This window comes from Arvicola amphibius, chromosome 5, assembly GCF_903992535.2.
Source record: "Arvicola amphibius chromosome 5, mArvAmp1.2, whole genome shotgun sequence".
Lineage (NCBI taxonomy): Eukaryota > Metazoa > Chordata > Mammalia > Rodentia > Cricetidae > Arvicola > Arvicola amphibius.
Genome location: NC_052051.1, coordinates 25,356,169 through 25,494,835, shown reverse-complemented (window position 1 = coordinate 25,494,835; position 138,667 = coordinate 25,356,169). Strand labels below are relative to the sequence as shown.

The window sequence follows — 138,667 nt, the reverse complement described above, 5'->3', positions numbered from 1 at the left end:
AAGAGGTGTTTTGTTTTGTTTTGAGCCTGTCCTGGAACTAGCTCTTATAGACCAGGCTGGCCTTGAACTCAGATCCGCCTGCCTCTGTCTCCCGAGTGCTGGGATTAAAGGTGTGCACCACCATCGCCCAGTTTGAAGAGGTGGTTTTGAGGCTGAGTGCTTGCTGCACAATCCTGAAGACCAGGATTTAGATCCTAGCACCACATAGAGCATTCCCCAAATACCTGGAATACCTGACACCCTCTCCAGCCTCTGCCTTTGTACAAGCATGTGCACCCTCACACTTGTGGACATATATTAGACACACAATTTTTTTTTGTTGTTGTGGTTTTCCAAGACAGGGTTTCTCTATGTAATCCTGGCAACTGTCCTGGAACTTACTCTGTAGACCAGGCTGACCTTGAACTCACAGAGATCCACCTGTTTCTGCCTTCCTAGTGCTGGAATTAAAGGTGTGTGCCACCACTGTGTGACCCCCACCCTGCAGAATTTTTTTTGTTTGTTTGTTTTTTTTTTTTTGTTTTTCGAGACAGGGTTTCTCTGTAGCTTTGGAGCCTGTCCTGGAACTAGCTCTTGTAGACCAGGCTGGTCTCGAACTCACAGAGATCCGCCTGCCTCTGCCTCCCGAGTGCTGGGATTAAAGGCGTACGCCACCACCGCCCGGCTCCTGCAGAATTTTTTTAAAGGTGACACAGAAACCAGACATAGTGACATACTTCTTTAATCCCAGCACTCAGGAGGCAGAAGCAGGTTGTTGGTCTCTGTAAATTTGAGGCCGGCCTGGTTTACATATCAAGTTCCAGGACAGCCAGAGCTACATAGAAAGGCTTTGTCTCAAAGACAGAAGTGACAAGTTTGAGGATTAGTAAAACATGAATAGCAAACACTGGGCTCTGTGTGGTGGCATGTAGCTCTCTAGCTTTGATTCCAACACTTAGGGGGCAGAGGCAGGTAAATTTGAGTTTAAGGCCAGTCTGGTCAGCATAGAGTTCCAGGCTGTTGTGGACTACATAGTGAGACCTGTCTCAAAAGACAAGCCCTGATCAGAGTCCCTATAACTCAAGAGGCTAATGGGACACATGGGTTCCCAGGGGGAGCCAAGGCTTGAAGGATGAGACACAATTAACTAAGGTGGGAACTCGAGCCCCTCTTTGGACTGAAGGAAAGCTAGTGTGTGTCTGGCACTGAATAGCCTCGTGCTTAGAAGCCAGATTGACAGGAGGTAAGGGACATGGATTTGGCCCTGGTCAGGAAGCCTATGATCCTTAGATCTCTGGAAATATCTCTAGCTGATATGAGAACATTCTAAAAGGGAGTTGGGAGAAGGCCCAGAGACCAGAAAGAAGCCATTGATTGATTATGACTCTGAGTTTAGGGATTATGTGACCTGGGTCACTGTAGACTTTGTGACATTGCACACTGCTCCTGAAATCCATATGACAACCTTCTTAGAGAAATGGTATATGGTACAACCCCTCCCACCATTGGTCAAGATTGAATGGGGTGACCCCTCCATAGGCAGCCACCCTGCTTTCAGGTTCATGTCACTGTGGCTGGAGTTGGGAAGGAACCCCATACTGGGTGGTTTTCTGAGAAGGCCACATGATGGGACCTGAAAGCCATCCCCGAACCATGGGGCTCTTACTCAGTGCCAGTGACATCTGACTCCTGCAGGACAGCTTTGTCCACTATTCTCCCACTTTGCTCTGCTCACTAGAGGACTTCTGCACTCCCATCACTTGGGTATGGAGCCCCCACTCACCTCTTCCTCTGGCAGCTGCAGGCCTGTTGGCTGCCTACCCCTCCCTGCAGGAGTGGAGCTGCTCCCTACCCTAGCCACTCAAGGACCCCTCTCCAGAGTTTCCATATGCTTCCAGAAACGTCTTTCACGTCAACAAATACACATATAAAATATGCTTTGATTCTACATCCTAATTTTTGGGTATATTCTTGGTTTACATTATTTTTTAAACAGGGTCTCACTGCGTAGCTCAAGCTGTTTTGGAATAGATTCTCCTCCCCAAATGCTGGGGTTGTAGGCAAATGCTACAAATGTTTGGTATGAATAGCCTTTCTGTTTTCTTCTGTATAACCTGTGGAAGTTCAGTACCCACACATAAATGCCCATGCACTCATTGGCAGCTCCAAGAAAATAAAAAAGCTATATAGTATTCCTCAAAATTTGAGGAGTTCAAAATTTAGGAGGTTGAAAATATGGTCTGGCTCTGTCTCCTAGGCTGACCTGGAACTGGAAATCATTCTCCTGCCTCTCTCCTGCAAGTATGAAGATTAAATATGTGAGCCCCCACATCCGGCTTTCACTAAACTCTTATCCTGATCCCTAACTTGGGAGTCCCAATGCCAGGCTGTCATCACACTGTTGGAATCACACTGGTGTGAGTCCCAGTGCCAGACAGACATGGAATCACACTGTTGGAGTCACACTGGCTGAAGGGCCCTGAGCTCCTCTTTTAAAGGAGGCAGGGACAACTTGGTTTTGGCTCCATAGCCACAACTTTTTAAAAGAGATGTATTTTTAGGGACTGGAGAGATTGCATGCATGTGGTATGCACAAAACCCTTCCTCACTCAATCTTCACATCATATAATCAGAGTGTGGTAGCGCATCTCTAATCTCAGTACTCAGAAGTAGAGGCTGGAGGGTCAGAAATTCAAGGTGCCCCTCAACTACATAGCAAGTTCGAGGCCAACACATGAGACTCTGTCTTAAAAGAAAAAAAAAAAGACAAACAGGAACAAGCAAAAAAATAATCGTTTTGGTTTTAGATTTTGAGACAGTCTCACTATGTAGCCCTGGCTGCCTGGAACTCTCTATGTAGCCCAGGCTGACCAGGAAATCACAATGATTGGCTTTGGCTCTGCCTCTGCCTCCTGAGTACTAGAATTAAAGGTGAATAAAGACAACTAGAGCTACATAAGCCAACATTCTATTGCTGAGGGATACATCCCAGCCCTTAATTGTAATATCTATTTCTCAATGTCCTCAATTACAACTATATAATATAAACCCAGAGTTGCCCTCCATTAAATTGCCCTGTTTGCATGTGAACAACTGACTGTTACTATAGTTCCATGGGAACTGACACCCTCTTCTAGCCTTTGAGAGCACCAAGCACACATACAGTACACATAAATACATGCAAACAAAATACACACACTCCAGGACAGGTCTCTTGTAGCCCAGAATATGCTCTAGAAGCAAGAATGACCTCCTACCGCCACTCCCGAGTGCTGGCATAGTTGTGAAGTTCTACACGCAGCTCCAGACCTGCTTTTCAGATGCATTTGAGAAATGGTGAAGCACACAAACAGAGCAAGCCTGTAGCAGCTTGCTTCCAGCTCCCCAGGCCCCAGTTCTGGCAGCATTTTCTGATTAAAATGGTCTAGCTCTGCCTGAACTCTGTGTTACAGCCTTCTTTCCCTCCTCTCTGCTTTGACTGGATAGGAATACATGAGGGACAGTCCTCCTCATGCATCTGTTCCCACAGCTCCCTTGAGTAATCAGCCGTATGCCTACAGCATGCCTGCACCACCACATGGAGGCATGAGTCAGGATCAAGAGCCAAGAGCGTACCTGTGTGCTTGCATGCTTCTCTGGTTAACTAATTTTTCTTTCCTAGTGTGCTGATACTCCAGCCCAGAGCCTGGAACATGCTAAGTGATGCTGTGTCACTGGCCACACCCTCAGCTCTTCCTTGGTTGTTTATTTGTGACTGAATCACACTCTGAAGTTTAGGTTGTTCTAGAATTCACTGTGTCATCCAGATCTAGAATTCACTGTGTTATCCAGGCTAGCCTCTAACTTGTGGCAGTCCTCCTGTCTCAGTCTCCTGAGTGCTAGGATTATAGATGTGAGCCACTGCGGCTAACTACTTAAAATTAGCAAATCATGCAGGAATTACAATAACTGATGATCAGATTAATTAGAGGGGCAGGAGAGATGTGTCTGTGAGTAAAGGTGCTTGCTGCTAAGGCAGGTCCAATCCCCAGGACCACATCTGGTGGAAGGAGGGGTCCCAAGGACTAGCCAGCAGGCCTCTGACTTTTACATACATGCTGTGGCTCACACACCCTTGAAAAAATATTTTTTTAAAAAAATTATAAAGCATTTTGCTCTGGACTTTTCTATCTCCACCATGGCCAGGCGGTGGTAGCACACACCTTTAATCTCAGCAATCAGGAGGCAGAGACAGCAGATCTCTGTGAGTTCGAGGACAGCCTGGTCTACAAGAGCTAGTTTCAGGACAGGCTCCAAAGCTACAGAAAAACCCTGCCTTGAAAAACCTAAAAATAAATAAGAACTTCCCTTCATATAAAGAAAATAGAAATAAGGACTGGGCTGGGGATGTAGCCTGGTGGGTAAAATGCTTGCCTGGCAAGCACAAAGCTCTAATTTTGAGTCCTAGTACCACACTGTCAATGGTGGGTATATGCCTGCAATTCCAGCAACTCAGAAGCTAAAAGCGAGGGGTTTGGAGGATAGGAAGTTCAAGGTCATCCTCAGCTACGTAGTGAGTTCCAGGTTAGCTTGAACTACATGATAGCAAGGAAAGGTATCTTTGTTCTATTGCTGTGAAGAGACACCCATGACTAAGGCAACTCTTATTTTTTAAAGAAGTTTTTTCAGATTTGTTTGTCTGACTATTTGCCTGAATGTTTGCATGTACACCACATACATGCCTGAGGAAGTGGTGAACCTCTATGTAGGTGCTGGGAATTGGATCCAGATCCTTTGAAAGAACAAGCACTCTGACAAAGAAGCAAAAAAATATCAAATGGAAAAAGAAAGCATATTTAACAAGTGGTGCTGCCATAACTAACTGGATATCAACATGTAGAAGAATGAAAATAGACACATATCTATCACCATGCACAAAACTCAAGTCCATGTGGATCAAAGACCTCAACATAAAGCCAGCCACACTGAACCTTAAAGAAGAGAAAGTGGGAAGTACACTTGAATGCATTGGCACAGGAGAACCACTTCCTAAATATAACCCCAGCAGCACAGATACTGAGAGAAACAATTAATAAATGGAACCTCCTGAAACTGAAAATCTTCTGTAAAGCGAAGGACATAATCCAATAAAAAAAAAAAAATGGAGTGCAGACCTAAACAGAGAACTCTCAACAGAGGAATCTAAAATGGCTGAAAGACACTTAAGGAAATGTTCAACATCCTTTGTCATCAGAGAAATGCAAATCAAAACAACTCTGAGATTCCATCTTATACCTGTAAGAATGGCCAAGATCAAAAACACTGATGACAACTTATGCTGGAGAGGTTGTGGGGAAAAGGGAACACTTCTGCATTGCTGGTGGGAATGCAAGCTGGTACAGCCCCTTTGGATGTCAGTGTGGCAATTTCTCAGAAAATTAGGAAACAACCTTCCTCAAGACCCAGTAATACCACTTTTGGGTATATGTCCAAAGGATGCTCAACTGTGCCACAAGGGCATGTGCTCAACTATGTTCATAGCAGCTTTGTTTGTCATAGCCAGAACCTGGAAACAAACCTAAATGTCCTTTGTCCAAAGAATGGATAAGAAAAATTTGGTACATTTACACAGTGGAGTACTACACAGCAGAAAAAAATAATGACATCTTGAATTTTGCAGGAAGATGGATGGATCTAGAAAACATTATTTTGAGTGAGGTAACCCAGACACAGAAAGACAATTATCACATGTACTCACTCATAGGTGGTCTTTAAACATATAGCAAAGAAAGTCAGCCTATAAACCACAATCCCAGAGAACTGAGACAATAATAAGGACTCTAAGAGAGACTTACATAGATCTAATCTACATGGGAAGTAGAAAGTATAAAAAGACAAGATCTCCTGAGTAAATTGGGAGCATGGGGACCTTAGGGAAGGATTGAATGGGGGAGGGAAGAGGCAGGAAGGGGAGCAGAGAAAAATGTAGAGCTCAATAAAAATCAACAACAACAAAAAGAAAAGTACTCTTAACCACTGTCAACTTTCCAGTCGTCTCCCCCTGACACCTCCAAAAAGAGAAAAAAACATTTTACTGGGGGCTTGCTTACAGTTTTAGAGAACTAATTCATTGTCATCATGGCCAGGAACAGACAGGCAGGACATTGGAGCAGTAGCTGAGGGCTTTATATTCTGATCTCCTGGTATTGGGCAGAGGGAGAGACACTGGGCCTTCTGTGTGCTTTTGAAACCTCAGAGCCCACCACCAGTGATATGCTTCCTTCAAGAAGGCCACCCCTCTTAATCCTTCTCAAATGGTTCAACTGGGACCAAGCATTCAAACGTGAGCTTATGGGAGCCATTCTCATTCAAACCACCACAAAACAAAAGGAGAAGAAAGGAGAGAAAAAACGGGTAAGACGTAGGCTGTAGCTTCATTGCAGGGCGCTTGCTTAGGTGCTTCTAATGCCCTTGGTTCTCCCCTCCCCCACCCCCACCTCCCGTTTCCCCTCACTTTCATTTTCCAAACAGGATCTCACTATGGTAAATGTGGCTGTCCTGGAACTTGCTCTGTAGACCACAAGGGCCTCTAAATCACAGAGATCCCTCCCTGGTGCGGGAGAATTGTCTGTATTCTGTCAATCATGTTTTAAATAAATGTTGATTGGCCAGACAGTGAGCATAGGTGTGTCAACCAGACAGGAAGTAGAGGTGGGGCGATGAGAACAGGAGAATTCTGGGAAGGAGGAAGCCCATTGCTCCCAGTCCTACCCAGATCACCGAAGAAGCAGGATGTGACCTGCCTTGCTGAAAAAGGTACTGAGCCATGTGGCTAACATAGATAATGGGTTAATATAAGCTACAAGAGCCAATACAAAGCGTGAGCTAATGGGCCAATCAGTTTATAATCTTATGGAGACCTCTGTGTGATTTTCTTTTGGACTTGCCGGCTGTGGAGTACCGGGCAGGAGAGAAACCCCAACAAGTAGGCCCCTCATGTTACATTTCCCTCTGCCTCCCAAGTGCTGGAATTAAAGGTGTGGCTGGCTCTCAGCCCTGTAGGTTCAATACCTACAACAAAAAAGAAAGAAATGAATATATGTGAACTGAGTGTTACATATTCTTTGATTTTTACTAAATTGATGTTTGAGAGCTGAGCACATAAAGTATTCATTCTCACCTGAATGATATAAGAAGCCTTCTCATTTCAGTAGGCTCACACATGAATAATTAGCTTGAATAATTTCACTATAAAGGCCCTTGTGAGTTCATAAGGAATTTAAAGGGCCATATTACCAAATTTTAGCAAGATGATCTTATAATTTGAAAACACCATTCTTAAAATCCTCAGGTACTAAGAATGTGGTTTTCTGAAAATAAATAGAAAGTAATATAAACTTAATGTGGTGGCCTGTCCTTTGCAGGACTTTCACACTGACTGTTCAAGTGACCCTCCTCAGGAACTCCCCAGGTCAGGCTCAAGTTGAACTAATGTAAAAAGCAAATACCCATCCCCCAAAGCTGCTACTGCTGCATTGCAACAATAACGACGGGGAATAGTAACAAGATGGCCCATTAAGTAAGGGAGCTTACTGTCAAGCCTGACAATCTGAATTCAGTGGTGAGAGAGAACGCACTCCTGCAAAGTTGGCCTCTGACCCCAGCACGTGCACCATGGCACTTGTACATCCTCACACATAAATAGATGTCGGCAGAGTGTGGTGGCACACACCTTTATCCCGGCACTCAGGAGGCAGAGGCAGGCGGATCTCTGTGAGTTCGAGGCCAGCCTGGTCTGCAAAGTAAGTTCCAGGAAAGCCAAGGCTGTTTGTTAGACATAGAAATCCTGTCTCAAAAAACCAACCAACCAACCAACCAAAAATAAATAAGTAGATGTAATAAAAATATTTTAAAGAATTAAATATGTAGGGGAAGTCTGAGGAAATGACTGTCATTGGAGAGTTTGCTATATAAGCATGAGGACCTGAGTTTAAATCTCTAGTTACAACATAAAAACCTGGTGTGTGTAGCTGGGTGATGGAGCACGCCTTTAATCCCAGCACTCAGAAGGCAGAGGCAGGCAGATCTCTAAATTCAAGGCCAGCCTGGTCTACAAAGTGACTTCCAGGACAGCCAGGACTGTTAACACAGAGAAACCCTGTCTCAAAAAAAAAAAAAAAAAAATTAGGAGTGCCTATACCCTTTCTTGTTAATATACTCCTCTGGCCTTAGCACAAACACACACAGATCTAAATACACATTCCACAAACATAAAATTTTTTATTTTTTACTCTATTTTATATTTATGGGTTGTTTTGCCTGCATGCATGTCTATGTGCAGTGGCTGAAGGGACCAGAAGAGGGCATGAGATCCTCTGGGACTGGAGTTACAGGTGTGTAAGGTATGTGGGCCCTGGCAATTGAACCTGAGTCTTCTGTGAGGGCAGCCAGTGCTCCTAACCACTGAGCCATCTCTACAGTCCAGGCAGGTCAGTTTTATACTGGACTTTGTGCCAAGCCAACTGTAGACAAACTACAAGGAAGAAGTGGACCTTATGGATGGCCACAAGCACAGCTGCCTGCCGAGTGACATGGCCAGAAGAGAGGAACCCATCTTTGGTTGTCCCCAAAGAGAGAAGAACAGTGTGGTATTTGGGAGCAAGACTGACAACAGATGGGCTGGGGTAAGTCATTCTAGGTGCCAGGGTTCCTTTACTTGATAAATGGGGGAGCCTGGCATGGCAGCTTATAGCTGTAATCCTGGTACTTGGGAGTTGAGGCAAGAAGATTATAAATTTAAGGCCAGCCTAACAAATTCAAGACCTTGCCTCCCCCTAAAACGTGGAAGTGGAGGTGGAACTAAGCTCAGTATCAAGAGTGCTTGCTGGCACGCGCAAGACCCTGGTTCCTCCCCAGGACAGAGACCACCAAAGACGGTAGGCCATGATAGTCACACCAACCATGCGTGGTGGCTTTACAGATGGAATGATTATAAAATGCTCAAGAACTCGCCTGGTAAATAACCACCCCATCAGAGTTGTCAGGTAGCCTATCAAATCGCCAGGTTCTCCCCAAGTAGGCTAAGTGGTATAGTGAGGTGGGGAAGACTGACCAAGAGCTGTTGTTCTGATCTGGAACCTCTCAAAAGGTCCTGGTAGCAAAGGACCCATCCCCAGGGCAGCACTACTAGGAAGTAATGAAACTTTTAGCAGGTGGATCTTATCAGGATGTCCCTAGGTCTTTGGGGGTGTGACCTCAAGGTGCTTATGGAATTCCCGACTCCTCCCTCTCTCTCTCTCTCTCTCTCTCTCTCTCTCTCTCTCTCTCTCTCTCTCTCTCTCTCTCTCTCTCTCTCTCTCTCTCTCTCTCTCTCTCCCCCTCCCTCCCTCCCTCCCTCCCCCTCTTCCTTTCTTCCTTCTTGTAGGTTTTGTTTGTTTTGTTTTGAGGTAGCCCAGCTGGTCTCTAACTTCCTCAGTTACCTGAGAATAACCTTGAACTTCTGAATCTCCTGCCTCAGCTCCCTGGGTGGGGTGTCATGATTGCAGGAGTATGCCACCACTCTTCCCAGGTTTAAGAAGTGCTGTGGTGGGGGCTGGAGATATGGCTCAGTGGTTAAGTGCACTGACTGCTCTTCCAGAGGACCCGGGTTCAATTCCCAGCACCCGTATGGCAGCTCACAACTGTCTGATCCAGTTGCAGGGGATCTGACACATTCACACCAATGCACATAAAATAAAGTTAATAAACCATAAAAATATTTTTAAAAAAAGTGCTGTGGTTTGAGCCAGGACTTCGCGTTTGCTAGACAAGAACTCTATCACTGGAGCTGCATCCTAGCCCCCGTTCTTCCTTTTGTGCTTCTTGGCTTGGAGATGAGCAGGTTAGTTTGTTTTGTTTTGACATAGGGTCTCACTATGTGGCTCTGTCTGGCATGGAGCTTGCTACGTAGACCAGGGAATCCACAGCTAGAGCCTCTTACCTCTGCTTCCTGGATTAAAAGCTTGTTGCCATCACACATGGCTAACAATGTACCTCTAGCCCAGCGGTGGTGGCGCACGCCTTTAATCCCAGCACTCGGGAGGCAGAGGCAGGTGGATCTCTGTGAGTTCGAGGCCAGCCTGGTCTACAAGAGCTAGTTCTAGGACAGGCGCCAAAGCTACAGAGAAACCCTGTCTCGAAAAAACAAAAAAACAAAACAAAAAAACAATGTACCTCTAGGAGAGCCTGTAGAGAGCTGAGGTTCTCAGTAGTGAAATGGGGGCAAAGACTGGACCACTGTCTTCATAGTCTGTCTCCTTTGATGTCTGCCCAGTGAGTCAGACTGACTGGCTCTTCTATGGATACAGTTGATCGTTTAAGAAATGTTTTTCCCAGACAGTAATACAAGGTTAACTTGACCTACTGCTGTGCTCATTGGAGCGAAGTGTTTCTTCTATCCTACTCTTAGTAACCTTGCGTTTTCTTGGCATCTTAAGCTACAGTTAGCTCCTCAGTCCTGTCACAAGGCTTGGACCAAGCCCCAAGACTAAAGACTGCAGCCACAGGAGGCTCCTGAATGAAGTCACCGCTTGTTAGTTCAACAAGTAGAAGGCCACAATTCTTTTATTTTTATTATTATTTTGTATCCGTGGGTGTATTTCCTGAATGTATGTCTCTGTACACTGTGTGTGTGCCTAGTGCCTGCAGAGGTCTAAATAGGGCATCAAATCCCCGGGAACTGGAATTACAGATGGTTGTAAATTGCAACACAGGTGTTGGGAATTGAACCCTTGTCTTCTAGAAGAGCAGCCATTGCTCTTAACTACTGATCTGATCCATGTTGGAGGAAGGTTGCTTGTTCGTCCCGGCCACCCAGAACCAAAATAATCACACAGAAACTATATTATTTAAATCATTGCATGGCCCATTAACTCCAGCTTCTTCTTCTTCTTCTTCTTCTTCTTCTTCTTCTTCTTCTTCTTCTTCTTCTTCTTCTTCTTCTTTGATTTTTATTGCACTCTACATTTTTCTCTGCTCCCTTCCCTGCCTCTCCCCTCCCCTTCAACCCTCTCCCAAGGTCCCCATGCTCCCAATTTACTCAGGAGATCTTGTCTTTTTCTACTTCCCATATAGATTAGATCTATGTATATCTCCCTTAGGGTCCTCATTGTTGTCTAGGTCTTCTGGGATTGTGATTTGTGGGCTGGTTTTCTTTGCTTTATGTTTAAAAACCATTTATGGGGCTGGAGAGATGGCTCAGAGGTTAAGAGCATTGCCTGCTCTTCCAAAGGTCCTGAGTTCAATTCCCAGCAACCACATGGTGGCTCACAACCATCTGTAATGGGGTGTGGTGCCCTCTTCTGGCCTGCAGGCATACACACAGACAGAATATTGTATACATAACAAATAAATAAAATATTTAAAAAAAAAATAAAATAAAAACCATTTATGAGTGAGTACATGTGATAATTGTCTTTCTGGGTCTGGGTTACCTCACTCAAAAGAACGTTTTCTAGATCCATCCATTTTCCTGCAAAATTCAAGATGCCGTTATTTTTTTCTGCTATGTAGTACTCCATTGTGTAAATGTGCCACATTTTCCTCAGCCATTTTTTGGTCAAGGGGCATTTAGGTTGTTTCTAGGTTCTGGCTATAACAAACAATGCTGCTATGAACATAGTTGAGCCATCTGAGAGTTGGCATTGCCTGATGTGTACTTCCACCCGCAGTTTTGCATAAAAATAAGGAAATAAATAATAAAAAGAAGCGTTGCAGCTGCCTTAGCTGTCTTGCTCGTAAGTGTCCTGCTTTTATTTCTCCCATGTCCATGCCACAGAGCCATGAGGTGCTGGGCTGGTTTGTTGCCTGCAGGAATCTACACATTGAGACCTGGAACTCTCAGGGTGGGAGGAGGGAACTATTTCCCACAAGTTGTCCTCTGACCTGCACACAGGAGCCATGACACATGCAACAACCCTCTTCCCCCATAGATGATAGATAGATAGATAGATAGATAGATAGATAGATAGATAGATAGATACAAAGATAGAGTAGATAGATGATAGATAGATAGATAGATGATAGATTGATTGATATATGGATTGATAGATGATAGGTAGATGATTGATAGATGACAGATAGATGATAGGTAGGTAGATAGATGATTGATAGATGATAGATAGATAGATAGATAGATAGATAGATAGATAATAGGTAGGTAGGTAGATAGATAGATGATAGGTAGGTAGGTAGGTAGGTAGGTGAAAGGAGTACTATGTGCAGTACCCTGGGCTTCAGTTCCAGTACCACAGGTGCTGAAGTGATAGTGTGGACCTGTAATTCCAGCACTTGTGAGGTGGGGGGGGGGGATCAAAAGTTCAAGGCCATCTTCAACTGAGTTCCAGGTTCCAGGTCAGCCTATGTGAGACCTGTCTCAACAATGACAACACAAACCAACACCAACAACAAATCCTACAACCAGGTTCCTTAGGTGAGAGAGATGGCGGTGCTGCTCTTTCAGGGACCAGAGTTTGGTTCCCAGCACCCACATCAAGAAGTGCTGGGCAGTGGTGGTACACACCTTTAATCCTCACTCGTATGTAACAGTGCACATATATAAAACTTCATAAAATAAAATAAGATTCCCAAGTACCTAAGTAACCGAGCATGGTGACACATACCATCAGCACGCAGGTGGCTGAGGCAGGAGGATGGTAACTCCACAGCTAGTCTGGACAATGCCAAACCCTAAATTCAAATGAAGTAGCTGAAGAGAGCCCCAAGGGCTACACTCCAATCCGTTCCATCTGCCTCGTGTTCGTGTGAGAAGTGGAGACCAGGACTCACAGGGGCAGCAAGGACGACTGTGTGCAAGACACAGAGCTGGACTTGGGGAGAAGCCGGCCTTGCCGACTCCATGTTCCCTGGCTTCTGACCTTAAGAACAGTGAGAATATAAATTTCTGTTGTTTAAACCCAGCCTGTGGATTACTGTCATGGCTGCCCCCATAAAGCAGTACAGTGACCCATACCTGTGGCCTCAGAGAGCCTCAGCAGCCACAGGGAAGAAGAGGGCAGGAGGGGCAGGGGGAGACAAAAGCTATAAGATGTTGGTTGCATAGGCTTGCTCCTCTTTTTTTGTGTGTGTGTGGGGGGTATTCTAATCCAGCCTCCACTGAGCCACACCCAGCATTACTGTAGGAACAAGACTGATTGATAGAGAGCATCAGTTTTCCCAGAACTGATTTTGGCAATTTTCTCTACTGCCCAGCAACACCGCTCCTTCATAATTTACTAAACAAACCAATTTTACTGTTAGCACGTTAAACGTGTTCAGCTGCGTCCACACGGCTGCCCAAGATGCAAGGTTAAAACTGTCTGCAAACATACGGTACCCCCAAATTAGCTTTCTTTTATTCATTGTTTATTAACTGGAGGCAGGGGTTCTCACCATGAAGCCCAGGCTGACTTTGAACTTTTGGTCCTCCTGCCTCAGCCTCCCAAACGCTCCCAGCTCCCCGTCACCACCAGATACCACCTTGCCTGCAGCTCCAGAACATTTCTGGAATTCCTACCACATTCCTCCCATCTGTGGGTTCCACCCACCAGGCAGGTCCCACCCACCCGTCCTCTCCACTCAGGAGCTGATGGCCTGGAGGCGGTGGGTGGTAAAGGGATTTACACCACCACCTCCTCTGCTGGCTCCTCCCCCGCTTTCCTCCAGATTCCCCTCTTCAGCTGAAGTAGCAGAACCGTGCTCTGGAGACAGTCTGCTCCCCCTCCCCCCCTTTCCTGTCCCATCTCGTTGCCACTGGCTGTCTCTAGGTCCCTAATGTGTTAGAGCCCTCACCACCACCAGGCCTTTGCGCACAACTCTCTCTATCTAGCCTCTTTCGCTGCTTGCATCTGATCATCTTTCATGGTGGAGGGAAGCCCTCCAGGCTAGGCCCCTGATTAGCCATCCAGAAACACCACTTTTTTTTTGCGGGGGGGGGGGCACTCCTTCGTACTGTACTCTGATTTACTAGGCAGACAGCCGATTAATGTTCCTTTTCCCATTCCCAACTTTCAGATTCACAATACCAGAATTAATAACCCTAGTACGAGACCTCATTCATTGCACCCCCAGCCTGGGATCTGGTCAGTAGGCAAATTTGTTGGTTGAATGAATATTGTTGTTGTTACTGTTCCCCTAACTTCTTCCATCGCCATGGGAGGGTGTGTGTGGAGGTACATTGCTCAAATCTGTCTTCAGAAGGGTAGTCATAAAGCCAGGGGTGGTGGAACTCAACTGTAATCCCAGCAGAAGGGTCAGAAATTCAAGGCCATCCTCAGCTCCACAGTAAGTTAGGACTAGCTGGGCTAGAGTTTCCCGTAACCCTGTCTGGGACAGGCACGACGGTGCATTACCTTTGCTCATAGCAGGGCTTGAGGATTCTGAGTTCAAGGCCAGCCTGGTCTCCAGGATAAGTACAGGCCAGTCAAGGCTACATGGTAAGACAAAACAAAGCCAAACAAGAAAGAAAACAAAACTGTCTGGAGAAGGTGGGGCGGGAAAGAAGGGGTCAGTGTTCAGACCTGCACCTTCAGATCTCTGCAGTGCTCCTGGTACGTCTTCTTGGGCTGCCCCGGCTAAGGACTGACCCATGGCGTTTCTAGTCAGACAGTGTTGTCCAAGACAAATGACATCAGAGGCAGGACTCTTCTACTGCGCACTGTGTTCTCCGGGGTCCCATTGGTCTCCCCAAGATTGTCTATTGATGCCATATATCAGCTTGCCCTCTGCTACCTCTCGGCTTCAAGTTCACCCCCTCACTCGCCCAGAAGACTGAGTCAGGAGCCTCGTGAGTCTGAGGCCAGCCTGGGCCCTATAGCAAGACCCTACCAAAGTAGACAGACAGAGGTGGGAAGGGAGAGAAAGAGAGAGAGAGAAGGAGGGAAAGAGAGAGAGAGAGAGAATGGGACACACATCATTCATAACATGCCTGTAACCCCAGAATTAGACAGGTAGAACAGAAAGATTACCATGAGTTCGAGGCCAGCCAGAGTCACTTAAAGAACCCGTATTTCAAACGAACTAACAAAGAGATGAACGAACAGAAGAACAAACATTAATGGGGGGGGGGTGTTGGAGAGAGACTAGGATTGGAGTACTTTCCTCAGTACTGGCTGGACCTTCAAGGAATCTCAGGACATGATGGTGCGGGGCTTTGCCGGTAGAGGGCGCCGGAGGGAGCACCGTGGGTAGAAAGGATTCTCGCCTGTGTGTGTCCTCTAGAGATCATCACCCCAGCCACAGGGTGGAGCAGCTGTCAGCGCTCTCGAGGCCCCCTGCAGCCGCCCTCCCGAGGTAGAGGCTACATATCCACTCTTGTTCCACCAGCCACAGGCCTCAGCCCCTGCAGCCGCGGTTGCTCTACTGCCCATGAATACCGAACAGCTGTAGCCGGGCACCGTCGCAACTTCTCCACATCCATACTCCTAAGAGAACTGAACCTCCTTGGGGAGCATCTGCTTCCTTGGAGTTCCCCTAGGGATCTTTTGGGTTTTTTTTGAGATAGGGTCTCTCTATGTAGCCCTGGCAGTCCTGTAACTCACTCTGTAGACCAGGCTGGCCTTGAACTCACAGAGGTCCACTTACCTCTGCCTCCCTAGTGCTGGGATTAAAGGGGTGCACCACCACCACCACCGGGACCCTAGAGAACTTTTAAATTCCTTTGTGTCTTTGTTATCTTTCGGTGTAAGCTTCATCTCTTTCTGTACTAATCAGACCTTGATTTTTTTCCTTTTTATTGGTACTACTAGAAGTTGAAGCCAGGGCCTTTCAATGCTCAGCAAGCTCTCCATCACTGAGTCACAGCCCCAGTCCAATTGGTCCATTTTAACCCCTGTGTAGTTTCTCGGGAGGGGACGACTGCCCCACCTTCTGCGCGCCTGCTCCCCTTCCCAGGCATCAGACTAAGGGACTATCATTCTCCCACTCTCCATTCCTGCACAGTCATCACTCCCCAGATGGCCTCATGTGACTAATTCCTTCTTGACAAGACCCTCAGAGATCCCAAACACGGAAGCCCCCACTCCCATGCTTGGACCATAATCCGGATGGGCCCTGTGTACCCTGTTCCCCAGCCCAAGATCGGCTCTCTTCCAACACACACATCTCCACCCCCCAATTCAATTTCTTCAGTCACGGTGGTCTTCTCGAAGTTCAGATGGACAGAGCAGATCCCACCTCACGGTTTCTGTACTTGTTAGTCTATTTTTTTCTGTTTGCAATGCCAGAGATGAAACTCGGGGCCTCACACACAGGTAAGGGAGGCAGCACAAGGCTACATGCTGCCCAGCCTCCACCTTCCATGCAAGGTTTGTTCCCGACTCCACTTTGCCCTCTTCAGAGGTGCCACTTGCTTTAAGAGGCTCTTCACCTGCTTCCCCAGCCTCACCTGCTTCCCCAGCCTCTCCTGCTTTCTCTGTGGCACTTACCTCCTGTCATGCAGTATTTCTTGCTATTATTCATCGTTCACTTTTGCATTGGCCTCCACAGGAGAAAAATCTCCTGTGTGAAGCCAGTCTTGGACACTGCAGCATCCCCAGAGCCCAGAATCATGCTACTGGGTGCACCATGGGAGCTCAGGAAAGAATGGTTAACTGACTGAATAAAAGACTTGTTTCTGCCAGGCGGTGGAGGTGCACTCCTTTAATTCCAGCACTCGGGAGGCAGAGGCAAGCAGATCTCTGTGAGTTCAAGGCCAGCCTGGTCTACAGAGCAAGTTCTAGGACAGCAAGGACTGTTACACAGAGAAACCTTGTCTTGGGGGGAAAAAAGTGTTTTTGCCTTTGCTACTGCCTCCCCTCCCTTGAATGCTTTCTCTCCTTCCTCCAACCTGCCCTAAGATCCTCAGCACACTTTTCCAGGAAACCCTCCATGAATTGTTCCGGTCCCCATCTCACTGGATAAATTTGGGTGCCATATATAGTCCAAGGGGAGTTTGCAGGCAGAAAAAAAAAAAAAAAAACAGGCTGCTTTATTGGAGCAAAGGGAAGAGGGGAAGAGGAGAGGAGGGGGCTCTGGGCTTCAGGCTCTGCACCAGGGTGGTCTCACAAGGGCAAGCGGCTGACGAGTGGTGCAAGTCACTTTTTCCACTCTTTCTTTTCGTAATCCCAGTGGGCAGCCAGGCCCTGTATGGGGTTGCTCTTCATGTCCAGGAGGCGTTGGAGCTGCTGGGCTTTCCGCTCCTCCGTCAGGGTGATAACTTTTTCAGGGAACACTGCAGGAACAGCAAAGGTGAGACAGCAGCAGCCCAGGTCCCCACAGTCACACCCCCTCTGAGCCCTGGGCTACAGCCACACAGGGTCCCCTGCACTGAGGGGTTCACTCCCTGCTATTGCCAGGCTCTCCTTCACCCCTCTGTTTCTGTCTCAGTCTTTTGGTTTTTCGAGACAGGGTTTCCCTGTAGTTTCTAGAGCCTGTCCTGGAACTAGCTCTTGTAGACCAGGCTGGCCTCGAACTCACAGAGATCTGCCTGCCTCTGCCTCCCAAGTGCTGGGATTAAAGGCGTGCGCCACCACCGCCCGGCTGTCTCAGTCTTTTTGAAAAAGGATTTTACTCTGTAGCTCTGGTTGTCCTAGAACTCACTATGTAGACCAGCCTGGCTTTGAACTCACAGAGCTCCTACTGTCACTGCCTTCCCAGGGCTGGGATTAGTGGTGTGCATCGCCAGGCTCTCCAGACGGTCCAGGACCAGGGCTTTGCTGCCAGTTTCCCTTAGACTCACTCCTTCCCCTCAGGGAATCTACTTCCTCACTTCTCTCTGTGACCAGTGGCAGACTGACTTGAGACCAATGTGTGCTGCCCACAGCCCCGCCATTTCTCTACTGTGTGGCCTCAAACAAGTTACTTCACTTCTCTGAGCCTCGCCTTCCTCTCCTGCCAGGAGTAGACTCTGTCTGGGTGGGGATGGAAATGGAGTATGAGTACTTGTGAGGCTCTGGGCATTTCTTTGGCTGGACAGATAGGAAGCACTGGCTATGGCCTCCCACTAGGCAGGACGGAAGAGGGAGCTCCTTCTGTGTCCTGCAGTTGGGTGGGCGGTAGAATAATTAGGAGCAAAGGTAAGGAGACACCATTGACTTTACAAACCAGGGAAGGAGCTGGACAGTGGTGGCCTGTAATCCAGTACTGGGAAAGCTGAGGCAGGAGGATGGAGAGCTTAAGGCCAGCCTGGTCTACATAGTGATAATAAATACCAGGGGAGAACAGCATTTCACCCAAAGACTGGGCCCTGAGGGAGGGAGTTGAGACACCCTTACCTGTGGACCCTCTTAGCCTAGCCTCTGTCCCTGGAACTTCATTCATTTCGTGGTAGGGGTATGCACAGTGGAGTGAGCTATGGCGCATATATGGAGGTGTGAGGAGGCAGTTCTCTCCTTCCACCATGGGGCTCCTGGGAACTGAACTCAACTGAAGGCATGGTGGCACGCATCTTTAGCCCCTGAGCCAGGCTCGTCTTAGTTTCTCACTGATGCTGGCGCTCACTGCTCAGCTAGACTGACTACAGGGATCCTACTGTCTCTACCTCCCCAGTGCCCCATCACATCCTAACTCCAAAATAATTATTAGTATTACTATTATTTCATGTGTTCTGCTTGCATGTATGTATGTGCACCGTGTGTGTGTGTCTGGTGCCTGAGCAGGCCAGCAAAGGGTGTCATATCCCCTGTTCCTGACAGTTGTGAGCTGTCATGTTGGTACCGGGAATAAATCCAGGTCCTCTGGAAAAGCAGCCAGCGTAACTGCTGAGCCATCTCTCTGGCCTAACATATCCGCCTTTTATTGCTGGGATTGGTGCTGGTGCTGATGCTGGGGATCCAAACTCACGTTCTCATGTTTGCATGGCAAGTGCTTTTCTTTCTTTTTTTTTTCTTTTTTTTTTTAAAGATTTATTTATTTATTATGTATACAACATCCCTTCCATGTCTGCCTGCATGCCAGAAGAGGGCACCAGATCTCATTATAGATGGTTGTGAGCCACCATGTGGTTGCTGGGAATTGAACTCAGGACCTCTGGAAGAGCAGTCAGTGCTCTTAACCTCTGAGCCATCTCTCCAGCCCCGCAAGTGCTTTTCTGAGGGAGCCGTCTCCCAACCCCATCACTGTCTCTAGTCAGAGGTAGACAAGGATGGCCCCTATGACACAGCAAATCCTGAGCTAGACCTTTCCCTAAAGACCTTCCCTTCTCATGTTTGTACTGGACAGGAATTCCCATCCAGCTTTTACAAGAAAAATCACAGCAGATTACTGCGAGCATTTGGGAGGCAGCAGCAGAGGCAGGCAGATCTCTGTCAACTCAAGGTCAGTCTGGTCTACACAGAGTTCCAAATCAGCCAGGAGTACATATGAGACCTAGTCTAAAATAAATAAATACTCAAACAAAGGGCTGGCAAATGGCTTAATGGATAAATGTGCTTGCCACAAGACCCTGACAACTGACTCCCAAACGCTGTCCTCTGACTTCCACAGTAAATAAACTTTAAAAGAAAGAAAGGAATGCCCCACCTTCAAAATAAACAAATGAACAAACAAAAAACAACCCACAACCCGGGCATGGTAACTCACGTCTGTGAAGCCAGCACTCAAAATTTCAAAGCAAAACGATTACTGCAAGTTTAAAGCCAAACTAGGCTCCTTAGTGAGTTTCCCATCATCCTGGATGTGGTGGTTTGAACATGAATGGCCTCCCATAGGCTCATATATTGGAATGCTTAGTCATTTGGGAACGCCACTATGTGGAAAGGATTAAGAGGTGTGGCCTTGTTGGAGGAAGTGTGTCACTGGGGGTGGACTTTGAGGTTTTAGAAGCCCGAGCTAAGCCCAGTGTCACTCTCTCTTCCTGCTACCTACTGATCTAGATGTAGAACTCTCAGCTTCTCCTCTAGCACCGTGTGTGCCACCATGGCGATAGACTAAACCTCTAAAACTGTAAGCCAGCCTCAATGAAATGCTTGCTTTTGTTAGAGTCGCTGCAGCCATGGCTTCTCTTCACAGCAATACAACAGTGGCTAAGACAGTGGCCTAAACCTAAAGAGTAAGACCTTGTAATCATTCACTTATTTGGTTGGTTGGTTTTTGAGACAGGGTTTCTCTGTGTAGCCCTGGCTGTCCTGGAACTCACTCTACAGACTGCTATCTATAGACTCTATAGGCTGTTGTCAGCGTCAGAGACCCATCCACTTGCCTCTGCTTCCTGAGTGCTGGGACTAACAGTGTGTGCCACTACTGCCAGGAAAGATCGTGCTTCTAAAAGAAAAAAAAAATGTCTGGTGTGGTAGTGCATGCCTTTAATCTCAGCATGTGAGTTTGAGGCCAGCCTGATCAATACAGTGAGCTCCAGGCCAGACAAGGGTACCTCTCTCAAGAGAGGGGGGGGGAGGGAGGGAGAGAGGATTCCCAGAAAACAACATTTCCTAGTTTCTCCTGTAGCTAAGCTGAGCAAGGACATATTATCGTCTATAGCCAATAGAACAGGAATAAAAGAGGCTGGACATGGAGAGACATCTTGCACATCAAATGCAAGCTTCTCTTCCTGTTAAGTATAACAGAGCAAAGGGTCTGTGAGTGCCCATCTTGGCCTGGACTGTTTCACTGACCTTTTATTGTGAAAGAGAAATAACCCTAGCTAGGTGTGGTCCTGCATATATAAGCCCAATTCTCAGGAAGGAGAATCCCAAGTCTGAGGTCAGCCTGGTCTGCATAGTAAAGCCTGCTTTGAAGAAGGAGAAGGAGGAGAAGGAGGAGGAGGAGGAGAAGAAAGAGGAGGAGGAGTGAGGAAGGAAGGAGAGGATTACGGCGATATTGGACTTCTGTAGTCTCCTCACCTCCTCCTCCTCCTCATCCTCCTCCTCCCTCCTAAACAAGCTCCAAGAAGCAGCTGATCATAGTGGCGCACACCTTTAATCCCAGCACTTAGGAGGCATATGGAACTCTGTGAGTTTGAGACCAGCCTGGTCTACATAGTAAGTTCCAGAAGAGTCAAGGCTACATAGTGAGACTGTCAAAAAAAAAAAAAAAAAGGAAAAAGACAATATATTTGTGTCTTCCAGCTGTTGAAAAGTACGCTAAGAAATACATGGTTAATACACAGCGATCAGAAACACCACCATGCATGAATCCACCTGAACCTATAGCCCCCTCACTAAATCCTCCAAGAGCCCAGACAGAACTGGATGTTATTATTCCCATTTTGCAGATAAGAAAACTAATGCCCAGAGGGCTAACCTCCCTACCTCCCCCCCCAGGTGGCCATGTTCTGTTCTTCACCCTCCCTCTGTGGAGACTTTTCAGAACCTTTTGGGTGAGTCCTATAGAGCTCAGCCAGTAGCTGTGGGCACAAGGGCATCCACTGCCTCCAGCCAACGACTCGTACACTCACCATACACCCGCTGCCACCAAATCACCAGGGCTGTGAAGCCAATGAAAAAGAAGACGCAGCCCATCACTGTTTTCCATTCGTTGGAGCGATGGTTCATCTCTGCGAAGGTTTGGTGGAACTGGAGCCGGTACACTGGAGACAGGCAGTGTGTGGAAGGCTACTTATTATACTTATTATACAGATCCATGCCTAGGACCCTAGAACAGCTCTTGGCCCCTGAAACCCTTGCCTGTCCCTTCTTGCACCATAGGCTATTCGCTCAGCCTCTTTTGTGGAATGTTATTTTAACTCGACAAAGATAAGCTGTACTTGTTTATGCTGCAGCATCTTACTTTAACTGTGTAAAGGTGTGTTGCTTTTGTTTACACTGCCTGTGTTTAATTCTGTACAGATGTGTTGCAGCTGTCTCACCTTGCGTGTCTAAGGCACCCGATTGATCTAATAAAAAGCTGAATGGCCAGCTGCTAGGCAGAAGAAAAGATAGGTGGGACTGAGGGCAGAGAGAACAAATAGGAGAAATCCAGGCTTGAGAAAGAAGAGGAATAAGAAAGGAGGAGGAGGGAGATGCCTGGGGCCAGAAGTCAGGCAGACACCAGCCAGACACAGAGAAGCAGTGAAAGGAAGATATACAGAAGGAAGAAAGGTAAAAAGCCCCGAGGCAAACGGTAGATAAAGAGCAGCAGGATAATTTAAGTTAAAAGAGCTAGCCAGAAACCTACCTAAACTAGGCCGAGCATTCAAAACGAATGATAAGTCTCTGTGTCATGATTTGGGAGCTGGTTTGTGGCCTAAAAGAAAAGGCCTGGTACACCTGAGTGTGCAAGTGTGTACATGACATATATGTGCGTGAACGACATTTATGTGCGTGAATGTGGCAGCTAGGAATCACCATCTGGTGTCTTCCGTTATCATGCTCTACCTTCGCTACCTTGTGTTTTGAGACAGGATCTCTCGCTGACCCTGAAGCTCACTGATTGGTCTATACTAGCTGGCCAAGGAGCGCCTCCTGTCTTGGCCTCCCCACGGCTCGGATTACAGGCAGGTGCTGCTCTACCCAGCCTTTTTCTGAAGTCAGGTTCTCATGCTTGCATGGCAGGTACTACACTGAGCCATCTCCCCGTAGACCAGTCCATTGTTTGGTTTTGGAGATAAGGTTTCTCTGTGTAACAGTACTGACTATCCTGGAACTTGCTTTGTAGACCAGGCTGAGATCTACCTGCCTTGCCTCCCAAGTGCTGGGATTAAAGGCGTGTGCCACCACTGCCCGGCTACACCAGCCCATTCTTGTTTGCTTGTGTGTTTTGAGCTAGAGTCTCACTCTGCTGTACTGCCTCTGCTTCCTGAATGCTGCACCGCTAGGCAGCACAGCCACCAGATTTTTTTTTTAACTTTATATGCATTGGTGTAAAGGTGTTAGATCCCCTGGAACTGGATTTACAGACAGTTGTGAGCTGCCATGTGTGTGCTAGGAATTGAACCCCTGGGCCTCTGGAAGAGCAGTCATCTCTCCAACCCCCGCCACCAGATTCTTATTAAGCACTTACTGTCTACAAAATATGGTAACCCTGTGCACAGTGGTTCCTACCCTCATGACATTTAGGAGGAGAGGAATCAATTATTTCATCAACTGTGTGATGGGTGAGGATGGGGGAGCTGCCTTCATTAGGACATCAAGAAGGCCTCTCAGAGGAGACCTCGGGACCCAGGTTTAGGAAATCAAACAGAGAAAGCCAAGTTGAAATAAAAGCAAACAAACATGATGTGGTGGCTCACACTTTCAGTCCAACCCTGCCAACGTAGAGGCAGACAAACCTCAGTGAATTCAAGGGCAGCCTGGGCTACACATTGGATCTCAGTCCAGCCGGCTTTACAATGAAACCCATTGTTGCAAAAATTAAGGCCTGGCAGCGGTGGTGGTGCACACCTTTAATCCCAGCATTCAGGAGGCAGAAGTGGTGGAGGAGGGTCATCTGTCCATGTGTTACTTTCATTGGTTAATAAAGAAACTGCCTTGGTCCTTTGATAGGACAGAAAATTAGTTAGGCGAAGTAAACAGAACAGAATGCTGGGAGGAAGAAAGCTGAGTCAGGCAGTCGCCATGCTTCTCCTACCCAACACGGACAGTGGCTAGAATCTTCCCGGTAAACCACCACTTTATGGTGGTACACAGATTATTAGAAATGGGTTACTCAAGATGTGAGAGTTGGCCAATAAGAGGCTGAAACTAATGGGCCAGGCAGTGTTTAAGAGAATACAATTTGTGTGTTGTTATTTCGGGTATAAAGCTAGTGGTGCGGAAGGCAGGTGGGAAGGCAGCCCGCCAGCCGCTCATTCTACACAGAAGCAGGTGGATCTTTCTGAGTTTGGGGCCAGCCTGGTCTAGGACAGCCAGAGCAACACAGAGAAAGCCTGTCTCAAAAAACTAAAACATAAAAAAATTAAATTAAATGGCCCAGGACAGGAACAGATGGGGAAGGGACGAGGGAGGGCAGCGTGGCTGAGGAAGAGGAGTGAGTGTCAGCAGGATACAGATCGCACAGGACCTGGCCAGCCCCAGGGAAGATGGGATTTGGGTCTATTCTGATGGAACAGGGAGGGTGCATTTCTGACGTGGAAGTACAAAAATAAGCTTTTATGTGGCAATTTTTTATCAGGACTTTCCTGACCTCCTGCCTCCCACTGAGAATTTTTATCACCTGCTTTGTTGAACTCAAGCTCCCCAGACCCTCAAAAAAACAAGGGCTTTAGTCCCCGACACCTCCCCAGCACCGAGATCACTGGTAGCACACAGGAGGCTCTGTTTTGTGTTGTTATGCATTTAAAACTACAAAACATTCATTTATTTTGAGAAAGAATCTTACTACACAGCCTAGACTGCCCTGGCACCCACAATCCTCCTCCCTCAGCCATTCCCAGGACTGGTATTATAGGTACATGTCACCATGCCAGCTTAAACTCTATTTTGAGGGTTTGTTTTGTTTTCCAAGATTTCTCTGAGTAGCCTTGGTGTGTGCTGGAACTCATTCTGTAGACCAGGCTGGCCTTGAACTCACAGATCTGCCTGCCTCTACCTCCTAGGTGCTGGTATTAAGGGCATGGGCCACCACCACCCAGCTACCATGCCAACTTAAAGCTTTGTTTTTGCTTAAGTTGTGTGCCTTCTAGTAATTATCAAAATATCAAAATATAGCCACAGTTGGATGTCTACCTAGGCTCTGGCATGGCTATCAGGAGATGCATGGACCAGGGCCATCGTGGCCCACTACCCAGCTTGATGCCTAAGCTCAGATCAAGAGTCATAGAATGAAAAAGCAAAAGAGGGAGAAGCAATGTCTGTGAGCCAAAGACCTGGTCTGAGGAGGACTTCAGGAAGGATGCTGACCTCCCTCCCTCCCTCCCTTCCTTCCTCTTTGCCCTCTTTTTTTCCTGCTTCCTTTTCTCCTTTTTCTTTCTATCCTCCCCACTTCCCACCTTCCCTGCCCCCTCCCTTCTTGCAGCTGTTTAAGAGTGTGACCTATGTGAACACTGTGTCTCTCTGTACCTTAAATAGCTCCGAAATGACTATGTGAGGGGAAATGAGCGCTGGCACAGGCTCCTGGGCAGAACCGTCTTGGGCTGGGCAGTTTGGCTGCCACAGTGACTCTCCACCCAGGCAGGAGCAGAGAGAAGGAAGGAGGTGGGGTAAAGGTGAGGGAGGGGGGATCCAGTGGCAAGAGGTCCAGGGTCCGACTGGTGCTTGCTGAGAGCTCTGGCTCCCTCCTGTAACTCAGCAACCTTCCCAGAGTGTGGTGTGGCAATGGTATGGCCCTGGTGTCTTCTGTGTGGGTCCAAGTCCTGACCGCTGGCTAGTAACTCTAAGTTGTGTGGCCTGGCCAGTGATGTCATCTCCCTGAGCTTCTGTTTCCTACGACTATGGGACCAGTTGCTGGCCAGTTAATGGTGGGTACGGGAACATACTTAATGTGGTGACATTTGGGTAAAGAAGAAAAGAGGGGCCTTCCCTTTCTGATATAGAAGGGAGATTGGTGGAATAAGTAGAAGGGAAAGGAGAGAGGAGAAGAAGGAAGAGGGAGGTGGGGAGAGGGGGAGGGAGTTGCCGGGTATGGAAGGAAGGAAAAGGAGCCAGGCAGAACCCTGAGCATTTACGTTTATAGGGCAAGGATGCAGCTTGTTCCCACCCGTGCCAGGGCCTGCCTTTGTAGTAGATGCCAGTAAGATGCCCAGTGAGAGAAAGGATGAGGGAGTGAGCAACGCTGCCTTCTGCCCATTAAGTACCCCCTGAAGTAAGAGACATCAGCACCCCCAGCTGTAAAAGGAGGCCCAGAGGCTCCAGATAGCTCAGGTCAACCCAGGGCCACATAGCTCTCTTCCCTTCTTCCCTGCTTACCTCAGCTGCCTCTCTGCGCCCCACTTAGTGACATAAGGACCCCCACACCTGCTCCTGTGACACCCTTCCCCATGCCACTCCTATTGTTCCCCAGAAAGATCTCTTGGAGACCCTCTTCTCTTTTGGGTCTGCAGCCCCTGGGACACACCCCACCTTAGCCACACATCCTGTCTTTCACTGTGCAATCAGCCCAAGTGACTCTCCTCATGTCCCCAGTGTCACTAGCTTCAGACATGGGGTTTCAGTGAGCAAAAGGGTGAGTTGAACACCCCCCCCCCGCGTGCCTTCCTCTCTTCTCTTTGATCTGATAGTCCGCCTGGCCCAATACTTACAGGCCACCTTCTCTGCTTGGCTCAGCTGGGCCCAGCTGCCCTTCTCCTTCTCCTTCAGGGCCCGCTGCTCCTCAGTGAGCTCTGTACAGAAGGGTTCATCCGGCATGGGATAGGAGCGTTGGGCATAGCAGTCCACATAGGGGCTCATCCTCCGCTGGCTGCTAGCTGCAGGTACAAGGGAGGGAGCTGTGTCCAGGGTGCAACAGAACTACCTATCTTTAACCATGACTCCAGTTATAAGTAGTACATTTCTTGTTCACTGTGTGTCAGTTGAAGGCTTTCAGGTGAGCTGGCTCATGGGCCACATGTCACTCTGAGCCAGAGGATGGATATGGTCATCTCCATTTGACAGATGAGCACACTGAGCCTTCAAGCAAGGAGCACAGGCATGGACACAGGTCACCACCTCTTTGCTGCAAACCCTGTGTTCTCTGGGAAGATGAGGTCCACTGAGGCAGAGGCTAGGGGTGAGGAAGGGCTTAAAGAGGGAGCCGAGATCCAGGCGAAAACACCCATGCAAACTATGAAGCACCCTGTGGCATGACTTTACATGTGCTTAATGGGGCTTCAGTGACAGCTGGGTGTGTACTACAGCTTGACACAACTCACACAGAATGCAGCTGCATCTGCACAGCCTCCTCTAGAAGCCTCACACCTCGGTAGAAGCTTCCAGATAACGCGTCAAAGGTCCTCTGGGGGAAAAAGGGCCGAGAACATAGCCCAGTGGGTAGAGTGCTTGCCTAGTATACTGAAAGTCTTGGGATGTGAGAAGGCCTGGGTTTGATTCCCAGCACCAAGAAGTATGGTGGCATGTGCCTATCATCTCATCCTTTGGGAGGTGGAGGCAGAAGGATTAAGAATTCAAGGTTATCCTCAGCGACATAGCAAATTTCAGGCCAGGCTGGTGCAGGAGAGCCTGTGTCCAAAAAGCAAGATGAAAGGAGAGAGCCTGGGCAGTGCCTCAGTGGGTAGAGACAGTTGCGGTGGTAGGATGAGCAGAGTTCAATCCCTGGGAACTCCACAAAGGTGGGAGGAGAGAAGAGTCCACAAAGTTGCCCTCTGACCCCCACAAGCATGGTATAGCATGACCCCATATATCTTGCATACATACAATAATAAATTTAAATGACCCCTATACATCATGCATACCAGCAATAGTAAATTTTTTAAAATCACCAAAGGCTCGGCATACTGTAGTGTTCTGTGATCATAGGTCCAGAAAGGATAGTGAAGAATCACAGCCTTGTAGAGGCTTTCCTTGGGGACTAGGCCTCTGCTTCGTGCAGACGGCCAGATTGCCCAGAGCAAGGCCAGAAAGTGGAGGGTCTCACTACAGGCTGTCCTGCTTATTGACACCAGAGGCAGGAGAATAGCATCAGAGAAGTCTTGGTTCTGAGTCCTATCTATCTATCTATCTATCTATCTATCTATCTATCTATCTTCTATCTATCATCTGTTTTGGTGTTTTGAGACAGCCTTGCCCTATAGCCCAGGCTGGTCTTGTCTCTAAGCCACAGTGATCCTCCTGCCTCGGTCTTTCAAATGCTAGGGATGTTAAGTACGGACCGCCATGCCTAGCTTTGTTGTTGTCGTTTTTGTTTGTGACAGAGAATCAGTCCGTAAGCCAGACTGGTTTGGGATGTGTGGCAGCCCTCAGCCTCAGCCTCCTGAGTGCCCGGATTGAGGTGTGAGCCACCATACCCAGTCTTGGGTGCTGCCCTATCTAGTATCTAGAACTCTGGGCTCCAGCTGTTCATCTAAGAAGCAGAACTAGGACTGCCTCACGCTGTTATTGCAAAATCTATATATTTCTTTCTTTCTTTTTTTTTTTTTTTTTTTTTTTGGTTTTTCGAGACAGGGTTTCCCTGTAGTTTCTAGAGCCTGTCCTGGATCTAGCTCTTGTAGACCAGGCTGGCCTCGAACTGCAGAATCTAAAGTAAAGTGATTAGCATAGCTCGGGGGTCCCAGGACTGGATCAGCCAATGTTATCTTTGACTTTACTCCCCTGAGCAGCAGGAGATCCCTTCTGCTATCTGGCTGAAATCTTACCTGCTTTAGACCTCTTCTTCTGCCTAGTCCTGGCACCAAGGTCTGGAAAGGAACATTCAGGGTCTCCATCCTTGTAGCACCCTCCCCTTTGGGAATCAGAGGTGTGGGCTAGGCTCTAAGGAAACCAGGGATGAAGGGGTCTACTCTCTTCTGCCGCAGTGGACTCCGTTTGCTGGAGGAACTTGGTCCAGGACCCAGGCGCAAGATCATAGGATGTGATAGATAGGAGGCAGTTAACAAGGCTCTCTGCCCCACTTCTGGAGCAGGGCTGACACCTGGGTCTGAGCCTTACCAGTGCCTCTTGGGCTGTGTGTCCCTCGAGTTCCCAGTCCTCCGGTCCTGATCAGCAGACTCCAGGCAGCTCTGGAGAGCATCTGTGGGGCGGGAGACAGGGGTGGTTCTGCACCACTCGGCTCTCTGACTGCCCCTGGGGCCAGATTCTGCTTTGCTGGTGGGTTGGAAGTGAACCCCTTCAGCTTTGCCTGATACGTGGCAGTGGGTGGAGGTGAGGCGCTAGACCTTTGGGGCCCTCTTGGGTTCTCCATTCATCGTTTGAGAAGCTGGAGGAGGTCTGAACGGTTTAGGTCTGGGGGTGGGGGTGGGGCCTGAGCTCTGCTGCCAGTCTCACATCAGCCAGGTTGGGAGCCCCACTAAATTGTCTGCCCCAGAGGAAAGTCCTGAGCCTCCTCCCCGCAGAGCAGCTGGCCCAGATCTCAGAGCAGATGCTCCGCGACTTACTCCCAGGTCTCCTTAATTGACTGCCTACGTGCGTTCTGCCTGCTCTGCAGCTGGAGGAGGGGGCAGGCTGCGCCCTACCATCAATCGGACACGTAGGGTCTGGCATCCCAGCGGCTCTAGAGGCCAAGGACCAAACTAGTTCAGCGGGTGGGCGAGGCAACACATTTAGGAAAAGGGCCAGCCCGTCTTCTGGGAAGAGGAGACCCCACTTCTCGGGAAAGAGGGAATGCCTGGGGCTAGGTCTCTGGCATCAGAACGGGGCAGTGAAGGGACCCCAGGAAGGGAGAGTGTGCGGTGATGGGGCAAAGGCTCAGGATGGCCACCGCGAACATCTCACCCCCGCGACCCTTCCCTCGAGCGTGACTCACCTTTCAGACTGAAGGCAGCGGAGCCACCCAGAGCTGCCCCGCTGAGTGACTGGCAGGGAATTGAAGACTGGACCGAGGGGACCAGAGCTTGCCCCGCCTCCGCCCGCCACCCCCACGTGGGAACGTCCCGCCTCTGTCGCTTGTGCTGAGCCAAGTCCCCAGGGGCGCGGGAAAAGAGAGAGTGTTGCTGCTGCTCGTCCTGTCCCCAGCGGTGCGGGGACCCCCTCAGACCCCCGGCTGGCAGAGGAACAGGAGGTCCCTGCTACTCCACCTTTCTGCTTGTCATCCCACCACGAATGCGCTGTGGTTTTGAGTCAGGGTTTCGTGTAGCCCAGGCTGCCCTCAAACGCGCTAGATAGCAGAGATTTGGCTACCTCTTGCTTCCGGAGCTCGGGGATTACAGGTGCGACTGTAAAATTGTCTTAGCCTTCCAGCCTCCTCTCCTAGGCAGCCTTCGAGGACCACTGTGGGCGCTCCGCCGGCCCTGTACCCTGAGAGGGTGAGGTGCGGGGAGAGGAGAAAGGCTTCTTCACTGGCAGGCGAGCAGCAGTCCCAGGATTCAGAGATGGAGGCAGGAGGATCACAAAGTTCAAGGACAAGCTTTGCTGCAAAACCTTGTCTTTAAGCAAAAAAGATAAAGCCTCCCCTGGGTTTTTCAAATGAGCTGTGTACTCTGACAGAAGGCCTAACGTCTCTGAGCGCGTTCTCTCTCCCATGAGAGAGACCTAAGGCTAGCTCCTACCTCATGTGATTGTGCTTCACTGGCTGCGGTAGTTTCATTATCAGAAAAAAAGCTCAGGTACATTCAATAAATAATTACTCACTGACCCCAGCACTCCGGAGAAAGAGACAGGCAACTCTACGAGCTGGAGGCCAGCCTGGTCTACATAGCTAGTTCTAGGCTAGCCAAGGCTACAGAGTGAGGCACCACCCCCAAAACAAAACCAAACAAAAGAATTATTTATTTTCAAGAATACTGTGCCAATAAAGCAGTTTAATCCCAGCACTTGAGAAGCAGAGGCAGGTGGATCTCCATGAGTTCAAGGCCAGCCTGGTCTACATAGTGAGTTCCAGGACAACGAGGGCTATGTAGAGGGACCCTGTTTCAAAAAAAGATAAATAAATGAAATAAATTTATTATTTGTGTGTGTGTGTGAGCGAGCGAGAGAGAGAGAGAGAGAGAGAGAGAGAGAGAGAGAGGGCATGCATAGGCCATAGTGAGCAGGTGGAGGTCAGAGAATAATTAGTTCAGTAAGTACTACTACCTGCTGATGAGTTCAAGGCCAGTCCAAGCTACAAAGTCAGACTTCTCTTAGCCAGTGGAGCTAGGTGTGGAGACAAACGTTTAGCATCCCAGCACTCAGAGCACTGGAGAACCTGACTGAGTTCAAGGCCAGGCTGTACTACTTATTGATTACCAGGTCAGCAAGAGCTGTATAGAAAGATCCTGCTTCAAAAAGAAAGAAAAAGAGTGTGGGGTGGGGACTGGGGAGCAGGGAAATGTAGCTCAGATGAAGAATGTGTGCCAAGCTTAGAGAAGGCTCTGGGCTTGATCCTAGCACTCAAAGCAAAACAAAACTTTTTCTTTCTTTCTTTCTTTCTTTTTCCTTTTTAAAGGAAAGAATGTCCCCAGTGCAGGTGCATTCATTACCTCTACAGTGACAAGACCAGACATAGCTCCCACTCTTAGGGGCTCACTGTTCAGTTCCAGTCATCGGAATCAACCTGTTGAAGCCTGGGGACAGAAAGAGCCAGGGTGTCTTCCAGACCAGAAGGACAGGGAGGAATGCAAGGGGAGGGTGAGATGGGGGGGGTGGGGACGAGGTACGAAGCCCGGGCCACAGTTAGGGTTTAGGATTTTATTTATTTAGTTAGTTTTGGTTTTTCGAGACAGGGTTTCTTTGTATAGCTTTGGAGTCTGTCCTGGAACTTGTAGACCAGGCTGGCCTCGAACTCACAGAGATCTGCCTGCCTCTGCCTCCCGAGTGCTGGGATTAAAGGTGTGAGCCACTACCACCTGGCTTGAATTTTATTCTAAAGAGGATAAGAGGCTGGTGGTGAGTGCCTGGCCAGCACATCCAAGGCCCTGGGTGCAATTACTAGTGCCTATAAAAGAATGATAGGTGACCAAAGGCCAGACGTGGGTTGCCGAGGAAATGAGAAGTTGGATTCGTTTAGGGAAGCCCACAGTTGTCAGTAGACTGGTAGGGGAGGACTGTGGTTCTACTGAGACAAGAGGTACTGTATCCTGGTTTGTGTCCATGGCATATGCCCATCCCCCAACCCATCCATCAGAGTTCCAGTAGCCTGTCCAGGCCAGTTTACTGAAAGAAAGGGGCCTACTCCTTAAGGAAAGATAAGCTTACAAGGGCAGACATTCAAAAGAAGATGCTAAAAGAATTTAGAGGCAAGCTGCATCTCACCTCCATTCTGGACCAGGGTGGTAGGGCCTGGGGAAGGCAAATATGGGGTCCAAGGATTCTAATAGCCCCCCCCCCCGATCCTCTGCCCAGTGACAAAGGCAGGCCATGCCAGGCTCTCTAGTGGTCCCTCCTGGGATCTTCCGTACCTTTCCAAACAAGGTAATTCCGGAAGACAGAGACACAAAAGGACTACTTTCCTTCATGGAGACATGGAGACTGACAAGGTTTACTGCAGTGGCCCCAGAGGCAGAGGGTGGAGGAAGATTCTCCGTCCTGCAGACTTGAAGAAGCACACCTTGCCACAGCCCAGTTCCCACCACACCCCCGTGCTCTGCACCCTTCCGCAGTGATTGAACCCAGGCTCTTGCCACCATACCCAGCAAGCCTTCAGCCTTCCCAGATGGTGGGTAGCTGTGTTGGGAAGAGTAGCTTATGTATACAGACTCTACTGCAGCCACTGGGCGAGCGAGCGGTGTCACTTCTGGGCCTCAGTTTCCAGTCTCTCCAGGGCCTCCCAAGGGAAAGTTTATGTGGAACATGACCCTCTGTTCTTCCCCATCCTTTCCCACCAGCCTCTGTGGGAACTCCGGGCTCCCCATGAGCAGCGAGGCTGTGATGAGGAACATCTGTTTGGAAACTCTGTCCAGGGCTGAGGAAAAAGAGCGCAAACAGGACCCCTCCACCAGGCATGGGAGGTATGGGGGCTCGCTGTGCTTGTAGGGCCGTGGAAGAACATCCTCTGTGGGTCTTGGACCTGTGACAGACACTCTGACATCAAGTCACTCAAGGGGCCCGGGCCTGGGAATGAGTCTGCCCCTGATTCTCTGGTGAGACTGATGTCCTCCTGTAGTCTGGGTACTTGGAGTGGGGAGAGCAGGATAGAGAGTTGAAGGTCGTCCCCAGTCTCATATCGAGGTCAACTCAGGGTACACGAGACTTCAAAACAAAACAGAATCCGTGGTTGGCACCAGAGTAGGGAACAGTCCTTGTGGGCATTGTACTCATGCCCTGAGCCCTAGGGCTGCACTTGTGGAGGAAGGGAGGGATTGTTCCTTTTTCTGCGGGCACAAAGGTTTGGTCTTGGGGACACCTATAGAAAGATAGATGCACTGGGAAGGCAGACATAGGTAGATCTTTGTGCGTTCAAGGCAATCTATGGATCAAGTTCCAGGACAGCCAGAGCTGCTCTGTCCAAAAAAAAAAAAAAAAAAAAAAAAAAAAAAAAAAAAAAAAAAAAAAAAAAAAAGCATTGCTTTCATTTATTTTCTTTAGGGTTTTTTTTTTTTTCATGTTCATGTTTCACGTCCTCAAATTTCTAGGCTTTTTTTTTCTAATAAAGATTTATTTTTATTTTAGCCGGACAGGGCAGTGGGGTGCACGCCTTTAATGCCAGCACTCGGGAGGCAGAGGCAGCCGGATCTCTGTGAGTTCGATGCCAGCCTGGTCTACAAGACCTAGTTTCAGGACAGGCTCCAAAGCCTTCCCAATTCTCTCTTTTTCATGGCCTGGACAACGTTCATTTTGCTTTCTCACTTTGAAGAATTGGAGTCTGTTGTGTTTATAAGAACTGTCTGCCAGTTTGGATTCCCCAGCATTTTCTCGTGATCCAATTAAAGTTACACATTCCTGGGGAAAACATCACCAGGGTGGGAAGTTGTGGCTCACCTTGAGTCACATGACTGGGGAAGTGACCCCTGATTGAGGCTAAGGTGGTCTCTCCTTGGCTTTTGTTTTGTTTTTGTTTTTGTTTTTTTTGAGACAGGGTTTCTCTGTGTTACTTTGAAGCCTGTCCTGGAACTAGCTCTTGTAGACCAGGTTGGCCTCGAACTCACAGAGATCTGCCTGCCTCTGCCTCCCAAGTGCTGGGATTAAAGGCGTGCGCCACCACCACCACCACCACCCAGCTTCTACTTGACTGAGAGGTTTTGTCAGTTTAAAAGAACAACCTCACCAAACAAATTTCAGTAAAATACAAATACAAGACCTGCAAGTTATAAAGGTGTGAGGACGAATACGAGTTATCAAACTTCTCTCTCATGCTGCTTTCCATAGTCTTAAAAAATACTTTTTACTGTGCAAAAATATCTATCTGACATAAATATGCCACTGTTTATACAATGTATATGTCTAAAACTTCTGTTTTCACAAACCCAAAGAATTCTTGTGAGTTCCAGGGAGCCGAATTGAAGGATCCACCTTAAACAGTTCAGATACATCCCCCTCAATTCCCTGGTCATAAATTTTTTTTTCCCTTAATTTAACTTTGTCCTCTGTTCTGCCAATACCTTAAACAGGTGTGTGTAGGAGACATTAGACATTTCCATTCCACAAACATCGGACAGGAGCAAAGAGAACAGCTATGCCAGGATGTGGCCAGCACCTAACCTTCTCAGGTTACCTCCAAAGACGACACCCAGAAGTAAGCAGGAAGAAGTCTTGAGAATCCATCACCCCAATTCCTTTAACCTGTGGTGCCTACCCTCCCGCCTTTTTATTATAAAAAAGAGATGGGAATGTAATGATTGTTCTGTCTCTTTAAGAGACAAGCCACGCCCACGCCCACTCCCTCCCCCATCTGCTTAGACAGGCTGATCTTCAGCTTCCAGGCTGAGTTCTCTCTTTTCTGCCTCCCTCCTCAGAAAGGCAGCTTCCATCTCTCCTCTCTCTCTCTCTCTCTCTCTCTCTCTCTCTCTCTCTCTCTCTCTCTCTCTCTCTCTCCCTCTGTCCCCTCCTCTCTTTCTCCCTCTCTGCTCTTCTCCCCTTCTCCCCTCCCTTCCATAACCACTAAATAAATTTGTTGTTGTTGTTGTTGTTTGGAGACAGGATTTCTCTGTGTAACAACCTTGCCTGCCTGTCCTTGAACTCCGTCTATAGACCAGCCTAGCCTCTAACTCAGAGATCTGCCTGCCTTTGCCTCCCGAGTGCTGGTATTAAAAGCATGCACCACCACTTGACTCTATTTATTTTTAATTTCATGTACATGAGTGTTTTTTTCTCCATGTGTATCTATTTCTTTGGAGACTTGTGTGCTTGGTACCCTAGGAGGCCAGACAGAATTGGATTGCTTGGAACAGAAATAACATAGCTAGGAACTGATCTCAGGCCCTCTGTAAGGGCAGCAAGTGCTCTTAACCACTGAGCTACTGATCCTCCCTTACTATAGAGTTATTGTTAGCTTTTGAGACAGGGTCTCAAAATAGCCCTGGTTGATCTGGAACTCACTTGGTAGTCTAGACTGGTCTTGAACTCTTAGAGGTCCACTTGTCTCTGCCTTCCAAATGCTGGGATTAAAGGTGTGCATCACCACACTTGACCCATTATTATTTTTTAAAGATTTATTTTTAGAGGCTAGAGAGATGGCTCAGTGGTTAAAAACACTGACTGCTCTTCCAGAGGACCAAGGCTCAATTCCCAGCACCCACATGGCAGTTCACAACTGCCTCTAACTCAACTCCAGGGGACCCAACACCAATGCACATAAAATAAAAATAAATAAATTAAATTTAAAAAAGAATTATTTTTTTATCTCTATGTGTAGATGTCAATGTCTAGTATGCCACATGTGTGGGTGTCTACAGAGGCCATTAGAGGACGTGGAGTCCCCTGGAGCTGGAGTTACAGGTACTGGGCTGTGTGCTTGCCAGTCCTCTGGAAGCTCTCCTAACCACTGAGCCATGTCTCTAGCCCTGAATATTATTACTTTACTTTGTGAGGCATATGTATGTATGTGTGTGGGTGTGTGCCCACACATGTGGTGTGTGTGGCATGTACCAGATGTCAGCATCGGGGGTCTTCATCTCTCACTCTCCACCTTGTCTTATGAAACAGGGTCTCTCACTGAACCTAGAGTTCATTGATTGCCCTTGGCTGGCTAGCCAGCAAGCCCGGGGAGCCTTCTGTCTTTGCCTCCTTATCACAAGGGTTATAGGTTCACATCTACACACATACACACACATACACACACACACACACACACACACACCTACCTTACTTTCTCTCCTTGACTAGCGATTGACCGTATGGCCTTGCACATGCTAGGTGAGTGCTCAGGCACTGAGCTACATAATAAAACCCAGAACTTTTAAAAATGTACTTACTCTCTTTTTTTTTTTTTTTTTTTTTGGTTTTTCGAGACAGGGTTTCTCTGCAGCTTTTTTAGAGCCTGTCCTGGAACTAGCTCTTGTAGACCAGGCTGGCCTCGAACTCACAGAGATCCACCTGCCTCTGCCTCCCGAGTGCTGGGATTAAAGGCGTGCGCCACCACCGCCCGGCCCACTTACTCTCTTTTTTAAGACAGGGTTTCACTAAATGGCTCAGACAGACTACTCATTATGAAGCAAGGCTGGGCTACATGAGACCCTGTCTCAAAGGACGAAAAGGCTGAGGTACTGGATCAACAAGTTAAGGCTGCTTTGCCCATCAGAAGTGTGGGCCCCAGGACCCACATGGTGGAAAGAGAGAACCAACTCCTGACAGTTTTCCTCTGACCACCACAGGAGTGCACCATGGCAGGAGTGTGCCCATCCCCCCCCCCCTTAAGTAAGTAAGTAGCGAAAGGAAAGAAAAGCAGTCGCGTTGACGATAATGAATCTGGAAGGGCACTTGTCAACCATATATCCAGAACTGCCTTTTCTTTCAGCACCTCGGGTTTTTCATTCATAAAATGGGGTGATTACAACCCTGCCCTCACTGAGTCGAGCAGGTGTGAAGTGAGATCAGTGCAGGCCTGACTCTCAGAGGGTATCATCGGACAGAACGTCACACAGACAGACGACAGACGGACAGACAGACAGAGCTTCAGTGCCAGTGGGCTGAACCGTGGAAGTGATGAATCTGCGAGTCTGCATGACCCCTGGGGGAAACAATGTGAAACATGGAGCTGCTCTGCAGGAACTGAGTCGGGATGACCTAGGGGACGGCCTCTGGGAGTCAGGGTATCCAGGTATGGATTCCAGCATACAGGAGCTGAAGGCTTTTAATGATACCATCAAATTGTGAATCTGGAGCTGGAGAGATGGCTCAGCAGTTAAGAACTGCTCTTGTACTGGGCGCTGGTGTGCACGCCTTTAATCCCAGCACTTGGGAAGCAGAGACAGGCGGATTTCTGTGAGTTCGAGATCAACCTGGTCTACAAGAGCTAGTTTCAGAACAGCTGGGGCTGTTACAGAGAAACCTTGTCTCAGGAAAAAAAACAAAACAACAACAACAACAACAACAAAAAACCTGCTCTCCCAGAGGACCTGGTTCCTGGTTTTGATTCCCAACACCCACACGAGGTGGTAGCTCCCTGTTTTAGGGGATCTGACAGCCTCTTCTGGCCTTCTTGGGTGTCAGGCATGCACAAGGTACACAGACAGGCATGCTTACTAAACACCCATACACACAAAAAAAATGTTAAAATTTAATCAGGAGCTGGGTGGTGGTGGCACACACCTTTAATCCCAGCACCTTTAATCCTCTTTAATTCAGAGGCAGAAGGCAGTCAGATCTCTGAGTTCGAGGCCAACCTGGTCTACAGAACAAGTTCCAGGACAGCCAGGGCTACACAGAGAAATCCTGTCTGGAAAAACAAACAAAAAATTTAATAATGAATCCAACCTGCGGTGACTTAATCTAGGGATGAGCAGAGGCCTCATGATCTAGTCACCCTGAAGCATTGCCTCTAGCTAGAGACCAAACCCTGAATAGTGAAGCTTTTGGAAAGTCATTTCAAATCCAAACTGTAGCCCCAGGGGAGCTGGCGAGAGTTCCCAAACCGGACTTGGTTCCCGGAGGTGAATTCAGATAAAGGAGGCTTGGCAAACACTGTTTGAAGTGGTGTTTTTTTTTTTTTTTTTTTGTTTTTTTTTTTTTGTGCAAAGTCTACAGGTCAGAACAAGAAGAGGATGCAGGTGAGCCTGTGAAGGGTTACATATCATCAGGGGCTTTGGAACCAGAGCTGTTCTCGGTGCCCTGTCCACGGCTCTGGGCTCTAGATGTCCAAGGCTTACATTCTCCTCTCCTCAATGCCGGGGCTGTGATCTCAGCACTCAGGACATCGGGACAGCAGTGAAACTGCCTGGGCGCAGAGTGTGAATCCCAGGGCAGCCTGGGCCAGACTGAGACCCTGCCTGCCTCAATGACAACACACAAAAACAAAACTTTGGACCAGGCCTGGCAGCATACACTTTTAGTTCCTAGAGGCAAGTATATATTTCTGCAAGTCTACATAATAAATTCCAGGCTACCGTGGGCTGCACAATGAGACCCAGGCCCAAAAATCAAACAAAACTGGGGTCAGCTGGGCAGTGGTGGCACAGGCCTTTAATCTCAGCATCTGGAAGGCAAGGCCAGATCTCTGAGTTCAAGGCCAGCTTGATCTACAGAGTTAGTTCCAAGGCGACACAAAAAATACTGTCTTGAACCCCCCCCCCACCAAAACAAACAAACCAAAAACAAACAAAAAAACCCTCGGGTCACCTAATGGGTTCTATTTTTGTTTTGTGTTTGGCCTGTTTTGTTTCTGTGCTGGGCCGTACTCACACCCGGGGTTTGGAACGCGTAAAGCCTGTGCTCCACCCTGAGATACACCATTAGCTCTCTACAGTTCGATTCACAAGGCAGGTCTGTTATGATTTGACTAGAAAGTGCCCCTCACAGGTTGTGGTGTTAGCTCCTGGCCTCCAGGTGGCGGTACTATTGTGGAAGATTCTGGAAACTTTAGGAGACAGCACCTAGCTTTAAGAAGGTAGGAGTTGGTCCTTGGGAAAATCTTATCTTTGTTGCTTTCTGCTATGGACCTTCCTGCCTGTCCACCATCGTGTAAGCTCCGTTCCCCATTACCTCACCACCATGATGGCCTCAACCTTGTGAAATGATGAACCGAACACTCCCCAAAACTCTCTGTCACCTGTTTGTGAGTCACGTGAGAGAAGATTTCACATGTAGCCAGGCTGACCTGGAATTCTGTAGTTGAGGATGACCTTAGGTTTTGTGTGGTGTTGCATGTCTAGAATCCCAGCACTTGTAAGATGATTGCATGAGGATCAAAAGTTCAAGAGCATCCCCAGATACATAAAAGAGTCCAAGGGCAGTCTGAGATGCTGTTTTGTTTGTTTGTTTGTTTGTTTTGAGACAGGGTTTCTCTGTGTAACAGCCCTAGCTGTCAGGGAACTCACAAGGTAGACCAGGCTGGCCTTGAATTTACAGAGACCCACCTACCTCTGCCTCCCCAGTGCTGGGATTAAAGGCACATGCCACCCCCCCGCCCAGATATATGTAAGATCTTAATCAGACCTCTGCTGTGGATGGAAGTTTCTGGATTCTGGTGTGCAGTTATCTGAGTACCTGGATACATACCAAACAGCAGCACACACACCCTGGCATTTAATACTCTCACAGTCCATTAGAGGCCGCTAGGATTCAGGCTGTCTTTTACCCAATGGGGTTTCTCGCCCATGCGGGCGCAGTTCCAGTTCTTTCCGAGAGGGGGCGCGAATAGCCAGAGAAAAACCAGAACCCACACGAGGGCCCCTGGAAAAGGGTGAGTACATGGTTCACCTCTCAGCAATTTCCCCCATTCCTCTCCTGGCTTAGAGATGCCGGGTCTTAAACCCAAGAATGGAACACAAACACGATATGTAAGCATGATTCTTCTGTCTTGCCTCGCCTCATGTACAAGACACAACGTAGGTTTTGTGGAGCCTCTAACAAGAACACAACATACAAATTTTATAAACCGCACAAAGAACTCTAAGCTAGAACTCTTATGAGTGAGGAGCCTTGAACTTTAAGCTTCTTGGGTCATTTCAGAGTAAATGAACCTCAGGCTGTATATGTGTGTGTATTGATATGTTATTTATTCATTCACTCGCAGTCTTTAACTAAGAATGGAAATTCCTAGATGGTACCTAGTCTTGCTGGAATTTAGTTCCGGCAGTCTGTTCCCAGTGCATGGGAAGAGCTAACTACACGATGAATAACATTTGGGACGCCTATAAATTTCCAGGTAGAAGTGCCAGCAGCTCAGCCTGGAGCTCAGGCTGTGTAGGTTTGACTTTGCGGGAACCTCAGAGCAGCGGGTAGAAAGCTTGCGATGCTGGAGAGCCGGGCGGAGAAGCAAACATCCGATCAGAAATGGCACTGGGACTGGCTTTCCTGCTTCCCTCTTGGCACACAGCCATCCTCTCATCCTCTCCTAACCGCTCCTTGCACAAGACCCTGATGCAACCCTGTACGGGCCTGGGGCACCTCTCTTGGGGGAAGCTCTTGGAAGAAGGTTTTGCAAGAATCGGGGGCAGGAAGCAGAGCCAGCCAGGGTGGGGTCAGAGAGATAAGGGAGCCAGGCCTGTTCCCCCGACCTGTGGTTCCTCCTAGCCCTGTTTCCTCTTCCCTTCCTTTTCCAGGAAAGTGGTGCCTGATCGTCACCCCAGCCTCACCCAACTCCTGCCTGGCCCGTGACTCACCTCCTTTCACTAGAGCAGCGAGGCAGGATCTGAGATCTGCCTACCACTTGGGAACCCAGCTATGTGACCCTGGCCATTAGGTAACCCTCTCCGGTTGGAGGTTCTGGCATTCAATGCTATTGCTGGGTGCCGTGGTTGGCTCGTACTTGTAATTCTAGCAAGTGAGAGGTTGAGGCAGGAACAAGAGAGGCAGGAGACAAGAGGGTGAGCTGTGCCTGGTGGGTACTTTTAAGGGGTGCACATTCTGCACAGCCGATGGAGGAAAGGCACCTGTGACGGGATGACGTAACAAAGTCTTGTCTCAAACGCAAAACAAGCCAGGCATAGTTGTAATGATAAATAAAAAAAGAAAGGGAAGAAGTGGGTACCTTTCATTGGGCCCTGTCCAGGTATGCTACTAAACAAACACGCCATATGCAACAGAATTAACGAAAGAGTTGGTGGGGGGAGGGGAACTGAAAGAGTGAAAAGCCATGTTGGATTGGGGACATGAGAGAGGCAAGCAGACAGAGAACAGGCAAGAGACAAGAGGAACAAGAGAGGCAGGAGACAAGAGGGTGAGCTGTGCCTGGTGGGTACTTTTAAGGGGTGCACATTCTGCACAGCCGATGGAGGAAAGGCACCTGTGACGGGATGACGTAACTATTTTGGTGACGGTGGCAGGCTGCTGCTGCGGTGGAAACTAACAATTAACAGCACACACTTTTGATCCTAGCACTCTGGAAGCGGAGGCAGGTGGATCTCTGTAAGTGTGAGGCCAGCTTGGTCTACATGGTGATCCAGAAAAAAGGAAGAAAGAGACCAAGCAAACAATAAAGAAAAACAAATGTCATTAAGACAAAGTCTAAGGCCTGGCGGTGGTGGCGGTGCACACGTTTAATCTCAGCATTCGGGAGGCCTAGACAGGCATATCTCTGCGAGTTAGAGGCCAGCCTGGTCTACAGAGCAAGTTTCAGGATAATCAGGGCCACACAGAGAAAACCTGCCTCAAAACCAAAGCAACAACAAAACCTCAAGAAACGCGATTGGCCCCTGGGTTAGGTTGCATCGTCAGGGCTTGATGATCCGTCAGTCTCCAGACAGGACCAGACCTTCCCATAGAATTTGGTTGCTTTCCACTGTCTTAAGACCTATGCCTAACTATTGTGACCCGTGTCCTCTCAAAGGAGGCCACACAACTTGATCCGGGACATCTTAAATATGGAGAGAGCTTGGGATATTGCTACCTTTCCTGATTCCAATTAGATTTTGTTCTTGTTGTTTGAGACAGGGTTTCATGTAGCCCAGGCTGGCCTCAAATTTGTTGAATAGGTGGGAATTACCTTGAAGTCCTGATCCTCCTGTCTCAGTGCCTCAGTTTGTATTCAAAAAGGCAAGAGGATGCCATTTCAAGCTGACTTGCTTACAGGCAGGCTACAGAGTGAGCTGCTGCCTCAAAAAGATAAAAAGAAGCCGGGCGGTGGTGGCGCACGCCTTTAATCCCAGCACTCGGGAGGCAGAGGCAGGCGGATCTCTGTGAGTTCGAGACCAGCCTGGTCTACAAGAGCTAGTTCCAGGATAGGCTTCAAAGCTACAGAGAAACCCTGTCTCGAAAACACCAAAAAAAAAAAAAAAAAAAAAAAAAAAAAGATAAAAAGAGCAAGAGCTAGGGAGGGATGTGGTTGGTCATGGGATACTTGTCTAGCATGTTTGAGGCTCAACCTTTACTATTGTTGCTATTAAAATGAGCTTAAGGGGCAGAGAGACAGCTTAGCACTAAAGACTAGGCTCTCAACCAAAGTGAGCAGAAGATTGCATTGGGTCACTAAGGGGTTAAATAAGGTGATGTTTTTTTAACATTTAGTATATATAGTGCCTATCACTTATGTATATGTAGTCTCTAATCACTAAGACTCAGTGTAGGAGAAGGCCTAGCAAATACTAAGCACTATGTGTTTGTTAGATAAAGAGGACCCTAAGTCCTGCACCCAAGGAACTTGCCCTGTGGTTCCTCTTCAGTTTTCGCCCTGATCCTAGCCACACCACTGGGAGGGTTTGAGATGTTAATTGAATTTCCAAAGGAGAGCTTGGTTTGGGCACACCAACACACACACCACACACCACACCCACACAACACACATACACAACACAACATGGGTTGGTGTTCTCTGGCTCTCTCTGGCGTCCTCGGTCTCTCTCTCTCTCTCCTCTCTCTCTCTCTCTCTCTCTCTCTCACACACACACACACACACACACACACACACACACACACACACACACAGGTGGCCTCTGGCCCTTGGTCTGGGGTACACACACAATTGGGATATGTATACACATTGGTGGCCTCTGGCCCCCTCCCTCCTTGGTATCTCTTATGCAAGCTGCCGGCGCCCGCCGGTTTCCCAGGCCTGGCTGCAGCTGCGGGCGGAGGGGCAGGGCGGGGGCGGCCTCTGTTTGTCTAGCGCGGCCGTGCCAAAGTCGGCGGGCCCAGACAGCCAGGCGCCTCCGTACACCTGGGGATGCTCAGGTTAAATAGCTCCGCATTCCTCGGGCCCAGCTGATGGAAACGCTCCCAGGCCGCTACGGAGCCGGCCTCCAGATGGGCTGGGTCCGGGCCAAAGAGGAAGAGAGGGAAACGTGGAAGCCAGAGTGTGCCTGGATGGCGGGGGAAGTGGCCAGGGGCGCAGAGGCCCCTTCCTGGGCTAGAAAAAGGCTCTGCAGGGTAGAGGTGCACGCGGGGACACGCCCACGTCCCGGTGGGTGGGCTTGCAAGTGTCTGTGGGGGGCTCACACGGTGAGGAAGTGGGTGCACACGTGTGTGCCTCCGATTAATAATTTCTAACTGTCTTATGTACCAGGCAATGTGCTAAACTCTGTGCTGGATTCATTTATTCTGGACGATTCTGTGAGGTTAGTACTATAAAACTGCCAGGTGGAGAGGGCACAGCAAAGGGTTTAACCACCTACAAATACTGCACTGCTTGGTCACGTCCATCAAATGCTTGAGATCATTTTGTGTAGCTGGCTTAGTGTTCAAGCTAACGTAACTTAGTCAAACTTAAGTGCTCGGTAAATATTTCCAAATTTATTTTTGTTCAGAGTATTTTTTCAGTGATATAACTGGGCTCAGAGTTCTGCCTTTAACCTCAGCGGGGATCCATGATGTCCTTCAGGCAAAGGAGCGGTCAGGCTCCTGGCTCTAGGTGTTATTGGGTTTTGATCCTTATTTTGTAATTTGAGACAGGGTCTCCTTGTAACTCTGGGTTGCCTGGGACCAGGCTGTCTGCCACCATTGCTTTAGCATAACTGGTTGATTTGTTTAGTCCTTACTATTGGGGACAAGGTCTTTGCTCTTCCCAGGACTCCATTTCCCCATGGGAATTAACCTGGCAGAGATACTTGAAGGACAGTTCCCCAAGGTCTAACTCAGTTGGCCAGGGAGGTGGGAACTGTACTTGAGAAATGGTTTGCCTACAGACAGCTGCCCCACCGTTGCCCTAGAGCAGCAGTGGCTTAGAAATGCCAAGCAATCTACAGTTACAAAGGAGCCCAGTGTGGCTCTACAGCCCATACCATGCACACTACCTACCAACCCGGAGCCAAGCAGGGAAGAGCACAAAGCACCCAAGCAGAGCCCAAAGGACTGGAGGGCACACCCTCAGAACCCATGCACTCATGTGTGCCCTGCTACCTACATACACCGCCCACCCCAAGTCTGCACAGCGGAGATGCCCGTCTCCTGCAGAGTTCCTCAGGTCGTACCCAGGCAAACCCACATATCTGTGCATTCCCCTTGTGAGCACAAAGCCACATGTCCAGGTAGAGAGAGCCTGAGTAAAAAGAAACTTTTCTATTTGTCGGGAGTTGGGGACATGACTTGCCCACACAGTAGCCTCAGGAGCAATGTCGGTCTGCTAGCGTAGCCAGGCCAGGGTGAGGGGGTTGAGTTCAGACCCAGAGCAGGTGGCCCTGCAGCTGTGCGCGGCCTAACCCTGCCAATTTCATCACCCACTTGGACAAGCCAGGAGCCCTAAGGCAGCCTGCTGGCATCCAGAGAAAGGTGGCTCAGCAGGGAAGGGGGGGGGGAAAGAGTCACACAAGTCTTGCTTCAGGCAAGCTATGACCCTATGCAGGCCCCTTTCCCTAGGTCTCAGCACAACATAGGCACACGCCCACCCACCCCTGCCCTTGGCAAGGAAATGAATGGTCCAGTGACCTGCTTTTCCAACTTGAATGGCTTAAATACTCCCCAGCCCGGAGCGGGACAACCCAGCGGGGTCCATCTGCATTTTAACGACCCTCCCAGGGTGATCCAGATGGCCTAGGGACCACTTTGAGAAACCCTACTAGAGGTCTAGAGGATTTCATTTTATGACACTAGGGAACAGGGAAATGACCAGGGATGAGGGAAAAGAATAGACATTAAAGACACCGGAAACACTCATTCAGGTCGGTTAAGAATGACAGTCCAGATGTGGCCCTCCAATTCCTCGCTTCTCAACACCAGCTGTGAAAATGGTCAGAGGTCACTCCTGCCCCAGGCCCCTCCCCCATCCAAGAAGTCACTGCAACGTTATCTAAAGTATTTGTTTAATAACAAAAAGCCCACCCCCATAGAACTATTGTAAAACAATATTCTCAGCCAGTGATCATTGTAATATACAATACAAAACATTTCCTCAGAAATCTGAGAAGCACGAAATGTGACCATTTAAAAAAATGTCTGCTTTTCAAAAAATAGAAACACACGGGGTTGGTTAACCCCCTCCCCCAAAGTCTCTGGAGGCTGAAAGGTCTCGGAGAGTGAGCCTCCGCTGGTCAACTCTCTAGCCCCCTTGGCCATATCCGCCAAGAGTCCGGTGGCCGCGGTAGAGTCTTTCCCCGGGCTCCCCTGGAGAACCGAGAACACTTTATTCCTCTTGCCTCCTGAAGGGCTGGAGTCCGTCTGATCCCTCAGCGCGCCGCTTCAGCGACACAAGATGCGATCGTCGGCTGGAACACATGCCGCCTGTGAACACCAGAGCGAGATAAGACATGAGACAGGATGGAAGGATGAAGCTGGCTCCACGATGAAGGAGCCGGCTATTTTCTATTAGGTGCTCCTAAATAGTCACGCACCCGAAAAGGTGGACATACTGCTAACCCCTCCCCGTGGCCTCAGTTTCCCCATTCACCCGAGAACAATGTAATGTTCCTACTCGGAGCTCACCTCGGCTGCCAAGGCACTGATCTCGCCATTCAGGGTGCTGAGCGGAGCTCGAACGGGCAGCCCCCGGCCTCCGGCTGACCCTACTTCGGATTCCGAGTTCAGCTCCAGCTGCAGGTCCCTGATGTAGTCGATAACGTGTTGCAGGATCTCCACCTTGCTCACTTTGCGGTTCTGAGGCAGGGTGGGCACCAGTTCCTTGAGGCGTGAGTAGCAGCCGTTCATGTCGTAGAGCAGGACGTTCACCTGCTGTTCGTCCAGCAGGGCCGGCAGGCGCGTCCCGGCGCAGCGCGAGATGGCTACGCTCTGCTCGGACAGACCGAGCACAACCTCGCCCGCGCCACCCGCGGTCCTGCCCGCCTTCAGCGAGCAGCTGGGGCCCGCGGTGGCCGCAGCGCTGCCACTGGCGACCTTCATGATCCTGAGGACAGGGGGCTAAGAGAAGCGGAGATGCCTAAGAAGGGAGTGCAGGAAAAGAGCGCAGAAGTTGAAGGAAGGTTGTACAATGAGAGAGCTGTGCGCTGGAGCCAGGCTTTTAAAAGGGAGGACCCAGGGCGGGTTCAGAACGTTCAAAAGCAACCAATGGTTTGTCTGGAGGCGTGGCTTAGCGCGTCCTCGAGTCCCAGCTCCGTGCATCCCTGGGTTGGTTGAAAGGTAATGGGGCTCAAGAACAGAGATGGTGGGAGGGCATGTGCAGAGCGGCTAGTGGGCTCCTTCTGAAGGGAGCAACGAGCCTAAGCCAATTTTGCGGATAACAAAAAGACCCCAGGAATCAGCTTCTCGTGGTCTCATTCTCGCTTCTCCAGGTCTACTTTGCAGATGAGAGAAACAGAGACAGAGGAATGGCTGGCTCTGGGGTGGTCAGTGGCTAAGGACTAACTTAGGATTCCCAGATGCTGTCGGAAGATTAGAGTTATGATCTCCAGTTATCAAAGCTGAATTCTACTTTTATATTTATTTATTTTTGAGGGTTTTGTTTTGTTTTGTTTGTCTTGAGACTGAGTCTCCTGTAACCCAGGCTGGACTCAGAATTTGCTAGTAGCGGAGGAGGATGACCTTGAATGATCCTCAAGGCTCCACTTTTCTGGTGCCGAGATTACAGGTGTGTTCTGCCACACCACGTCGAGACAGATTTTAAAGCAGGGCCTCTCTTACTCTGAACTTCGGGGCTGATCCCAATGTCCAGAAATTGAATCGTAAAGTTTTTTGGACCAGGACCTAGGTCCGTTGAACTTGGAGCTATACCAGAAACATCTTTAAAGTGGAGGACACAGTCTGAGACTGAACTAGATAGAAGGGTCGCTGCGGAGTGGGACGACATCCCCCACTTCTACCCTGGGTTTGCAGCCTTTTGCAGAAAGGTCTCAAATCTACAGCAGCTGGGGTGATTTTTTTTTTAATTTTTTTCTCCTCTTTTTGCTAGATTTTTTTTTTTTTTGAAACCTTCGGAGTAAGCTCTCCCTCCCACAAAGCAGCAGCTGCAGAGATCACCCCCTCCCTTTCCTTTCCCGGGCTGGTCTGTGTCAGCGTCTCAACAAGCGGCTCAGACCGTTAGACGCCAGGCCCGTGACGTCACCCATTCATAAAACCCGGACGGGCTGTCAAGCTGGCGCCGCGCGGGCGGTCGCCATGGAGACGGCAAACTGGGCTGGAGCATTCCCCGCTTCGTCCCCCCCTCCCATGAGCCTGTCACCTGCAGACCTTGGGCGGGAGGCCTGGGAATGCGTTCCTCGTGGGTGCGGTAGCTGACCAAGGGTCAACTTACCTCCCCGCCCCACACCTGCTGAGTCTCCTCCACCCAGCCCCACAGCTCGGGTGGTTTAGGATGTTTTCTCACACCCTTCCACCCCAAACCCCTCACGACCGAGGCCCCTCCCCAGCTGAGTTGGATTCCTACACTGAGATTACAGGTGTGCTCTGTCACGTCCTGTTCTGAGACATATTTTAAAGCAGGCCTCTTTTGTTCTGGACTCCAAGGCTGACTCAGTTTCCAGAAAATGAACGTGGAAGTTCCTAGGACCAGGACCCTAAGTCTGTTGAACTGGAAGCGATACCTGGAACGTCTTCCTTTAAAGTGGAGGAGAGTCTGAGACCTGAAGAAGATAGAAGGGTTGCTGTGTAGCTTCATGTTACTATGTCTGGTTTCTGAAATACCCACAGACCAGTCACTCTTTCTCAGAACCGGAGCTGTGTGAAGTTGGTCTTCATCTGTCTAGTTCTCTTTATTCACAAAAGAACTGGGGGCTTAAAACCTCCCAGGACCCTTAACTATTGTCCTGGAAACAGCATCCTATCAAGGACATAGGGTCACCCTGAGGATATAGCTCAGACGGTGGACTGCTTGCCCAGCATGCTGGAAGCCCTGGGTTAAACCCCCAGCAAGCCATAAAACCTGTGTGGGGGCACATGCCTGCAACCTCAGCACTCAAATGGTAGAGGTAGAAGGATCAAGAGTTTATCCTAGGCTGGGCGGTAGTGGCGCACGCCTTTAATCCCAGCTCTTGAGAGGCAGAGGCAGGTGGATCTCTGTGAGTTCAGACCAGCCTGGTCTACAAGAGCTAGCTCCAGGACAGGCTCTAAAGCTGCAGAGAAACCCTGTCTCGAAAAAAACCAAAAAAAAAAAAAAAAAAAAGAGTTTATCCTAGCTGGGTAGTGGTTGGACTCTGGAGGCAGAAGCAGGCAGATCTCTGAGTTTCAAGGCCAGCCTGGTCTACAGAGTGAGTTCCAGGATAGCTAAGGCTACAACAGAGAAACCCAGTCTGGTTTATCCTAAACCACAGTAGGTGAGGGCCTGTCCCTCACTTTCCCTCCTAGAGAGGACAGGCAGGCCACCTGACTCCAGAGCCCTAGACAACCAGAAGCAGGAAACTGAGGCTCGTCACTTCTCAGTCAAAACTACCTTGAGAAAAGGATAAAATACTATATGCTCCCTAGGAGAGGGTGACATTATAGTCTCTCGACCCCACAGCAACGAATTCATACAAGTGTATGAATATTCAACAACGAATAACCCAGTGCCTGCTGCACCTCAGAAAACCAGGAAAACTGACTAGTGAGACCAGGTTTAAAGGAGAGACTGTCACATCTGTAATCCCAGCAGTCCCCAAGCAATGAGGCAGAAGGATCTGAAGGATTAGGAATTTAAGGTCAGCTTATTCGAAAGAAAGAAAGAAAGAGAGAGAGAGAGAGAGAGAGAGAGAGAGAGAGAGAGAGAGAGAGAAAAGAAAAGAAAAGAAAAGAAAAGAAAAGAAAAAAGAAAAAGCGATATATCAAAAAGGAGCTGAATTCCCTCCTCCCCAACTCCTTACAGACTCTGGTGTTCCCCAAACAGCTAACCATCATATCACAATAGGTTTGAACTTTTTACTGCTCAGAAGACTTGCTTGGGGTTGGTGGAGCTATGGCTCACTAAGCGCAGGAACTTTGCAGCCAAGTCTTGAGGCAGGAGGAGTTCTGTCTCCAAAAGCCACATGGAGAGAGCTGAGCTCTGCAGATTGTCTTCTGCCTTCCACATGCATGCTCATCGTGCATGCACAAGATACCTCCTCCTAGACACAAAATAGATAAAAACATCAAATAAAATGAGAGAGAGAGAGAGAGAGAGAGAGAGAGAGAGAGAGAGAGTTGCTTAAAGGTCTGGAAAGGCACTGGGCCACCAGAGACGGGAAATGGATTGTTAATTAATTACTAACAACTAATCATTCATTACCCCCCACAGATCCTACTGTAGTCAGTTCTTGTGAAACCTACACTGACAGGCACAGAGCTCCCCACTCAAAGATATTCACTGCTGTGCTGTCTCAAGAGGCGGGCAGCATCGAGGCACCAGCCCTGCAATCCTAGCAGGAGTCTTTGGAATCCGAGGAAGACAGAGTAGAGTGCAAGTTTGAAGCCTGTCTAGGTTATACATTGAGTTCAAGGTTGGGCAGAACAATTGAGGAAGATCTCATCTCAAATTTTAAATTTTAGGGGGAAAATGCAAAGATTAAAAAAAGTTTTTTGTTTTTTGTTTTTTTTTAATTTGTTGATTTTGATGGGGCTTACTATGTAGCCCAGGATGGCCTTGAACTCACAGAGATCCCCTCTTTCTCCCAAGTGCTATCACTGAAGGCACGTACCACCATACCTGGCCCAAAATTTAAAAATTGTTAAAGGGTCAAGCCTGATGGTTTATACCAGGAAGCCTAAGCGTCTAGGAGGCAGAGCGGGAGGCTGATTTTGACTACAGAGTTCCAGGGCAGTCTGGGGGTGGGGGGAGGTGTAACTCAGTGGTGGAATGCTTTCTAGCATGTGCAAAGACCTAGATTCAACTCTCAGTATCACCAAAGGCAGAGGGAGAAAAACTATGTAACTCAAGAGGATTGGCATTGTGCGGAGGCCAAGAGGACAAGGCCAGCAACAGGTCTTTTTTCTTTTTTTCCCCCCCCCCCCCACGCCCCAGCAGAGCCTCATGTCTGGCCTCAAACACACCATGTAGCCAAAGCTTAAAGTTCAGCCATAAATTCCTGACACTCGCCTCTGCATCTCTAAACCCCAGTGCTGGGAGTTTGGGTGTGTGCCACCACACCGGGTTCTGAATGCATGTGTCTGTTTTTGAGACAGGGTCTCTCCCTATGTAGCCCTGAATGGCCTGGCACTCTCGAACCAGGCTGGCCTCAAATTCATAGAAATCAGACTGATAAGATTAAAGGCACACACCACCGTACCTGTCTACGAATGTGTTTATTAACAGAAACTTATATAGGGCTGTGGGTGTAGCTCCACGGTGCAGCAAGTGTTTAGTGTGTTGCAGGCCCTGGGTTCACACTTAGTAGAAACAGAGGGAAAAGAGGAAGAAAAAGATGGGAAAAGAGGGGAAAAAAGAAAAATTTATTTCTATACTTCTTTGTGTAGAGGTCCACCTCACAGGCTTAGTTCCTACCTCTGGGCCCAGTGCTTGCTGAGATGAGATCAAGGCCAAGAATGCTTTAACACAGTAGGGAAAACAGAAATGAAGGGACAATTAGGACCCCAAAACTGAAGTATGGGAGGGTGTGTAAGCACAGGTGTGTGCAGGCTCTGTATGTGGAGGTCAAAGGACAACTTGTAGGAGTTGATTCTCTCCTCCTACCATGGTCTCCTCCTTCTACCATGGTACCACCGTGGTCTCCCCGTGTCTTCTCCTTCCACTGTGGTACCACCGTGGTCCTCCTCCTCCTACTGTGGTCTCTTCCTTCCACCGTGGCTTCTGGGGATTGAACTCAGGGTCTCAGGATTGCATGTTAGGTGCTCCTACATGCTGCTTTCTCTCTCCAGTCCTGAAACGGCCTTAACTGTTCAGTTCTGTGCTTGTCATTATTCTCCTAGTAGAACCACAAAATCAACTCATCATACTAGATGCCCTAGAAACAACAAAAGGAGTTCTCTTCTCTTTTCTTTGGTTCTTTCCCTTCCTGAGACAGGGTCTCACTTGTCCAGGCTAGACTCCACTTAACCTCATAGCTATAACTGCTGATCTTCCTAAGATCTAGGATTATAGATATGCCCCACCATGTCTGCTTTATGTGTTGAGGGAAGTTCTCGATGAGCTGAGCTACAGCCCAGCAGTCCTCTTATTTATTTTATGTGTATGGATGCTTTTGCCTGTATGTACACCTGTGTACCATGTGAGTCCCTGGTGCCCGTGCCCTCTGAGGCCGGAAGAGGTTGACAGATTTTCTGGAACTGGAGTTATGGACAGTTGTGAGCCACCACGTGGGTGCTGGGAACTGAGCCTGGATCCTCTGGAAGAGCAGCCAGTGCTCTTAACCTTTGAGCATCTCTTTAGCCCCAGTACTCTTTCCTTTTTTTCTTTTTTGAGGTGTGATTCAGATTGGTCTCAAATTTCTGGGCTTATGCCATCCTTCTGCAGCAGCTGGGAATGCAGGTGACAGTCACTGCACTGAGACTACCAAGTGCCTGGTGCTGGAACTAAGTGTGTGTCACTGTGCCTGACATGGTGGAGGCTTCCTGGTTGGGGTGATTTCTTATGTTAGATAATTTTCTTACCGTTGTGACAAAGTACCTCACAAAATGACTCAGGGAAGAACTGGTTTCTCTTAGCCCGCAGGAGACAGTTCATTGGAATGGGGAAGGCACGGCAGTGTGAGCGTGGTCCATCAGAGTGGGGAAGGGCACGGCAGTGTGAGCATGGTCCATTGGAATGGAAAGGGCACGGCAGGGTGAGCGTGGTCCATCAGAGTGGGGAAGGGCACGGCAGTGTGAGCGTGGTCCATCAGGTGGGGAAGGCATGGCAGTGTGAGCGTGGTCCATCAGGTGGGGAAGGCACGGCAGTGTGAGCATGGTCCATCAGGTGGGGAAGGCACGGCAGTGTGAAGTAGCTGGTCACCCCATATTCAGTCAGGAAACAGAGAGACAATGCTGGTGCAAAGTTCAAAATCCACGTTCCTTTTTTTTTTTTTCCCAGTCTGGGACCCTGGGTCTTCTCAGCTCAATTTTTGAAATGGCTCTCACAGACACGCCCAGAGGTGTGTTTCTTAATTAGCTCTAAATCCAGTCAAGATGATAGTCAAGATGAAAACTTTTCCTCGTGTGCTCTATGGGAGGCACAGGAGAAGCATGCTGAATGAAGGCAGGGCTCCATTAGGCAAGGCTGCAGGTGTGCCATCTCACCTGCCAGGGAAAGCTTCTTCAGTGAGATTTCTGTCACAAGGCCTCCCTTTCTGTCATGCAAATGGCTCAGAGTGCTCCCTCTGTGTCAGGCGTTGTCCTAAGTATTAGCCTAAGCCTCAGCTTCAAGAGCAGGGGCCCAGCTGTTCCATCCAGCGCTGTGGCACAGCAATCTTTACAGGGCTCGCCCATCAGAGAGGCGCAGGATCCAGTCGCTGTGAGGAATCAACAGCCCCTGGAGTAAGCAGTCACTTCATGTCCTATCTACAGAATGGCGAGCTTCAGAGCACACCGTGTGCAGGTAGCATGGCCTCTGTGGGGTGTAGGGGAGACTTTGCGGGTAAGTCCACACTGCAGTGTGTCTCCGTGGACACATGCACTTCCAGTCATCCCTCAACTGCCCTTTCCCATAGTCTTAGCTCCAGAGGCTCCAGGGCGGGCCTGTTTAATGCCACGTGACCTACTCTGGCCCTAGCCCGGCAGCTGTTCCCCAGATGTGCCCACAGCGAAGTCTTCCAGCAGCCAGGCCGGCGCCTCTGGGCTGGGACTGAGGGAGCTTTGGGGAAAGACCTTGGGCTCTGGCTGTCCCCACCCCTGCTTGTAACTAGAGACTACAGCGTCCCCCATCCCACCCCAGGATTCTGGCTCAGCCAACACAGTGTCTGTGCCCATCTCACCAACAACAGACCCCAAACTTCTTCCCCTCACTCACCCCACCCCCACCCGACTCACGTCCTGCCCTCCCATTTCTCTCTCCAGCCTTTGACGTCCTCTAACCAGCTCCATCCGGCCTTGCAGCCCTTGCCCTGGATGTGCCCTCAGCCTAGAGCACTTGCCAGGCAGATCTCTGCAAGTGTGTCACCCCGAGGTCCCAGGTCAAAGGTCCCTCCACACTGGAGACCTGGAACACCCTCGGCTATTCTCTTTACTATCTAAGTGATCTTTGTCTTGTGCTCTCTTACCCACTTCCTTCCTGTTCCCATCGCCCATGGCACTGTGAGCTCTAGAAAGCAAAGAGGATTCACCGGGCAGGGTGAACCTGTAATGCCAGCACTCAGGTAGAGGCAGCAGGAGAGCTGGAAGCTTGTGGCCATCCTGGACTGCATAGTCCGACCCTGTTGAGGGGGTCAGGGGAGCAGGATCAGTGACTCACTGAAGTGCATAGCTTAGAAAAGGTGAGCAGCTTGCTCAAAGTCACACAGCATAGTACTTGGAGACAAATAAGTTTTAGATAAATTGAATTGAATAATGAATTATTCCCCTAAGGTCTTCAGTTTCCTCATTTGCAAAATGAGGACAAAAATTGAACTTGGGTCTGTGCAGGTAGCGCAGTGGAAAAGGGGAAAGGCGCTTGGGGCCAAGCCTGACAACCTGAGCTCATGAGAGAAGGTGAAACCTAGCTTTTACAAGTTGTTCTCTGCCCTCCACACAAATGCATACACTCTAGAGAAATAAATAAAATATAATAACAAGATTAAGTTTAAAAGTTGAACTTAATCCAGAGTTAGGGTTAATGTTTAGCTCACAAGAAGTGCTCTAAAATGGGAGCCAGGACAGGCAGTTTTGTATCTTTTCTGGGATCTCCTTTATCTAGCCCCCAGATCCAGCAGGAGGTTGTGGCCCACGGGGGGTGGGGGAGGTGGAGTGGAGGTTTGCACATGAGGTATGTGAAGGCTGTGACCTCTCTGACCTTACCACTCATGGAATCATCTCTTTCTGCTCTGGACTCAATTTCTCCATCTGCACAATGGGGTCCATAGCCAGCCTTACCATTGGGTTCTGAGCTGGGTCTCTGGGTGGTTCTAGGGAATGTGATGGCCCAGGCCTGGACCCACCTTTTGCTGTCCACCCTGGTTTCCCAAAGAGGCCCTAGAACAATGGGCGGGAGTCTGGAGCCTGGTAGTCTGGGCCCCTCCCCACGTCCCTGCAGATGAAGGGGGTGGGGCCTTCCTGTGGCAGGACAAAGGGCTGCTGCCCCCATCCCCCAATGTCTCCAGTGACAAGGAGAAAGGGCAGAGCCTATGCCAGGGAGCTTCTATCTTCAGCTACCAAACCTTAAGGCAGTACACTGTTGTATACATACATCTGCACAGCAGAATATAGGTGCACCGATCTAGCGCCACATGAGTGTGCAACAGACACAGTCAGCACAACAGCAGCACACTCGTACACACAGCCAAAGGGGCAACTTGCCAAGATGCACGTTAACACGTATCTACAAACACCAATACAAAAATCCACACAAAGCCAGCACACTGGAAAAGACACTCAGGAAGCAACACACAAACCACAGAATGGTTGCCCTCATCCCAGATGCACACAGCATATGCATCCAGCCCAGGAACCCAAACAACACACAGATGGACACACCTTTCCTCCCCTGCACCAACCGGATCCACTAGCACAACATACACTTCCAAAGTACCATCCACAGGCTGGGCGATAGCTTGGGGCAGAGCGTGGCTGGAGCACACAGGAGATCCTAGGTTCTATTCCCAACACTGCAAAACCAAAAGGGACCAATCATTGGCCTCACGTGCCAGCATGCGGGAGGCTTCTGAAAGATCACTGGGAATTGAAGGCCAGCTCAGCCTTCATAGTAAGTCCCAGGCCAACAGGGGCTATGCTGAGTAACACCTTGTCTCCAAAAAAGAAAAAAAAAGTCAAGACAAAAATGAAAACATCAAAAAACAAACAAAAGCCTCTCAGTCAAACCAAGGCCCATAGCTGTGACAAGAACTCCTCTTCTATGGAGCCACTGTCAACCCACACCAGGATGAGGATTCCATGTTGGCTGGGTGATAGCACGCAACTGGAATCCCAACTACTTGGGAGGATCACGAGTTCAAGGCCAGCCTAGACTGCCTACAGAGACCCTGTCTCAAAATAACAACAAAAACAAAGAACAGATCAATAGATTCTAAGGAGTTTAAAATTAAAACAAGCAACCCCCCAAAGTTCCCCACACTCCCAGCCGCAAACATTTGTACTCATGCACAGCCCCTTGGCCCCCAACATGAATATATACTTCAGAAGGCTACAAAAGCCCCACAGACACGCAGCAACAGCTATCCAGACCTCAGGAGTCTCACACCCACGCATGCAGGCCTAGCCCTTTCCCAGGACTGTGGTGTAGGAGTTAGCCTGACCCTGGAGTGTCGTGGGGCTCTCAGGCTGCAGCCTAAGCAAAGCCCAGCAGAGGTGGGAGCGTGGGACAAGGAGATTGCACAAGAGGCCTCTGGGTGGGGCCCCAGCGGTTTCTGCATGCACCTACTGGGGACGGACAGGAGCCTCCAGAGCTCTCATCAAGGAAGCAGCACCCCTCCCTCCCTAGCACATGACCTGGCCTTCCTTTGACTCACCTGCCTCCCTTACACCTGGGTTCCCCCTCCCTCTGCTCCAGGGCCTGGAACCAGGGGAGCAGCTGAGGTTAAGGCTTTCATAGGACCCCACCCAGCTCCCTGCCCATCCTTCAAAGCCTTGAGCACCCCCTTCCTGTCTTGCTCCACCCAACCTTGAGTATCCTGTCACTAAGGGGTGGCACCTCCAGCAGTTAGTACTCCCTCTTCTCGGGGCCCCAAGGAAGGACAGCTGGATTCAGACACTATGCATGACTCACCACAATGTCTTCCTACTTTTCTTTTTAAAGTACCATTATCATTTTACCGAGGCCAAAGCAGTGATGTACTGGTTGAAAGCTGGTTGAAAGGAAGTTAAGACATCCAGGAAGTTGGACTTGCTGGCTCACACCTGCAACCCTAGCACTTGGGAAGCTGAGACAAGAGGGCTACCTTTAGTTCAAGGCTATCCTGGGCTACACAGTGAGTTCTGGTCAGCCTGGGCAACAATGGGAGAACTTGTTACAAACACCACCGCCACAAAAAAATAATGAAGAAGACATCCGGGGACATTTAAGGATGAACGGGAGCTTTTTTCTGGGTGTCTCAGGGGCCCCAAGAATCTGTTTGGCTCCACAGGACTGAGCCAGTTCAGGATCTTGGAACAGCCTCCAGCAAAGTGAGCCTTCAGTGCACAAAGCTTTTTATTTATCGTTCCCATAACTATGCTATCTCTCTTCGAGGCTCCACCATGGCCACTTATTCCATAGTAACTCCATGGAAGTAACTCACACTTGCACCACAGGGAACGACTTGACTCCATGACTTTAGGGAACTCCATTCGTTCAGCTGGGAGTAACCAAATGGGAACAATTTGTTTGGGACACACAGATGCTGTCTAGAGCTGGCCATTGTCACCTCAACAGCACACTTCATAGAATCGTGAAAGCCCTATATTCTGGGTAGGGGAAACTCCTGCAAGAACACTAACTATAGTGCCTGTGTACCCTTCACAGCTGGTTCAGTAGCCCTGAAACTCTGGTCCCTGTCTGGGGAGCTCATAGTCTGGTGGGAGAGACAGACTGTAATGAGGCCATCATCTCCCAAGTTCCCCAGGTTGTGGTGGAAAAACCCAGGGATCTATGGGTAACAGTCCACAGAAGTCAAAGGGGTCTTGCTGTCAAAGGAGGCTGTTGCCCAGTTGAGGCAAAAATTTCTAGCTCCAGCATCTGCAGACCAATGGCCACACCACACTTCAAAGCCCTTTCAAGGCAGGTAATTAAAACGCTGGGCTGGTGACAGTGTGGGAGAAGGAAACCTCTGGTCCTCTGCTGGTGGGCGTGGAAACTGGTAGGATCGCTCGTAGCTCTGTGGCAGCAAGGAGTAAAAGTGAACGTTCGAATACCCTGTGACCCAGAGGCTCGCTTTTACTCCCACAGACAAACCCAAGTCCCTCACACCACCCGCTGCAGATGTGGGCTGGGGCCCTGGGCACTTGCCCAGTAGCCTCCAACGGAACGCTCCTTGTCCTCCACAGGACAGAAATGAAGTGACAATGGCCAACTGTGCAACATTCCATCTGGGCATGCTAGAGGGATGAGGGCACTCAGCAGATACACTACAGACTCTTGCTAAGGGCAAATGCAGAACGACAGAAAAAACAAACACAAAAACCTCTCCAGCGATGCCAAGATGTTTTTGTGCAGCAAAGTCTAAAGCAGTGGTTTTCAACCTGTGGGGCATGTCCGCCTGGGGGTCAAATGACCCTTTCACAAGGGTCGCCGAGATCATCAGAAAACACAGATGTTTACATTAAGATTCATAACAGCCAGGCAGTGGTGGTACACGCCTTTAATCCCAGTACTCCGGAGGCAGAGGCAGGTGGATCTCTGTGAGTTTGAGGCCAGCCTGGTCTACAGAGTGAGTTCCAGGATAAGCTCCAAAGCTACAGAGAAACCCTGTCTTGAAACACAAAAACAACAACAGCAAAAATAGAAGCATGGCCTGGAAGAAAACATGCTCAACTCATGATAGACAGTGGATGGGGGGTGCTCCCCAACCAGCCTTGGAGGAAAGGGAGCACTAGGTACAGGGGCAACGCTCTCTGGAGTCTGTCAGTTCTTACAGAAGGAAGAGGAGGGACTGGCTCTCTAGATAGCGTTTACTGCTCCAGTAGGAATCCCAGCACCATACAGCAGTTTACAGCCACTTGTAATTCCTACATGGGCACTGTCATGAATTTATCCCTCCCCGACTCCACCATAGACACTCAGCTCATACACAATAATAAGTTAAAAAACAAAAGAAAAGAAAAAAGTATGAGGTGGTTAATGATGTAGCTAAGTTGCTAGGGTGCTTGCCTAACATTCACGAGGGCCTGGGTTTGACCCTCAGCACTGCATAACCTAGGCATGGTGGTCCGTGTCTGTGATGTCAGCACTCGGGAGATGAGGCAGGAGGATCGGAAGTTCAAGATCATCCCGGTCCATTAAGGGAGCAAGAATTGCCTATGCCTAAACTCTAGAGGTAGGGCAGCAGAGCACCGGGCAAGGTAGTGGCACCACCTCAAAACCAACAAAAAAAATCAACCAAACAAAACCAACCAAAGAAAACAAAAACAAAAAACCCTACAACTAAGGCCAGTACCTTCCGGACCAAGTCAGCACTGAGGCAGATCTGAACCTTGGCCCCAACTGATCCTGCTGCGATTTGGGACTGAGTACGACCGGGCCTGGAAGAGGTTCGCACCCCGGCTTTGTAATCATTCCCCGCCAGGGCACCCACCGGGGCAGATGGGATCCCGGACTGCGCGCGCTGGACCGTGGGAACGGACCGGCCGCCAGGACGAGGCAGGGCACAGATGGGGCGGGCGCCGGGGGCGGCGGCAGATGGGTGCGAGGCTGGCCCCGGCTGTGCGACAAAGGCGAAGGGCAGATGTTTGTGACCAGATGTTCGTGAGAGTGGGGCGGGGGCCTGGGAAAAATCTACAGGGCAGTTTCCTGCATCCTTCCCTCGCGGTCGTTGGGGAGGGCCTGGGAAGCCAGGGACCCAGATCCGGGTTTCAGGGCTGATGTGATCCCGTGTCTCACTCTGGATCCACCGCACCCACACCCTGCACCGCCGTTCCACCCTGATGTAGGGAGGCACAGAAGTCTGTGGGTGCAACCACACTATCCTGGCCACAGCGGGTCTTGAAACCTCCTACTGAACTCTGGCAGCCACTTGTGCCGCAGCTGATCCAAGAATCGCCTTCCGTGAGGGTCTATGAGCCTGGAGGTCTTCAATGGCAAAGACTGGACCAAAGGCACAGCCGGTAGTGTGTAGGGACTGCGGCTAGAATCTAGAATCACAAAGTCTGTGGGTCCTCTACACCACACCTTCTTTAGCTTCTTGTCTGCCACTTTAGGAAACTTACTCAAGGATCAGTGGGGAGCCAGCATGGTGTGGAGACAAACCCATAATCTCAGCTCTCGGCAGAAGGATCAGAGGTTAAATGTCATCCTAAACTAAGAATTGTCTTCGTGTCTTGGTCATATGAGGCTCCATCTCAACAAAACAAATTATCTGAAGGACTATGTGCCAGGGCCTGGGCAGTGCTGAGATATTACAGAGACAGAAACAGGCTTTGTCCTGGGCAGTTTTTATTTTAGGGGTGGGGACAAGGAGATATGCAATATAAATGCATAACATTATCTTATATGAAAAGTTACTACTACTACTACTACTACTACTACCTTTTGAGATCATCTTGTCATGTCGTCTAGGTTGGCTTGGAACTCAGGATACTCCTATCTTGTCGCCCCAGCCTCCTATCCTAGGATGATAGGTACATAGCCTTGTGTGAGGTGCAAAAGATAAACGATCTTTTTTATCTTTTTAAATTTATTTTTATTTTGTGTATAAACTTTTCCTGCATACATGGTAGAGTATTGTGTGTGTACCTGGTGCCCCAAGAGGCCAGAAGAAGACATTGGATCTCCTGGAACTGGAGTTACCAATGGTTGTAAACCACCATGTGGGTGCTGGGAACCAAAACTGGGTCCTCTGTAAAAGTAACAAGTGCTCTTAACTGCTAACTCATTTCTCCAGCTCAGTCTGTCTGTCTGTTTGTCTGCACTGGGGAGGTACACAAGAGGAAGAACAGAAGTTTAAGGTTATCCTTAGCTACATAATGAGTTTGGGGCCAGACTGAGTTGCATGAGCTCAGTGGTTGGAAGCGTTGGCTGCTCTTCCTGAGGATCCAGGTTTAATTCCCAGCACCCACATGGCAGCTCACAACTGCCAACTCCGTTTCCAGAGTACCTGACACTCTTACACAGACAGCCATGCAGGCAAAACACCAGTGCACATTAAAAAAGACCCCATGTTGGGTTGGAGAGATGGCTCAGAGGTAAAGAGCACTGGCTGCTCTTCCAGAGGTCCTGAGTTCAATTTCCAGCAACCACACAGTGGCTCACAACCATCTGGTATCCTCTTCTGTACTGCAGGAGACATGCAGGAAGAACCCTGTATACATAATAAATAAATAAATAAATAAATAAATAAATAAATAAATAAATAAACCCATGTCAAAAACAAAAAAGCACAGTCACTGAAGTTGTTCTTTCTTTCTTTCTTTCTTTCTTTCTTTCTTTCTTTCTTTCTTCCTCTCTCTCTCTCTCTCTCTCTCTCTCTCTCTCTCTCTCTCTCTTTCTTTCTTTCTTTCTTTCTTTCTTTCTGAAGCATACAACGTACCGCTGGCATGGAAGGCACCAGGTCTCATTACAGATGGTTGTGAGCCACCATGTGGTTGCTGGGAATTGAACTCGAGAGCAGCCAGTGCTCTTACCCTCTGAGCCATCTCTCCAATCTGTAGATCAGGCTGGCCTTGAACTCGGGGCTCTATCTGCCTCTGCTCCCAAGTGCTGGGATTAAAGGTGTGTGCCACCACCCAGCTTGACAAACTGCTCTAGTCAGGTTTGGGATGGGATTCTATGGGCACCTCAGACGAGATGTGGGCCTTCTGTTGTGTTGTCCCTGTTTCTGCTCCTTTGCTGGTCTGTGGTGCTGCACTGCCTGTGTCATGCCGACTAAAGTGACAAACCCGCAGTGGGACACTTAGAAACATGCTTAGCGTTAAACAGAGTGGAAGTCTTTCTTAGCTCACTCTCCCGAATGCCCTGAGCTAACCAGTTTGAATGTTTGGGTGTGGACAGGAGGAGATGGATTACGGAAATGTGAAGATGCTATTTTACATGGGGGATGGAGAGCTGGGGGAGCCAATGACTTCCAAGATCCCATGGGAATGGACAAAAATTCTGCTTCTGCTTCTAACTGTCGTTGACAAAAGTCCCAACTCATTCCAATGCTCTTCCTTTATATTGAGGTGGAATTGTATGTTTAAAGACTCATTTACTTCATGAGCATTTTTTTTGTTTGTTTTTTTCGAGACAGGGTTTCTCTGCAGCTTTAGAGCCTGTCCTGGAGCTAGCTCTTGTAGACCAGGCTGGTCTCGAACTCACAGAGATCCACCTGCCTCTGCCTCCCGAGTGCTGGGATTAAAGGCGTGCGCCACCACCGCCCGGCTCTTCATGAGCATTTAAGGTCTTGGAGGCTATAAAACAAGTAGGAATAATGGCTCCACCATCACTTAGAGACCTGGCAAATGAAGTTTGGAAGCATCCAGATCTCAACACCTTGAATATGGGAGACCTTCATCACTATGGCATGAATCCGTGGAGTGGAGATCTGTGGTCATTATCTGGTCATGCTATAATTCACTCTTCTGTTTTCTTTTCTGTTTGCTTGTTTTGTTTTTCTAGGCAGTCTAGGCAGGGTCTTGTTATGTAGTTTAGCTTGGTCTGGATTATAATCCTGGGCAGGCAATGAAGCTCAGTTGTGTGCACCTAGCACGCAAGAAGCCCTGTGCTTTATTCCTAGCACCACATAAACTTGGCACACTTCTGTAATTCCAGTCCTCAGGAGGTAGAGGCAGGGGGATCAGAATTCAAGAACAGCTTTAGCCACACAGCAAATTCAAGGTCAGCCTGTGTACCTAAGACCCTATTCTTTCTATCTGTCTGTCTGTCTGTCTGTCTGTCTGTCTATCTATCTATCTATCTATATATATATATTTCATAGATATATGAAATTGCAATTCTTCTGCCTCAGCATCTGAAGTGAGAGCAGGAATTCTGGGGGGGTCCATTATACTTGGCTTTGATCTTTAGTTTTAAGTACCTACTGTGTGTCATGCTCTGGCCAAGTTCTGGGGAGACAGTGGTGGGTAACATTTGGTCTCTTTCCCTTCCTAGCTTCCTTGAGGTTTTCACAGGACCCAGTCATGACCTAACTCATTAACTGATATTAATAATGATGATAATGACCTAATGTGCTTCCAATTTCAGGTTGGAATAGCAAAACTGCCCTCATCCCCCGGCTCTGCTGTTTGGGGGACATATGTCTTCTCAGGTCTGGGTGTTCTCCTTTGCAAACGGGATCCCACTTGTGCCACTAGTAAGGCTGTGGTGGGAATGCACGAGACAATGATGAACTTGAAACTTCCTCTTGTCCAGCTTAGTCCAGCTAAGTCCTCAAGAAACCAGAGGACTGGAGTTGTTCTTGGGACTGGAACCAAGGGCTTCCTGCATGCTGGGGACGTTAATTAGATTAGTAAACTTTTTGTTTGTTCGTTTTTGTTTTTTGGGACATGGATTCTCTGTGTAGCTTTGGAGCCTGTTCTGGAACTCGTTCTGTAGACCAGGTTGGCCTCAAACTCAAGAGATCTGCTTGCCTCTGCCTTCCGAGTGTGGGGATTAAAGGCATGCACCATGACCACCTGGCTAGACTAGTAAAAATTTTAAAGATCTCTCAGGAGGTTATGTGTGTGGGGGGGTCCAGTCTGGTGTTTACTCTGGACCATTCTTCATCTGTCCAGCAACACACCCTTACTAACCTGCAGTCACCTTGACATTGGTAGCCTGGCTCGGCACACTGAATTGCTACCAGGCACAGCATCACTTCCATTTGTTGAGGAGGAAATGCTGTGCAGAGGAGGATGGCTGTGAGCCAAGCCAAGGACAGCAGGCTCTGGCTGACTGATTCCCAAGATCAGGGTCTTCGGGAGGTGGGGGCTGGGAGCAGGGGGCTCCTCCTCTCGGTCATCTCCCTCTCTACCCTGGGAAAATCCAACAGGTGGTGGGGCCACTGCGCTGGGGCCATTGTGTGGCCTAGAGGGTGCTGAGTGTGTGTGTGGGAAGATGGATGCCTTCATTACCATGTGAATCCTGGGAAAGCGCGGGACTGGAGTTGGGTGGGCGTGGGGCCGGGTCGGGGGACTTGGCTGGCCCTGGCCAGACCACACAGCGGCTAGGAAGGGGGTCCCCACGAACCCTGAGAGAGCTTTTTAAAACTCCAGGTAATGGGATTCCTCCTCTTATTTAGCTCCTTATTTTTAGGACATTTCCAGCCTGCGAAGCTTAAACCGGACACAGACAGAAATAAGAATCTTCAAGGGGAGAAACACTCTTGTTTCTCATCCACACTGGCCCGCCAACTACCTATCACAGCAGGCTGTAGCCAGCAACTTGGTGGGAGATTTCCCAGCGGGGCTCTTCCTGACTGCTCCTCAAATATGTCCCAGGGAACTCCGGGGTGATTAGAGACTAGTTGATGAGCAAATTGTCAGAGGCAGAGTTTGGGCTCGGAAGCTAGATGTGATCAGTTTGGTCAGAGTGGAAAGGGCTCAATGACGATGGGGCACAGGCAAGGAAGAGAGCGTGACACTAGGATGGCAGCAGTGTCCGGTAACCACGCATCCTCGCTTTTCACACGATGAGAATCCACACAAGGAGAGAACGGCATCTCCTGTTTCTCTAACCCAGAGTTTCTAACATTTCTGGAGCTTTCCCCTGGGGGCAGAAAAGAGGAAGGCTACTTGGGAGATGGGGTGGGTGAGGAGACACAGAAAACCAAAACAGGGAAGCTACCTAGCCAGAGAGAAATAAGGACCCCCAAATCTAGAGATAGCACACACACACACACACACACACGCACGCACACATGCATGCACATGCACATACACACGCACACATGCATGCACGCACGCACCCACGCATACACCCCACACATTGCAGAGAGAAGGCAGAAGGGGCACAGGCTCACAAGTTGATACCAACAGGCCTGAAAACCTTTATAAACCCGTTCTCAGCTAGTGTGTGCCTGCTCCCCACCAAGCAGTCCCCCACATTCTCACAAAGGCACACATTCCTGAGTGTACCAGAAACACAAGGTCATAGACACACACAATGCGGAGGGAAACGTATGGGCAGCCACTGGCTTAGCCTGAACTCTGACACTACACCAAAATGGGCTCTGATGGTAAAGGTCCACTCGGAAAACCCAAATCAAGATGCTTATCTGACTGTCCAAGAAAGGAGGGATGAGCGCCAACCGCTCAGCATGCCAGTTCAGCCAGGTGTGTCAGGAAGTCCCTCTGTGCCGGGAAGTCCCTCTGTGGTGGAAAGTGACAGGACAGCCAGGGCAATGTTTAGAGTCTCTGCCTCAAAAAACCCAAAATAAGTAAGAAAATAAATAAATAAATAAACAATATACTTTCAAAAAAGGTCTTTAGTGTTATTAGCCCCTATCTGTAGTATTATCTTCTCTGCCCTGCCTTCCCTATAGAAACTGCCATGGAAGCCGGGCAGTGGTGGCGCACGCCTTTAATCCCAGCACTCGGGAGGCAGAGGCAGGCGGATCTCTGTGAGTTCGAGGCCAGCCTGGTCTACAAGAGCTAGTTCCAGGACAGGCTCCAAAAAAGCTGCAGAGAAACCCTGTCTCGAAAAACCAAAAAAAAAAAAAAAAAAAAAAAAAAAAACTGCCATGGAAGTTTCCTATACACACACACACACACACACACACACACACACACAATTACAATGGAGTTACCCTATAGTGAGACAACAATGCCCCTACAGACACTACAGGCTAATCAAGTAAAACGCCCAGTGCCAGGAATGGGCTATCTCTTTGAAGTTGTAGGCTAATGATATCTATCCCATACACTCAAACATTACGGACTATTGCCAATACTAAGATAACTTGACAGTAAGACCCCCTTGCTGAAGACACTACATATGTGACTCACCACAGATCATGGAGCTTCATCCCTACTGGCTAGTTTCCCAGTTCTGGAAGGTGCTATTTATGCTAGCAGAGGATGAGGGTCATCATCAGTCTCGTCCGCTAAGACGCCTGCCCAGTGGCACAAACATCATGGGGATAACCAATCACTTTCTGGTTGGATTTAATTTCCGATCTATATAAGGTGAACCCCGTACCTAACAGTATAATCAGGCCAAGAACCTATGGCTAGATAGGTCATAGACTCTAGTAAAAACTGACCAGTAGTCTGCTAAATAGACACAGTATTAGATTGACTCCTAATGACTTAATTTTACACCCATAGGTCAGTGAATCTCTCAACTCTCATCTGAGAAGTTTCTATTCACAATAGATGACTGGTAACACAACTGGTCAAGGTACAGAGAATAAGGGACTGCAGAATGCTCAGCCCTAAATGGGACATCTTTTTCACAATCCTCATCCCAAGGCTCAGGGATTATTGTGGAAGCAGTGGTGGGAGATTGTAAGAGCCATAGGCAATGGCTGACTATGAGGGAGCTGTTTCCCAGACACAGAGGATAGCTGTACGCAGAACTCAGAGCGGTTGTGACAGCATGCACAAGGTCTGTGAATCTCAGTATAGAGGGGTGAGGTGGCATTAAGCCCCACCCCTAGCTGAGAAGGTATTGGCAACTGATACCTTCTGGGAGTGGGAGAGTCAGTTTTCTTTAATGGTGTGGACACGGGTAGGTGGATCATATTTCAGGAGAAGGCCATGTTGTGGGACAATGGCCTTGTACCCTGTAAAGTTTTGACAATTGTATTGGTTTAATAAAATGCTGATTGACCAGTAGTCAAGCAAGAAGTCTAGGTGGGGCAACCAGAACAGGAGAATTCTGGGAAGAATAAAAGCTCATTCTGCAGTCGTCACCCAGACACAGAGGATGCAAGATGAGAATGCCTCACTGATGAAGGTACCAAGACACATGGCTAACACAGATAAGAATTATGGGTTACTTTAAGATGGAAGAGTTAATAAGAAGCCTGAGCTAATAGGCCAACTAGTTTATAATTAATGTAGATCTCTGTGTGTTTCTTTTGGGACTGAACAGCTGCGGGACTGGGCGGGACAGAAACCTCTGTCAACAAGGTCACATACCTAAGAATATATAAGCAACACCTATTGAACTAGATGGGCTTCAATAAAAATAAATAAGTAAAGGGATTCAAAGTTGGGTGAATAGGGAAGGGGGTGGGTCTAGTCATGGGGAAAGGGGCATGATAAAAAAAATATTGTGTGATATTTTCAAAGAACACAACAGAAACAGTACCAACAGGGCCTTATGTTGAGAACTCGTGTCCACGGTATGAAAATAGATTGCTGTGATCAGTCTAATAAAGAGCCGAATGGCTAATAGGTAGGCAGGGGGTCTAGGTGGAACTTCCGGTCAGAGAGAGAACTCTGAGAAGAGGAAAGGTGGGGTCACCAGCTAGCCGTGGAGGAAGCAGCATGAGCGTGGAGAGGTAAGGTAAGTGTAGATTTAAAAATACGGGTTAAGTTATAAGAATTAGTTAGGAACAAGCCTAAGCTATGGCCAAGCACGTATAATTACTAAATAGTAAGTCTCTGTGTCATTATTTGTGAGCTGGAGGTTTCAATGAGAAAGTTCATCTACAGTCTTATATTTGTTTCTTTTTAAATTTATTTAAAAAAAATTTTAACTTTATTTTATGTGCATTGACACAAAGATGTCAGACCCCCCTGGAACTAGTTACAGACAGTTGTAAGCTGCCATATGTTCTGTGCGTTTCAGGGTTCACTGGTCAGCCCCAAGTTCTCCTACACATATGGGTTGCTGGGAATTGAATCCAGGTCCTCTGGAAGAGCAGCCAGTGCTTTTAACCCTGGAGCCATCTCTCTCCAGCCCCCAGTCTTATATTTGTTAAATAAGTACTTAATCACACCCCTAACCCAATCAAAGGTCTTACTTTTTTTAAAAAAAATATTTTATATGTATGTTCTGCTTGCAGGTATTTCTGTATACCTCATGAGTGACTGGTGCCTCCAGAAGACGGCATCAGCTCCCCTGATATTACTGGGGTTACAGAGTTGCAGATGAGTGCTGTTAACCAAGCAAAGGTCCTTTGCAAGAGCGGCAAATGCTCTTAACCACTGCCGTCTCCCCAACAAAAGTTTTCTTCCTTTCTTTCCTTTTTCTTTTCTCCTTCCTTTCTCTTTTTCCTTCCCCATTTCCTTCCTTCCTTCCTTCCTTCCTTCCTTCCTTCCTTCCTTCCTTCCTTCCTTCCTTCTTCCGCTCTCCCCCACCCTTCTGAGACATGGTTTCTTTGTGTAGCCCTGGCTGTCCTGGAGCCTGCTCTGTAGACTAGGCTAGCTTCAAACTGAGAGATCCTCCTGCCTCTGCCTCCCGAGTCCTGGGATTAAAGGCATACAGACATTTTTTAAATTAGTGACAGATGGGAGAGGATCCAGTTCATTGTGGGTGGGGCCACCTCTAGGCTGGTGGTCCTGGGTTCTGTAAGACAGCAGGCTGAGTAAACATTGAGGAACAAGCCTGTAAGTAGCAACCCCTCCATAGCCTCTATCAGCTCGTGCCTCCAGGTTTCTGCGCAGTTTTCAGTTTTTGCCTTGGCTTCCTTCAATAGACTGTAACTCAAGATGTGTAAAGCCAAATGAATCCCTCCCCAGGTCGCTTTTGGTTGTGGTGTTTCGTCCCTGCACTAGGAACCCTAAGACACAAGTCCTGAGCACACCCCAAGCGCGTACCTTGCAGGAGACACTAGGTACAAGGAAAAAGGTTCCCGGCCCTTTGCTCCCAGTACACTCTGTGGGTGGTGGGTGGGTGGGTGACTGGGGTAGCCCACTCTTCTCAAGACTCTGAACCATCTGCACCATCCCCAGATTCTTTCACACCAACCCCACTGGGATATGCTTCTTTCTGGGACCCAACTTTGATAGTGGCCTTGGGCGACAGGCCAGTGTTGTTCCGCTGAGCGGCAGTCCCCAGCTCTGTCTTAGGACTTTTCAAGGTGAGGATGAGAGTGTTAGGAGTTGCCTGGAAACTGTCCCCTGCCCGCTGTGCTCTCAGACTGGATAAAGAGAAGAAGTTCCTCAGTTCTAGGTAACTAGCTGGAGAGCAAAGTTCACCCCTGGCTGAGGAAGGCACTGGAGTTGCCTCCTAAGTTTCTGTGACCTTAAGTCTCGAGATAAAGATTCAAGGTGGAGAGCCTCCTCACCCACCTTCTACAAGGTTGATTCTCTGCCCTCCCCCCGTCTTTTTTTGAAATAAAACTTTTTAGTTACACCATTTTAATGTAAGTAGGTGTGCATGCCAAGGTGGAGACAGCCTACAGGAAGCAGCTCTCCTCCACCATGTGGGTTCTGAGGATCGAACTCGGGTTATTAGGTTTGACAGTCAGGGCTTTCTGTTCAGGGCCACCTTGTTGGACCTGTCTCTCTTTTGAGATAGTTTCTCATAGCCAAGGCTAGTTTTTAACGCCTACATTTTAATTCTTTATATTTTTGTGTGTAGGGATGAATGCACAGTCCAGAACATGTAAAAGTCAGAGGACAATTATCAGGAGTTGGTTCTTTTCTTCAACCACATGAAGCCCCAGGTCAACAGGCCCGGATGCTGGTGCCTTTACCCACTGAGCTCTTGCCTGGCTGGTGGCCTTAAACTTCTGAACCTCCTATTGGGATTATAGGCATGTACCACCAAACCCGTCGTTAGGCCGTCTTGGAATCAATCTGTCTCCTTCCTTCTACTGACTTCTTCTGACTGGAGTGGTGAGCTGTAAGTGCTTCATTATTCACATGAATGAGGCCATGAGAACGCTGTCCGGACGTGCTAAGGGTGTCTGGATGATTCTGGATCCTCTCTACAGCAGGCTTTGAGTCCTCTGCCTCTCCTTTCTCTCCATCCCACAGTCTCTGTCCTGGACTCCTGGCCTTGTTTATTTTAATGTCCATTAAGGATAATGACACTTCCCAGCTCTGAGCCCTCCTCCCTTGGCTCCCCATTGCCTTTAGGTTAAATTCGAAATTCCTTGGTCTGGCTTTGTTGGAGGGCTGTTTACTGCCGCCCCCCAGCTCATCCCTGAAGCCTTTGGCTTCTCTCCCTCTCTGCTGGGCCCTTTTCCTCTTTTGGACCAGACCTCACTCCTGGAGGAAGATGAGAAGCCTGGGAGGGACGAGCTTCCTCACCTCACTTTTCTGGGTGTTTTGGAGTACAACACATTTTCATTCAGGTCTCCCCTCTCCTGTTTCCTGCTGAGGTTCTTGTTACTATTTAGTTTTGGTACAGGGGATTGAGCCCAGGGGTCTCTCTATTCTAAATCAATGCTCTACCAACTGAGCTCTGACTCTAGCCTCTGGTTCAAAATATTTAACTGTGAAATTTGATAAATTATTTTCTTGAATCTAGGTACACCATAATCTTGTAGGTGCCCCATGATGGATTTCTTAATTTTTTTTTTAAATTTATTTATTATATATACACAATATTCTGCCTGAATGTATCTCTGTGGGCTAGAAGAGGGCATCAGACCTTATTACAGATGGTTGTGAGCCACCATGTGGTTGCTGGGAATCGAACTCAGGACCTTTGGAAGAGCAGCTTGCGCTCTTATCCTCTGAGCCATCTTGCCAGCCCTTCCTAATTATTTTTTAGACTTATTTTATGTGTATGACTGTATGTATGTGTGAGCAGTGTGGTAGTCAAAAGATTGTGTCAGATGCCCTGGGTCTGAAGTTACAGACAACTGTGAGCTGCCATGTGGGTTCTGGGAATTGAACCCAGGTGCTTTGCAAGAGCAACAAGTGCTCTTGACTGATAAGTCATCTCTCTAGTCTTGGATCAAAATCTTTAAAAACACAAATAAGGTCAGGCTGTGGTGGCACACGCCTTCAATCCCAGCACGTGGGAGGCAGAGGCAGGCGGATCTCTGTGAGTTCGAGGCCAGCCTGGTCTACAAGAGCTAGTTCCAAAGATCTTCACTAACCCCACATCAGACAGAGGTCTTATCTCCAAAATATACAAAGAACTCAAGAAATTGGACACCAAAACATCACATAGTCCAAAAAAAAAAAAAAAAAAAAAAAAAAAAAGGAGTACAGACCTAAACAGAGAACTCTCAACAGAGGAATCTAAAATGGCTGAAAGACACTTAAGGAAATGTTCAACATCCTTTGTCATCAGAGAAATGCAAATCAAAACAACTCCATCTTACACCTGTAAGAATGGCCAAGATCAAAAACACTGATGACAACTTATGCTGGAGAGTGGAGAGGTTGTGGGGTAACGGTAACACTTCTGCATTGCTATGGGAATGCTGGTGGTACAGCCCTTTGGATGTCAGTGTGGCAATTTCTCAGAAAATTAGGAAACAACCTTCCTCAAGACCCAGTAATACCACTTTTGGGTATATATCCAAAAGATGTTCAATTGTGCCACAAGGACATGTGCCCAACTATGTTCATATCAGCATTGTTTGTCATAGCCAGAACCTGGAAACAACCTAAATGCCCCTTGACCGAAGAATGGATATGGAAAATGTGTTACATTTACACAATGGAGTACTACACAGCAGAAAAAAATAACGACATCTTGAATTTTGTAGGAAAATGGATGGAGCTAGAAAACATTATTTTGAGTAAGGTAACCCAGACCCAGAAAGACAATTATCACATGTACTCCCTCATAGGTGGTTTTTAAACATAAAGCAAAGAAAGACAGCTTACAAACCACAATCCCAGAGAATTTAGACAACAATGCAGACACAAAGAGAAACTTACATAGATCTAATCTACATGGGAAGTAGAAAGTAGAAAAAGACAAGATTTCCTGAGTAAATTGGGAGCATGGGGACCCTTGGAGGAGGATTGAAGGGGGGAGGGGAAGAGGCAGGGAGGGGAATAGAGAAAAATGTAGAGCTCAATAAATATCAATAAAAAAATATTTTTTAAAAAGAGCTAGTTCCAGGACTGGCTCCAAAGCAACACAGAGAAATCCTGTCTTGAAAAACCAAAAAAGAAAAAAAAAAAGGGCAAGTTTTTATTTGCTGGATGGTAGTGGCGCATGACTTTAATCCCAGTACTCGGGAGGCAGAGGCAGGCAGATCTCTGTGAGTTTGAGGCCAGCCTGGTCTACATAGAGCTAGCTCCAGGACAGGCTCCAAAGCTACAGAGAAACCCTGTCTCTAAAAACCAATACACACGGGCTGGAGAGATGGCTCAGAGGTTAAGAGCACTGGCTGTTCTTCCGGAGGTCCTGAGTTCAATTCCCAGCAACCACATGGTGGCTCACAACCATCTGTACTGAGATCTGGCGCCCTCCTCTGGCGTGCGGGCATACATCGAGGCAGAATGTTGTATACATAATAAATCTTTAAAAAAAAAACAAACCATACAAGCCGGGCGGCGGTGGCGCACGCCTTTAATCCCAGCAAGCACTCGGGAGGCAGAGGCAGGCGGATCTCTGTGAGTTCGAGACCAGCCTGGTCTACAAGAGCTAGTTCCAGGACAGGCTCCAAAGCCACAGAGAAACCTTGTCTCGAAAAACCAAAAAACAAAAAAAAAAAAAAAAAAAAAAAAAAAAAAAAACACATACAGCTAGGCTGGGTTATATATAGCAAGACCCTAACTCAAAACCCAACAACCCACTCACTTTAAAGACCACTACTAGCCTCCAAAAAGTAGAATTTTGTGTATTTTTCACCTCACCTCCCAATTTATCTAGTATTTGTTTTGAGACAACAGGGCTTTAAGTAGCCCAAACCCACCTCAAACTCTCCCAGCAGCGAGGCTGGCTCCAACCCCTCCCCCCATCCTTCCATCTGTGTCTGCTCCCCAGCCCCCTAGCATTACCGGGATGTGTCAGCACACTTAGTTTTCACTTAATACTGTTTTTTTCACCTTTCCTGTATCTTTTACTGAGGACATACTAGGTGTCTAGGCTTCCAAGGACTGTTTAATCCTCAGCCACCCTTTAAGTAGAGGAAAACGCAGCTCAGAGATTAAGCAAAAGGATGCTTATCTGAGGGAAGTACCGCCCAAGACTGTTGAAGACCTTTGCATCCGTCCATTTAACAGTGACTGCACGAGTCCGCACTAGACCAGGTGCTGGGTGTACAATTGTTCCCTCATTTTCTGGTTAAGAACACCAAAGTACAGGGTTGAGATATAGCTCAGTGATAAAGCCCTCGCCTAGCACGTGCAAGGTTATAGATTCAGTCCTCTGGGACTGGGATGAAAGAAAACAAAAGTAGAGTCGGCAAAGCCAGGCGAAATTCCAAAGCTTGTCCTTGGGTCAGTGACCCCGCCTTCCTGGGTGGGACCAACCCCAGCCACGCCCCCAAGGCGAATGGCTTCCGGCCGCAAAGCTACGCGGCGACCAGCCCAGTTGGCGGCACCCGCAGTGCGTAGGGAGGCGGCCCAGACTCGCTGGAGCCAGGCGCTGGCCCGGCCCTACCGCCTGTGGAGCCCAGGTGTGGCCTTGGCGGGGGCGGAGAGGTGGCGCTTTCCTTCCCGCTTGCGGGGCCCTTCCTGGTGCAGCCTGCAGGATGCTGTTCCTCCCGTGGCCGGCAGTCACGCGGGGGAGTCCAAAGTGCGAGAGCAGGAAGAAGGCGCATTATGTCGCTGAGAACCCAGCCAGTCTGGCTTTATTCCCCCGCCTGGGGTGGTGGCAGTGGCACTTAGTTTTGCAAGGACAGCTGGATGACATAGGCCGTTGCTTTGCCCACCAGGCCCCTCTCCTGTGGCGTCATCTTGACATATCCACTTAGTCATCTATTTAAGTCAGTCTCCCCAGAGGAATGCCATCTTGCAGGATGTCAGCTCAGAGAGCCACATTTGTGTTCCTTGCTAAATCCTCAGTGCCTTGGCTAGTGTCTGTCACACTGCATGGAAACAGCAGGGCTCCGGACTTCCCATAAGTGGGACTGGCCCTGGGAGGAAGCTCTCACCCCTTAGCTGAGGATAGGGGCCAGATGTCAGGACACTGCCATCCCATCTTGGAAACCAGATTTGGGAAGTCTGTGCCGTCGTCCTCTCCCTGTCCCCACGGAAAAGAATCAGGAATCTAATGCCGTGGTTGAACATGAGCTTAGAAGCCAGACACCAAGGTTCAGATGTCCCCCCAGGCACCTACTAATGGCCTTACTGCCTCTGTAAAGATGATGGTAGGTGCCAATAGGATTGCTAGTAATCTTCCCCTCGGCTTCATGAGACAGGGTCTCACACAGAGGCCTCGAACTCTCTATAGCCATGGGGACCTTGCACTGACCATCCTGCCTTAGTCTCCAGGTGCTGGGATCAGCATGATCGCATGCTTTTCTCATTTTTTGCATCATGTAAACCAGGCTTATCTCAGCTAGCTGCCTCTACAAGTCATCTACTGGGCTGACAGGCATACCCTACACAGGGATATATAAGCAAGTATTTCTAGAACACTAACACCATGCTGGCCACATGCTTACCTCTTTAAGTATGGGGTACTGGGGTATCTTGCAGGGATGGCCTTAAGAAACCCTTACAGACTCCTCCTGCTGCAACTAGGAGAAGCCAAGGCACAGAGAGGATGCCACAAGTCAGGGGAGATCTGTTTAAAAGCAGCTTCCCAAGAATCCACCTCCACCCCAGGGTGAGCCTGGCACCAGGCCCACTGGAGGCCCTGCCCAGCCACCCACCCCGCCTCCCAGTGTGCAGGACCAATGTGTGCCCGGCCTGGTGCCATTTTTTCCATGGGGCTCAGGCGGTGGCGGTTCACATCTGGAGTCTAGACTCAGAGGCTCTGCTGGCCGGGCCTACCGCCCAGGCTGGGCCCCGCTGCCCGCTGTTTGCTCAGCTGAAGCTGGTTAATTGGAACTAGAGTGGCCTCTGTGGCTGGCTGGCCAGGCAGGCTCTGGTCAGTGCTGCAAGGTCTGTGGAACATCTGGCCGGACCAGGATGGTCATTAGGTGGCAGGCGCCCGGCGCCACTGCCACCTCAGCCTCTGCTGGGGGTCGGCAGTGATTCAATGAGGCCTTTGTGGGTTGTGGGCTGTAGAAGCCAACCACGCTGTGTGCCTGGGCTGCCTGCCCCATCTGCCACCCTCAGAGGGGTTTTGTTCCAGGACCACACGGCCTCCCCCTGAAGGCAATATGAGCCTGCAGAGATCCGAGAAAGCCCCTAAAGAGACCCCCTGGCTGGAGGAGCCTTTGAGGTTTTTCTCTCCATAGAATTTTAGACCCAGAGAAGTTGGGTGGCTGACTCAGAGGGGCCCAGCATACCAGCCACAGTGACTTGGTCCTAGAAGGTCTGGAGAACAGCACAGTGCTTTTAGTGTGCAGAGCTGCAATCAGCTGCTTGAGGTCATATCCATGTCTGAGGGCGAGCTGCCCCGTTTCCTCATCTGTACCGTGAGCTAACAATAACACACATATCTTAGGCCATAAGTGTAAAGTAGAATCTTGTACCAACACACATTGGTCCACATCTGAACCCATGGAAGACAACCCCCGTATTCTCACTCCCAGGCTCTGTTAATTTTAGCCACTAAACCCAAACCCTGGACAGGGCAGGTCATGGCCATTCTCAGGGCTCAGTTTCCCTACCTGGGAAGGTGGTCAGGGCTGAGCTGCCCTCCCCTTGTCCTCTGGACTTTCCTGAAGGTCAGAGGTAAAGGAAAGCTCTGACTTTGGGATCCCTAGCTCCAGACCCTGGATGGCTTCCTCTGATCACTTGGGTTATTCCCTTCCCAACCCATGCTCTCTGAAGATCTGGGCCTTATGTCCGGAAGCCCAGGAGTGGGCAGAATGGGAAAGATGGAGTTCTGCTCTGCAGCCAGCTGGACAGCAAGCCCAGGAGAGCCGTCTGAGTCAGGCTGCCCTCTGCAACTCTCTTCATCTTCTCATACCAGGGCCAGGGGACACAGCGAGCATCTGCCCACCACCTTCACCCTCCCAAAGTCTGGAAGAGCGCGGTAAGGAACACCCTCTTCTGGCGTGACAACAGGGTGGGCACCCAAGAGGGGCTTGCAGAGACCTAGTGAGCTAGCACAAGCCACTAGGTGAAGTTGCCGACAACCCTCCAGGAGCATAGTGTCCCGACAGCCATGGGATGAGTTTTTAATGTGAGGCAAAGTCAGTCCACAATACAAAAATCTAAAAACCACACGGGGTTCCCACCTGGCTCCTGGGGAAAGAAGCAGCAGAGGGTTTCCTTTGCCTGCAGGGGGTGAGGAGCAGCAGAGGAAGCCAGAGAAAGGGGAGAGGGAAACAGGCAGCAGAGGTCCGCTCCCCAGCCTGGAGCCACCTTCGCCTCCTGCACGAGTCCTCTGTCTGTGTCGCCTACAGGTCGTCCCCCGCCTGTCTGATCTGGCCCTCAAGGGTCAGGCAGAGCGGCCTCATTTCTCCTTCTTCTCTAGCTTCTTGGATGCTGATGCCTCTGTTGTCTCCTCTTTGGATTCAGTCCCAGTTGCTGCATCTTTAGGGTTTGACTCCTCATAACTGACCAGAAAACAAAGGAACACATTTGGAGGATGCTGAGGGCAGAGTCTTCATTGCCCCCTGTCTTTGCAGTCTCACAGGGGCCATTGCAGCTCAAACCTCGCCTCTGCCAGGACCTGGCCCCTCATGGGCACCCTGCTTGGCTTTCTCTGGGCCCTGTGCTGCCAAAGAGCTGCAAGGGTAAGTAGCAAATGGAAAAGGCTGGGCCTGGACTTGTGTGGATCAACATTAAACTTCTTGAACCTTCTGCTGGAGAGCAGCAGAAAGTAGTGGGGATGAGACTCTGGGAGACCAGCTGCCTCCTGGGGCACATGGTGGAGTTAAGAGCTCAGCCCTGTTCTGGCAAATAGCACAGCGCTACTCATCAGGATGAACATACTAACTCTTGTGGGGGCTCTGCTTACCGAGCAACTGTGCTCGTTCAAGCACAACGCATATTTCCTGGCTGGTTTGGGTGGGCAGCAGGTGCTTACTTAATAAAGAGCATAGAGGAGAAAGTGGTGTGTTCAGGGTCAAACACATAAGCAAACGGTCACAGTGTCTACTTCAGTCTCACAGGGCCGCTCATGCCCATCTCATGGGACTTCCCACTGTGGGTGAGCACCCCAAGGCTCTGGGCTACCTGCCTGCCTTGGGGCTGGGCGGCAAATGCTGGTGGCTATAAGGGCTGCCTCCTGCCATCAGCCCCAGTGACACTCTGACTTTACACCAGGGCTGGAGCTTCTGCCCTACCTTAGGCCCAGGACAGTGGGGGGAGCGGGCACGTGGGCACCCGCTGGGCATTACATGGCGCTGGGATTCTGCGGGCGCCGGCGACGAGGGCCAGCTAGCTTCTGCTGCATGGAGTCGGCCAGGCTGGCAGGGGAGCCCGAGACTGTGGGGAAGTGAGTGAGCCTCGGCGTATGAGGCAGGATTACGGCCGAGGACTCGTAGCTGTGTAAGAGACAGACAGAGAAGACAGAACAAGTAGATGGAGAGGGGAAGAAGAGGGAAGGACAGAGACATCCTTTCCAAGCACAGAGCACTGTCTCGGTTACCTGGCTTGCACTTCCTTTTCACTGTGTGTAGAACAACTGTACTGTTTTGAGGGAAGATGCACCCCTGCAAAGTGCACTATGCGGGTAAGAGTGAAGGAGGGCTTGGTGTGCCGGGTTGAACGTGATGTCAAACTAGTGTCTTTAATATATGCTGTTCTGCAATATTCTAAGTGCTAGGGGGTAGCTCAGCAGGAGAGCATGTGCTTAGCCTAAGTGAAGTCCTGGGTTTGACAACCACACACAGGAAAGGCACCAAGTGCAAACAGGATGCTGGAGAATGATACCTATTAGTGCACAGATGTCTCTGAAGGTCTGTAAGAACTGGCCTCCAACAGGCCGGGATAGGATATCCTCCTTCCTCACAGCTGTGCCGTGTGCACACATGTGTGCATGTGGTGTATGTGTGCCTGTGAGCGTGGAAGCTAGAGGTTAATGCCGACTTCCTCTATACTCTATATCTTACGCCTTGAGACAGGGTCTCCTACTGAACCTACAGCTCGACTATTGGCAAGACTGGCTGGCTGTCCCCACGCAAAGCTAGGGTTACAGCTGCGTGTCACTCTACCCAGCTGGGGTCCAAACACAGGTCTTCATGTTTGTGCAGCAGGCACTTCAGTAACTGAGCCATCTCCCTAGTTTGTTTAAAAAACTTTTTTGGGTATGGCACGGTGCTTGTGAGGTGGACAGAGGACAACTTCCGGGAGCTGAGCCTCCCCTCTACTGTGGGTTTCTAGGGTCAAACTCAAGTGGGTCCTCAGGCTTAGTAGCAAGTAAGGTTACCTCGTGAGCCATCTTACCCATTTTTAAAAATTATTTTTTTATGTGTGTGTGTTTTGCCTGCATTTATGCATGTGTACCAGATATGCACCTGGTGCCAGCAGAAGTAAGAAGAATGTGCTGGAACTTTGTAACTGGTTTACAGACGGTTGTGAGCCACCATGTGGGTGCTGGGAACCAAAACCATGTTCTTTCTAAGGGCAAGAAGTGCTCTTACAACTGCTAAGCTATCTCCCCAGCTCCCTTGTATAAATTTTTATAACTTTTATTACATTTTTTAAAAAAGATTTATTTATTTATTATGTATACAACAACATTCCTTCCATGTATGCTTGCATGCCAGAAGATCTCCGGCTGTGAGCCACCATGTGGTTGCTGGGAATTGAACTCAGGACCTCTGGAAGAGCAGTCAGTGCTCTTAACCTCTGAGCCATCTCTCCAGCCCCTTTTATTACATTTTTATTTGTTAATTTAGAGATAGGATCTAACTATGTAGCCCTGCTGGGCTAGAACTCACAGAGATGTGCCGGCCTGTATTCCAAATTCTAGGATCAAGGGTGTGCACCACCATGCCAGGCTTTTTGCTTTGTTTTGTTTTTCGAGACAAGGTTTCTATGTGTAACAGCTATGGCTGTCTTGGAATTCTCTTTGTAGACCAGGCTGGCCTTGAACTCACAGAGATCCACCTGCCTCTGCCTCCAGAGAGCTGGGATTAGAGGTGTGCACCACCACCACCTGGCTTTGTTTTGTTATGAAACAAGATTTTGACTTGCTTCGTTTCCAATCTTGGCTGGTTCACCCATCCTTAGGCAACCTGGTGGTCCCCTGCTTCCAGGAGGACACAATATTGATGCTGCACTCAGTGCGGACACTATATTGGCATAGTCCACCACAGCCTAGAACTCCTGGATTCAGCCTCACCAAAAGCTGGGACCACAGGCATGTGTGCTCGACTGAAACAAGATTTTACTCTGCCAGCCGGGTGGCTGACCTGGAGCTTGCTACATAGTGCAGGCTGGTCTTGAAATCAGTGATGCTCTGCCTCAGTCTCCCAAGTACAGGGGTTAAGCTATGCTGCACCATAAGGCACAGGCTCAGTTGTGACTATTTAAAAAAAAAACCCAACAACCCATCATTTTTACACCCAGCTGGGCACTGAGTATCCAAACACAGTCTTAACCCATATACAGCAGGCACTTCACTGACCGAGCTCTCTCCCTAGTCTGTTTTAAAAAAGACTGTGGTTGTTTGAATATGGTCCCCATAGGCTCTCATCAGGGAGTGGCACTATTTGGGAAGAATTGGGAGGTGTGTCACTGGGGGTGGGCTTTGAGGTTTCCAAAGTCCGTGCTAGCTCAGTATCACTCTCTCAGCCTACAGACCAGGATGTAGCTCTCTGCTCTGGCTCTAGCATCATACCTGCCATTGTGCGTCCTGCCATGACAGCCTCTGGAACTGTAGGCAAGCCACAGCTAAATGCTTTCTTCTCTAAGAGTTGCCTTGGTTATGGTGTCTCTTCACAGCAACAGAACAGTGATTGAGACAAATACATTAACTGTGTGTGTCATGGTGCTTGTGAAGTCAGAGGACAACTTATGGGAACTGGGGTATGTGTGTGTGTGTGTGTGTGTGTACACTTGTGCACATGAATATAAGCAATGAGCACAGGTTCCCACGGAGGCTTCAAGTCCCCCTGGAGGGATGGTTGTCCGCTGCCCAATGTGGGTGCTGGGAACTGAACAGGGCCTCTGAGAGAACCGCAGGTACTCTTAACTGCTGAGTCACCTGTATAGCACCAGCAAGGGAACTCAGAACCAGGTAAACCTGCAGTCAATTCAAGAATGAATCAGTGAGTGAGTCTTTCAATAGGGGAGTGGCAGTGAAAGACAAAAAGGCAAAAGATCAAGTTGAGAATGGGGTAGAGGACAGGAGAGAAAGACCACCTGCTGCCTTGCTTTTCCCTATGGGCCTTCTGGGTAGGGTGGGGCTCACACAGAAGAGCACTTAGGGAAACTGGGCCTCAGTGGGAGGAAGGAGGTACCTTCTGCCCTGGCTGGGTACTCAGAGCTCAGACTGCTGAGGATACAGGGGACTGGTTCAGAAGTCTCTCCAAGCATAGATGTGCAGAGGGAGGGATGCTAAGTGCTGACCTCAAGGATCAGCTGCCATGCCAGAAGATGGGGGTGGGCCGGCTTCCAGCAGGCTGGGATTCCAGGCAGGGCAGGCGTGGGGCAGGGGTGAGTCATCTGCTGCCCCGAGGCATCCAGGTGCACAGGAGGCCCTGGCAGGCACTTGGAAGGACAACTTAAGGCCAAGCAGGTGGAGTTGGATGAAGGCCCCCGAGTGGGCAGTTTTTATAGTAGCTGGCAGCTATTTCTAGGTCTTTGGCAGGCAGGGTTGATGGTGCCTGGGAGCAGACACCTGCTGGGAGTCGTGCGGGCCTTAGGGTAGGGGCGGAGCTGTGCACAAGGTGTGGCAGATATGGCGTGGTCACAAGGAAAGGGGACTGTGTATCAGAAAACAAGCTGTGGGTTATGGCTCCAGAGGCACCTGGACAGGGATGGACACATGGCTTCTTGTAGATGGTACCTTGTCCTATTACATGCAAACCGACGCTGGGGCAAAGACATGCCTCAAGTCACCTTGGCAGAGCTAGCTTGTGATCCAAGGCCCCAGAAAGTAGGCAGCCATTCCTCTAAGACACTGTAGGTGTGTGGTATGGCCTGCCCTAGACTACACCTCCCCTGGCTCCTAGTCAAGGTCCCACTGGTGACCACAGGCCAGGCAGGTAGTCACTGCAGAAAGGAACAGGTGGCAGGAACACTCCCTTGGAGACGATGCTCATGTGAGCCGGCAGGCTATGCAGGTGCGCTAGGGCTCGTCTGCATGTCTGCTCCATCCCACCTTACCTGAACATCTCTGCCACTTCTCCCTTGAAGAGTGCCACCAGGACAGGAAAGCCGATGCAGGCAGGGACCAGGTACAGGAGAGCCGGCTAGGAGAAGACAGAGACTCATGAGGCAAGGCACCTAACCCTCTTCGGGACTTGACAGGGATAGCTCAGACCCAAGTTTGAAGGGTGAGTCAATGGCTAAGCCCAGTCACAGGGCTGGAGGTCCAGACAGGTGCTCCTCACTGGGAGGGAAAGCATGCACTATAGGAAATCGGGTGCAGGGCTGCAAGGCTCCTCAGGAACCTGCCTGGCAGTGTCTGAATCACAAACAGCAGCTCAATGCTGCTACCTCTCAGGCTGCTTTTCTCCCTAGAAGCCTGCAGTCCAGGCTAGGGCAGAGCCTTGCATTTCAGGAACGCTCGGGAGACACTATAATGACAGCGACACAGACAGTAGCTGACGCGAGCTGCTGCATTCGGTGCTGTCTTTCACTTCCGCCACTCCAAGTCTGTGCTAAGACTCCTAAGAAGGCCGGGCTGGGAGAAAAGGAAGACTGTCCCCAGTGTTTGAGGCTTTTCCTGGTGGTTCCAGGTCACTCCATGGCTGTGTCCGCCCTCTCTGGGCAGAGAAGGGCTATTGTTCTAAAAGGAGAAGGCAGCCTGGGTCTCCGTTTTAACACTTAAGCTGCGAATGGAAGCTGCGCGTTATTTGGCCTGGTCATTCCTTGCTTATTTCCTTTGAAAAGTGAACGCCAAACACCTCTGTTGGACGCTTTAAAGCCATCAATGCTGCCAGCGGCCTAAAGTGACCCTTGTCATCATTGCCTCCAACCTCCCATCTGATCTATACCTTACTTTGGTCACAGCCCCAGGACCTTGGCATATGCAGTTTCAGCTGCCTAGGCTGTCCTTTCTCCTTCTGCCCACTTCCTCCTCCCCAGCCCTCAGCTCTGTGGAGAAGCCCCACTTGTGTGTATCAGGTCCCTGGCAGTGTGGAAGTGAGCATCCTAGGCAGAATGGAGTCCCTATCCCCTGCAGGGTTGTGGAACCAGATAGAGCAAGTGTCCACGGCCTTATTCAGTCTGTTTGCCTGGTATCCCAGAGGGCCTGGGAGTGTGTGTGTGGGGGGATACTGGTGACTATTTGCCATGCTCACGAACTTGAGAGAGGTCTTGGAGATGAGTGGGAGAGTAAAGAGACACCATTCTCAGCACAAAGCACAAAACCAGCCTGGGGCCCAAGAACAACGCGGTCCTTCGCCTGCATCTGAGGACGTTTCAGGGGACTGTCTCTTGGCACTGGTCTGGGTGGGCGGTCAGCCACATTACTTTATAGAGATTACCCTAGAATCTAGTCATCTAAAGATGATGTTCTAAGGCTCGCTCAGAAAGGGACTGACTTGCCCAAGGTCACAGGTATGTGAGGCCAAGCTGAGAAGGGAAGTGGGAGGCCGGGCATTCATTCTTTCACTGGTACTGTGTGGCTTGGTTAGGTCCATGCCCCAAACTGGGAGAAGCAGCCAGAGGGCACTCTGACCCCTAAGCTAACTCAAGGGAAACAAGACCCGTGAAATGGTTTAAAAGCTTTCGGGTCTCCAAGTGGTGCTGGCACATGCCTTTAATTCCAGCACTGGGGGCAGAGGCAGGTAGACTCTGTGAGTTCAAGGCTGGCCTGGTCTACAAAGTGAATTCCAGGACAGCCAGGGCTATTACACAGAACAACCCTGTCTCAAAATAGAACCAAAATCAAAAGTTTTCAGGTCACAAAATGGGCAGGGGTCTAGCTCAGCGGTAGAGTGCTCACATAACACTTTGCACACTAGGGTTTGATTCCCAGCACTGCCACAGGTGTGAATGGGGCAGCTAGAGAAAGAATAAAATATCCTGAAAATAGAAAGAAAACATTGGGCATTGGGGTGCACCCTTGTAATTCTAGCACTATGAAGACAGAGGCCAGAAAATTATTGGGAGTTTGAGGCTAGCCCAGCTACACAGGGAAAACTTGCCTCAAAACTAAACAAACAAAAAAAAACCACCACCAACTAACCAACCAAACACACACCCAAAACCAGGCTGGGTGTGGTGGTACACACCTTTAATCCTAGCATTTGGGAGACAGAGGCAGTGACCTCTATGAATGACAGGTTACCCTGTCTACAGTGAGTTCCAGGCCAACCAGGATACTCAATGAGACCCTTTCTCAAACAACAACCAACCTGACCAACCAACACAGGCCCCTAAAAACAGGAAAACAACATGAGGAGAAACAGGAATGGTCAAACTTAACATGAAAATTTAATTTGTGGGGCATGGAGGGATGGTTCAGTGGCGAAGAATGTATACTGCTCTTGAAGAAGGCCCAAGTTTGGTTCTGTTGGCTCCCAACTGTCTATAGCTCCAGCTCCAGGAAATCTGACACCCTTTGCTGGCTTCTGCAGGCACCTACTCCCACATATACAAACCCGACACTCTCCCACACAATGGTAAGTTAACAGACGGATGAGCAAACTGGGGATCTGAGGATGGAGAAGAAAGGGTCAGGATTTGGAGCTAGGGTCCTCCTGGGCAGCCCTGTGCATTCTCTTGCCCAAGACAGTCTTGGCAGAATGTAGGACTTCTAGGGGAGCTGGTGGCCTCAGGCTCATGGGAAGGGCTCCTTTAAGAGCCAGCAAGTTTGCTAGTATCAGAGGGACACAGCCTGCCTTCTTTTCTTTCCTCTCACTGCACCTGGGAAAATCTTCAACGAGAGCGTGATGGAGAAAGAGCCCTACAGCTCAGGGCGGAGCTAGGGGCCATGTTTTCTGAGACAGCGTCTCATACGTAATCCAGGCTCATCTGAATTGTCTGTGTAGCTGAGGATGATGCTGAACGTCTGTTCCACCTCCTCAGGGCTGCGATCACCGGCATGTGCCACTATGTCTGGCTAGGAAGGTTGTTTTGTAAAGGCTAAGTGAGTTAAAGGCCTCATAGGGGGCCTTTACTTAGCAACGCCACTGACACGGGGACTGCCTTTGTCTTCTCGGAGACAGCAACGTCACTTAACAGACTCTTCCTACTTCCTGGATCTCTTCTTCGAGGACCTTCAGGGAGATGGCCATCTGCATGAATCAGAGCCAGGAGTAGGAGAGGCCCACAGACAGCCTGGCTAGGTGGATTATCTGGGAAATCTGTCCTTCTAGGCCTGCAGTCTCTCCACAATGGGGAGGGACAGCACCTTGCAGGAGAGCCTCTCTTCTGCCTCCAGCTGGGGAGGCAAGCCTGCCACCTGGTGGCTGCCCGGGAAATGGCTCTGGCCTACTCTAACACAGGGTTGGAGCTGTACTACAGGCCTTGAAAAGGCCTCTAAGCCTGTTCGCGATCTGGCACTCTGAAATCTGCTCACCGAGCACATATTATGCTCCACAGGTACATCAGAAGCTCTGCCAAACATAACCCAACAAACAAGAAGGCTCCGTGGACACTCTGGGTGTCTCTGCTTATGAGCCACGCCCTCGGATCTTTGTGGAAGGTTAGCACAGGCCCAGTGATAACAATCTGATCTTGTGAGGAATTCAAAGGCAGCTCCTACGTGACAGGACTTGGGGGAGGGGAGGAGCAAAGAGCAACAATACAGTATCCCCTCCCCACAATCCTTGGAGCCCCCCACAACAGTACAGTGTGGCATGCTTGCACGAACACTTCTCTAATGGTAAGCAGGGTGATATGCTGGATCAAGGAATGGCTTACGTGGGTAGGAAGAATTAATCTTGGTATGCAGAACGCATGGCATTTAAAACTGCAGCTTCTGATTCAATTTTTGAGCTGTGGGTAATGGAACTCACAGAAAGCAAAGCTGTGCCGGTAGTGGGGGCGGGGCCTCATCGAGGTGTAGCTCTGAGTACTCACACTGATCTGCCCCATCCCTAAGACACTCCCTTTTGCTTTTATTAATGAATGAGGAAAGTGGAGTGTGTGCGTAACTCCAGGAACCTGCCTTGGGTCCCAGGGAGGAATCTACTGGATTCCCATAGGGGCTTCCTTGGCCTCTGCACCACACAGTTCCTGCAGCCTGGGCTTGGCTTTCACACTGTCCCCAGGCCAAGTCCTGGCTCTGCTACCCACTCACTGGGTGGCGCCTCAGCTCCAGCTTTCTCATCTGCGCTCCAAGAGCTCAGGAGCACAGGGCCTGGCATGTGCCTTGTGTCGTTAGACAAGAGGAGACAGTCCTGACTGCCCAGCCCCTGCCGGCCTCCCCCTCCAGGCCACTGGGACCCTGGCCTTCACACGCATTGCTCATTGGGGCGGAGCATTACTTTAACTGTGCAAAGGTGTGCTGCATTGGTTTATGCTGCGCTCAACAGTGTAAGGATGTGCTGCATTGGTTTCACCTTGCTTGCCTGGGGCACCTGATCGGAGTAGTAAAGAGCTGAATGGCCTATAGCGAGGCAGGAGAAGGACAGGTGGGGCTGGCAGGCAAGAGAGAATAAATAGGAGAAATCGAGGCTCAAGAGGAGAGAAGAACGAGAGACACACCGAGGGGCAAGAAGCCAGGCAGGTGCCAGTCAATACAGACAGAAAGCAGTGAAAATAAGATACACAGAAGGAAGAAGGTAATAAACCCTGAGGCAAAAGGTAAATAAAGAGAAACAGGATAATTTAAGTTAAAAGAGCCAGGTATGTGCCTAAGCTAGGCTGAGCATTCAAAAGTAACAATAAGTCTCTGTCCATGATTTGGGACCTGGTTGGTGGCCCAAAAGAATAAGCCCGGCACAGTTCACTGTGGTGAACTGGAGTAACTGGAGCCCACCTCGGTGGGAAGAGGCGGCAGAGCCTTGGCTTTCCTGGGGTGGGTGTAGCTAGCTTTCACTTGGCTGAAGCACTTAGGTCTCACCCAATCCTGCTGTTGGTTGGTCCATGCCAGCTTGCCTGGGAAGTCATTTTCTCCTCCCCAGTCTCCTCTTCTGTAGCTAGAATGGTCATGTGACATTATCTGGCTTATGGGACATAGGCAGAAATCAGGTAGAGAGCTCTGGGAAAATGTCTGCTTTTCTAATGAAGACAGTGGTGTGCTGAAAAACTTTTTACCTAGGGGAGCAGCTGCCATGTCCCCATAAGTCAAAAACAACCACAAACACGACTGTTTTACTACCACTTTGGATGCCCACGTCTGAGCTGCCTGTGCAGGTGACAGAGCAGCTTTCTGTGCGTTGTTACTGTCAGGGAAGCATTCTGGCCACGCCAAGGGCTGTTCTGCTCACCTGGGCATGCTTGAAGATGTGCATGATGAAGATGGTGAGGCCCAGGCCGAAGATGTAGGCGGCGAAGCTGGTGTAGAAGTAGGTATGGGTGTTCTTCTTCAAGCTTCAAGGAAGGCAGAAGAAGAGGTTAGAGCATTAACATCTTTTCTGGGGAACCCTGCAGCTGCATGCGTGTGGGGGAGAGCTCTGGGCTGGGAGTCTGGCAGGCCATGTACCCTGCACTTCCCTGAGTTAAGTCTCTTTAGACAAGTTACCTTTCTTTGTTCACGCTCAGTTTAAATCTTTGTAAAATGAGAAAGCCATAAGCCCATTTGTAAACAACAAATATTATCTAAAACTGCCTGTAAGATTTCTAGCTAGCATAAAATCTCTTGGGGGAAAAGTCTGGGTTCTAGGTTACCCCCACAGAATGTAAATTTGGGGTGAAGCCCTGCTGGGGACTGAGTCTGGCCGTGCATGGCTGGCTAGTGCTCCTCTGAGCTCCAGTCCAGCCTGAGAAAAGGCTGGAGAGCGCGCACGGGGCCAGCTAGACTGGACAATGACTTGAGTGTAGCCTGGCAAACGCCAGCTGCAGCTCGCTGTCCCCAAAGCCACTGAGTTCAGGCTGTGCTCAGTGCTCCCCAGACTCTGGTTTACCACCATGGATGTAAGGTTGAGGCTCCTGAGGTCAGAATGGCCACCAAGGGCACAGAGCTATAAGCACCAATCTCAACTAAAAGGACTTAAAACAAAAACAAACCAAAAAACACTTAAAAACGTCAGAATGCAGGTGAAATGAGAATTTCTCTGGATGTGTGGGTGGAGGTACCTTCTCTGGGCTCCTGAAAGCTGGACAATGCTGGGAGAACCCCAGGCCACGCCGTGCCCTCCCTTGCTTACCTGATGTCAAAACGGAGCAGCAAAGCAATGAAGATCCCTGAAGGGGAAAAGGCAGGGTTAGAAGGTCAGGGATGGGGAAAGGAAGCAGGACAGCTACCTAAGACTGGCCTGTTCCCCCACTGCTACAACCATACTGCGTCACAACGGGCCATCTCTGTTACCTACTGACCAGGCACAGTGTAGGATCAAAGGAAGCCACAGTTCTCAGAGCTCAGCCAAGGGGCAAGACAGCTGGGAGGATGACAGCAGCTGTGACAGACGACTCCAACAGGAAATCAAACCTAGGCCCCCTCTAACTGAAAAATGGACTTCTTATGTTCTCAAAGGTAGACTGGGGTGGGATCTAGTCTGAAGAGGGTTTCTTCAAAGTGACACTGGCCAGGGAGAGTGAAAAGTGTGCTCTGAGGAGCTGCAGGATGGAGACATTTGGCACAGGCTCGGGGTTCTGGGCAGGAGGACAGCTTAAACAGGTCCAGAGAGACCCCTGTGGCCGCTGCCTGGTGAGAGAAGCCGCAGACCACTGGGAGGTACCCCAAGAGCTCAGGAATGCTAGCTGTCCCTTAACCCCTGGCTCGCACTTCAAATCCAAGTCCAGATGCCCCAGAATTCTGAGTCTCTGAGACAGGGCCAGCCAGTCCAACCACATCTTTACAGAGCTTCCCCATTCACTGGCCTTCGGACTCACACAGGACAGAGACTAAGTCTCATTTAGCTGAGGACAGCCGCTCAAGAGCTGAAGCACATGTCCATCAGAAGCATCAGCTAGCAAGCATGATGAATAGGTATGTTTGCAGCGCTGTGTTTGGAACCCAGGCCCACAGCTGTGCACGCTAGGAAAGGATTCTACCACCGAGTACACTCCCCACCCTATGAAGCTAAGCTTAATAAGGGAAATGAGTCATTCTCAGTGAGGGCTGTGAGAGGAGAGTTGAATGGAAAAAGCTGACCAGAGCTGCCTTTTCTACAGTGTTTGGAGCTCAGCGCCCCCTGGTGTCTGACACTCGTAACAGCTCTAAGCTAAAGCAGGGGCGGGGCTCTGCTCATGTACTAACTCCTGGCAGCTGAGGAGTTTCAACATGCTGCTTTCTGGGCTGGGTGACTGCTGGACGATTTGGACCCACATATGGGTCCTGCAGAGACTAATAGGGAGAGAATAAGTATGCTCCTAAAGCCCAGAACCATGCTCCAAGGAGACTGGCAAAGCTAGACATTAGGTCTCGCAAGGCAGCAGGTCTCAACCCGTGGGTTGCACCTCTTTTCACAGGGGTTGCCTGAGATACTGGAAAACACAGATATTCACATTACGATCCACAGCAGTAGCAAAATTAGTTATGAAGTAGCAATGACAAAAGTGTAATGGTTGGGGGTCCCCACGACGTGAGGAACTCTACTAAAGGGTCACAGCATTAGGAAGGTTGAGAGCCACTGCTGTAAGGCAAAATTTTGTGGAATTCCATTATTTTCTTTAAAAACAGCGCTGGCCACCAAGCCAGGCATCAAGCTAGGATGAACACAGGACCACAATCTAGTGTCCCTGATCACCACCAAAGAGGTGTCTGTCCATTGCCAGGGGGTTGGTTTTTTTTTTTTTTCCCCTTTAAGACATGTTGACCAGATAAGCAGACTATCCTTGAACTCATGATCCCCCTGTCTGTGTCTGGGGTCAGAGGCACGTGCCAGCGTTCTCTACTACAGGACTCGTCTCTCTCCTGTGTTGTTTACCTGGGAAGTAAGCCCCTGTTGATGTTAGTGTTGCACGTCATGAGGATACTTAGGGGTGGGGTAGGGGTGGGGTATGTTAAGCCCAATCGCTCAGACAAGTTGGCTTGTTCCTTTAACCTGAATACAGAAATTTCCCCTATTCCCCGGAGCTGCTGGGAGTAGCAGAATGATACAAGGAAGCTTCCACCAGTGCCCGGTGAATGGCAGGAGCTGTCGCCATCATTCCCCTGTCATTACTGTCCTTGACCAGTTCTGACAGAGTGGGCTTTGATGCTAAGCTATATCCTGCTACTGAGCCACATTCCCGTCCTCTCTGCAGGACACCCTTTCCACAGTCAGGGAGCCCACTGCTAAAGATGATGTGGATTTCTATCAGTCCTTAAAGGAACTGGGAGCTAGAGGGATCCCTGACAGGCAGACAGGGAGAGGAGCCACAGACAGATAAAGATACAAACTTGCAGCTTCTTTACCCTCAAGAAGTGAGAGAAAGGCCAGGCAGGCTTTTTCTCCCACCAGCAGGGCACCCCCTTAGGACAAGCAGTCCAGGATGGCAAGAAGATGTGTTCAGGGTCATTCTGAACATGTTTACCTAAAGCTTAGGTCTTTTGGGGCTCCTCTTTCTTGGTTTAAGTCCAAAATGAAGAGGAAAAGAGCTGCCTTATGCCATCAAAACCACAAATACATTCTGAGGGGGAATGAGCCAAGTGCTCACCAGATCGTCCCCACTCCCAATAGTAAGGCTACCTACCTACCCACCTCATGGTAAAACCCATGGCACCCCTCCCCACAGCCCTTTCCCCAGCAATCACCTGGAATGACGATATCTCCAAGTCCCAGCATGGCAAAGTTGTCCGCTTCAAGGCCCTTCTCCAGCAGATCCTGGGGGAACACCACTGCGGGGAGAGGCAGGGATGAGATGAAGGTCAGGGAGCCATTTACTCAGGCTGCCGACCTCCAGCCCTCTAAGTACGACTCACACAGGAGATGACAGGATGTTCCCAGGAGATGGCAGCTCTTACAGTAAGGAAGGGTCTAGAATCCTCTAACCAAAGGTTTCATTCATCTTCATTTTTCCTTCTATGCTGCTAAGGGACCCATGAGGAAGAAGCCCTAAGCTGACTTCACCCCAACTGCTGTTACCACAATCCTACAGAGGCCTGCGCATCCTCTCAAGGTCATTTTCCCCTCTTCCCAGTTACCATCTCTGGTCCAATCCTGGAGCCTTGGCCTTGTGGTCCTAGGTGATTTGGGACTCTGCCAGGGCTGAGAGTCTAAGTTAGTCTACTTTCTCATCTAACTTGCTGAGGCAGGGTAGTTGTTTCTGAGATGGTCTAGCTGTGTAGCCTCGGCGGGTCTTGAATTTTCACTCCTCTCAAGTACAGGGTTTGACACTGAGTGGTACCATGTTCAGCTAAAGGACCCAAGCCCTCATGCACGGTAGGGAAGCACAGTACAGTACTGGCTATGCCTGTAGCTCTGTAACATGACTTGGGCAATGAAACATGAAAGGAGCTTCCCCAGGTTTTTGTTGTTTTTTCTTGGGGTGGGGGCACACCAAAAACTCTTCCCAAGGGAGGACAAAGAGCAGTTCCCTCTGTGCCATGTGGGTGAGGAGTTAATGCTAGAAGTGTGGTCCCCTCTACGGACCACGGAAAGGTGAGCTAGGGGATCAGTAACACACATGCTGAGAATGGTGGGGTGAGAGGATGGAAATAACCTTGGTGTTGGTGATTCCACTTAAGGGCATTAACCCATTGTTGAGCTGCTCTACCCAGGCTCCCAGAAGTTTGATAAAATTTCCCCTTGCTTAGTCAGACCCAGTGATCCCCGCACTTTGGAGGTGGAGGCAGAAGGTGCACAGGTTCAAAGTCACCATTAGCCACACAGTGAGTTCCGGGATGGTTTCAGCTACCTGACATCCATCTCCACAAACATCCAGAAACTCTCCTTGTTTAAAGACATTGGTACCCAAGGTTTGTTTTTGTTTTTTGAGACAGGGTTTTCTCTGTGCAGTTCTGGCTGTCTTGGAACTCACTCTGTAGACCAGGCTGGCTTCAAACTCAAGAGATCCACCTGCCTCTGCCTGCTGAGTTAGGATTAAAGGTACGCACCTCCAATTAGCTTGGGTTTTCTCCCCTCTCCCCCCAAAAAAAACCCTTTCCATTTTTTTTACTTTTGTATGTGTGGGAGTCCATGTACAACAGTGTCCATGTAGAGGTCAGGGGACAACTTGTGGGAATTGGTTCTTGCCTTTCAGCATGTGAGTCCTAGGGATTGAACTCTGGTTGTCAAGTTGGACAGCAAGAACTGTGGAACTATGTCAGCTGAGCCATCATGCTGTTTTTTTTTTTTTTTTTGACAGTTGTTATGTAGCCTAGGATAGGCTTAAATTTGCAATCCTCCTGCCTCAGCTTCTGCAGTACTGGGATAACAGGAATGTGCCCAATGCTTGTGTTATGGATTTATTTTTTCCCTTTTTTCTTTCATAGGTGCAAGGGATGGAACACCAGAGCTCACACATGCTAGACTGAGCTATTACACCTTTAACCCCTACAGGTGGGCTTTCTAATACTGTGTAAACAATGGTTATTCTAAAAAGCAAGGTATGGTCAGAGTTGGCAGACCAGAGAGCACCAGGTACTCAGGTAACGAGGGGGACCCAGTGAGTGTGATAGTGTGAAGGTCTTGACTTCTGGAAAACCACAGCAAGCCCTGATAGGCTGTCAAGCACCTTTCCTCTACGCTTATTCCCATTCCTAGATATTTCATGCCACATGGTATCATGACCACGTGACCCAAGGCGGGGTGGGGAGGGATAGACTGAGCTCAAGAATACAGCAAGATGAATCAATGACGAGGAAATAAAGAGTGGTTCTGACACCAACAGGGATGATGAGCCAACTGGGGCAGAGAGGACGATGCCTGATGGTGGGAGGCGGTCACTTACATTTGATTGGTGCCTCAAAGGACTTGGCCACAGTCACCATCACGTTGGTGCCGAAAACCTAGAAGGAAAAGACAGGAGTCTAAAGGGGGGTGGGTGGGCAAGAAAGGCTGTCTTAGGCTTCTAGATGTGGTGTTGAGGTGTATGAGAGTCACACAGGGAACTGGGAGAGCTCAGAGCAGACTGACACCGAGTTGAGGTGGCCATTCATGTGGTTCTAGGCAAGAGAAAATCTGAAGGAGTCAGAGAAAGGCCCTAACTGGCCCAAGCCAGGCAGCCTGCTTGTTTAGGCTCCTCTCCCTCTTAAGAGACAAAGACCTAGGCAGCCTTCAAAGACAAAAGGTCTTCCAGGGAAAGGATGCCGCGGTCAGGCAGATCCCAGACCTCTCAGCAGTGCCTCGGAAAGTGAACAGACATCCCGAGCACAGCTAACCTCTGTCCTCCTTGCCAGGCATCCACCAGCATCCACCACTCCTATCCAAATGGCCCCGAGTCTTGACTCATTTGCCCTAGAGACACAAGATTCAGTGGTCCCCTGTAAAGACTATCCGAGAGTGTATGAAGGCACTGGGTAGGAGACACAATCCCTTTGCTCCAGATTTACAGATGGACCAGAAATAGACCTGCTCTGGGTACAAACTCCATCAGACTGCCATGTGGACAGAGATGGTAGAGACGCAGCGAAGCCGGGAGGCGGAGGAGGGCCCTCAGGCTGGACATCACGTCCCTGCCTGACTCACCCAGAAGATGTCATAGATGAAGAGTCCACCAAGCAGGATACAGCCAGTGCTCACGTTGTTCAGGTGCAGGAGCTCCACCCCATTAAGGGAGAAGGCCAGGCCAAAGAGGTTGTTGGCAATCCAGTGCTGGGGAAAGGTGGGAGTGAGACCAGCTCACTGTGTGCCCCATCCTACCATCTCCCCAACCTCCCCTTCTGCTCAGGCCCTGACTGCTTACCTTCCTCAGCAGGTACCAGACACCAACAACGCTGCTTAGGCCCAGGCACACCAGGTCCTTGGTGTCAAACTCATAGTTGATGATCTCTGGGCAGAGAGGCCAGGTAAGTCCACTCCCCAGAGTGAGGCTATCCCCCCACCCCAACCCGTCAGCCCTTGTTGGGTGGTGGAGGGCACGGCTGCCGGCATGGCCAGACAGGCCCATGTGCTTGGCCGTGGCTGCCTCAGACTGGCAGGGGTTTTTAGGCTGGGGAAAGCTCACTGGGCCCACTCCCAACCCCTTAGTTTTCTATAGAGGGAATATAGGCCCAGATCCTCAAATGAGGGTGCTGGGACATATAAGGTCTGCCACCTGAAGCTGGGTGACCCTGGAGGAGGAAGTGTCCTTTTTATAAAATTTGTTTCCTTATCTGTAAAGTCAACAGCACCTTCCTCAGGGGGCTGTTGTGAGGAGTGAGGAAGATTATTTTTACAATGCCCTCAGCACAGTGCCTGGAATGGAACAGTGGGTTTCCAAGGAATGCTACTCCTGCAAAGTCTGGAATTTCAGGAAACCAGGAGGATGGCTGGCAACCCTTCCCAAGCAGAGAAGGAGAGAGAGAGAGATGGAGGAAGTAGTCAAGAGGGAATCTCGAAGGCAGCTCTTGTTGGGAGCAACTAAGTAGAGAACCCGATGCCAGACCTCTCTGGATGCTACCAAATCTCCTAATAACACAGTGCGACCACTTTTGTGATCCCAAAGTGCAGCAAACTGTTACTTGTCCCCCAATTCCTGATCTCTCCTGTGGTTATAACACCCCGTTTTCATTTTTTAAAGGTATCTGTTGAATTTATTCGGCATAACCACAGAGGCATTATCTTCATGATGTCATATACAGACACAAACACAGATACAACACAATATTTATATTTAGCTCAAGTGCATTGCGTCTAAGGCTCACTTATACGTCTTCATATGCCACAGCCCGTCATTTAGATAATGGATATTCTCAATGCCGATCCCCTTGTTGATTTTCTCAATGTCTGCGGCAGCCATCTTCATGACTCCGACACACAGGGCGTGCTCTTTGCCTTCTGCCATGACAGCCACGATGGTATCTACCGCAGCAGCGTAGAGCTTCGCTCCGGGAGACGTTAAACCCGGACACATGATATTTGCACCACTGAGCACAAATTTGATGGCACCTTTGTCGACCTGCTGGTGTGGCAAGATAAACGGGTATTTGTGAAGTAATCTCAGCGTTGGATAAAAAGGTCCTTTTCTCTGCCTGAAAAACAGTAATTCTCCATTGACTGTAAGGATTTCCATGTGTTCATGGCATCGCACTATTTTGACGGGATCTTTCTTAGGCATGATTTGATTAAGCCACGGTTCGATACCTGGAAACTGCTCAGTCAGTTGGCTTTTAATACCCTTAATAACGGAAGTTTTCAGCTGGATGCAGTTGGACACACTCTCCTTCTCGTCAAATTTCTTGAACATGATCTTGGTGAAGGGGCGCCGACAGGGAAAAGCTGAGGTGAAGCGTTAATCGCCGAAGGTCTCACCGAGTCGCGGTCTACAGGAAGGATAGCACCGGCGTCCGAGCCGGCCGTTGTCGCTAACCGGAAGATGGTCCGACCGATCGCGCTTTACGGCTGCGTAAGATCGTATTACTTCCGTTCCACTGACCCCCACGTTCGCTCTGACCCCCACGAGGTCAACCCACATCTCTTCTCCCGACTTCCGGTCCTTCTCCGGACATCCGATTGCAGAAAGGGCGGGACCCGGACCGGAAGATACGTCAGAGCATCCACGTCTACGGATGGACCGCCACTTCGGGATCGGACTGGACATGCGTCGAACCGCGCCACCGCTTACGGGCACACTAACCAGCCAATAGGGATGCGCCTATCTTTCTTACGGCTGCGCAGTGGTCGCCATTCGCGACCCCTGAGGGGCCCGAGTAATGGAGCCGGCATAGATGTGGGTGGGGGGGAGATTCGGAACCCGGAAGGCTCCGTGGTCGTTAAGAAAAACAGGCTTAGCCTTTAAAAAAAAAATCCAGTAATCATTTATTTGGCACAGATGTATTTGACGCAGAGACGAAACATCTCATCACCGTTCGGAGGGAAAAGGTAGAATCTGCTTGGCAACCAGAAGAGAATAGAATACATTCCACGGGCTTCTCATGTGTGAGAATTATCTTCCATTTGGTCAAGCCATCATTACTCGTCACCATTTTGAATCCATACGATAACTGACGCATCTTCACAGTTTTATTTTTCAAAGCTCAGGTGAAACCATCACCAGGGAGAGACATGTTAGGAGCTGTCTGGTACAGCTCCTACCGAGTGCATATATGAGCCAGGCACTGTGCTGAATGCTTTCTACTTATTGTTTACTTCCAAACGGAAGGGGTTAGATTATCATTTTTGTTTTACAGACGGGGGAAACAAACTTCCAGTAAAAACACCCAGTGCTCGGAAATAATGGGTTCACCCAGATTCCCAAGCTTGGGTAGTGGCAAAGCTGGGATATGAACCAGGGCCGTTAAGATTTGAGCTTCTTTTGTTTCTTTGGAGAACCCAATATTACGGAAACAAAGAAGGGGACAGAGGGAAGTGGGTACCACTGACCTTCCTTGTTTTCCCCAGAGCCCTGTGTGAAGAGCAGCTGATACTGGCGATTTGGGAAGCTGGCTGGAAAAAACTTATTCATGAAGGGGCTGGAAAGAAAGACAAAGCAGGTCGGCAAACAGAGCCCCCACGGGCAATCACAGCTCTTAACAGTCCCCGCTAATATCCATTTATGGCTGTCCTCCCCAGTCACCTCTTATAAGAGCCCCGGCAGGTACACGTTATCGTTCCCACTCTAGATGTGGAGTCTCGGATAGCCTGACCAGGGTCACACAGGGAGCCAGAATCTCAGCTGCGATTCAAACTGAGGTTTCTGAACTCTTAGTAATTTACTTTGCTTATTGACAAAGTGGACATAGGCACACTTGGTATGTAAAATTTGGAGGAAGAGTTAGAAATCCCAAGTCTGGCCCATGTGCCTTCTGTATCAGTTTCTTGTCAAGAAATGTACTCCCAGACTTTCATGTACTGATCTGACAAAGAACTGGGCTTTTACAAATGTAAAATCCACCTGCCAAATGAACCATAGCCCCCAGGGTAGGAACATCCTCATTTTCATGCCTACTATGAGGTCTGTTGCTTAGGACCAGCCTAGCTTTAAAAGCATTGTTACCAAGCATGCTCCACCTCCTGGCCAGGCAGGGAACAGAGATGTTCTTTCCCAGACTACACCAGAGTGAGTTCAGCAAACCAAGGCCTGTTGTAGAGTGGTTACTAGTTCTCACAGCCCCATGGGGGTTATCTTAGTGACAGCTTCCCCAGGCTTTGGCCACCTTATCTGTGTGTGAGGATGAGCAAATGGCCTATCTCAAAGATAAGGCAGGAAAGATGCTAAGCTCAGTGCTGGCCTGAAGCAGGGATGTTTAAGAACTGTGAACAAAGGTCACAAAAGACATCCCAGATGTTTCCCAACTAAGATGCAAGGTAGGCCTGAAAACATACAGGTCACAATGGATGAGAGGTTTTTTTTTTTTTTTTTTTTTTTTTTTAAATATACTCTGGTGGCTTGGAGAATATGAATTTAACAACTATCTTTGGTCCTCAGTTCCCCACTTGTCAAACAACTGATCCCTTGCAGCCTCGGGTTGTGTGATATGATTGTTGATGAATGGCACCATAGGTGGAGAAGTGGCAGGCACAGGGCTGGAATCTGGAGTAGGCATTCATGGGAGCGCTCTGAAGAGATGCAAGGCAGAAGCAGCCAGGATGCCGGAGGCTCAGTTTGCGGAATCTCTTTTGGGGAAGGTGAAGCCACAGTGCATGTGCGGACAGAGGTAGAGAGCAGTTTGCGGAGCTGAAGCATCCTAGCTTCTGAGGAGCCTGACGCCTGCATCAGGATAACAGACTTGACACATGCTTCCTAGGTTCAAGTTCCATCTCTGCCACTTCTGAGAGGTGTGATCTGGGGAAGTTACTTAGCTGCTCCTTTCATTTGAACATTATAATACATTTCTCAGAGGATTATTTATTCAAAGATAGAATCTCACTCTGTAACTCAAGTTGGCCTTAAATGGGTAATGAATGACCTTCCTGTTTCTGTCTCCCAGGTGCTGGACTTATAGACTAACCAAGTCTGATACTCACACAGGATTAAGAGGGTTAAGCTGATGCTTGATATCCTGCGAGTTCAACTCAGCTTCCACTTTGAGTGTTAAATGTCTGGACTGATCTCTGCATGTGATCTACATCACTGAGCTACACATCCAGCCATTATTTTGAGATAAAGAGTCTCACTAAGTTGCCTAGGCTGGCCTCCAAATTTTGATGCTCCTGTCTCACCCCTCCAAGCAGTTGGGGTTACTGGCCAGCACTGGGAAAAGGGGCTTGTTGTCCAACACAACAAAGGATGACCTATGTCAGGCAACTGGTGTGAGTCTGACTTGAGGGTGGGGCCCTGCCTCTTCATCATCATCTCCCACACCAGACAAAGTGGTAGATGTTTGCTAGCCAACTCTGAATGCACTTTTACTGTGGTCAGAGTGTTTTTATGACCCTCCATGGCTCAAACAGACATAAAGTTCATTGCTTTGTGCTGAGAAATATCCTGGTACCCTTGTCTTCTGGGGTTAGATGGTTAGGGTTAATCAAACTGATGATGTGCCCTTGTTCTCCTGAGATAGAAGACTGGGACTTTCTGTCTGTGGGCCACTTGAGTAGGGCAGGAGCTTGGTCACGGGTAATAAAAATAGGCCAAGGCTGCCTAGGCAGAACGTGTGGAATCTAGCTGGGTTATAGTCTTGGTGACTGTATTAGGTGAAGGCAGGATATGACCCCTGCCTGCCCCAGTACTGGGAGCTGCGGTCTGTGCTGAGCAGTTTAAGGTGGGCAGTGGGATGGCAGCAGGGGTGGGGGGACTCAGAGAACTACAGCTGAGGCCAGCATGGCCTGGGATATAGCTATTACTGCCTTTAGCCGTCATTTTAGAGATCTGTGGAGAGGACAGTCTCCAAGTTCTCCCTTCTCTTTAACTTCTGCCGGAGCAATAAAGAATTCTAGCACTGGAGTCGGACAAACCTGGGATCAAAGCCCTCAGCCGTGAATCCTGGTTGCCACGATAACTATTTGAACTTCAACTTCCTTGTCTCTCACCTTCAGACCTTATGGTATAAATCCAGAGGCAAGCCTGGCTTGTGGATATAAACAGTGTGGAAACTCTGCACTGCAGCTTTCTTAACTAAAAGACTCAAGAAAACACAACTCCAGTGAGTGAGAGTCAGTTTAATTTTTGGATCAACACTATGATTAAATTATATTCCCACTTTGTAATGAAATTGCCTTTGTTGAGTTTTGTTCTTTCTCATGATACCCCTATGACTTCATTCATTTGGCAGTTTTTATAGCCCAGGCTGGTCATGAGGCTATGATCCTCCTGTCTCAGCCTGCCAAGTTCCTGGAACCTTTACATGAGTGCCAGAGCAGATTATTATTGCTCTGAATTTTATTACGAACATGATTCATGGGTGTGGATGTGGCTTAGTGCTAGAACACTTGACTAGTATATGGGAGGCCCTGGGTTCAATTCCTAAAACCAGAAGAGAAAAAAAAAAAAAAAAACAAAATTCAGGGGTGGGCTGAAGTCGGGTAGAAGAGACTGCCTAGGGAAGGAAGTACAAGGAACTAAGACTAACAACAACATGAAAGCAAACAAAAAACCAAAACTACAGTCTCTAGCTGACAAATTTTACCATGTACCATTTATTTGTTATTTTGTGACACTATTTCGTATATAACTCAAACTGGTCTTGAAGTAGCTGTGGATGACTTTGAACTCCTGCTTCTACCTCCCAAGTGCTAGGATTAGAGGCACAAGCCACCAAATTAAACCCTGTCTGCCTTTTCTTTTGAGATGGGGTTTCATAGTGCAGCCCTGGTTGGTGTGGAACTGTGTAGATGAGGCTGAACTTGAATGCAGAGATTTGTCAGTCTCCTGAGTGCTGGGATTAAAGGTGTGTAGTACCACCTGATTTCCCATGAGGTTAACAGCTGACTTTTTTGTTTATTTGTTGTATTAAGTTCAAACCTCGGACCTTACCCTTATTAGGCAAGTGTTCTCCCTCTAAGCTATATTCCCAGGCTCTGAGGACTATTCCTTTATACCATGTGAATATATGTCACTGTAATTTGTTTAATAAACAAGCTGAGTGGCCAATAGCTGTACAGGATAAAGTTAGGTGGGAAAGCCAGAGAATGATGGAATGAAGGAGGGCGGAGTCAGGAGTCCTAGGCCAGATGCAGAAGAACAGAAGAACATGCCATGCTAATAAAAGTACCACCATGTGGCAAAACGTAAATAAGGAATATGGGTTAACTTAAAATGTAAGCTCTAGTTAGTAATAAGCCTGAGCTATTGGCCAATCATTTACAATTAATATAAGTCTCTGTGTAGTGATCTGTAAGTGGCTCCCAGGATGAGGAAAACTACCTTCCCCCAGGCAATTGCTGGTTTTCTTCTCTGTTGATAAGATCTATCACAAAAATTTATGAATTGCTTAGAAGTAGAGAGACAACTGGTTAATCTGAGACATTAGGAACAACAGTTTGTGGGGAGTTGGATGCAAGGCAGCTGAGATACTGTGAATTAATCACTTTCCAAGCATATGGCCCAAAGGTTCCTTCCAAAGTGTATGTTCTGTGTAGTGAAGCTAGGTTATGGATGAACTGGGAGATCTCAAACCTCTTGTAGACACTGTGTGGGACTGGCTAGACTCGGAGAAGTCATCAGCATAGAAAAGGAGACTCAGAATTTCAAAGTGATGGCTCCTGTCTTTGCCTTAGGTCTGCATGAGTGCTGGACCTGCTATTATTTTTGCTAGTCATCCAGGTTCTGAGATGGTCAAAGTATTTACAACTCAGCTAGAATAGATTTTGCAGGTGAAGATGGTGCTGGGTTTAGTACAAAGCCCACTGCCAAAGTCCCAGCTGTGTAACACTGAACCAGTCCGGGATGGGCTCACAGTGTGCTGGAGACATCAGCCCATTTGCTGCTTCCTGCCTGTCAGAAGGTTCTGTATGTTGTCCATAGGGGGAAAAGCTGATACTTAAGCCAAAGCTACCTTTTGAGACTACACTCTGACTGCCTAGAGAAATAAGCCACACTGTCCTTGGTGTTCACTGCCTTTGGGGCAGATTCTGCTCTGTCTAGCTAAGAATACTTTGACAATCACCTGACACTGATTCCTTAATGTGCAGGGGCCATTCAGCTCCTGGTGGGGCACCTCTCTCTTTACACCTCTCCCAGGCTTCCTACCTTCTATATCTGAGTGCAGCTAGTTCCTTCCTTTGGGTAACCTTTCCTGGCCATTCCTCAGTTTTACCTGTGGGCTGCTGCAAAGAGGCAGACAGAAATGTGCCGGGCTACCGCTGTTATCCACGCTGGGGATAAGGCTCTCATTTGGTGAATGTGAAAGGATTGCCCTGCAGAGGGAAGGTAGCCAGTAGCCCTTGTTCCAGTGACACTGTCCTAAATCATTTATGCCTGATGCAAGCGACTGGGTCCAAGCAGAATGACCTGTGCCCACAGACCTGGGCTTCGATTCCGATTTTGCTGTTTGCCAACCATATGATCCTATCAAATGGTTGATATCAAATCACATATCTTATTCTCACTAACTTTAGCTTCTCTAACTGTAACCCAGGATAAACAGCAAGAGCTAGCTGGCCAAGGTGTCTAGCAAATTGACAGAGGCGATCACAGCAGTTCTAGCAAGGGTGAGAGTTTGTACCTACTGACTGTGAGACAGGTTCTACATGAAAGGCATTACTTTTTTTTTTTTTTTTTAAACACACCCTTGAGGAGACTGAAGTCAGAGAGGTTAACTTGGAGTATAAGGCCAGGTGGTCAAGTTCAGAGCCTGCATTTTCAACCTTCTACTGTTAAAAGTGTGTGCCACGAGGAACTGAGCCTCGTGCTTGGCAAATGCCACTAGGGCGACACACCTCAGCACTGTTAGGACTCTTTTGACACTCCTGATCGGGTTCTCTCTAGACTGGGTCTTATAGTGTAGCCCAGATTGGCATGGAACTTGCTTCAGCATCTTGAGTGCTGAGAGCCACCATAATTGGCTTGCCCTTTTAAGTCCCTAAAAGGAGACTGGCCCAGAAGGTTCCAGTGTCCATCCTAGGTCATGTCCAATTTGACACAAAGGAAAGAATCCCTTGGACATGTTCCCATCTAAGACCCTGTACTGGCTCCTGAGAAAGTGGCTTCAAAGGCTGCCGGGAGATGCCTTCTGACCTGATGGTGTGTGACAGGGCCAGGATCCCCAGCACGAAGAAATACATGGACAGCAAGAGGTTGATGTACTCCTGGGAGAAGATCTGAGGAGGAAATACAAAAGGAAACAAGTTAGGGTTGCTAGAAGCCACGAGAAGTCTCCTGGAGCTTGTTCTCATTCTGCCCTTTGGGAGTTAGGTCAGGCAGGAAGAATCTCAGACTCTAGTGCTTCCATTTTTACAGCTCGGGGGAAGGGTAGCACCTCAGGTCCCACCCAGATGGACTCTGCCCACAAAGGAGTCTAGATGCTCACATGTGATTCCAACATTTGGAGAAGGGCAATTACTATGTGTGCCCAGGGTCTTACATGAAAGTCCTAAAGGTATAGGGGAGGAGTCTGAAATCAAACTCAAGAGCAGTTTCAGAAGCAAGAATTTGCTCTTCAATGTTTCCTTCTCCCTGCTCAAAAATCTGGGAGCCCTTTCAGCATGGCCCCCAAGCCCTAAAGCATGCTAGTTATAAGATCTCTGGGTACCCTGCACTCCACTCCTCAACTCAGCTCTTGCCTCCCCATGCCTGTGATGGCAGCTGGATTCAGGACACCAGGTCGTCATTTCGTCATTGTCAGTGCTGATGCTCCAAAGCTAGCTGTCACATGCTCATTCACTCTGGAACCTGGGAAGGCCATGCAGAATCTTGCCCGCTGCAGCCTGTGCTCCACTGGTCACTGTGCTCTTCTCTTAACTGGGAGGCAGGGCCAACACTGCTTGAGTAAGACTCTTATAGTTATTGCTTAAATGAGAGTCTGATCATGTCACTCTCCCACACCAAGCCTTGCCACTGTGTTCCTTTGTTGCATGCTGTTCCTTGAGTGGGAAGGCCTTGCAGTCCCTCCTGATGGTGGCTGCAGATCCTTTGCCCTGCTCACACACTGCCTGTGTTTCATAGGCTACAGCTTCAGCCCCATTCCCAGACAGCCTGGGTGTGTGCTCTTGGGCTGCCGAGATGTCCCTTCCCCCCCTTACCTAGGCTACCCCAACTCTTCCTTCATCAGCTCTCAGCCCTGAGAAGCTTTACTCAGGTACCTGTCTGACCCTTGCCCAGCAATGTGGCTACATTTCCTGAGTGCTTGCTATGTGCAGGGCACTGAGCCAAATACTAGCCATACAATGAGGAATAAGGCAAGTTCAGAGTTCACATGCTGATGAGAGAGAATCTCAAAGAATGCTGGGAGCCAAGGGAGTGCCAGGCTTTGCAGCATCATGACAGACTTCAGACTCATCGAACAAGATGAGTGATGAATGACGGAGGGCTGCAGGCAGGGTTGTGGGCAGGCAGGGCTGCAGCACGCTCTGAGGGCCTGAGAGGGTCTTCCTGCTGTGGGAGAAGGGGTCCTGTATGAGCCAGCCGAGGGAACAGAGTCAAATGTGGTCTGTCTGCCTATGGGGCATTCATGATTTAAGAATGAAAGAACAATCAACACATGGGCTGGAGAGATGGCTTAGCTTAAGAGCACTGACTGCTTGCTCTTCCAAAGAAAGTTTCCGAGCTCAAATCCCAGCAACTACATGGTAGCTCACAAACCATCTATAATGAAATCTGGTGCCCTCTTCTGGCAGAACACTGTATATATAACAAATAAATAAATCTTTAAAAAAACCAAACAAAAAAGAACAATCAACACAGGCTACCGAATGGCTCAATGGGTCAAGGTGCTGACTGCCAAGCCTGGAGACCCAGTTGGATCTGAAGCCCACAGAGTGGAAAGACCCAATTCCTGTAAGTGTTCTTCAGACCTCAGCACACATGCCATAGCATGTATGACCCCCAAAATAAATTAATACAAAAGACTAAAAACAGAGTGATCAATGCACTAGGAAACAGGCATCAAAATCTGGGCTTTTACTTGATTCCTGATACTATCTGGGGTGAGAGTACAGCTCAATGGTACAAAAATGTGCTTGGCAAGCGTAAGGCCTTGGGTTTGGGTCTCAGCAATACCATTCCCACCATCACTATCATTTCTACAAAAGAATTTGGCATTGTCTGTTCAACTTCAAATGGAGACCCTGTTTTACTGCATATACTGTATACCAAAGTATTTTGTGCTACACTGTGGAATGAACATATTCGTAGCAGCATTGCTATGATACCCCAACACTGGGCATATCTAAAACACTCTCAGGGTGCGTGAAACTACCACGCAGATTAACACAAATCTAGGTCTATCATTAACAGATTCTCAAGAAACTATAGGAGCGGGTCCAGCTTGTTTGTTCCTTTCCTAAGGTTGAAGTACACACGTACACATATGTACGCATGTATTTTGTTACTGTGTTAATAATGGTATCCAGAGCTTTGTACATGCTAGGGAAGCATTCAATCACTGAGTTACACTCTTGAAAAAACATTAATCATTTAAATGTACTTTGCAATCACAAATTGAAGCTATTCTTGACTAAGCTTCAACAAACAGGAAATAAGTGCCTGTGATAACACCGGTAAAAATACCAAGAGTTGGGGCTGGAAAAATGGCTCAGTGGTTGAGAGCATTGCCTGTTTTTCCAAAGGTCCTGAGTTCAATTCCCAGCAACCACATGGTGGCTCACAACCATCTGTAATGAGATGCCCTCTTCTGGCCTGCAGCATACATGTAGACAGAATATTGTATACACAATAAATAAATAAATGTGTACACACACACACACACACACACACACACACCAAGAGTTTCACACTTTCCCTCTGATGTTGAGGCATACTGACCAAAAGCCTGGAGGGAGCCACATAAACTCTGATAACACTGATGGCCGTTGTGGGATGTAATGTTAACCGTCTGGTATATATTACTTTCTCACTTAGAAAGCAATGCACATTGGAGAATATGTGCACGGAGAAGAATGGCTTAAGGAGCATTTAGCTACATGAGAAAATGCTCATAACAGTTTCAATGAGAAGTGGAAGCTATGGGTAGGCTACATTGTGGGGCCGCAGCTACGGAGAGGGCATACACCTCCGAAGGGGAACTGGCAGTGTCTCTCTGGAAGTGGAATTTTGGATGGCTGCTATCTTTTCCTTTTTACTTTTCTATGCTTTCCAAGTTTTCAACAATGATCCTGTCTAACTTCGATTGGGAAAATAAATCTCAACAAATTAAAAACAAAACAAACGGTGACTAGTGTGGCAGAGGTATGTCTGCAACAAAACTACACTTCAGACCAGCACAAACAACACGAGGAAACAGAACTGGTAGCCATGTGGAGAAACGGGCTGGCTGGTGAGGAAGAGGTGTAAACCCCAAAAGGCTCTGGCTGGGTACCGATGCTGAACCACTCGTTCTCCCCACTGTTCTCTATAAATGATCATGCACAGGATAAAGTTACCTAGGCAGCAAAGGACTTACTTTGAAAAAGAGGTAGAGCCCCAAGAGAGTGCAGCTGGCGATGATGGGAAAGCGGGCAGCATCTCGGCTGGTGATGGTTTCCGGCATGTCCGAAGAGCTCTGCAGAGAAGAGGTACAGCTGAGCCACCACGGCTGTGTTGTGCTGCTGGGACACGAGGCTCCAGCAGCCGTCTCCTTCCCCCATGCTGGTGTCACTGTTTGTCTCAAGGCTTTGGCTAATGGTATGCTCTCTACCAGAGGTTTATAATGACAGATGTTGTAATTAGTAAGAATATGGCATGGGTAAGGAGCTGACAATGGATAAATATTTACACAAAAAGGAAGAGAATACTGTAACTGAAGATGGAGTGACAGTGTAGCACAAGGACTAAGTTAGCTTTATAGAACTGAGTCCACGTCTTCAATGAAACTTCATTAGCATTAGTACAATCCTGGTTTAAATTTGTACTAGAAAACTTTTAACATGGAGGTGGTGGTGCACCTTTAATCCCAGCACTCAGGAGGCAGAGGTAGGTGATTCTCTGCAAATTTAAGGCCAGCTGGTCTACAAAGTGAGAACCATAATCTCAAAACAAAACAAAACAAACCCAAATCCTCATTGTCTTTAGGGACCCAGCTAGCATCCCTGCTGGGAAGTCCTTCCAACCTCTCCTAGAGTTAGGCCCACTCCTCACCCCTTTCTTCTTTAGAGATGGATGCCCATGGACCCTGCTATTCAGCCTCCTGAGTAGCTGGGATTACAGCTGTGCACCTTAGTGCTTGGCTCCCCTATTTTATATCAGAGTCACTCAAAGTCCTGGCAGTGCCATAGTAGGCACGGTCTCATCACAGCACCTGGAACTTCACTATCACGATCTCCACCTTGTGATGAGGCAGCTGCCATCGTGGGAGAAGGACCCCAAGCAGCTGTGGAGGCTCACCAATAATCTGACTCACCAAATTTGTTAGGAAAAAGCACGCTAAGAGGGCAGCTATCTGGAAAGGAAGATTTTGAATCTGAAAAGTTCTTGTGTCCCAAAGTACAAGAATGCAAAGGGCAAAGCAACAGGAGCTAGGCAGCAAGCCTGTGAAACCATCACGGGGGAAGGGAGGTGTATGTGTGCACACCATTCACGTATATGTGTACAAACCTGGGCAGCCTTTTGGATGGCAATGTAATGGGATGCGTGCAGTTTACATATGCCCAATGACACAAAGAGCACACACCTATGGGTGCATGTGTGTATCCCTTTCATATGGAGGCAGGAGCTCTCACTCGAACCCATAGTACTTCAATTTGGACAGTCTGTCTAGATAGCTTGATCGAAGGGTCCTGTCCCTGTCTCCTAAGTGCTGGGATTACAGGTGGATCGCCACACCCACCCAGCGTTCACCAGTAGTCGGGACCTGAACTCTAGTCCTCACTCTTGTGGGACAAGTGCTTCACCCACTGAGTTATTTCCTCAGCTCCAAATCTCATTCTTTTTAAAATTCTTTGTGTGGTACTGGGGATTGGATCCAGAGCCACACACACAGCCAGGCAAGCACTCTATTTCTGGGATTTGTCTGTCATTCTCCAGATTAAATTAAATTAAAGTACATCAGGATTCCACTTCTCATCTACCAGAATGGCAAGAATCCATGCTTGGTAAGATGCCAAGCTGACGAACCATGGGGCAAATGAAGGCCAACAGGTCTTCCCATAGAGTTAATTGTGCTATATGTCAAAACCTTTGGCCAAATAATCCAAAATCAGGGCTGGAGAGATGGCTCAGAGGTTAAGAGCATTGCTTGCTCTTCCAAAGGTCCTGAGTTCAATTCCCAGCTCACAACCATCTGTAATGGGGTCTGGTGCCCTCTTCTGGCCTGTAGGCATACACACAGAATATTGCATACATAATAAATAAATATTTAAAGAAAACCTTAAATCTCAAATAATCCCAAATCTGGGGGATCGTCCCTACAGATATTCACTGCTCAGTCTTGGTTTACTCCGCTTTCAAACAACCTGTAGCCTGACTTACCTCAACACAGGGGAGGGGCGCTAAGAGGTTGAATGGAGACCAGGATAAATATGGGGTATTAAAAAAAAAAAGGCAAACTGTGACCCTGTGAGAATGGAAAGGTCTTTTACATGCCCCCACCCACAGGGATAAGGGGCTATCTCAAGCTGCAAGGCAGGCCACCCCTGAGAAGCTCTCCAGTTTGCAGGAAGGGGGAGAAGATGGGCAGTTCTGACAGGGAGGCCCGGTTTCCTTCCTTCTCTCCTTTGCCAGCCCTTGGCTTCTGCTTTTGGCAGCAGAGCGGCCACACTTGGACAGCACCTTGCCTCTGTGTACCTCCACATGTTGAACACATTTCCTGTGTAACAGTAGTGTGGTTACAAGATCGACCGGACAGTTCCACCTCAGTGAGCCCGCAGGCAAGCGGGCTGCAATCCTGACAGCCTAAACAACTGGTACAACAACGAGGCAGCACGGCATGTACGCTGACACATGCTCCAAAGGCCCAATGGTGAGAGCCTGTCCAGAGGCCAGGAGGCCCACGCCTACCAGCTGACCTGGGAGAGTGATTTTTTCCTCTCAGAGCCCTCACTTCTGTGACTACAAGACCAGGGCTCTAGCTTCTGCAGTGGAAACATTAGCACGGCGCCTTGAGTCATTACTCAAGTCTATGTGCTATTCCTATCACTCTGTGCGGGAATCACGGGTAAGCCGACACTACTTCTGAAGGGAAGTGTCACAGGTGGCTAGAGCAGATGCCATTTAAAGCCTTGACGGTCAGACACAGGGTCTGGAATGCAGCAGAGGCCCAATAAAGGCCAACTGTGTGGAGGCGTTTGCTCTGTGTACAGCGCAGTTCCCAGGCAGACCGCACAGAGGCTCGGGGCTCGAAAGCACATTCAGGACTTTGCGGCTTCCCTACAAACCAGTGCTGTGGCTCATTTCCACAAATTCCTTTCAGTTCAGCCCAATCCCAGGGCAGGAAGAGGCTTCATGTTATTTGATGACAAACCAAGGTTGGCCAGATGCTTCAAACAGAGGGATCTGGTCTCCTCTGTGGGTGACGGTTATAAATATCTCACTCTGTAGTGTTGAGTCAGAGTGGGAGCCTTGCGATCTGACTGGTAACAACAGAGGGAGAATATTTACTGAGCTCTTTCTATGTGCCGGGCAGTGTCCTGGAGCTTTGTGCAGAGCCCCTGCTCCCAGCGGGTACTTTTAACACACGAGGAGACGAGGCTCAGAGACGTGAAGTATCTTGCTTGGTGTAACCCATATGGTAAGTGGGGTTGAACCCAGGAAGCCTGGCATTTGTTACTAGCTGCCCTGCACCTTCCCTCTGGAGTTCTGCTGGAACTGATGACGCTAAAGAGGCCCTGGTCTTCCTAAGACACGCATCCTGAAGATGAAAAATACTCTCCGCCTCCCGCAACAACAGGGTTTCTCTGCGCAGCTCCGGTTGTCCTGGAACTCACTCTGTACACCAGGTTGGCCTCAAACTCAAGATCCATCTGCCTCTGCCTCTTGAGGGCTGGGATTAAAGGTGTGCGTCATTACCACCTGGCTGAACAGTTCATTTTTGTAGTTATAAAAAAATACTACAACTTATTAGGATTTACTACCAATTGACTTGGGCGTTTAAGCCAAACACTCAGGAGGATTAGAGAATGGGGGAAAGGGTTCACAGTGGCTGAAATAAATTCAGCTTTCATCCTGGGTATTCAGGGTGGAAGCCAAAGCAACAGAGGGAGCCAAATGCCCAGCTTCAAGCCACTGGCACAGCCAGAGCCCTGGAAGGACTGCTTCCTGACCACACCCCAGAGATATCTTGCAATTCCTGGGCCATTTTATTGCTGTCTCCCCAGATTGAGACCCTGGGGTCTCCTGTATTCGCCCCACACTCACCCTCTCTGCCACTGTTCTGCCTCCTGGTCATGCCCTGAACTTACCTTCCCCCATCTTTGCCCCTGCAAGCTTGCTTCGCCCAACTGTACCAGCCCCTTTGTCTCTCCTCCCAACTGACAGACCACTTTCTCTAAAGCCTACACCTGTCTGGAGTTGCTTAAAGAGCTCCAGAGCAGACTATGTGGCCCTTCAATAGCAAGGACGCAACCCGAGGAAGAGTGAATTGCTGCAACCTTTATAGCAGACTCTTCTGTAAAACCCAAGCACAGAGGTTCAGGTAGTCTTTGACTCACCAAGTCCACTTCAAGAAACTTGCCCTACCAGTTATGAAATAATAAATGTGTAAGAATATAGACTTCAACATGGTTTGTAGTGGCTAAGGACTAAAACAAACTGTGGAGGCCTCTAAATTAGTGGCTCTCAAATTTTGAGTGTGCACTACAATTACCACGAGGGCTTGCAAAACACTCTTCCAGGCCCACCTTGAATTCTGATTGTGATTCTGCAGTGAGAGTTTGAGTTCTGCCTTTTCTGAACCGGTGCCCTGAACAAACTGTGGGTCCATTAAACATGGTGCTCACACCTGTAGCTCTGGCACCTGGGAAGTCGAGGCAGCAAGAGAGGCTGTGCAGAGCTACCTCGTTAATACCAGGCCAGCCAGAGCTACATAGCAGTGTTCAGCCTCATAAAAACAGAAACAAAATGCAACTCCCTTCCCATTTCCCTGAAAAGGACCATTCTAGACGCACTGACACACTTGGATGTCCAAAGGAACACAATTTCTATGGATTGGTAAATGAGACCCAGGCGCAGGGGCTGCTGACAGAGGCAGCTGGAGTGGGAGGGAGAGGAGCCTTCCATTATGTACCTGTGGCCTTTGCATTGTGGACCCGGGACCTATTTCATTACAAAAAGGCTGAGGCGGCAGTAACACAGAAAATGACAAATTCCCACAGCTAAGTAAAGCCAAGCTGCAGAACAAGGGTTTTTCTAGCAGACCTGCCTTGCATGCACATACAAAAGCAAGTGCGTATTTGTATGCACACAGAAAAGGAAGACAGGCTGGGGATATAGCCTGGTGGTAGAATATGTGATGTGCTTAGCACATGTGAGGCCCTGGGTTAGGAGTACCACAAAAATGAAAAAGTTCTGGAAGGTTCCACAAGCAGCTGGGCATGTGTGTCACTTCCGAGTGGTTCTGAAATGCCCTTGCTCTACGCTCTGCAATGGCTTGAATTTTACACACAAACAGCCTTGCTGTTAAGTGCCCATTTAGGTGTTACATTACCTTCAGGATTCTCTTCCTCAGAAAGGATGCAGGCTCCCCGCGAATCTTGCCACTGCACTCAAGTCCCTCTCCTGGGCTCCTGTTAGACTTCTCACGGCTCCCTCTCCTCAGCCTGCTGAATTCCCACTCATGTGTGCAAAGACACCTGTTGCCTCTTCCAGGAGACACAGCAGAATTCACTTGTTGGCTGATCATATTCTGTGTCTTAGACTAGCATGCCTGGCACTTAGCCCAGGACCTGACAACAGATGCCCAGTGCTGCTGGCTAAGAGATCCCTCTGTGCTAGGTGAAAGCTCAAAGAACCTATCCAGAGTCAGCTCCTGCTTGGCTGGAACTTACTCCCTCTCGGGGACACAGGTTTCTGACACCCCTGCACACTTCACCTCCTTTTGCTCAGGATTTTATAATACGCTCTGCCTTTTAGGGACAGTGTGACCGCAGGGGACCTGTCCTTGAATGCCCTCTCGGTAGGCCATGGTGTGGAGTGCCAAGCTCCTGGGTCCTCACTCTAACTCCTCTCTACTGTCACACGAGCACGGCAGACAAAGGAGTCATTGGGCTCATCACATCTCAGGTCGAAAGACTACTTATGTACCGTCAGAGGCACCTGCAGTGAGGATGGCACCCTGGTCTTCTAGAACTCGGCGCACCCGGCTCACTCTTGAATGGCAGAAAGATCTTCATTCTTTGACCCTCAGTTCTTTTTTCAAAAGATGTGATAATCTGGCTTTGCCTGTCGCCTAGCACTATGAGCGTCAAGGCAGGTAAAGGTTCTGTAAGCTTAGAGCACCCTGGTTACTGGGGCTGGGAAGCCACTAACGAATGGGCAAACCCTGCTGTAGTTTCAGTCTCCTAAGAAGGCATCTCTGTGGGCGAGGCTCAGGACAGATTATGGCCCCCTGTCTTCTACCCACACCCTCTGTTCTGCTACACTAAGCTACCTGCTGTTTCCTCAAGTGCTTTTCTCCTTTCTCCTTTTTCCAGCTTAGAATGCCCTCTCCTGGCTGGAACTGTACATCTCACCCAGTCAGGATGCCTGGCTGCTCTGCCTTCCTGCATGGTCCAATCACAGACCTAGTTATCCTTGCTGTGCCCATCTTCCTCGACTCCTTGGTAACAGGGCATCCCTCATCCTTGGTAACGGCTTACATTCAAGAAACATTGGTGCAGAAGGTGACAAAGAGAAGCACTTAGTCCAGCGGCCGCTCGGCCTCATGCCATGTTGCCCATCTCTCCTGTCCTGTGCTTCAGAACTTGCCTTGGCACCAAGTATCTGCCTGGCCAGACTGGGAAAGGCTAAGGACAACCTGAAATTTGCGTAGAAGAGGCAGAAGAGCAAGGAAAATGGGTCAGCCCGAGTGCTCTCTGCATCTGCCCATAAAGAGCCAACATGGGTTTCCTGATTTTGAGAAGTAAGGGGTTGTATGCCCTCAGCCACCGCTCACACTGGGCGGTGTTCTGAGAATCTGAACTGAAGCAGTTTCAAAAGCGCCAGATGCCTTGTGGGTCTGCCCTCTCTGGGTAGGGCAGCTTCCTCTCCAGGCCACCTTCAGGTTCAATGGGGGAGGAACAGTGGGGAACTGTGCACTCTGAGGATGTTGAAGAGAGGATGCCAGGAAGGGAGAAACTGTTGGCTTCAATGGGCCGCAGGGGCTGAATATAAGGCAGGGGGATTTGGGAGGGAGAAAGGTGGAAGGCTCTGGAGTCCCCCTACATATCCATGCAGACAGATGTCATGGAAGACCAAAGACAGGGTCTGCCCCAGTCTCAGAAACAGTCCAACAGTGGCTATTAGTCAGAAGATAGACTCAATTTGCAAAGGGATTTTGTCTTAATGGGGCCTGGGGAGAAAGGCTACTCTGGAATCAGCATCTGGGCTTTAGTTTGAATAGATTCAAGGCTGGGTGGTAAGTAGAGAGAAGAAATCAACCAAAGAAGAAATGGAAACCTGGGGAGAACCAAGGTGCCATAATCCCAAGAGCTGAATGGCTGGAACTGGTTCCAGACAGTGAACAAAAGACAAGAAGCTAAACTGGTACTCTATTCTCCCACCCCCATCCCACCCCATCCCACTCACCTCCCTTTTCCTCTGGGCAACTGGGTTTCCCTCTGTAGCCTAGCTACCCTGGTATTTTTGATTTCCTGCCTCAGCTCCTGAGTGCTAGGCTTACAAATGTGTGTCATCATACTACACCTCTATTTAATTTAAATTTTTTTTTTATATTTGCTTATTTAGTGTGAGTGTGACGAGGTCAGAAAATGCAGGGGTCGGTTTTCTCTTTCCACCATTTGGGCTCCTGGGATTTAACTCAAGTCTTCAGGCTTGGCGGCAAGCGCCTTTACTGCGCCACCGGGGTCCCCGCCCCTGGGCTTTGTTTTTAAGGCAGGGAGAAGGGTCTGCTCTAGGGGTTCCTGGCAGGCACACATGCAGCTGTGATTCCAGAGCGACAGAAATCAGGGCCTAGGGATGAATCTGGATGCTACAATTAACTGTGGGTGTGGCCAGGCATGGCTCCTAGCAGAGGGATGACAAAAGATGGTGCCTTTCAGAGCCATACCTGTGGCTCACCCAAGCCACCGAACGAGTGATCGCTCTGGTGAGGTGCAAACACCTGGCTGTTGGTTAGCCATAGCAGCAGGTGGGGGGTAGTTTGGCTGGGGCCAGTAGGCTCCAAGGAGTCAGTGCCTGCCTTTGTGTCTGAGGTCGGGCGGACAGCGTTCCCAGCTGTGGCACGAAGGAAGGGGTCTGGGGGAGGGGATGTGGCAGGGTCTGTCTGCGGACCGCGGAGGACAATGCTAATCCCCGCTTTTAGGAGTGGCCAGATTCTGGGACACCGAAGGCCAGCCACAGATGTGGACACAAGTGGAGGGAATGGTGATCGATGCCCCGGTGGGTGCGTGACGCGGGAGAGAGGGGGCCAGCTATCGGGTGTGTAGGGACAGGCTCGTGGGGGCCGTGGCCAGGAAGGGGGTGGAAGGCGTCGGCTCTCGCCCTGACCCTACCTTGCCGCGGGCGCAGCGCACTGAGCGCAGGGCGCCGAAGAAGATGGGCAGCAGCGCCATGAGCAGGAGGCTGCCGTAGGCCAGCGCGATGCCCTCGGGCGTGGAGGGCGGCCGCGTCGTGCCGTTGGCCGAGCTGCTGGCCTCGGTGCTGCCGTTGTGCTGGTCGCTGAGGGCCGAATCCATGGCGAGACTGCGCTTGGGTTCCGACTCCAGCTCCAGCCGCCGCTGCACGAACACAGATGGAAGGCGAGGTACTGCGGGGAAAAGCCACGTTCCCCTAAAGAAACAGGAAGTGACGTGCCTCCTCGCCTTTCCGCGCCGCGCACCAAACGCGCGCGCGTTCCCGCTACCACCCTCCCCGCCGCCCGATCGCCCTCTAGTGGCGGTGGGGGGGAGGGACGACTTGTTGCTAAGCAACTTGGGGGCGATCCATACAGGCGATCTGGACCATTGTGGCTGTAATCCATCCCGAGACTTGAGGACCCATTCTTTAGTCCCAGGTGATTTCTTCAGTACTAGGCTGTCCTGCTCTCCACAAATCCTCAGCCTTCAGCCAAGAAGGATGCACACATTCATTCGATACTCAATTGATCATTTGTACCTTAAATATTTATTGGGATGTCCCACTTATCTTCTAGTTACTAGGATACTGAAGGAAACGAGCAAAAGCTTGTCCTTGTGCTCACGAAGCTTGCATTTTAGTATGCAGGAGTGGGGAGAGGAAAGTGGAAAGAGGGTAAAATGAACAAATACATTATGAAGTCTAAAAATGTATCTTTTAGAATAGCTTTGAAATGTAAAGATGTTGGCATATAGGTTTGAATTCTAAGCCATATTGATGCAGATAAATTAGAGAAAAATAAAGCAAAACAGGGAAGCTGTATAAAAGGTTTGCAAATGTATTAACTGCTTCTTATGTGCCAGACAATAATAATCCTACTATTCCATAACCCCATACAGTTTATAAACACTGTGGCTCTCATCATAATTGGAAGGATGTAAGTCTGGGCAGATGAGTTTGTTTAGCTGGCTTGTTGACTAGGCACTTAATTAAAAAAACTAGGCTAAAATTTATTATTTTCCTTTTCTTTCTTTCTTGTTTTTTCCCCCTGAGTATCACAAAAGTTTATTTAGCAAAAAGTTTTTTTGTTTGTTTGTTTGTTTGTTTTTTTTTTTTCGAGACAGGGTTTCTCTGAAGCTTTTAGAGCCTGTCCTGTCCTGGAGCTAGCTTTTGTAGACCAGGCTGGTCTCGAACTCACAGAGATCTGCCTGTCTCTGCCTGCCGAGTGCTGGGATTAAAGGCATGCGCCACCACCGCCCGGCTGTTTGTTTGTTTTTTAATGAAAATGTACATGACCCAATTCTACACTCAAGTCAAACAGTCCTTCGGGGAACTATGTGAGCTCCTCTGTTGAACAGCCATTAGTTAGACTCTTTCCGAGGCTTCTAACATGATGATGCTGTTTCCTCGTATGACCACCATGCCGATGTTATTCTGATGCCCACTAGTTGCCATCTCCACACACTTATCAATGACATGATTCATAAAGGGATCAAAGCCCCGAAGTATTCCTTGTACATGTCTGCCACCATTTAACTTCAATGATAACTTCTTGTCCATAAATTTCTTCAGTTCGGGAGGGTGGGTCTTGCTCATGGCGGCTCTTCAGCGGGCTCGGCACGACGGAAAGGAGCAGGCAGCCTCTGTTTTTGTTTTTTGAGACAGGGTTTCTCTGTAGCTTTTGAGCTTGCCTGGAACTCCATCTGTAGACCAAGTTGGTCTCAAACTCACAGAGATCTTCCTGTCTCTGCCTCCCAAGTTCTGAGATTAAAAGCGTATGCCACTACCAAAAGGCTAAAATTTGGTATTTTCAAAAGAAACTGGTTATAAACCTGGAGAGTTTGTAAAATTATGTTACATACTTTAATACTCAATTCAATTAACATGTTGCTTCTTTTACCCACTGCTAGGCTTCTTGTTCTTGCTAAAATCATACCATCACATCATGTTCTAATTATTTATCTTTGAGATTTAATTACATCATTGTACTGATGCCGTTTCTGTGGGCATTTGATGACTAGAAAGGTGTCATGTTGTCATTCCTTGTGTGCTTTAAAAAGCAGTTAGTTTTTGCATGTTAAATAGCCCCATCTTGGAAGCCAGGCTTGGTGGTCCATGTCTTGAATCCCAGCACTCAGAGACAGAGGCAGGTGGGTAGGTCTGTGAGTTTGAGACCAGCCAAGGCAACATGGTGAGACCTTGTCTCAACAAATGAACAAAACCAGAACAAGGGGCTGGAGATATGGCTCAGTTGTTAAGAGCATTGCCTGCTCTTCCAAAGGTCCTGAGTTCAATTCCCAGCAACCACATGGTGGCTCACAACCATCTGAGATGAGGTCTGGTGCCCTCTTCTGGCCTGCAGTCATACACAGACAGAATATTGTATACATAATAAATAAATATTTAAAAAAAAACAGAACAACAACAACCCTCCCCCTCTTTAAAAAATTCAATCTTGTGGCTGGTATGATGGCTCAGAGGGTAAGAGCAGTTTGCTCTCAGAGGGCAGGAGTTGGTTCTCAGGACCCACATAGTGTCTTCTTATCGTATGTTACCCTAGTTCCAGGAACTCTAATGCCCTCTTCTACCCTCCTCGGGCACCAATCATGCACATGGTGTAATACATTCATGCAGGCAAGACAGTCACATGTAAAACAAACAAAAAAAATCGATCTTAGCGTGGTTTGGCAGCACATGCCTTTAATCCCAGCATTCCAAAGGCAAAGGCAGCCAAATCTTTGTAGGTCTGAGACCAGCCTGATCTATATAGAGAGCTCCAGGCTAGAAAGAGCTATATAGTGAGACTCAGACAAACAAACACAAGATTCAGTCTTATTAAATTTAATCTCTTTCATCTTTTAGAAAATGGTGTGTCTTAGGGTTTTATTGCTGTGAAGAGACACCATGACCATGCAATTTAAAAAAATTTTTTTGAACATTTATTTATTATATATACTGTGTGCTGCCTGCATGTATACCCACACACCAGAAGAGGGCATCACATCTCATTACAGATGGTTATGAACCCTCATATAATTGCTGGGAATTGAACTCAGGACCTCTGGAAGAGCAGCCATTGTGCTTAACCTCTGAGCCATCTCTCCAGCCCAGACCATGGCAATTCTTATAAAGGAAAAGATTTAACTGGGTCTGGCATACAGTTTCAGAGGCTTAGTCTGTTATCTATCATCAAGGACGAAGCACGGTGCTATGCAGGCAGAAATGGTGCTGGAGAAGGAACTGGGAGTTCTACATCTGGATCAGCAGGTAGCCAGAATGGACAGTGAGCTACTAGGCCTGGTTTGAGCTTCTGAGACCTCAAAGTCCACCCCCAGTGACACACTTCCTCCAACAAGGCCACACCTCCCAACAGTGCCAGTAGCTGAGCCAAGGGGCCATTTTCATTCAAACTACCACATGGTGCAATGATATACTGTTGAGTTAAGTTTGATGGATCTTTTTGAGCAAATTCAATTTTTGATTAAAATTTCTAATGATGTGTCTATGTGTGTGTCTGTATTCTACGTGTATTTGGGTATCCTGTGATTCAGAAGAGGGTAGGGATACCCTAAAGTTGGTGGTTTCAAGAAGACATGACTCTCCAAGAAAGAGATCAAATGAAAGAATCTGTTATGGGTTACAAGAATTAAAACAACACTTCTGCATCAAGGTGGATTCTCCTGTGTGATAATGTGATGTAGGTGTGTCTTCTATCTATCTATATGATGATTTCATTGGTTAATTAATAAAGAAACTGCCTGGCCCATTTGATTGGCCGGCCCTTAGGTGGGTGGAGTAGACAGAACAGGAAGAAGGAAGTGAGGTAGATGGCTCAGTCAGAGGCCACGCCTCTCCTAAGTGAGACAGATGCCATGCCTCTCCTCTCTGAGCCAGAAGCGATGGAGCCAGCCACCAGGTCAGACATGCTGAATCTTTCCCGGTAAGACACCACTCGTGGTGTTACATAGATTATTAGATATGGGTTAGTCAAGATGTGAGTAAGAGGCTGAAACTAACGAGCCAGGCAATGTTTAAAAGAATACAATTTGTGCCGGGTGGTGGTGGCGCACGCCTTTAATCCCAGCACTCGGGAGGCAGAGGCAGGCGTAATGGAGGAGAGTTATCTGTCTATGTTTCTTTCATTGGTTAATTAATAAAGAAAACTGCCTTGGCCCTTTAAGAGACAGAAAATTAGGTAGGTGGAGTAGACAGAACAGAATTGTGGGAACAAGGAAGTAGAGTGGGGGAGATGCTTCAGGCAGTCGCCATAGGAGTCTCCATGCTGCTCCTCTCCGAGATGGACGCAGGTTAAGATCTCTCCTGGTAAGCCACACCTCGTGGTGCTACCCAGATTACTAAATATGGGTTAAAGGAAGATGTGAGAATTAACCAATAAGAGGCTGAAACTATGGGCCAGGCAGTGTTTTAAAAGAATATAGTTTCCGTGTAATTATTTCGGGTGTAAAGCTAGCCGGTGGCCGGGTGGCGGGACGCAGCCCCGCCGTTTCACACTACACAGGCGGATCTCTGAGTTCAAGGCCAGCCTGGTCTACAAGAGCTAGTTCCAGGACAGGCACTAAAGCTACAGAGAAACCTTGTCTTGAAAAATACCAAAAAAAAAAAAAAAAAGAATACAATTTGTGTGTTGATATTTCGCGTGTAAAGCTAGCTGTGCGGGAGCCAGGGCGGCGGGAACACAGCCCGTCTGCTCCTCACTACAATAATGGTGTTGTGGTTGTTAGGACCATGGGGCTCAAGGTGGGGGTCACCAAGCTGGGACTCAAGGTGAACTGCTTTGGCTTCAGTCTGGAGCCTGAGAAATGCAAAATCTCAGGCTTCTGAAGGTGAAGGCTACTATTAACAGGTGTTTCATCTCCAGAAGCAGCTCCTCCAGGAGCACTTCCTCCAGGAACACCTCTTCCAGGAGCACCTTCCCCAGGAGCACCTTCCTCAGGAGCACCTCCTCCAGGAGCACCTTCCCCAGGTGTAGTGGGGAGTTGTGGACCTGCTTTTCATCCTGCCCGGCTCCCAGCCACTGACTAGCTTATGCCCTGAAGTAACAACACACAAATTGTACTCTTTTAAACACTGTCTGGCCCATTATTTTCAGCCTCTTACTCACATCTTGACTAACCCATATCGAATAATCTGTGTAACACCACAAAGTGGTGTCTTACCTGGAAATATTCAGCATGTCTGACCTGGCAGCTGGCTCCGTTGCATCTCTCCCTGAGGAGAGGCACGGCAGTCTGCCTAATTTAGGAGAGGTGTGGCGTCTGACTGAGCCATCTACCTCACTTCCTTCTTCCTGTTCTGTCTACTCCACCCACCTAAGGGCTGGCCCATTAAATGAGCCAGGCAGTTTGTTTATTAGCCAATAAGAATCCTCCATCATCCAGGAACAACTCCTCCAGGATCACCTCCTCCAGGAGCACCTCCTCCAGGAGCACCTTCCCCAGGAACACCTTCTCCAGGAACACCTCCTCCAGGAGCACCTTCCCCAGGAACACCTCCTCAAGGAGCTCCTCCAGGAGCACATCCTCCAGGAGGACCTTCCCCAGGAACACCTCCTTTAGGATAACCTCCTCCAGGAGCACCTTCCTCAGGAGCACCTTCCCCAGGAGCACCTCCTCCAGGAGCTCCTCCAGAAGCACCTCCTCCAGGAGCACCTTCTCCAGGATCACCTTCTCCAGGAGCATGTTCTCCAGGAGCACCTTCCCCAGGATCACCTCCAGGATCACCTTCTCCAGGAGCACCTCCTCCAGGAGCCACCTTTTCCAGGAGGACCTCCTCCAGGCGCACTTCCTTCAGGAGCACCTTCTCCAGGAGCACCTTCTCCAGGAGCACGTTCTCCAGGAGCACCTTCCCCAGGATCACCTCCAGGATCACCTTCTCCAGGAGCACCTCCTCCAGGAGCCACCTTCTCCAGGAGGACCTCCTCCAGGCACACTTCCTTCAGGAGCACCTTCTCCAGGAGCACCTTCTCCAGGTGGCTCCCATGAAGACAAAGGAGTGCTCCCTGTCAGTAGGTCGCCTACTCCTTCCTCAGGGTTGGCTTATTTGATTGTCTCAGTAAATCTTGCAGGTAGAGCATTCATTAGGGTCCCAGACAACCTGGTAACATTGATCCTTGTGAGACTGGATGTCTGTAAAGTCCTACACAAACGCTTGATGCTCTATCTGCCAAGTCCATGAACAAATATTTGTGTACACATGAATTTATTGTTCCTTCTAGCTGCTTGTTTTTCATTCTACAGCCTTGCATGCCCTTCTAGCATTGTGGAGCCAGCAGTGTCACTAGAATGATGTAAAAGAAGCAGTAAAACTGTCTCTGAAACTGGGAGTGGTAGCCCACACCTTTAATCCTATCACTTGAGAGGCAGAGGCAGCCAGTTCTCTGTGAGTTCGAGGCATCCTGCCTACATAGTGAGCTTCAGGACAGCTAGGGCTATATAGTGAGATCTTGCCCTAAATGAAACAACACAACACAGCACAACTGTCTCTGCCCCTCAGAATATCTTGCAACTGCTCCTAGTTTGTATGCAGTACAGATATACCCAAGATTCTTTTTTTTTTTTTTTGACACAATCTTATGTCTCTTGGGCCGAGGATGACTCTGAGCTTCTGATCCCTTGCTCCCACCTCTGGACAGCTTAGTTACAGGCACAGGCAACCAGATCCTGTTTCATTCAGTGATGGACACTGAGCTCAGGGCTTTGTGCATGTTAGATAAATAAACTTTTGTAATTGAGCTATATTCCTAGCCCCAAGATTTTTAAAAATATAATATTGTGATTAATTCTTCAATAGTTTCATATGTGCATTCAGTGTTGAGACTGGGTGAAGTCCTGAGTGAATATGTATTATTTGCCCCATGGGAGTGGCACGGCCAATCCCAGGGAGAAAGAGGACAGAGAGATGACAAAGCCTTCCTTGGGTCTGAATGTGAGTGTTGACAGTTTGTGCAGAAAGTGTACACTATAGCTTTCTTCTTCCATTCTTTATGTCCTGCAGGCTCCTCCCTACAGAGACTGCTCCTACTGAGATTAGCTAAACCTGTCCCTTTGTTCAACTGTACCCAATAACTCTACCTCCTAGATTATATGACCGTAATAACCCCTACTCCTTATTTGGCTAAGTACAATAACCCACCTCCCTCTTAAACTGTCTATAATAAACACAGTATGCTTCCAGAGTGCTGTGGCTTCTACATCAGAGAGCCCAACTCATTTTGCCCCAGCTTTTCTATGCGTTTCTTCTTTCTTCATCTCTTCACTGCCTCAGTCAAATCAATCCCTGGATATGTGCAGCAGGACAGGGCAATACTTATTCATCTCCTCCTCATAGCTCCTCCCTTGCAAGGTTTTCTTTCTTTCTTTCTTCCTTTTTTTTTTCTGAGGTAGGGTATCTTTACATAGACCTGGCTGTTCTGGAACTTGCTGTATAGTAGATTAGGCTGGCCTTGAATTCCTAGAGATCTGCCCGTCTCCCAAGTACTGGGGTTAAGGCCTGTTTGCCTTGTGTGCCTTTCTATGCAAGTGTGTAGGCCAGAGGGTAGTGGTGAGAAACTAGAGTAAACAGGTTCAGTCCATTATCATCATGGCAGGAAGCAAGGTAGAATTCAGGCAGACGTGTTGCTAGAGAAGGAGCTGAGAGTTCTTACATCTTGACTCATAGGCAATGGGAAGAGGTCTGAGACACTGGGCATGACTTGAGCGTTATATGAGATCACAAAGCCCGCCTCCACAGTGACAAACTTCGCCAACAAAGCCAATGTTACTCCCAGATGGTAGGGTCTCCCCAAAACCACCAGGGAGTCTGCACTCATATGTAAAAACAAAGAACCTTTACTCAGGTTTAAGCTTGGACTTTTTGTCTGACGCAGCAGTTGAGAGCAGAGAGTGCCAAGTGCAGTTTGGGTAGGGTTTTTTATCATAGTAGAGGTTGGGTAAGGGAATTTCCAAGGTTCAGGACCCTGATTGGCTGACATTTATAGGTCTTGGAAAACAGGGACATTTGCAGGTCTTTTTTCCCCTTTTTTCTTTATTGATTTTTATTGAGCTCTACATTTTTTTTTCTGCTCCTCTCCCTGCTTCTCCCCTCCCTTCAACCCTCTCCCAAGGTCCCCATGCTCCCAATTTACTCAGGAAGTCTTGTCTTTTTCTACTATCTACTTCCCATGTAGATTAGACCTATGTAAGTCTCTCTTAGAGTCCTTATTGTTGTCTAAGTTCTCTGGGATTATGGTTTGTAGGATGGCTTTCTTTGCTTTATGTTTAAAAACCACCTATGAGGGAGTACATGTGATAACTGTCTTTCTGTGTCTGGGTTACCTCACTCAAAATAATGTTTTCTAGCTCCATCAAATTTTCTGCAAAATTCAAGATGTCATTTTTTTCTGCTGTGTAGTACTCCATTGTGTAAATGTACCACATTTTTCTTATCCATTCTTCTATCGAGGGGCATTTAGGTTGTTTCCAGGTTCTGGCTATGACAAACAGTGCTGATATGAACATAGTTGAGCACATGTCCTTGTGGCACAATTGAGCATCTTTTGGACATATACCCAAAAGTGGTATTACTGGGTCTTGAGGAAGGTTTAGGTCTGTACTCCATTTTTTTTGACTATGTGATCTTTTGGTGTCCAATTTCTTAAGTTCTTTGTATATTTTGGAGATCAGACCTCTGTCTGATGTGGGGTTAGTGAAGATCTTTTCCATTCTGTAGGCTGTCGTTTTGTCTTGTTGACCATGTCCTTTGCTTTACAGAAACTTTTCAGTTTCAGGAGGTCCCATTTGTTAATTGTTTCTCACAAGTGCTGTGCTGCTGGGGTTATATTTAAGAAGTGGTTCCCTGTGCCAATGTGTTCAAGTGTACTTCCCACTTTCTCTTCTATAAGGTTTAGTGTGGCTGGCTTTATGTTTAGATCTTTGATCCATTTGGACTTGAGTTTTGTGCACAGTGATAGATATGGGTCTATTTTTATTTTTCTACATGTTGATATCCAGTTATGCCAGCACCACTTGTTAAATATGCTTTCTTTTTTTCCATTTGATATTTTTTGCTTCTTTATCTAAAATCAGGTGTTCAAAGATGTGTGGATTGATATCTGGGTCTTTGATTTGGTTTCATTGGTCCTTCTGTCTGTTCTTTTTTTTTTTGGTTTTTCGAGACAGGGTTTCTCTGTGGCTTTGGAACCTGTCCTGGAACTAGCTCTTGTAGACCAGGCTGGTCTCGAACTCACAGAGATCCACCTGCCTCTGCCTCCCGAGTGCTGGGATTAAAGGCGTGCGCCACCATCGCCCAGCACCCTTCTGTCTGTTCTTATGTCAATACCAGGCTGTTTTCAGCACTATAGCTCTGCAGTAGAGTTTGAAGTCAGGGATTGTGATGCTCTCTGTCCTAGGTAGCTGGTTCTGTCCCACTCCAGTTCTGGTGGAGATTGCTGACTCTGAGTCAGATCGCTGCCTCAGTCCTGGTCCACCAGTGTCCCTTGACTGGGTTGGCTTCCAGGACTGGATTTGCTCCTGGCTTCTGGTCCCAGTAGAGCTTGTTTCCTTGAGAACTGGTGATCTTATTTAATCTTATCTAATGGTTGGAATGTCAGGCACTTCTTTTTAGATGCTGGCCCTCCCTGGGTAGTGTCAGTTTATGGCTTTTCCTGAAACCTGGTGCTGCCTGCCATGGCAGCTGTGCGGCCTGGGCCCCATGTGTGGCCAGGCTGCCCTGGGCCCCACACTGCACCTCCTAATAGTGCCACTCTCTTCAGGGGGCCATTTTCTTTCAGACTGCCACAGTGTGTCACTGAAGAATGTGGAATGCTGGTGCAGGATGCCGAGAAGCAACCAGAAGCCCTAAACCAAGGCCATTCTCTTAGGGTGACTAGCATTTTAATTGGTTACAGCAGTTGTTCATTTCTAGTTACTAATAGATTGCCTTTGATTTTCAATAGTATATGAGTTTGGATGCTAAGGTACAGCTACTAGGTCAGGTTCCCTAAAATCAGAGCCTAAGTAGTAAAACTATATAAAATAAGAACAACTATCAGGTAACAATTATATTTACAATGTCCAGTCTACTTATATGTGGCATATTTGGCAAAAATATTCTATTATCTATCATATTGTGATGCATTTAAAGCCTTTTTTTTTTTTGAGACAGGGCTTCTCTGTAACTTTGTAGCCTGTCCTGGAACTTGTTCTGTAGACCAGGCTGGCCTCAAACTCACTGAAATTTGCCTGCCTTCTGCCTCTTAAATGCTGAGATAGAAGGTGTGTGCCACCACCACCCAGCCAAACCGTCATTTCTATACTATATCCCCCCTTTTCCCCTTTAAAAAGAGATTCCTGAATCTAATGTCCTTTGTTTAGCTTTTTTTCTGACCATGAACAATAACAACTTGTAACCAACCCCTGTAAATGATGACAAACATCCATAACCCACTGAATGACCAAAAGCCCACCTACCCCATCTCTTCAGAATTTGGTGTCATGTTCTCTAGACTTCTTCCTATTGTCTGGGGGTGACGTCATCTTTAGGGGACCCTGAGAAAACTGGAATAAAGTCAAGTCCTGGGAGAACTATTGCATTATTTTTTGTTTAGTCTCTGTGTGATGGGAAGGTGCAGAGCTCTTCTGAAGTCTTGGCTGGGTAGCCTGTGAAGCTAAACCATTTCAGCTAGCAGCTTTGAAGTTGTTTTGGATGCAGAATTTTGAGGAAACTATAACAGGCAATCTGAGAGTCTGGATCACTTGTCTTTAGTGGTGTCTGGTTCTTTTGTTCTGAAAACACATAAACTTTTAATAACATTTTTCTATATTAATACAAGAATGGAATGTGCAGTTTGTACAAGTAATTAAATATGATTTTTTTGTTGATAAAAGGCATCTGTCAATTTTATGAGCTCATTTGAACTGCATAACCAAACTGTAACATAAATCTCTTTTCATGCCTTATGAAGGGGTGGTATGTAACAGTAAACCACAGGGACTCTGTAGTCAACAAGACTTACCATGTCTCATTCCGTCTCAGAGCTGTTCCCATGTCACGGGATTGGCATGGACGTCACCTGTCCTGTAGTCTTTCTTGGTTTCTTTCTTCATATCTGTAGCCAAGATTTTCAAGAGTTCTCCTTCAATCAAATCTGATCTTCATTAGTTTTGAAGAGAACCATAAGTTTTTATTTTCTGTAGAAACAAAGGCATAACATTTCCCCCAACAAAACATAATTTTTTTACTTGTATTTGCATTCTTAAAGTATATAGACTGGCCGGGCGATGGTGGTGCATGCCTTTAATCCCAGCACTCGGGAGGCAGAGGCAGGCGAATCTCTGTGAGTTCAAGACCAACCTGGTCTACAGAGCTAGTTCCAGGACAGGCTCCAAAGCCACAGAGAAACCCTGTCTCGAAAAACCAAAAAAAAAGTATATAGACTGGTTTAATTTAGCAGTTTTTATAGTCCAATGTCTCTCAGCAGTTATTGTTTTTGTACATTAGCATTTAAAAATTTAAAAATCAACAAAGCACCATACAGGATGCAGATACCCTGTGCATTTCACATCTTTGTGTGCCTTATTTTTAATTCTTTCTTTAAAGACTTTATTACTTTTAAACTTTTTTGTTTTTTTTTGCTGGGATTAAAGGTGTGCGCCACCACCACCCAGCTAATACTGTACCTTTTTAGAGGTTTTCTGGGTCTGGATTTGGCTTTACCAAGCAACTGCAGCTTTCTCTGACTATGTGAGACAAGCCTTAAATTGCCATGTCAGCTGCTGTACAACTCAGCCACATGGTGCTGGTGACTGGCACCAGCCTGCAGACAGCAGTAGCTGAGCCTCTGTATGTTGAGTCCTGGCTTGCCTGAGAGATTGTAGGACTAGAAAGCCACATCTGGCTTTTGTCCAGAATTTTTCTTAGCTTTCTCAAGGCCCTATGTTTAAATATTTGAGCCTCCATGTTAGATACAATATGAAGACCAATTTTTCTTTGGGTCACCAGGTCACAAGAAAATGACACAGAGACGTATTTAATTATAATAGCTTAGCCTTAGCTAGGCTTGTTTTTAGCCAGTTCTTACAAGTTAAATTAACCATTTATATTGATCTGCATTATATCACGTGGTGTTACCTCTCTTCCATCTTGCATATCCTGTTTCCTCTACCTGTCTTCTGAGGTCTCTGCCTTTCCTCTTCTCAGAGTCCTCTCTGTCCCCAGAAGTCCAGCCTAACATCTTTCTAGCTATTGGCTGTTCAGATTTTTATTACACCAATCACAGCTGCTGTGGGTTGATCTTTCTGTATACTATGAATATGTATTCCTATCATTAGTTAATAATAAAAACTGTTTGACCAATAACCAGGCAGGATAAGGTTAGGTAGAACAATCGAACTGAGAACTCAGATGAGGAAGAGCAGAGTGGAGAGAGATGCCAGCCAGTTGCCAAACAAAACAGGACACATTGAAAATGAGGTAAAAAGCCTTGAGCCCCATGGCAAAACATAGATGGAAACATGGGTTAATTTAAATGTAAGAGTTAGTAATAAGTCTGAGCTATTGGTCTGTAGTAGAGGGCTGCTTCTTTGTTCCCAACTGCCCAGACCATGAAATAATCACTTAGAAACTATATTATTTAAATCACTGCTTGGCCAATCACTTAGGTGTATTGCTAGCTAGCTCTTATATCTTTGGTTAACCCATTTCTATTATTTTATATTTTACAATAAGGGTCATGGCCTACTGGCAAGGTTCCAGCTGGAAGCTTGCTTCTTTCTCCTCTGGCGGCTCCACAGGGTCTCCCTGACTCTGCCTACTCTCTGTGTACATATCTTTTCCAGCCTGGCTATTTTTTGTTAAGCCACTGGCCAAAAGTGATTTCTTTATTCATTAACCAATAAAAGCAACACATATACAGAAGGACTTCCCACACCATTGGTCGAGGGTTAATAATTATTTTTTCTTTCTTTCTTTCTTTCTTTTTTTTTTGGTTTTTCGAGACAGGGTTTCTCTGCAGCTTTTTTAGAGCCTGTCCTGGAACTAGCTCTTGTAGACCAGGCTGGCCTCGAACTGACAGAGATCCACCTGCCTCTGCCTCCCGAGTGCTGGGATTAAAGGCGTGCGCCACCACCGCCCGGCTTGAGGGTTAATAATTAATATAAGCCTCTGAGTGATTATTTGGAAGCAGCTACAGGACAGAGCGGGACAGAGAAACCTCCATTTACACACAGCAATTCATTTCACACCGTGTACAAATATCCAACAACAGGGATATTGTCATGGTAATTTTAAATCCAATAAAATTCATAGTGAAAACTAACCAACACACCTTGTTCTCCGAGAGGCTAGGAATGGCCAGTGTGGAGCCGGGACTTTGGTTTTTCAAGGTCTAGAAGCCGAGAGTGAAACATTTTATCTGAGGAGGGTGAGCATTTACACTTAAATTTGTTTCTTTTTTGGCCTTTAAAAATTTTATTATATGATTATATTTTAAATATTTCTTTATAACTTAAAATATCCAGACATCTACAAAGACATATTCTACGTGTGTTACACTTGAATTCTCTCTGAGACTGGTAACAGAACAGGCAGCCATTTTAATAGTCACATTTGAAGAAGGGCATAAATACTAATTGTACAGCATCCGATTATGAGATAAATTTCATAAAGAATTCTAACATCAAAGCAAACAAAAATATCTACAAATACAAACATCAGAATTTTTAAATCCTAAAATTGTAATACCCTAACTTAAAAATCACTGGATTGGCTCCCAAGGCCATGGACAAAGGATAAATTTATAACAAATATCTATTTTTGTCTTCCTATTTAACTAAACATTTTTAAGTGTTTGACAGGAAAAATATAAAGATTGCTAGTGTTTTTAGAATTAACTTTTGGAAATATTTGATTAACTTCCTAAATTTCACATATTAGTGCATCTATCTTTTTTAAATTGTTAGTAATGTTCTCAGCACATTCTCCAGCTTTTAGTCCTATCCCATCAGTCACCATACAGTCCTCTTCTTGGTAGCTCTGAAACTGGCTGCCTGTGGGAGCTTCCAGGCGGCACCGAGACAGCCGTTCTCGTCCTGGTTCAGCGGCGCTTGCACCGGCTGCAGCCTTTTCTCCAGTTCTTCCAGTAAACCTTCTGTCTCAGAGACAACCATGTTTTCCTTTGATAAGGCTTCATCAGAACAAACGTTTTCAACAGAGCCTCTCTCTTTTTTTTTTTTTTTTTTGTTGTTGTTGTTGTTTTTTGTTTGTTTGTTTTTCGAGACAGGGTTTCGCTGTGGCTTTGGAGCCTGTCCTGGAACTATCTCTTGTAGACCACCAGGCTGGCCTCGAACTCTCAACAGAGCCTCTTAAAGCAGCGTTCCTTTTCCTCTTTCTAACCTTGAGCTTTTTCTTTTCAGTGTTATTTTTGGAAACTTGCATCGGCAAGGTTCAAGCCTGTCTGTCTGTGTGGCGGATCCGTGGCTTCTCTACATTTAAATTCTTAAGAGGAAGTGAAGAATCAAACCCTTGCTCAGAACAGGCGGGGCTGGAGCTGGGCCTCAGGAGCTCTCAGGGGCTAGGGAGTCCACAATGCCATCATCATTCGCCTGTAGCCCTTGTCTGCTCTTATCTGCTTATTGTATTTAGTCTACTTCACTGCAAACCTGTGGGCTACAAATGTCAGACCTTGTGATTTGAGGGCTGAGTCTGAGGTTGGGGAGGACCTTGGCTGGAATTGTTACTGTGGTGGGAGAGCAGCCAGAGACAGCCCCATGTAGCCACCAGCATCAGCTGCAGATATTCTTTTGCTGGGATTCTCGATTTGCTACAGAAAAGCATTTCAGGTTGAGTGTATAGAAATGATAGACTAAAAGGGTAGATTATTGAATCTGCTTTTAAACTAAAAAAGCAACTACTACTCTTAAATATTTTACATTGGTATGAATTTTTGTACATTGATACAAATTTAAGTTTACTTTTGTTATACTGTATTATATGTTTCTATTTCTTGTTTAAGGTATTTTTCATATTGATACAAATTAAACGCTATTTTTGTTAGAACATATGGTACATACGTTTCTACGCCTGTTTGATGTATTTTACCTAGGCAGCTCATTTAACAATGTAATGTAAATTTCTAGTCCTTGGAAGTTATTATTACAAATTACTTAGGATAATAAAATTGTGGATTAGTAGTTAGTTACTTATAATAAACAAATCTGTAATCATGTTAGGTATGTTTTCAAAGTCAAACAGATATATTTTAGGTAGACAGGTGGCTTGCTCTATATTCCTATTTACTCAGGGAATATTATGTCCTTCTGGGGGTCTTTCCTGGAGTTGAAGATTAGGTAGTTATAGTTACAGTTTTCCTTAGTTATGATAGAGGGTACAGAGGTTTGGACTCATCATGATAAAATAAATAATAAAGTATTTCCTCTAAATATGCCAAATTAAATGGGCTGGACATTGTAAATGTAATTCTTACCTGATAACTGTTATTACTATTTATAGTTTTTTATGTTAGAGTTAAAACCATTCCTTTTTATTTAGACAAAAAGGGGGAAATGTAGAATATATTTTCATACTATGTGAAGGTATGTCACTGTGATTGGCTTAATTAAAAAAGCTGACTGGCCAATAGTTAGGCAGGATTTTTGAAGCAGAGAGAAAACTGGGAAGAAGAAAGGCAGAGACACCAGGAATCTCCAGCAGACCAGAGGCAACAGACATGCAGGAGGAGAGATAAAGCCACGAGTCATGTGGCAACACATAGATGAATAAAAATGGGTTAATTTAAATTATAAGAGCTAGTTGGAGACAAGCCTAAACTATTGACTGAGCTTTTATAATTAATAATAAGTCCCCATCATTTTTTTTGTGAGCTGGAGGACCCCCCAAAAACATTTGTCTACACAAATCTATAGGAAGCAGAGTTTGAGTTTATTAAGAGAGATTTTAACATAGATTTAAGTATGGGAGTTAAGAGAGAGATACAACACCAGGTATGGTTAATGGCTTCTAGAGACAGCCATTCTTAATGTCTCGGCTGTATCTATATACATGGTTTCCGTGGTTTCTGAAGTTGTATTGCTCAAAAGATCTCCAAGGGACCTTTAAAAAAACCTGTTTTCTTAGCATCTGGAGAGATGTGTCAGCACCAAGACTGGGTAGCTCTAAACCACCTGTCACTTAGCTACATGGGATCTGATGCCCTCTTCTGGCCTCCCCGACACCTGCCCTCACATGCACACAGCCCTACCACATGTGCAACATTAAATAATGAAATACATTTTGAATTAAAGATTAATCTTCTTGGTCAATGAGCTCATAGGGTAGTTTCTGAGCTGCACTGGATAGGATTCCAAGCAGCTAAGGTGGCGAATGATCTTAGCAGGGGTAGGTACAGAGACCCAACTCTGTGGCGCCCCTGGTGGCAGCCTGAGGAGTTCTTTTCAGAACCGGCTACTCAGGTAAAGCAGATGCTTGGCCACACTCACTGCAGAAAAGAATTTCAGAATAAGCTGGCCTTAGACCGAGTTGAAGTTTATTAAAGGAGGGGATAGTGTAATGGATTAATAAGCTGCTGCGGATCCCTGGCAGTGGCAGGCAACAGAAACGCTGCAGGTCCCCAAGCAGTGGCAGTGGGCCATGTGGCAGCAGGCAGCGGGCTCTGAGAGCAGCCAGTCCCAGGCAGGGACAGCTGCAGGTCCCCAGGCAGTGGCTGGTCCAGGTTAGGGAGACATGCGGTGGGAAGAGACAGAGACATGCATACTGAGGCTGGAAGCTGAAGATCAACCTGTCTCAGCAGACAGGGGAGGGAGTGGGCGTGGCTTGTCTCTTAAAGAGACAGAACAGTTCATTACAGATAGTATAGATTTTGAGCAGAAGGTTCAGATAAAACTTACTGAAGTATGAAAGAGGAGCTCATAGCTGTTTTTTTTACCATGGGTGTGTACGTGACCCAGAGGCTGTTAAGTCCTATTAATTTGCAATAAGGGTCCAAGGTTAAAGGATTTCCTTTAGTAAATCAAGTTTTAGGGTGGGTGAACAAGGTCTGTTGCTTAGATTTAGGAATGGGGGAATCCTTACTCTATGTAAAACAGCTTGTCCATTGTCTTTGACATTTTGTTCAAGATGTCTGTCTTTTTTTTTAAGTTTTTTATTTGTTTATTATGTATACAATATTCTTTCTGCAGGCCAGAAGAGGGCACCAGGCCTCATTACAGATGGTTGTGAGCCACCATGTGGTTGCTGGGAACTGAACTCAGGACCTTTGGAAGAGCAGGCAATGCTCTTAACCACTGAGCCATCTCTCCAGCCCAAGATGTCAGTCTTTAGGGAGACATTAGGAAAGCATTGTCTCTGCCGGTTATTTTGGCTTTCTTGATTGGTGCCTGGAGTCTCTTGACTTGGCAAAAAGGGCAAACGAGAGTGCAGGATGAGGGGTGTGGCTCTTTGCTCCTCCATGGCCCCTTCACAGCCTTTCTATCTTGCCTCAAAACCACAAATAGCAAAGTCTGCAGAGGAGTTAAAGCGTGCCTCTGACTGAGAGTGGAGTTCAGAGTCCTACTTGTCAGGCTGTAGCTAGGAAAAGAGAAAGACCACGCTTGGTCAGACACACTTAGGCCTTAAGCATTGCACATTGCTATTTTCACTTAAATTTTTTTTTTTATTTTTGTTTTGATACAGTCTCACTATGCAGCCCTGGACCACCTGGAACTCTCTGCATTGACCAGGACGGCCTTGGACCCACAGAGATCGATCTTCCTGCCTTGGCCTTCTGAGTGCTGGGACTGACAATGTGCTCTTTATTTTAACATTTTATTTGAAACATCTCTCTCTAAAAGGTGTGTTGTCTGTATGTTGCCAGCGTTATGCTCAGATCATGGAGTCCTCCCCCCCCAACCAGGAGATGGAGTAGCATATGGAAAAGCAAAGAGCCCTTATTCTTCCTCAAGTTCAAACTTAGACTCTCCATGTATCCAATGCGTTGGTGTGACTGGAGAGCCCTGTGCTCAGTTGGAGTAGGGTTTTTATAATAGCAAAGGTTGGGATGAGGGATTTCTAAGGTTTAGGACCCCTGATTGGCTGACATTTGTCTAGGGGGTGTCCTAAAGCAATGGGTGTGCACTGGCAAATTAGCCTATCTACAATGGTTGGAACATTAGGAATTTCCTTTGGATGGTCTGTTCCTGGGTAGTCTCAGTTCACGGTCTTTCTCGGACCCAAGTATTGACTTAGGATAAAACTACTAAGACTCCGACCTCTACTGAGCTTGTCATGACTGGGTCCTACAGCCAGCCTTCCCAGAAAATGTCAATTGCTTGAGAACTCTTGCTTCTTGCCTGGTGAGAGGCATCACCAGCCTCTGGAGTGACGGACTCTTTTCCTTTAATTTTTTTTATCCCATCTTTCTATCCTGCCTCAGAATGACAGTGTGTGAATCATAGACTGTTAGCCTCACACATGGCAGGTTGGAAACGTTCTCCTGGCACTGGTGTTTTTCCTAGGGAGGGAATTGTGTATGGGATGATTCCTTGGTAACTTGCTGTGGGGAGGGGAGACCCTGAGGACTTTGTTTTGCAGGGCTGAAATGGCAACAGAAATTTGTAGGAAAGAGGAAACAGAGGGGCAGAAAAGACCAGGGTGCTGGAGCAGAGAGGAACCAGTGAGATGCCCTGAAGCAGGAACTCCACCGGAGAGAGGGACATTCCGTGGTGTGTGTGTGTGTGTGCGTGTGTGTGTGTGTGTGTGTGTGTGTGTGTGTAGAGGGGTGGGAATTCGCCTTTTCATGACATCTTGACTGTGGTTTTCTTACAGCTTCCCCCATACCTCCAGTGCCCTGGTGGGAGGCGCCTAAGCATCACAGAGCTTCCTCTCTCCAGCACTGAATGATTGAATGATGTGAGGAGCCATGCACAGAGAAGGGATTTTGGGATGAGAGGGGACCATGTGTGCTCTGCCCAGTAGGAAATGCATTGGCCGGGACCAGAGTAAAAGTGAACGAATAAATGAAAGAAAGCAGGCTGTGGTGGCAGGGCCAGAATAAGACAGAATGAACACAAGATACAGGCAAGAAAAAAAAAGATGCAGGTGACATTTTCTGTTAGAATTCTACTTAGAAAGTCAGATGAGAGATGGCTCAACAGTTAAGAGTATTACTGCTTCTGCAGGGTTGGTGCCGAGTACTCACATGGTGGCTCACAGCCGCCTGTAACTCTAGTTCTAGGTTTTCTGATGTCCTCTTCTGGTATCTGCAATCACTTCACACATGCGATACACGTAAACTCATGCTGGCACACACGCATACATGTAAATAAAAAATAATGTTGGAGCTGGAGAGATGGCTCAGCAGTAGGGTACTGGCTGCTCTTGCAGGGGACCTGGGTTCAATTTCTGGCACTCACATGAATGCTTACAACCTTCTTCCACTCCAGTTCTAGAGCTCTGACTTCTTCTGGATTCTTTGGGCACTGGCCATCCATGTTGGACACATACATACATGTAGGCATAGCATTTATATACATAAAATAAAATAAATAAATCTTTAAAAAAACTATAAAGAAAAATAATGGAATGAGAAGAGTTCCCTAAGGGGGTGTTAGGGAGAATGAAAGGTGTTGGCACTCTCCCCAGTCTCCAGGGTCTTGCTAAGTAGCTTCAGCTAGCCCTGAACACCTGTGATCCTTTTGCTTCAGCCTCTTGAGCGTTGGAACTGAGGTGCATGCCATCACACCTGCTTGGGCTCCGGGCTACTAAAGTGATGCACTGGACAATGAACTAGGTAAGACTGAGGTGGGGAATCCTTCTCAAGCTCTGTCTGCAGTTCTTTCTCTTGGAGGCAGTCTCCGTTGGTTTAATGCACTTTCCTGCCAGCAGAGGGCAGTCTAGGCCAGTTAACAGATTTGCCCCTCTCCCCTAAGGGAGGCTGTTTGCAACAGAGACCCTAGGGAAGGCCACGCTTGGCTGTGGAGCAGCCACAGGCCAGCTCTAAGACTGAGGTTCAGCCTTTGACTCTGGGCTGAATCTAGCCAGAGAAATCTGGACCCGATCAAGTCCAGTGCCACTGGCAAATCCAAGCCACACAATCTCTCCTGGATTATTTCAACAGCTTCCTAATTCCTCTCCCATCATGCCTAATATGCCGTGAGAAACCCTTTGGAGATCCTGTAGGCCTGCAAGATGGTTTTCTCTGTCTCACCATCGCCTTCGGGTGTTGTTTTGTTGTTCAGGGTGCAAATGTGAACATTTAACTTCTCTTGAGCTTTTGAAAGACCTAGCAATCTTGGCTTAGCCTTTTGGGCTGTGTCTAATAGTTTGTTTTTGTTCATTTGTTTGTTTAAAAAGATTTATTTGATTTTATGTCTTTGCCTGCATGGATGTATGTGTACCATGTTCGTGCCAGGTGTCGGACGAGATCAGAAGAGGGCCCCAAATTCCCTAGACCTGGAGTTATGTTGGTTGTGAGTGCCTGTGTGGGTGCTGGGAACTGAATGTATGTCCTCTGCAGGAGCACCCCCTGTTCTTAACCCCTGAAATATCTCTCTATCCCCAAATAATTATTAAATAAAATGATGAATGATGAATTTCCAGGAGTGTACTGTGGTCTCTGTATCCCACCTGCCATTCCTCATGCTACATGGCTGTGTTTCAGGGTACAGAATCACGCAGGTTAGAGGTGGTAAGAGTCTTTTGGTGAGTCTCTAGGTTCACAGGACAATGTCCTTATCTTCTGGACTGGTAACTGATCCTTTTATGTAACTTCTGGCTGTTCCCTGTAGCCTAGTCTCCCTTATCTCCAGACTTTAAGTCTGCAAAAACTACACACAGGTTCCCTAGTTAATTAAATTTTAATTATTTATTCATTTATTTGTGTATGTGGGTCATGTATATCATGGTGGTACATCTGTGGAGGCCACAGGAAAACCCTATGGAGTTGTTTCCTACGTGTGGTGATGCCTGCTCTTGGCTGCCAACCTGCCTACATCTGGAATTAACTGTAACCCAAGTGGCTGGGAACACATGTAAGAGATTTTTTTCTTAATTAAAGCACTTGAAGTGGGAAGACCCGTTTTTAATCCAGATCTTTTGAGGTGGTAAGAGCCACCTTTAATCTCGTCCCCACCTTCTGCCAGCCGCTCTCGTTTGCAAGTCCATTCCTCCATTGGCATTAGAACCCACTTCTTCAGGATTCTGGCATATACTGAAGACCGTGGGAGACATCCAGCTTTGTGGACTGAGTAACTACTGGATTGTTGGACCTTTATTGGTAGACAATCATCATTGGATTCACTTGGTTGTACTGGAACTCGCTCTGTAGACCAGGCTGGCCTCAAACTCAGAGATCCACCTGCCTCTGCCTTCTGAGTGCTGGGATTAAAGGTGTGCACCATCACCACCTGGCAAAATTTTCTTTCTATATATACATTCATTCTGTAAATGCTGGTCCTCTAGAGAACCTTGGCTAACGTACATGGGCTCTAGACTGAACATAGGTGTCTATACATACATGGCGAGGACCTTCAGCTGTTGAGCCATCTCACCAGATCATCACCCATGGTTTTTTAAATTTACTTATTTTTTAAATATTTAATATTATTTAAAGATTGATTTTATTTTATGTATATGAGTGTTTTGCCTGCAAGTATGTATGTGCATCACATGTGTGCCTGGTGCCTGTGGATGTCAGAAGAGGGTATCTCGTGTCCTAGGACTGGACATAAGCCTGGAGTTACAGATAGCTGCGATCCATCATGTGGGTCCTGGGAACAGAACCTGGGTCTTCTGGAAGAGCAGACAGTGCTCTTAACTGCTAAGCCGTCTCTCCAGTTTTACACAGGAGCATTAATTTTTTTCCTGTTGTTTATTTTTGAGGCAGAATCTATTTATGTTGGCCTGGTTGTCCTGGAACTCGATATATGGACCAGGCTGGCCTCAAAGCCACACAGATCCCCTCTCTGCCTCAAGAGTGCTGGGATCAGATGGGTGTGCCACTATGCCTGGCAAGATTTTTTTTATTAACCTGTCTATGTGTGCTCACATGTATTCTTTCGCACCATGTATATGCAGGTGCCTGTAAAAGCCAGAGGAGGGTATTGGACCTCCTGGAGCTAGAGTTAGAGGTAAGCCATGTGATATGGGTGCTGGAAACAAGCTCAGGTCCTCTGAAAGAGCAGTACGTGCTCATAATGGCTGAGTTAGCTCTCCAATCCCATTTACTTACTATTTTTAATTTTAAAGATAGGCTCTTGCTATGTAGCCCGGGCTGGCCTTAAACTCATGATCCTTCTGCACCCTCAGTGCTGATATTACCGGCATTTACCAGCCACTAGGTGTAATTCCATCATTCTAAAAGAATCCAGGATGGCAGGTCAGCTCTTTAAACGACTGTCAGTTCTTGTTTGATAGTACGGACGCAGGCGAGATTGCACCTGGTCCTTTGTAGTCCTCTCCTCTAGCTTTCTGGTGGGTGGGGAGATGGAGTACCAGAGAGAAGGGACTTGGTAAAAGCCAAACAAGAGATCAGGTTCAGAGAAGGGTAGGCTCTCAGCCTTTGGCTTTCCAGCATGCAGTTCTTCCCATAACCATCCAGAGGTTCTGCCAGGCACAGACTACAGTATATGGGGCCTGACCCCTCCGAATAGCTTCCTGGTTCTGAGCACTTGGAGTTCTAGCGTTGGAAGCTGTTCCCTTTGGAGGGCAAGGCCTCTTGGTCTTCAGGGAGCCTCAGCTCATGTTGAAAACTCCTGTGATGAGTCCTCTGATGAGCTCACGTCAGCCCGTTCCCAGGAGGATGAGCTGGCTGACCAGCAGCCAAGGGCAAGATGCCGAGATGCCGTGGGAAGGAGATCCTGCCTGACTGGGGGCCTGAGGAATGTGGGAAGCACCAGGCAGGCGAACAACTGGGTGGGGAGGGTATGTTAGTCTCAGAGGCCAGGCAGCTGTGAGAGCCTGGGCTAGGATGTAGGAAGCCTGACTTTACCACCAACTGACTCTAGATCAGTGATACAGTGCTCACTTGCTTCTGGGTTTAGCTTGAGGATTTTGCATGCCAGGAAGTTGCCATCCTGGGTGGTGGTTACCATGGCAACTATCTCTGTTGCTATAGCAACCAAGGAGACTGTTGCCATGACTATGGCTACCAGGTACAAGAGACAAGTGATTGGCTATCAGTTCTGCCTTGAGACAGATCCTTCCTCCCTTCCTCCTCCTGCCACCAACTGCTAAAATTCAGTGTGTTGGTGTGTGTGCGTGCGCGCGTGCGTGTGCACGCGTGTGTGGCAGATACGGTGATGTTCAATGATGGCATCAGACACCAGAGACCTAGTGTATGCCACCTGTGCATAGGCTAACATTCCGTGTAACGGGATAAATTTCTGCTTTTGTCTGTGCTTTAGTTTCTCTATCGGGATAATTCAAAGATTGTACAAGGTCTCTTTGGTTTTAAATTGAGGTTGCCATTAACTGGGAAACAAATTAGAAACCAAAGCATTGTTTCAAAAGTAACAGGTGTCAACAACTGTCCTAAGGACCATTACTGATGGTCCTTACTGCTCGATGGCACTGATGTATCAGGTATTGCCCTGTCAGTGGCTGTGAGGAGGCCTGCAGGGAGCTTTCAAAGAGTCTGGAGTGTTTGTTGTGTTTCAGGGGAGTGTTACTAGGTATTCTATATGGAGCCATTAATAATTATCAGGAGTACATATAAATTTTCTTTTGGATAGCCTCTAATTATATAATAGACACGGCGGGCCTCTAACTTACGATCCTTTTGCTTTAACCTCCCCAGTACAGGTGTATGTCACCACACCCGTTTATGTGGTTCTAGAAACTGAACCCAGGACTCTACCAACTTAGCCACATCTCCAGCCCATAATACACGCTTGCATCTGAGCACCGGGTTAACAACAGCCCTGCTTGTGGTCTGCTGTGGTGGAGTGTACTGGTACTGCACTTCTTGATGTCAGAGAGACCAGGCTGCATCTGACATAGCTGGTGCTTCTCAAGGCCAGCCTTGGTACAGATGCCAGTGTAAGCACATCTGTCTCTCTGGTCCCTGCCTCCCTGGGTTTGCTAGCCTGGGTTCCAAGAATGGCTGATAGTTTGAGAAACAAGCAGGAATTGCATGAAATGACAGGGCCCAGGAACTCAAGGAGGACGCAAGGAGCATGGATCTGTAGCCTCCAGGATCTGCCCTTCCCCCTGCAAGCCCGCCAGTCCCGCCCCTAGCCTTTCATAGCAGGACTCTGCAGACAGTCTCTCCGGACACTGGACACGGCTGCGCCTCCTCCCTGCACACTTTCCATTCCCAGACTGAGCCTCAGCCAGGGCTCCTCAGGAAAATTGGCTGAAAGAGACATTTTCCATGCTCTTGACTCCTCCGGTTGTGCCGGCGCTCTCCAGCCTCTTCTCCCCATAGTGACCCACACCCAGAAAGCTGCTGTCATTCAGCCACCACTTAGTTTGAAGTCATTTTGTCTCTCTGAGCCGCAGGATTCTAGTCCATGAAACAAGCTCCTCAGGCTTCATGTGGTGTTGCAGGCTCTGTGAACCCAGTACGGGAGAGAAGGCAGGGAAAGAGCAAGTTGAGGCTAGCCCGGGTGTGTGGTGAGACCTTGTTTCAAAATCAAACCCAGGAGGCTGAGACAATGTCTCCATTGGAAAAGAGCTTGCCTTGCAGATATGGGGACCAGGCTTGGACCTCCGTCACTGACAGGTTGCCATGACATCACACCAGAATCCCAGCGCTCAAGGATGTGGAGACAGGATCCCTGGGGCAAGCTGGCGAGCTGCACTAGGCTAATTGGTGAGTTCTGGGTTCAAGTAAGAGACCCTGTCTCAACAAATAAGGTGGAGAGAGATTTCAGAAGACAGCTGCTGTCAGCCTCTGGCCTTCACAAACACATGAGCACATGTGCACCTGCATACACGCATCTGTACTCACATATGTGAAGGCGTGTACAAGCAGGCACAACACATGAATGGAACACATAAAAAAAGAACCCATCAAATCCAATCAAACAACAATAAAATACCACACACACACACACACACACACACACACACACACATGCACACACACGTGGGCACACACACACAGGGAAAAGGGGGCTGGGAGACAGCTTAGTTGATAGAGTATCTGCCATATAGGTGAAAGGGACTGAGTTCAGATCTTCAGAATCCACATAAAAAGCTGGGGACAAAGAAACAGGCTTTTAAGCCCTAGCCTTGGGGGTAAGGAGCAGAGACAAGGAGATCCCTGAAGCTCATTGACTGACCAGCTTAGCCAAACCAATAAGCTGCAGGTTCAGGGAGAGACCCTGTCTCAAAGAGTAAAGGTGAAACCAGGTGTGGTGGCTCGGACCTTTAATCCCAGCACTCTGGAGGCAGAGGCAGGTGGATCTCTGTGAGTTTGAAGCCAGCTTGGTCTACAAAGTGAATCCGGGATAGCCAGGTAGAGATACCCTGTCTCAACCAACCAAACAAACAAACAAAAGTAAAGGTAGAGAGTGACTGCGGAAGGCCACCTGATAGTGCCTTTGGGTTAGTACATGCCTGTGCACACATATTCATGTACACACCCACAGACAGGTTTCTCAGTGAAACAGTTCTGATTGTCTTTAAACTCACTTTGTAGACCAGGCTGGCCTCAGGTTCACAGTGATCTACTTGTCTCTGCTTCCTGAGTGCTAGGATTAAAGGTGTGTGCCACCGCTACCCGGCTGGCCTTTTTTTGTTTTGCCTCTTGTATCCAATATTGCCTGTGACTTTGCACAAGGTTTGAGTCTCTACTCTCCTCTTCGGTTGTTGCATGTCTCGGGGCTCAGTGACATCTACTTCAACCTGGTGTTGTGAGACAGGGTCTTAATACACAACCAAGCCAGACTTTGAACTTGGGATCTTCCTGCCTTCTGGGTACTGGGCTACAGGTATGCCTTCCTGAACACTTCATTTATCTGAACTAGATTCCCTTTAGATCAGTCTCTTGCTAAATGTAACCAGGATTTCTTCTTGATCCCACAAAGGAGAACAACATTGCATTTTTGGTAATGTGGAAGAAATGGGGGGAAATGCCAGATATATTCTACAGGATATCTGGATATATGGAGGTGGGATGACAGGATAAGCATCACTATTAGTGATGGACACCCCCAGGGAGATGTGGGGCCTAGGGAGGAGTTCTATGGCCCTCACTTTGTTACAGAAGCTATCCTGTTTGGAAAAGTGACGGAATGAAGCAGGATTGGCCCAAAGCAGGTGTGGTAACCTCGTCCTCGTTCCCTTCTGCCCTATAGTGGCTTTCCAGCTTCCTTTGCAACTAGAGGGAGTAAGATTCATTGTGGCCAGTGAGCTATAAAGAAAAGTCTCCTGGAAAACAATTTCCCCTTTGATTGAAAGAAAGAGGAGAGAGGGGAGAGAGAGAGAAAGAGAGAGAGAGAGAGAGAGAGAGAGAGAGAGAGAGAGAGAGAGAGAGAGAGAGAGAGAGAGAGAGAGAGAGAGAAGGGGAGAGCAAGGGAGGGAAAGAGAGAAAGAAGAGAGAGAGAGGAGAGAGAAATTTCTTTCTGACATTGTTCTTTCTGACTAGTCGTTTGGGATACCAGTCTAAGGATGGAATGCTTGGAATTGTGGTAGTCATATTACAGACATGAGGAAAAGTCTGACAAGAATTACAAAGTTGCAGACCAGGATCCTCATCTTTTAGGGCTGATGAATCAACCTGAAATTGCCCACCTCTAGACATCTTGGTAGAAAACGTTCTTAGAAGGATTCCCTTCATGCATAGCTACAGGCAGCGTCATAGATAAAGGCATCTTTGAAATTTCACACCATGTATTAGCCATTGTTTTGATTTATCATTCGGATGAAAATGTATTATTGCTGTAATTCTAAGCTCTATTTGAAATATACAGCACCTGGCACTGGGCATCCTTGGTATTCCAAGTGGCAGGGAGTGGCACTGTTGGAAAGAGAAAGAGAGATAGTGAGGAATGAATAAAGAAACACACTGTCCCTTGTAATCAGGTCCTAATGGTGATGAGTGGCCTTGTAGACTGGGTGTGGGGGTGATAATCCATTTCTCATCTCTGTTTGGGCTTTCATCAGAGGTTGTAAAATGTTAGCCTCTGGATGTACTTTAGATGAGGGATGTGTACATCTGGGGACTGGTAGACAGTCTCGCCTGGTTTTTATTCTTTTTAAATTTTATTTTATGTGCATGAGTGTTTTGCCTGAGCATATGTCTGTGCACCGTGTGTGTGCCTGGTGCCCTCAGAGGCATGGTGATTGTCTTAGTTAGGGTTCCTATTTTTGTGGAGACACACCATGACAAAGGCAGCTTTTATAAAGGAAAAATTTAATTGGGTGACTTA

General features: G+C 48.2%; 5 protein-coding genes across 6 annotated transcripts; all 5 read right to left on the bottom strand.

The window, feature by feature from the left end:
* Positions 1 to 17,013: 17,013 nt before the first annotated feature.
* Positions 17,014 to 29,289, bottom strand: LOC119815669. The gene is made up of 5 exons (XM_038331916.1): positions 29,239 to 29,289; positions 28,425 to 28,506; positions 26,084 to 26,248; positions 21,365 to 21,496; positions 17,014 to 17,203 (listed from the first exon to the last, which is right to left on the bottom strand). The coding sequence occupies exons 2-5, from the start codon at positions 28,504 to 28,506 to the stop codon at positions 17,067 to 17,069; spliced, it is 516 nt and encodes a 171-aa protein (XP_038187844.1). The 5' UTR covers positions 29,239 to 29,289; the 3' UTR covers positions 17,014 to 17,066.
* A 15,368-nt stretch (positions 29,290 to 44,657) lies between these two features.
* On the bottom strand, positions 44,658 to 45,782 carry Id1 (inhibitor of DNA binding 1, HLH protein). Its single transcript, XM_038331243.1, has 2 exons — positions 45,294 to 45,782; positions 44,658 to 45,092 (listed from the first exon to the last, which is right to left on the bottom strand). Exons 1-2 carry the CDS (start codon positions 45,705 to 45,707, stop codon positions 45,051 to 45,053), a joined length of 456 nt encoding a protein of 151 aa, XP_038187171.1. The 5' UTR covers positions 45,708 to 45,782; the 3' UTR covers positions 44,658 to 45,050.
* Positions 45,783 to 74,490: 28,708 nt separating this feature from the next.
* Hm13 (histocompatibility minor 13) lies at positions 74,491 to 111,553 on the bottom strand. 2 transcript variants are annotated; one of them, XM_038329525.2, is made up of 13 exons: positions 111,245 to 111,553; positions 103,066 to 103,164; positions 99,684 to 99,766; positions 93,950 to 94,038; positions 91,332 to 91,417; positions 91,115 to 91,240; positions 90,378 to 90,435; positions 88,240 to 88,323; positions 85,709 to 85,745; positions 84,830 to 84,932; positions 79,611 to 79,696; positions 75,674 to 75,820; positions 74,491 to 74,887 (listed from the first exon to the last, which is right to left on the bottom strand). In XM_038329525.2, the coding sequence occupies exons 1-13, from the start codon at positions 111,425 to 111,427 to the stop codon at positions 74,785 to 74,787; spliced, it is 1,284 nt and encodes a 427-aa protein (XP_038185453.1). In that variant the 5' UTR covers positions 111,428 to 111,553; the 3' UTR covers positions 74,491 to 74,784. The 2 variants fall into 2 exon arrangements, with proteins under 2 accessions (XP_038185453.1, XP_038185452.1); XM_038329524.2 differs by lacking the exon at positions 75,674 to 75,820.
* LOC119814140 (malignant T-cell-amplified sequence 2) lies at positions 92,222 to 93,307 on the bottom strand. Its single transcript, XM_038329526.2, has one exon. It carries the CDS (start codon positions 92,811 to 92,813, stop codon positions 92,268 to 92,270), a length of 546 nt encoding a protein of 181 aa, XP_038185454.1. The 5' UTR covers positions 92,814 to 93,307; the 3' UTR covers positions 92,222 to 92,267.
* A 1,117-nt stretch (positions 111,554 to 112,670) lies between the features above and the next one.
* On the bottom strand, positions 112,671 to 112,901 carry LOC119815880 (small nuclear ribonucleoprotein G-like). Its single transcript, XM_038332215.1, has one exon. The coding sequence runs from the start codon at positions 112,899 to 112,901 to the stop codon at positions 112,671 to 112,673; it is 231 nt and encodes a 76-aa protein (XP_038188143.1).
* Positions 112,902 to 138,667: the final 25,766 nt, after the last annotated feature.

Excerpts from the sequence above, each read along its gene's own strand:
- Hm13 (XM_038329525.2), bottom strand. The coding sequence starts at position 111,427 with ATGGATTCGGCCCTCAGCGACCAGCACAACGGCAGCACCGAGGCCAGC. Across the intron at positions 94,039-99,683 it reads GCCCTGTCACACACCATCAG|CCCCTTCATGAATAAGTTTT; the intron begins GTCAGAAGGCAT and ends CTTTCTTTCCAG. Across the intron at positions 88,324-90,377 it reads CTTTGAGGCACCAATCAAAT|TGGTGTTCCCCCAGGATCTG; the intron begins GTAAGTGACCGC and ends CTCTCCCCGCAG.
- Id1 (XM_038331243.1), bottom strand. The coding sequence starts at position 45,707 with ATGAAGGTCGCCAGTGGCAGCGCTGCGGCCACCGCGGGCCCCAGCTGC. Across the intron at positions 45,093-45,293 it reads TCAGTGCCTTGGCAGCCGAG|GCGGCATGTGTTCCAGCCGA; the intron begins GTGAGCTCCGAG and ends TGGTGTTCACAG.
- LOC119815880 (XM_038332215.1), bottom strand. The coding sequence starts at position 112,901 with ATGAGCAAGACCCACCCTCCCGAACTGAAGAAATTTATGGACAAGAAG.
- LOC119815669 (XM_038331916.1), bottom strand. The coding sequence starts at position 28,506 with ATGCTCTCCAGAGCTGCCTGGAGTCTGCTGATCAGGACCGGAGGACTG. Across the intron at positions 21,497-26,083 it reads CCAAGCAGAGAAGGTGGCCT|TGTACCGGCTCCAGTTCCAC; the intron begins GTAAGTATTGGG and ends GCCTGTCTCCAG. Across the intron at positions 17,204-21,364 it reads TTGGTGGCAGCGGGTGTATG|TGTTCCCTGAAAAAGTTATC; the intron begins GTGAGTGTACGA and ends CTGTTCCTGCAG.
- LOC119814140 (XM_038329526.2), bottom strand. The coding sequence starts at position 92,813 with ATGTTCAAGAAATTTGACGAGAAGGAGAGTGTGTCCAACTGCATCCAG.